Source organism: Ochotona princeps, chromosome 3 (assembly GCF_030435755.1).
Source record: "Ochotona princeps isolate mOchPri1 chromosome 3, mOchPri1.hap1, whole genome shotgun sequence".
NCBI lineage: Eukaryota > Metazoa > Chordata > Mammalia > Lagomorpha > Ochotonidae > Ochotona > Ochotona princeps.
Genome location: NC_080834.1, coordinates 8,807,566 through 8,951,744, shown reverse-complemented (window position 1 = coordinate 8,951,744; position 144,179 = coordinate 8,807,566). Strand labels below are relative to the sequence as shown.

The 144,179-nt window shown below is 42.3% G+C and overlaps 2 protein-coding genes and 1 pseudogene across 2 annotated transcripts; all 3 read right to left on the bottom strand.

Moving 5' to 3' along the window:
- Positions 1-48,642: 48,642 nt before the first annotated feature.
- LOC101533146 (mast cell carboxypeptidase A) lies at positions 48,643-75,889 on the bottom strand. The gene is given in 9 exon segments (XM_058661153.1): positions 48,643-49,258; positions 55,224-55,308; positions 56,600-56,701; positions 57,687-57,788; positions 57,883-57,985; positions 70,690-70,814; positions 73,446-73,521; positions 73,605-73,673; positions 75,732-75,889. Coding segments are annotated over 9 exon segments (1,008 nt in total). The 3' UTR covers positions 48,643-49,070.
- A 1,933-nt stretch (positions 75,890-77,822) lies between these two features.
- LOC101533384 (non-histone chromosomal protein HMG-17-like) lies at positions 77,823-78,080 on the bottom strand (annotated as a pseudogene).
- A 4,373-nt stretch (positions 78,081-82,453) lies between these two features.
- On the bottom strand, positions 82,454-112,584 carry CPB1 (carboxypeptidase B1). Its single transcript, XM_058661412.1, has 11 exons — positions 112,338-112,584; positions 112,138-112,213; positions 107,917-108,041; positions 101,002-101,101; positions 100,815-100,916; positions 99,871-99,972; positions 97,610-97,720; positions 97,431-97,521; positions 96,662-96,864; positions 85,285-85,369; positions 82,454-82,641 (listed from the first exon to the last, which is right to left on the bottom strand). The coding sequence occupies exons 1-11, from the start codon at positions 112,406-112,408 to the stop codon at positions 82,454-82,456; spliced, it is 1,254 nt and encodes a 417-aa protein (XP_058517395.1). The 5' UTR covers positions 112,409-112,584.
- Positions 112,585-144,179: the final 31,595 nt, after the last annotated feature.

Here is a 144,179-nt window from a genome sequence, read left to right as displayed (position 1 = left end):
AGTTTATCTGGTCAAGTTCTATTCCCCCAAACTTCAGAATAGGACTGTATTTTGAGAGGGTCTTTAAAGAGAATTGAAGGAGAATGAGGTCTAGAAGTTCTCCTAATGCAATACGATGGGATCTTTTAGAATGCGGCTAGGCAGTAGACACACACGAGGGAAGTCCTTGCGCTCATCCTGGAGGGTGACAGCCATGTGCAGATTGAGCAGAGAGGCTGAGGACGACCCTGAGAAAGAAGGAAGGAGGGAGGGAGGGAAGGGGAACAGGATGGAGAGAGTGAGAGAATGTTAAGCCATGCGTAAACCTGCAGGGTTACTACCCAGCTGCCGACACTGCCCTGAGCTGGGCACGACTTGCACCAGCAGCCAGGAACTCAGCTCAGGTCTCCCCAGCTTGAGTGGTGGAAGCCCAATCACTTGACCCATCATCCTCAAGTCTGCATCAGCAGGAAGCTGGAGTCAGGAGCCAGAGTGGGTGTTGGAGTCAGGCGCCCCACTGTGGGACATGGTGTCGTAACAGATACAACAAACATTCGCCCTGCTGACCTCGTGATCTTGGACTTATCACACCTAGAACTGGGAGACAATAAATTTCTGTTACATATTGTCATGTGGCTGGTGTTTTGTAACACACTCCCACCACACACACACAAAGGAAAACTGTAAATGTTGAGAAACAGGGGCTTTGCTCAATATGTTTCTGGCTCATTCTCATAATTGAATACCAATCATCCATCCCTTTAAAATGACACAAGTGGATAGTCATATGGTCAACTGTTGGTAAGGTAGCAAGCAAAATTGATGACCAAGTTAAGTGTATATATAGTGGAATCCTTAGTATATGTGCATTATACAGTGGATATTAATTTGGTCTGAGTTTCCTTATTGTTCAGGAGACTAAACTGGCTGCGGGATCGCGAAGCTCCCTTGGGATCACTGGGGAGGCTCACAAGGGCCACGCTGGGAGAGTGGGGACGCTCACAGCACACAGACAGGGCTCACATGGGCCAGGCTGGGGGACTGGGGACGCTCACTGCATACGGACAGGGTTCATTTGGGCCACACTGGGATCATGCTGCAACAACGGCAGGCAGGCGGGCCACTGCATAGCCAAGGAAGTTACCCCACATTTTCTCCTAACGCAAGTGATTGCTTCTTTCTTTCTTTCTTTCTTTCTTTCTTTCTTTCTTTCTTTCTTTCTTTCTTTCTTTCTTTCTTTCTTTCTTCCTTCCTTCCTTCCTTCCTTCCTTCCTTCCTTCCTTCCTTCCTTCCTTCCTTTCTTTCTTTCTTTCTTTCTTTCTTTCTTTCTTTCTTTCTTTCTTTCTTTCTTTCTTTCTTTCTTTCTTAAGGTTTATTTGTTTTTAGAGCAAAGGGAGATTTACACAGAGAAAGAGAGATAGAAAGATCGTCCATCCACTGGTTCTCCTCAAATGGCCGAAGTGCTTAAACTGAGCCGATCCTAAGCCGGGAGCCAGGAGCCGCCTCCGGGTCTGCCACGTGGGTGCAGGGTCCCAAGGCTTTGAGTCACCCTCCAGCTGGATGGGCAGTGGAGCAGCCGGGACATGAATCAGTGCCGATATGGGATGCTAGCACTTGCGAGAGGAGGATTAGCCAATTGAGCTATCATTCCAGCCCTGCTTTCTTCTTTAATTAGTGGCAATTTCCACCCACCTTTTGGTTTTTTGCCTTGTTAGATAAAAATTGGGTAATTCATCACCAAATTTTCCTCTCTTCTGGACGAAGCCAATGCTGATCTGAGCTTTATTTTCCTTGTATCTCTTTAAAGTTATCTACAAACGCTCCCCACACCCTGAAACAAGCTTTCTCAACTGGCAGAGTTCTTTCTGTCGGCCTAGGTCACTGGCAGTTTCTGGTTCTAAATCAGCTAAACTAAATTTCACCCCAATTGAATTCTAAGAGGCTGTTCTTCTGTTTTAAAAATTACTCATGTATTTCCTTGAGAGAAAGAAAATGAGAGAGGAGAGAGATGGGGGTAGGTGGGAGTTTGGAGGTAGATCTTCTAGCTGCCAGCTCGCTGCCCTGGTGGGCTAGACCATGCCAATGACAGCAGCGGGGAATTCTGTTTAGGTGTCTCACCTGGTTGCCAGGGACTCTGGGTCAGCATCCAGGTGCATCAGAGGGAACTGAACTGGAGGCCAAGGTGGGGTGCAAACCCAGGCACTTTGATAGCAGCTTCCGGTGTGCCCAGGCGTGGCTTACACTGCTGCGTCGCACTGCCTGTGTCGTATTTATGTTTACTCTCTCTATTTCCGATTTTGAACATTTGCTTTCAGAATAAGGACAAGTTCATGATTTCTAACCAATATAAGGGGAAAACTCAGTAACAGGAAGAGCGAAAAAGCAAAGCCAAGTCCTTCTGTACAGTGGCTGTTTACCTTCACGTGGCGTACAGACAGCATTACACACTGGTAGTGTGAGTTTAGGACTGCCTGTGAGACTGGCTTCTGCTCCGCCCAGGGTGGCAGGTTTTGGCTCTGCTCTACTCACGAGTTTAATAAGTGTTATTGTGTATCTTTAATGTATACAACAGATGGTAAAAAAAAATTACTATAGCAAAGCAAATAAACATAGTCGACATCTCACCTAGTGGAGACTTGGGTTTGCTTTTTCACAAATGCACACTGAACATCAGCAGGAGCATTAACGAACTCCTATTTCTAACGTCCAGTACGCTGCTTATCGAGACTTCGGTGTCAGGCAGAGGAGCGCAGAGCTAAAGCGGATGTAACAGTCAGCAATGGAATGAGCCTCCCCCCATTTCCCCCACTGTGAAACAGCATCTATTTAATCATAGAACCCCAAATGTTAAAAAAAAAAAAGGCAGATCTAGAGAGGCAGACAATTGAAAAGCAAAGTTCTTAGACCTTGTGACCAGATGATTTTTTTTCTAAGCAAAGATCTTAATAAAGATTACATGAAGCACTACAAATTATTTTTAAAAATGCACCCTAAGGGGCTTGGCGGCGTGGCCTGGTGGCTAAGGTCCTCGCCTTGATCCCATATGGCCGCTGGTTCTAATCCCGGCAGCTCCACTTCCTCTCTATCTCTCCTGCTCTCAGTACATCTGACTTTGTAATAAAAATAAAATAAATCTTTAAAAAAAAAAAAAATGCACCCTAAGCCTAAAGGTAAATAAAAGCCTTTCATTATTTCTAATTAGGAGGCTAATATTGCAAAAACCCCTTATCATTATAACAGAAAGTCTCATATTTTAATTTTGTGTTTGAACTTCTTGATTTTTTATGCTTTTAAAAGCATTTTGCTAATCAACTTCTAGCGCAGACCATTTATATTATTATTTTCTTGAAATTAAAGGTATCATCACAGAGTGAGGGTTTCCTGACAATTACAAGGTGGGAAGAGCAGAGTACATTGTCACTTACACGGTACAGTTCAGTGAGGCATATTTATAATTTCTAACTACCACATGATGGGACAGCTCCACAATTTTTATGCTCTTTCTATATGTAAACTTCCACAAATAAGACACGTGACATTGTCTTTCTCTGTTTGGTTTGTTTGACTTAGCGTAGTGGTCTCAAGTTGCTTCTATTCTGTTGCAAACGTCAGAATTTCATTTTTGTTTATTACAGAGTAATATTGCATCATAAATGGGGCTGGTGCTTTGGTGAAGTAGGTAAAGTTGCCACATGGAATACCAGCATCCTATATGGTGTGGTTCCAGTCCTAGCTGGTCTACTTCTGATGCAGCTCCCTCCTAAGGCACCTGGGAAAGCAGTAGAAGGTTGTCCAAGTGCTTGGGCCCTGCACCTGCATGGGAGACCCTAAAGGAGCTCCTGGTTATGAGATTTGGACCAGCTCAGCTCCGGCCATTATGGCCATTTGGGGAGTGAAGCAGCAGATGGAAGATCTTTTCCAGTCTTTTCCTCTCTCTCTCTCTCTCCCCCTCTCTAACTCTGCCTTTCAAATAAGCTAAATAAATCTTTAAAAAATAGTCCACCATGCATATAGACTACGTTTTCTTTGTCATCAGTTGATGCACATCTAAATCGATTCCCTGTTGTTACTGTTGTGAATTGAGCTCCTGTAACATGGGGATGTAGATAACTATTTTTAAAAGACTTATTTGAGAGAGCAACCTTTCGTTTGCCAGTTTGCTCCCCAAATGGCCATAACGGCCAGAGCTGAGCTGGTCCGAAGTCAGGAGCCAGGAGCCTTTACTGGGTCTCCCACAGGTTCAGGGGCCCAAAGACCCAGGCTGTCCTCAGCTGCTGCTCTCCCAGGTTCATTAACAGGGAGCTGGATTGGAAGTGGAGCAGCTGGGACTTGAACCAGTACCCAGAAGGGAAACAGGCTTTATCAACTAAGCTACTGATGCTGGTCTCTGCGGGTTAACTCTTTTATATGCTGATTTCATTTGCTTTGGATATACTTCCAAGAGAGGGATAGCTAGGTGATACTGAAGACCTTAGTTTTCTGAGGCGTTGCATACTGTTTTTCATAATGGTTAAATTAACTTTCATTCCCAGCAACTGTGTATTAGGCTACCCTTTTCTCTACAACTTTGCCACCATTTGTTTTGATTTTTGGAATAATAATCCTTCCAACTGGGGTGAGGTGAGACCTCACTGTAGTTTTTATTTGCGTTTCCCTGATTGCTAGTGGTCCTGAACATTTTTCACGTGACTCTCGGTATTTGCATTTCAACCTTTGAAAAATGTTCGTATTCTTTCCCCATTTCCAACCCGAAGAGTTCCATTGTTAAGTTTTTTGATTGCCTTACATATTCTCAATACAATCCCTTTACCATGTACATAGTTTGCAACTGTTTTCTCCAATTCTGTGGGTTGCCTTTTATTTTGTTTGTTGTTTCCTTGGCTGTGCAGAAGCTTCTTAGCTTGTTGTCTTCCCATTTGTCTATTTTGCTTTTATCGTCTGCTTCATTTTTTTTTCAAGGATAATGTCTTACAGTTTTCTTTATGCAACTTCCGGTGGTTTTAGGATTCAAGCTTAGATCCTTGATCCATTTTGAGTTAGTCTGTGTTTGTTTCATACTTCCGAATGTGGATATCTAGTTTTTCCAACACCATTTGTTGACCTTTCGGAGTGTTTTAACCAACCGGTGTTTTTAAAATTTTCTATTAATGGAAAAAAGGCCACCTCACGGAGGTGCCTTAACGGAAGTTTTTTAGTCAAGAAAAAATCTTCAGGGAGCTAACAGATGATTTTTAACCCTGGCTCATATTAGAATTACTGGATATCCAGTGACTTAATTTATTGTTGATTAAAGGCAGGCAGGAAGGAATGGAGAATGCAATCTTCATGTAACAAGGAGTCCTTGTTCTCTGATAGGGCTCTCTAGGGAGGGAAAGGTGCCATTAGCGATTATTTCCTCTGGCTAATGTTTTTTTTTTAAAGGTGTATTTTATTTTTATTAGAAAGAAAATTAACAAAAGAGAGGGGAAGAGACAGAGGTGCTCTCTCTGTTGGTTCACTTTGGCCGCAGTGACTAAGCCAGGAGCTTCTTCCGGGTGTCCCACGTGGGTGCAGGGGTCCTAGCGCTTGGGCCATCTGCTGCTTTCCCAGGGGCCTTAGCAGGAAGCTGCTTTGGACATGGAGCAGCTGGGGCTGGAACCTACTCGTAGGTGGGATGCCAGCGCTGCGGGAGAGGATTAGCCCATCACACAGAACTCTGGTCCCTTGGTTAGTGTATCTCACTGTTGTTTTTTTGCTACAAGGAAAGACATCTAAAAAGTTTTTAATGATTTATTGTGCATTGAAAAAAATATGATTTCACAGAGGTACTGGTTCTAAAAATCTAGGTTCACTCATGCAAATGTATCAGCCAATGGATAAACAGTGTTAGGTAAATTGTAGTAGGGAGTGGAGGAGTTGAGTGGAAGAAGTGAGTTTGTCAACAAATGGAGGTGATGTGTGAGACTTCAGTGTGTGTCGTGGCCAGCTAGGTCAGTAACGTGGGCACGGCGAATGATCTGGGGATGAGGCACCGACACGGAGACCAGAGATGGTGGAAATGTCTTTCCTCCTCCTCCTCCTCCCCCCTCCTCCCCCTCCTCCCCCTCCTCCCCCTCCTCCCCCTCCTCCCCCTCCTCCCCCTCCTCCTCCTCCTCCTCCTCCCCCTCCTCCTCCCCCTCCCCCTCCCCCTCCCCCTCCCCCTCCCCCCCCCCTCCCCCTCCCCCTCCCCCCCCCTCCCCCTCCCCCTCTTCCCCCTCCCCCTCTTCCCCCTTCCCCCCCCCCCTCTCGAGGCCTGCTTTTATTGCCTCCACTCTTGACCTCTCACCTAGTTCTTGCTTAGGCTTTAGCCCACACTCTCAATATTGGATACAGCTGAGTTCCATTAGACCAGGTGCTTTCAGCTCCAAGCCCATTACCTGTAGTGCTCAGTTTAGCGAGTGCTAACAAACTCCTTAGCCCACAACAAGTGTGGTGGAAGCTGCTCTGTCCGCTCCACATTGGAAAGAGTTGAGGTTTGACGTGTGATTCAGAGCAACGCTTTCAAATACAGGTTGGCTGAGAACTTGCGGGTGTGTGTATGGGAAAGTTCTAGATTCCTCCTTGAGTCTGCTTCAGGGGATGTGGGAGGGGGCCCAGGAACCTGCTGCTATAGGGGGTCTTACCTAGTGATCCTGGAGCAGTTTGATTTGGGAACCTGGAAGATGGGAACGCTCCCTCCTTGGGCCTCGAAGACAAATGGGTTGTGGCGATTAAACTTGTGAAGCATCAGGGGGCTGTGAGGTCACTAACTATTGTCAACTGCCACCTGTACTCAGTTTTTGAATTGTGCCACTGATTTCAGCAACAAGTGAAGGTGTGCAAGTTAAAATATGTACAAATGTGTCCACTCCACCCTGGCCCTGAACACATTTTAATTGATTTAAGCACTTCACCAAACTGGAATGAATTATGCCATTAGGCTCAAGTGGGCTGTCAGAGCAAAGCACCACAGTAGTGCAGACCCGAGGGAGGAGTAATCGATCACACGTTTTCAATGGAGTGGAGATGCCGGAGTGGGAGCCGTTTCCTGGCAAATTGACGTTTGCTCAGTGAGTTTCAGAGGAATTGTCAGGCAGCTGGATAGGAGGCCTCTTTGGTGGGAACACTCGAGCTGGAAACCTTGGATGTGGGGGAGCCTGGGGAGTCCCGGGAGAAGGCGATTTAGAGTAGGTGGGAGAGCTGGAAGCTGCAGGCCCAGCAGGCACGATTGCACGGTTTACAAAGTGGCTAGCACAGACTCTGGGCCAGTCTCAGCGGCTTCATTGAGGGGCTGGTGAAGTTCTCCTCCTGAACACTCCCAGCAAAGGGTTGTGCCTGGTTGCAAGGAAAACAAAGAGCCAAAACATAGACCTCTAAAACCTCAACCCAACCAAACACAGAGTACCATTCCTAGAGGAACAGGCAACAGAATCCAAATTCCTTATGAAGAACAAAACGGACACACACTCATCTGTGTGGTCGCAGCTGGTGAATGTTTAGAATATCTTGGGGTCAGGTCCAAGGGCAGTGGCCCCGATAGGTGTCGGGTTACATGAAGGCACTTCAATAAACTTGTAGAAAAATAGGATCAAATATTTCTTTTATTCGGGTGCAAGAAAAAAATCTGAATCCATGTAGATTCTTGTTTCATGCTATGTATTTCCATGAACTCGTTGAAGACTCCTCATATGTCCAGATTTTAAGACAAGAAAAAAAAAAAATCCAAGGTGAGCAACTGCTGGTGGGCTGGTTAGTCCCGGCTGGTGTAAGCTGGGATGTGGGAGTCCGCTAACTGGGGGCGCTTGGAGCTTCCAGCATCCCAAAAGCGGCAGCCGTCCCTACTCCAGCTACACAAGCGGGGTTCCCAACGCTCCTACTCATTGCCTTTCAGTTGTTTCCAATCCAGAAAATGACACATTCATCATTCTTTTGTAAGATTTATTTTTATTGGACAATCAGATATACAGAGAGGAGGAGAGACAGAAAGATCTTCTGTCCTTTAATTCACTCCTCAAGCGGCTACAATGGCTGGAACTGAGCCAATCCAAAACCAGGAGCCAGGAGCCTCTTCCCAGTCTCCCATGCGGGTACAGGGTCCCAAGGCTTTGGGCCATCCTTGACTGCTTTCCCAGGCCACAAGCAGGAAGCTGGATGGGAAGTGGGGCTGCTGGAATTAGAACCAGCACCCATACGGGATCCCGTGGTACAAGGCAAGGACTTTAGCCGCTAGGCTATGGCACTGGGCTCCCGCATCAAATTCTAAGTGTTTTCTCTCCCTCTGGTGGAAAAACTTCACCATGGGTGGGTGCTTGGCCCACAGGTTAAGGCATCCACAGCCCGTATGTGTGTGTCTGTCCTTCCGGCTTCTTGCTAGTGTGTGCACCCCGGAAAGCGGCAAGCGATGACTGGATCCCTGCCAGCCACATGGGAGACCTGAATGGGGGTCGTGCTTTGGTGGTTGTATGCATGTCAGGGAATGATATCTTGGCATGGATGTGCATCTGCCGCTCAAATGAAAAGAAATCAAAGTTCTACTAGAATAAAAATCCACCATGGTCTGGAGGCTTGGGGAAAACTTGGTGTCACGCTTGCGTTTCCTGAGCAGCTTCATTCAGGTACGTGACTTCTCGTTTACTGGTTCCTGTTTGCTTTTCGGTTTTGCTGCCGGATTTCGGATGCAAAGGCATTGATGTTCTGTCTGCTTGGTAATACTGTAGATTGGTTTTATTAACAGAATTGATTTCTTTTTCTTTTGAGCAGAAAGTTAGTTTAGCCAGTGCTTTTCCGCTAGGTGTCACCCTTGATCCAACGAAGCCCACCTGCCGAGTTTATGCTCAGGATCCCATCTAGAAGAGAAGTATTCCCTGGTTACATCAAGGGAATAGCACGATGCCCGGCCCGTGTGTCTCTGTCCTCGCCCAGCAGGGGACAGTTCTGTGGTCCGCAGTGTGGAAGCGGCGTTGCGGGGGCAGCTCCGAGGAGGAGCCGCAGCCGTTCCCAGGACCCGACCCCCCTGGGGTGAGAGCTAAAGCTTTCCACAGGCTCGGTCCTGGTCCTCCTGTTTCTACTTAAGGGCGCCCCCATGGTCTTCCGGGCCTCGCCCTTGCCCATCAGCCTCGGACCGCGCAGGATGCACTTCCCGGCCAGGCAGGCAGCGGGCTGGCCAGCAGGGGACGCGGGGGTCGCTGCCGTCATTTCTGGTTGTGAGCTGGAATTCTGCACGTGTTGGCCGAAGCCCCGCTGCCCTCTTGTGCCGTCTTCAGGGATGCATGTGGACGGACAATCTTGAGTTTACAAGAAAAGCAACTGCTCTGATGCACCTGACACACAACTCTTGTCTGAGGCTCTCGTTAAAAATAAACTGTATTATTATTTGCACTTTTTTTTCTTTTTCCAAAAATCTAAGGAGTTCACGTTCGGGGGACAGATAGGGCATTGCTATTGAAACGAATGTTTTTATAATGCCCTCCAGTTTAGGAGATTGTGTCAGATCATGCCCGTGTTCCCTTCGGGCAATGATGGATTTTTTTTTTTCGGTGAGTACCCAATGCCAGGTGGCACAGTTTTGAATGAGCCAGTTGGGGAAGGCACATCTGAGGAGGGCGTGTGTGGACACAGGGTGACGCGGCGCAGTGCGCTCTGTGGATGCTGGGTGGGAAGGGCGTTTGAGCGGAGGGAACTCAGGTGCAAAGGTGCCCCGGAGACTGTAGTGCGCGTGGTGTCTGGAACAGCCAGGAGACTGGTGCGGCCGGAGTGAAGCCGGAGAAGAGAGACTGGCCGCTACCAAGGGGTCAGGAGGGTGGTATCTGGAGCTGATCTGGACCTTTAGCTCGGTGGCATTGCCGCCATGAAAGCAGACGCAGCCCAGGCCGCCCCGTCCTCCACCAGACCAGATGGGCCACCATGCTCTTTCTCTGGCCCAACTTGCCGAAGGATGAAACGCAGCCCGGGCAGCAGCCGCCTTCCTGCTTCGCTGTGAAGTTGCAGTTGAGAGCTGTTAGGGAGACCAGGAAGAGGGGAAATGGTTAGTGGTGAATGAGTAGCTGCTAATTTGATAATCACCGTGAATCCAAGTGAAACAGCTTTGTTTGCCTCACTGTCTACAGTTTGCTTTTATTTGTGATTGGATTGTAATTTCCATTTCAAATCATTATAAGGAAACAATCCGTTCCTGTCACGCTCCCTGAAGTCCCATCCTGGAGTCTGCAGCTTTGCTTTAAGATGAACTCTGCTCATGCTGTCTTTCCTTCGGCCACGGGGCTTTGCCGTGAGTGGCTGCTGTTGGTTTTCTTGTGCAGTTTCGAATGGGGGACAAACCACACTTGCTTGCAGGAATGGTCCTGTTTCATTTCTAAGATAACTGCAGGTTGGCTACCTTGGACAGTCTCTCAACAGAGTTAAGTATCTCCCACAGCTTTTGTTGAAAAAAAAAAAAGAATAATCCTTTTGATATAGGTATAAATTAAAAACAGCTTCCTAAAGTCCAAAGAAAAAGCAATAGCTACAACATTGAAATCCAGTCCTGGGGCGGATTTCAAATAAGGAAGTGACACACCATGGTGAATACAGCTATAGGAGATAAAATTATTATTATTATTATTATTTGTATTCTCAAATCAAAGAGATCCAAAATGGGAATAAAATGCTATGTTATGGGCTTTGCCAACTGGAAAAGTCAGAATGCAGTTCTGCCCATCTAATCTACTTTGCAGCCAGCCCCAAATAACTTCTTACTAATAAGGCAAGTGGTTGAAATGTGCGGCTGGGGGAAAGCGCTTCCTCTCAGGGTCTCGGAGTCTTCCCGCAAAGGCGTGTGTGGGGAAACACGCACTCAATGTGATCTTTCATTTGCTAAACACAACCACGGATTGACCAGTCACCAGAATGATGTGCTTGTAGTAACATTACCATGGGATTCCTTTAAGAGAGGATGCTATTTGGTTGCTTACTGATGAATAAACTTTCAAGTCATAAAAACACACACAAGAAACCTGACATATTTTTGTGCTATACAAAAAGCACCCAGGAAAGTAATTTTTGAAAAATGTCTTAAAAAAATGAGGCATAAAAGTTACATCTTGGTTTATTCCTAAACTCATTTTTCTTCTGTTAGAAAAAAATCCCCCACAAATCATTGCTTCCTTCTGTTTTTTTTTTTTTTTTTTTCAAATATTGGCCTTATTTGACCAGTAGAGAGACAGAAAGAGAATCTTCTACCTGTTGGTTGAGTCTGCAAGTGGCCACAGCGGTCACAGGGGAACCATGCTGAAGACAGGTGGACTCCATCTGGGTTTCCCACGTGGGTGGCAGGTGTCCGAGTGCATGAGCCGTGGCCTCTGAGGGCTGCATTAGCAGGGAGCTGGACTGCAAGTGGGGACAGGCTCTCAGACACGGCGTGTGGGCATCTCAGCACCTTCCTAACCCCAGGGCCCAACGCCCACCGTGATCCCAGTCTATTTTAACCTGAACACACACTTTCCTTCCAATAAGAGAACGTTGTATTACCTGTCAATTGTGATGGTCTCGCTGCAACACCAGAGCCACGGAGCAGGCATGATTTTTCTGTGACTATGTGACCGTGGCAGGCTGGTTTCCCTCTGAGCTGGCTTTGCTGTGGGCTATGCCCATTCCTTCCAGTAGAAGGCAGCAGACGATAGCAAGAATCCTGTTGTTAGGGTTGACTGGCTGTGTTGGATGGAAGCTTCCAGGAGACAAGAGAAATGGGTGCCACAGTGACTCAGTCATTCAGAAGGCCATATGGTTTATTTGTAATCGTGCAAATTAACAACAGAATGTTTCCTCTCCTCTGAACTACGGGGATGCGGAAAATTAACTTCTGCCCCATTGTTACGAGTTTCCGAAGCTGCCAATGACACTAATCTATACTCTCAGGAATAGAACTTGTACCACATAATGGCCTTTTATAAACTGTGCAGTGTACGCTACATATATACATAGGGGTTTCAGTTAACTAAATTGGAAGTGGGGCTGGTATTAAGTTGAGACATTAACGAAACGTAAGCTGTTTTTTTTCCCCTCAAGAAACGCAGCATAAAATAGGCCAGATATTGTAGCACAAGTGGACTTTTCAGGTTAAGCATTTTGAATCTAAAAATTCAGAATTTGAAATGCTCAAAACTTAAAAATTCTTGAGTGCAGACATAATACCACAAGTGGAAGATTTTATAAGATTACTTTCAAAGTAATACGGATGTAACATACACTTATTTGTGAATTTCACTGAAACATAAATGCATTTCATGTTTACAGTGGGTCTCACCTTCATTGCCAGGATAGCTTATGGTGTATTTGCAAACATTCTGAAGTTTGAAAACTCTGACAATTGAAACACTTCTGGTTCCAAGCATTGTGAATCAAGATGACATGAAGGAATGGTGATTCCCAGTATATAAAAAATATACAGGGAAAACAGATTTGACTTGGAGTTGAGGCTTAACAGAAGTAACATTTACAGATTAAAGAAGGGATCTGGGAAGATGAAAAGCTGGAACCCAAGGAAGTCAGGCTTGGAAATGAGAACATTCACTCAGAACTCTTCATATTTTTAAAATGTGAAAATCTTTTGTTTAATGGGATTTGAACAGTTCAATTTTTTTAAAAGAAAAGATTATTTTATTTAAAAGGCAGGGATACAGAGATGGGGAAACAGAGAGAGAGAGAGAGAGAGAGAGAGAGAGAGAGAGAGAGTTGGCAGGGAGTTGGGTCGGATGAGAAGCAACTGGGCCTCAAGCTGGTACCCATAGGGGATCTCATGGCTTCAGGCTGAGGCTGTAACACAGTTGGCTACAGTGCTGGCCCAGAGGGAAATTCTTGGGCTGGAACATGCACTTTCTAGCTTGTGATGCTCTCTACCATTGCCTTACACAACTCCTGATGCATCTTCTATCTTCCTAGCTCCCAAAGACATTTGCAAGTGAAATCCCTGGCTTAGGAACTAATGGGGGGGAGGGGTGGAGGAGGGAGTCAGAGATGGCATGTTTCAGGCTGGAACTTGGAACAGGAGTCAGGTACAAAGGTGTGCATGGATGACACAGGCTAAGGGGCTGTGTTAGAAAACGGTTACCAGAATCTGGCGCGGTAGCGGCCCCACTGCCCATCCAGCTCCCTGCTTGTGGCCTGGGAAAGCAGTTGAGGACAGCTGAAAGTCCTGGGATCCTGTACCCATGTGGGAGACCTGGAAGAAGCTCCTGGCTCCTGGTTTTGGATTGGCTCAGTTCCAGCCGTTGTGGTCACTTGGGGAGTGAATCATCGAACGGCAGATCTTCCTCTCTGTCTCTTCTCATTTGTATATCTGCCTTTCCAATAAAAAACAATAAATCTTTAAAAAAGAAAGAAAAGAAAATGGGTACCAAGGAACTGAGGGCAGTTGTGACAGCAGGAAGGGTCGTTTAGACCTGGCGCTGCCCTGGGGTGGGAGAAACAGGGAGGCCAAGGAGGAAATGATGGAAGAGCTGAACAGACCACCTGCTGGCGAATCTGCCTCGCCTGCACCATCCGAGGGCTGCTCTCTCTCTGGGCTGCAATGGCTGGCACTGCCCTGCCCAGAAGCGGCACCGACTTCTGGAGTTACGCATGAGGAGAGGGGATGCTGCCCGTGGCTGTCACACCCAGAGCGTCCTGTTAGCTCTACAGACTAAGGTTGGACATGGGTTCCAATTTTAGTTCTACCTGGTTGTGTGTCCCAGAAAAAGTGGGGCACTTGCCAGACTTGGCTCTCCATCTCTGGAACGTGGGATCTCTCTTCCTGCAGGTCTCGGTGCCCTGTAAGGTGCTGGCATGCTGTGCCAGTCTCAGTGCTGGCAGCGGCACCAGCTCGCCAGAGCACATTTAAGCAGGTGCACTTTAGTTTTCCTTTGGTAATATACAGAGACGACGGGAGGCAGCCTCGGAAGAAGCCACCTTCCTTGTACTCGTGCTCAGGCAGGAGCGCCGAAGTCCAGATTGTATTCACGACCCATGTGCCAACCAAGCCGTGTGTGGGAGGCAACAGGGAGTGGGGGAGTCACTTACACGTCCACTTCTACCCCAATCTTTTCCGCACCCTGTGACTGAAGAGAAGGCTCATGGCACTGCCCTGTCTCCATCAGGAACGTCTGTCCCTCTGGGGTGGCATCTGGGACAGGCTTGTGTCCCCTGCCGCCCATGGTGGGCATCTCAGGATGTGGCAGGGAGGTGGGGTAAGCCCTCTGGCCACTGGGCTTACAGAGCCCCCGGGGAGTACACCTGTGTACCCCGGCTGTGATCCCCGGTGCTTGTGGACTCACGGACTGGATTTAACTCTGTGCGTTCCATCAGGCCTGGCCTGGCATTGAAACTGGAGCCGGAGCCCTCCAGGATTTAGGTTCTTGCAGTGACACAGTGACCTTAGCGAGGCCTGACACTGGGTGGCATGAGGCAGGGCTCTTGGGAACATTAAGTGAGTTGGTGGTGTGGATTCCTGCTGTATATTCACGCACGTGGAAGTGGCTCCCGTGACCCTCGAAGTCCTGCATGGAACATGAATTCCCGACGAGAAGGGGGAGAAGTCTCAAGGACACGGCGTGGCGATCTCACAGCCCCAGCCGGCATCTGGGCTGGCAGTTCTCTGATTAATTCAATTACAACTCTGAATGGCTAATCTGCTGTTTGCAGGCAGTTTTGATGGCCACAGCATTTTTTCTCTTGCTCTGTCATCAAAAGAATTCAATGAAGGATAGAGTTCAGGATCCACAAGCTGCCAGAGGAAGTGGGAAAGCGCTGACTGCCCACTGGGGTGGATTGTGGGGGGCTGCAGAGGGATGACTCTGGGGAAGGAGGCAGCTCCGCCTCTCTGCCTTGCTCCTGCTTTGGAAGCAATGTGTCTTCCTGGTCCACAGTCATCCGCTGCCATCTCCAGAACCAATGGAGTTTTTCTGCACATCACAAGGCACCGTTCTCCCTTCTCCCTAAGAGGGGCGGGGGATATTACTTCCCGCAGGGAAGGAAGAGAATGGGCTAGGAAGGACGGACCCCGGGACTAAAGCGAAGGTGCTAGTCGGTGCTTCTGCTGCGTCACCCGTAGTTGGCTCTGGAAAGCCTTGGCTGATCTCAACTCACCCTTCCGGAATTAGGGCCTCGCTAGAAAGGTCGGCTTCTTAAGCTTGTTCTCACCCCTTGAGAAGCCATCTGTTTCCGCGGGAAGTTCATCTGGCTTACGTTCGTATGGCAGGATGCCATAAAATGTGGTTTCTTAGAGGAGCGGGTCATGGTCTTTGATTCCCCCCCCCCCTTTTTTTTTTTCTTGAAATGAGGCATAGGAAGTCCGTACTGATCTCACAAGATCTTGGTGGCCTGTTTGACTCAGCCATAGGTTCCTAGAGTCAGAAGAGGCTTGGCTGAGGGAGAAGAGAGCCAGGGGAGGTGTAGGGAGGAGTGCAGGTGTAACAGGAGGAGTCATACAGCGGGGGTGTCCCTGTAAAGGAAAGAAGGAGCACTTAGATTACCACCTGCTGTGGGTTCAGGCAAGAGCAGTGAGGTGCAGTGGGTGCTGAAGTTAAGGAGGTATGCACTGTTGGGTTGCTGTGCGCTCCAGGTTGGCTGCCTGGGCTTCAGTGCCTGCTTAAATTTTGCCTCAGGGGTTCTTGATTTGCATTCTATATTCTGGTCCAGATCTCCCCCCTCCCTGTTGAACTCCTCCCAGTCCTGAAGTACTGAGAGAGAGAGAGAGAGAGACAGAGAGAGAGAGAGAGAGAGAGAGATTGATTCTGGCTTTTCCAAGACAGATTTAAATTTATCTCCTATTTTGGCTTTCAGAGATTTTAGCAAACTTTGGAGGAAAAAAAAATGTCTCAGCTGGGTATCCTAGTGGAGTTTGCCTTATAATTAGGGCTCATAATTTAGAATTTGTCATTCAATTGTAAAAAGTGGAAAATCCCTCTTCCTCCAGATTTGGGTGCTGTTGTATTCTGAGGGTGTGGCTGGAGGACTCAGCTTATTATCATTACTTTTTAATATTTGTTTTTATTTGAAAGGCAGACTTATAGTGAGAAAGCAGATACAGAGAAAGACATCTTCCATAGGCTGGTCCACTCCTCAGATGACCTCAACAGCTGGAGCAGAGCTTCCTCTGGGTCTCCCATGTGGGTTCAGGGTCCCAAGGACCTGGGTCATCCTTCTCCACCTTAAGTAGGCCGGTGGATTGGAAATGGATCAGCTAGGACATGTACTGTGCTGATATGAGATGCCAGACCTTGGCTTGAAGGTAGAGGATTAGCCTGTTGAGCCACGGTGCGGGCCCCAAGGAGTCACTTATTTTTCTTTCTTTCTTTTCTGGGTTTCCTCTACCTCCTCTCTTCTGGCCCCATCTTCCTGCTCCATTCAACTCTGTTGAAGTGGCTGCCCACCCCCCTCTGTTTTTGTTTCCATTGCTTAGAGAACAGATGCAGAGGGGGGAAAGAGTCACATATCTCTTCCACAGCCGTTGCATGCACAATGCCGGCTCTTTGCTTGTGATGCCACCGAGCAGGGAAAGCACTGCTGGGGACCTTTGTGACAGCGCCAAGATGGACTCACAGCTACTGCACCACTCAGTCCCAAAACAGGTGCCCCGTGTTTCCCTGTTGTGAGCCAGGACAGAACAAGGATGAATGCTCAGCTGGCTAGGGAAAACAAAGAAATTCTCTGGGTCATGATGAAAGGAAAATAATGAGAGAGAAGTGGGGGAGGGGGGAGAGGATTCTGCCCAGAACAGAAATTTAGCTTGTGGTCATTTCAACCGGTCTGCTTCAAGCCCGCCACACACTTTGTTCAGTCCCAATTATTGCAGAAAGGTTTTCATAAACCTCCTGAGAAGTTAATTTCCCAAAGAACAAGTGACTACACCACAGCACCTCCAACATCAGACTGTGTTCAGCCTTCTTTGTTTGAAAAACAACTTGAACTTCTGCTTTTTTTGTGCTGCCTCTGGAGACAGCTGCTTCTCACGAGAAACGAATCTCTGAAGAATATTTTACCCTTGGATAAGGAATAAGATCTTCCGGCTAGCACAGTGGGAGGAGGGATTAGCAGGCCTGATGGCATTCTCCAAAGACCTTGCTCTTTGAAACATTTTAGGGTAAGAACCTTCTAACATCTTGCGGAAGGATGGAGGGGCAGACTTTCAGCCAAAGCTTTAGCCGCTGTGCCAGACGCCCAGTCCTGGATAAGGGTTTGAACCCAGATAGTGTGGTACTGAGTTAAGACCACCTAAGGACAGGATGAGGGGGGTGTCACCAGCAAGGCAAACAGAGAGAAACCAAACCCACTGACAACTTGGGCTTGGACTTCCAGCCTCTGTAACTGGAAGAAAAACAAAATTCTGTTGTTTAAGCCACAAAAATCTGTTGCAGCAGCAACTGCAACCCTAACAAGTTCCCAGAGCCTATACATCTACTTGGATTAGAGGCTGCATGGACAACCTTATGGTCTGTTCTCTCACGATCATTACATAGAGATCCAGTCCCCGCGAGTTAATGTTCCATTGCATTAGTATTCCATTTTTATGAATATCCCATTTTCCTGAAGCACATGGGTAGGTGTATATGAGGCTGCCTCCTTCCTGTGTCAGTTAGTCCCCTTCTCTTTTGTCTCTCTGCTCTTGGTGACCTCTGTGGCTTCTTATATAAATCAACAGAGCCAGTACCGTGGCAGAGTGGGTGATGCCACCACCTGCAGTGCCACAGCAGCCCATGCAGGTGCTGAAGCAAAGCCCAGCTTCCCTTCCCTGCTCCCTGCTAATGGCTCATGTGCTGGGGCCACTGCCATCTTTGTAGGAGATCCAGGAGAAGTGTCTGCCTCTTGGCTTCGGCTTTCTCAGAAGAAGGTGTGCACAACCCTCAGCTCAATCTGTGTGTTCACATTTCGTCTTTTAAAAGGACATCCATCACATTTCATCAGGGCTCATCATAACAGCTTCATCTCCAAAGATAGCCATGTTCAGAGATACTGAGGTTGAGACTTCAACATGTCCATTTTGCAGGACACAACTTAGCCCTAGGGCAGAGGTGTCTTTCAACCAGAGAGGAGTGCATGGTAAAACTGAGTACCAAGCCAAGAACCTCACCCTGCCCATCAGCAGAAACTCCTGGTAGCAGGTGCACTTAGTGGTTACCTGTTACGTGAGAGTACCTCTGCTTCTCTCATTCCTCACACCTCCTGCCCCCCATCTGCAATGCCTGATCTAGAAAGGAGGATGGCTCAAGTCCTTGGGTTCCTGCAACTACATGGGAGACCCACAAGAAGCTCCTGGCTCCTGGCTTTGGATTGAATTGGCTGTGGCTCTTGCTGCCGTTTGAAGAGAGAACGAACCAATGGATGGACGGATTTCTGTCTCTCCCTCTCTTTGTAATTCTGCCTTTCTAATAAAAATAAATACATCTTTAAAAAATGCTATATCAATTCTAATTGGTACTTCTCAAGAAACCGGATCTTTCTCTGTGTGTACTTAAAAATGCTGGCAATGAAAAACACAGTGAATTGTTTTTTAGGAGTTATCTAAGGAGAAGAGAGTTATGGATAGAGATTGGTTTGGAAAGAAAATATTATTTTCATTTCTAATCTTTTTGAATGTTGACAAGTTACCAAGTGGATATATTACCTCAAAAAACTTGTAAAATTTAAAAATGAACTGAAAATGACATAATGTTGGCACAGAAGACTGAGTTACAAAACAGCCTTGGGGTAGGAGTCCAGTTGGCTAAGACCCCCCTTGCAATGCCCACATTCCCATATCCGAGTGCCTGTTTGAATTTCAGGTGCTCCATTTCCTATCTAGTTTCCTGGGACTGCATCCTAGGAAGGCGCAGGTAATAGCCCAAGTACATCTGGCTCCTGCCACCCATGTGGGTGACGTGGAAGGAGTTACTGGCCCCAGGCCTTGGCCTAGCCCAGCCTTGGCTCTTGTGGTTCTCTCGGGGAGTGAACTGGTGAACACAAGGTCTCTGTGTGTCCCTCTGTTGCTCCATCTTTGAAGTAGATGCAACAGAATCATACATTTTAAAAAAGAAGGGTAGTTCATAGAGTTACAAAGAAAGAAAGAACCCTGAAAGATACAGGTCAATTCCAAGTATGTTAAAGGGGGTTCCTATTAGTGGAAAAATATGTTGTAGGATGAACTAGGGAACTCTATAATGGAGAGAAGACAGAGTTTCATGGTCCTGAGGTGTGAAGTTATTCTGCAAATTTGGATGAAGACCAGAGGATAATGGAATGGGAGAAACTTGGACTCAGGCTGAAATGTGAGAAGCCATTGTGAACTGCGGATGCTGTTGCTTGAGGGAAATAAATGTTGTGACAGATGCCTGAACAATTTTGGCAAGGAATGACGTTCCATTTGGTGTGATGCATTTCAAGGTTAAACTCTTCTGTGTCATGTAGCTGTGGCATGTTTTTGGCTTAGCACAGAACCATGGGGTTTGGAATCTACACCACTGTAGAAGGCATTAAAGCCAAGAGGAGCTATATAATGGTCTGGCCCATGGCATTTGATATAATCCCTCATAGACATATTTAAGCAATGGAAATCATCCCTAAAATATCAGGAAAAGATTCCAGAAAAATAGGGAAAAAAGGGAGAGGCCATTATAGTCTGTGCATGCATCAAGTTTGTTCATGTAGCTCTCTTTTCTCTGTACATGATTGTACTGTTTTCACTGGTGTGGGATAAGAAAACTTGAAAATCATCACACAGGGATATCAGCGACTCGAGAGGGGAGCTATAATCCTGTCCCTTTTCCTGGAACTGAATTAGACATGAAGGATTTCTAATGATATGAGGTGTGCAACTGGAAAGCTGTGTGGAAACAATGAAAGTGGCCACTTCACACTTCTGCCAGTCACCATTCTTGTCCCTGTTATACTGAAAGATAAAAGGAAGAAAGTTATAAAAAGAAAATATGTGTAGTTGAAAATACAGTCTTTGCCTTGTTTGGGGTGAGGGATGATGTTTGTATGTTGGATCTGAGAGACACCACTGTTGATGCTTAGAAATATTTACTTATTTTCATTTAATTTGAAAGGCAAGAAGAGAGAGACAAATGAATCTGCCATATGTTGGTTCATTCCCTAAATGCTAACAGGTCTGGTTCCGGTGGAAGTCAGGCACCTAGAATTCAATCCTGATCTCACACTAGGTGGCAGGGACCCAAGTGAGCCCTAGTGGAAAGCTGGAATTAGAGGTGGAAGCCAGACTTCAACTCAGGCACTGAGCCATGGGCTGCAGGTGTCTCAAGTTACAACAAATGCCTGCTCCCATCACTGGCTTTGTCTTGCTGCTTGTCACTCATCCTGGTCACTGGAGCTGAGGTTCTTTCTGCCAATGATGTTGCACTAGGAGGCATCTCCTGAAGGCAAGACTCATGTAGCAATCCTTCTTGGCTCATCCGCACTCTGTTATTCTTGGATTTCTGTTAGAAACTTGCTTGCTTACATGGAACTGGAATGGTCTGAGATAGCAGGGAGCTACTCTTGTACTAAACAGAGGATTTCAGCTTTTTAAATTGGATTTATGGTATTGGGAATCATGTGCAGAAAGGCCAGAGCTGGCATTGTGGTATATCGATTAAACCACTACCTGCCATGCGGGCATCCTGTATCAGAGGGTCAATGGGAGTGTCGGCTGCTCTGCTTTAGACTCAGCTGCATGCTAACGCATGTAGGATAGTAGTGAAAGATTGCCCAAGTACCCGTGTCCCTGGCACCCATGTAGGAGATCAATATTGAATTCCTTCCTGTCACCTGTCTTCAACCTGGCCATGCCCTGACCAACATGGCCATTTGGAGTATGAGCCGTACATGGAAGATCTTTCTATCTGTGCCTCTGAAAAAGAGAAAATGAGCCGATACTGGTCACCGTTTGCTTACCCACCATTCAAGGAATCTTCCTCTACAGTATTAATCAAGCCACTCAACTGAGATGGATCCATTCTTACCTCCAGGAGACACTTCATGAGTGACTGAGTCACTCCCTTGCCTCACCACAGCCTGTGATTGATTCAGACTTCAGGAGGAGACATGGGATTCCCTTGGAGAAGTCCGAGTGAATCTCTAGTCCTATGTGGGCCTGCCTGAGCAGGTGCAGTGTCTTTTGAGGCAGTTGAACCAAGAAAGATGCTGTAGGGTTAAATTGTTGTAGGCCTCTTCCACCCTGTAGGTGGCGCTGGAGAAACCTACCCAGGAAGCAAAGAGAACGGTCCCAGTGAAGAATCTTGCAATTTGTAATTTAGCTATATCTAAAACCTGGAGGATTGTATTTTTCAGAAATCTGAGTTAATTAGATCCACCCGCATGCAACGTTTTATTCTGCTCAGTCGTTTTCAGCAAGGGCTTCTGTCCAGGAAGTATTCCTACCTCCTACGGAGCCTACAGCCAAGATTTCAAAAGTAGGAGGAAATTAAAAAGGAAAATATTCACATATAATTACATTCTGACAAAGACAAAATATTGGGAAGCAAAATTATAGCTAAGATAGATTATTTAAAATAAAAACAAAGAATCGGGGGGTAAATCTGTGATAGTAAAGAAACAAAGCATTAACATTTAAGACTAAAACACAGGATATAAAACTTAGCATACAAAAGCAGACAGGGGGCATGCATGGTAACCTAGTGGCTAAAGTCCTCTCCTTTCACGCGTCGGGATCCCATATGGGTGCCGGTTCAAATTCCGGCAGCCCTGCTTCCTCTCCAGCTCTCTGCTTGTGGCCTGGGAAAGTAGACAAGGGAAGCCCAGAGCATTGGGACCCTGCACCCGCATTAGAGACCCAGGAGGCTCCTGGCTTCATATCAGCACAGCTCTGACCATTGCAGCCACTTGGGGAGTGAGTCAGCGATGGAAGATCTTCCTCTTGTCTTTCCTCCTCTCTGTAAAAATCTGTCTTTTCCATAAAAATAAATAAATCCTAAAAAAAAAAAAAACCCGAGAGGGTTAAGGGTTAAGAAAAGGAATTGAAATATAACTGAATATTAAAATATTTTCAAAGAGCAAAACAGTTATGAAAAAAATGCCTTCCAAAGAAAATGGAAACAAAACTCATAAGGAGAGACAAAAGGAGGAAAAATTCGAAGTAGAGGAGTGAAAATCGTCACACGGGTTGAAATAGTGCCTGAGAACCTTCCATTCATAGGAAGCTATTCTGCGGGGCGAAGAGCCGAGGAGGTAGGCAGCCATTCCCGTGAGCAGTAAACACGCAGGGTGTGTTCTTCTAACGCTGTGGCACAGCGGCAGTGGGAAGAAAGCCTCTCCTTTTGGGGGGACTTGACAGTGAGCGTCCTTCTTGTTCCAGTAGCACCCTGCAGAATAGGGGCTAGTTCACTTCTCTACTAACTGGTCTGAAAATCTGGCATTGTCTGCAGAGCTAATAGAGCATAGTTATTGTCAATTAGACAATTGGCAGGAGAAGCAGGGAGATGTTGGATATACTGTTGCAGACTAATTCCTTTTGCAGTGAGAGAGAGCAGGCGTAGAGGGACTCCTGGAAAGGTTGTGGAAGATTCATGTGTTTTTGTGTGTGGGTGTAAGAGTTATTCTGAGCAAAATGAGCTTATCTTGGCTCTGAAGTTGAACAGCGATTCTTCCCTGGGTCTCCCGACTGCTGATCCATCTTGCAGAGTTTGGACTTGCCAGCCTCCATCATAGTGGTATCCAATTCCTTACAATCAGTCTCTTTGTACACACATACATATATCTCTTTTTCTCAGTTGTGTGTATATAACATCTAAATTCTTCCAATGGCAGATGATTTGAGGAAGTTCATTTCATTTTGAACTTGGCTGAGGAAAATGAAAATCAATTATGATCCACAGAGTGCTATTCAGTGCCTTGGAGGAACCCACGTGGTTTACTGCTTTTCCTCTATCACACACATACTTATTTAATGATTGCCACGTTGGTGCTTTGAAACATTGTAACTTTTGCATAGTTTTCTGATCTCTGGGATTCAGCAAGACAAAGTCACATCTGGCAGTCCCACGTTCTCTGTGAAGAACTTCAAATGAAGCCACCAACCATTAGGACCACCTCCTAAAAGCCGCAACTGCAGCAAGTTCTCACTCTCTCAGCAAACCCAACTAGTGATTTGGGGGGATTAAACATCTGCATGAGCTCAGGAACCAAATCCTATGCAAGTCAGAGCAGCTATGTCTCAAAGTTCTGTCCTCTCAAAATTTACATGTTGAAACCTACGCCCTCGTGTGACGCTGTCAGGGGATGGCAATGAAGTCATGGAGGCGGAGCTCTCCTAAGTGGAATTAGTGCCCCTTTAGAGATACTCCCAGAGAGCTCCTGCATCTTACTGTGCCAAGAGGGGAGACAGAGAGAGAACCAGAGCTGTCCATGAACCAGGAACTAGACCTCAACAGGAACTTGACTTTGGACTTCCCAGGCTCCAGACCTGTGAGAAATAAATTCCTATTAAAAAAAAAAAAACATTTATTTGTTTTTATTGTAAAGTCAGATATACAAAGAGGGGAGAGAGAGAGGAAGAGCTTGCATCTGTTAATTCGCTCCCCAAGTGGCCGCAACAGCCAGAGCTGAGCCGGTCTGAAGTCAGGAGCCAGGAGCCAGGATCCAGGAGCTTCTTCCATATCTCCCATGTGGGTGTAGGTTACCAGGGCCTTGGGCTGTTGTCAACTGCCTTCCCAGGTCATAAGCAGGGAGCTGGCTGGGAAGTGGGGTGGCTGGGGTTAGAACTGGCACTCATATGGGATCCCGGTGCATTCAAGGTGAAGAATTTAGCCACTAGGTCGCCGTGCCAGGCCCAAATTCCTATTTTTTAAAATTATCTATATAGTTTATGGTGTTTTTAAAATAGCAGACTGAGCAGACTAAGATGAACAGTGTAACTGTTCAAGATGGCTCATTCACAGGATTGGCAACTGATGGATGGATATTGAACTGGGACCATTTTCCGAAACACCTGCATACCATCTTTCTCTTTGCCTTGGGCTTCTGTACTAAAATATAATAATAGTAATAATAATGCAGCAAAGTAAGTAGGAATTATTACTAGCTTTCTTATGGCTCAGCCTTGAAAGTAACCTGGCATCATTTCCTTTATACTCTGCTGACTATTGAGAACTGGCCCCAAATTAATGCAGAAGAGATTGAACAGGTCCAAGGTGCATTTCACTTCAGAGCTGTGTTTAAATAGTAGCTGCCATCCACCATAGCAGCATTAACAAAACAAAACAAAAGCACAGCCTAAAAATTTTGAAGGAGAAGAATTTTCAAGTAATGAAAAGATGTGAGAATATCTAAACATGTGGAGAGATAGTTATTTGTGGATGGGAAGGTAGTCTTGTGCTTTACTGGAGTTCTCCCAAGAAACAGAAAAATAGGAGGTTTTCTATGTATGTATGTACGTATGTATCTATTTCACAAGAAGGTTATAATGGGGACTGGGCTGGGGTGTCATGGAGGCTGGAAGTCCCATGATCAACTTTGTGAAAGCCAGTGAACCAGGACAGCTGCTGACATGACTCGGTCTGGTTGTAGGACCTGAGGACCGAGAGTGAGGGATGACATCCAGACTGAGTTCAGGGCTTTTAGACCAGGCCCACTGAGGTCTGAGGGCCAATGATGGGTTTCTTAGAATGAGCACAGAGACTTTGTGTTTCCTTTGCCTTTCTGTGTTATCTGGGCCCTCAGTGGTTTTGATAGGGTCATCCATTGTGGGGAGGGTCCTCTTTTCGTGGCTCACCAGTGATACCTCTATGGGCAGACCCAGAGGTAATTTGTTCCCAGCTGTCTAGGTTTACCGTTGCCCAACCAAGCCTGTGTTAGCAATCTTTCTGGGCTTCAGTTTTCATTTGATGTGGAGAGATAGATATTCACTTATTGGTTCACTCTTACAATGTCGGCAACAGTCAGGGCTGGGTCAAGTCTGAAGGTAGAAGCTTTGAACTCTATTCAGGTCTCCTCACTGGCAGCCATCACCTCCCACCTCCACTTCAGCAGAGCTGAGTTGGAAGGGGAGCTGGGACTCAAACTCAGGCACTGCGATGAGATACAGGTGTCCCAAGTAGTGACTCAACTGTTACATGAAATGCCCTCCCTGTTTTCTATGTTTATGCACTTTGGAATAGTTGCGGCTCAGACTTGCCACAATCTCATTAGCCAATAGCTGGAGTAAGTATCACCTACGTCTCTATTCTGTTCTCTGTAGAACCTATGCATCAATTTCAGGTATTTTTAAACATTTTAAATAGATTTATTTATTTACTTGAAAGGCAGAATTAGAGCCAGAGAAAGCGAAAGCAAGGGTGAGAGAGATCTTCCATCCAGTGGTTCACTCCCTGAATGGCGACAAGGGCCACAGCTGGGCCATTCTGAACCCAGGAGCCAGAAACTTGGTCCAGGTCTCCCACAGGAGTTCAGGAACCCAAGATTTTTTTTACCACCCTTCACTGTTCCCAGGCATATTAGCAGAGAGCTGGATGAGCAGTGACGCAGCCAGGACTCAAACTGGCACCCAAATGAGATACCAAAATGTAACAGCTTTACCTGCTATGCTACAGTGTTAGCCTACAGTGGCTTTTTATATTTATAATTTTATTACCATTATTTAAAATTTTGAATTTTATGTTATAATTCCGTAGAGTCTCCTGTAAGCAACAGATAGATGGGTTTTGTTTTTTGATCTGTTCCTCTGATCTATGGCATTTGATTGATGAGTTTAAGCCATTTACATTGAATGTTAATCACCTGCTGGTGACTAAGTCTGAGGGCTAGCTGGAGCTCTTCTGGGTGAAACCTGTATAACACCATGACGGAACTGTTTTCTCTGGGGCAATGCACTAAGCTGGGAGTGATTTTGCTCCCAGTTCAGAGCTTGTGCAGCTCACTGCTGGCCCTCCAATCCCACAGGGCCTGTGGGATCAACACAGTGCACTAAGCTAGCAACAAGCCCGTTCTTGGCTGTCCCTTCAAATCCACACTTTCTGCCCTGCTACACAAGATGGCATCTGATCTGGTACTACTTAAAATCTGTGGTGTGAGATTCACCCTGCTCCTGCACTGACCCTTGGAGTCACTGCTCCTTCTCTGCACATTGCTGAACCAAACAAATCAAAGGACATGCAGTTCTTTGCCTGCATTTGCCTCCGGTGAACTGTCATTCCCACCTGGCTGCCGCAGGTGTTCTGGTTGCCACTGGATCTATGTCTGCCACTGGAGCTTGTATCACTTTAGTCCAGATCGCTGTTCGCTGGCTTCTGCTGGGTTGTCTGGTCACTGCAACTGCACTCTGCAGTCACTGCTGCTTTCTCTGTGCCCAGCAGTCTCCAGGTACCCCCCTGTTGACTGCCTGACCTCTATTTTTCCTGCTTCTTGAGCTACACCCTGTCTAACAATTCTCTGTCATCCCAAACCTCTCTCCCAAACCTATACTGCCATTCGCCCTCTCTCCCTCTAGTGTTTTTTTGGTTTAAATCTGCCCCACATTATTGCATTAAAAATGTGTAACAAAAAGGTAAAAGTATGATATTCAAAGCAGTATAAGAGGAAGAGTGAAGGATTTGGTAGCTTTACAAAGAGGGTTTCACGTAAAGCTCTAAGGAACTGGTCTTTGGCATAGCAAGATAAGTGCCTGGGTTCAAATCCTGACTGTGCTCCCAATCCAAGTCCCTGTTCATGCGCATCTAGAAGACAGCAAGTGAGGGCTCAGATGGTTTGGTACCTGCCACCTATGACAGGTCTAGATTCAGGTCTCGGCTCCTGATTTTGGCCTGCCCAGCTCCGGCTCTGGCTGTTGTGGGCATTTGAGGAATGAATTGGTGAATGACAGTGCTATCTTTGCCTCTGTCTCTCAAATAAATGAATAAATAAAAAAATGAAAGTAACTATTGTATTTCTTTTTTTTTAAGATTTATTATTTTTACTGGAAAGTCAGATACACAAAGAAAAGGAGAGACAGAGAAGAAGATCTTCCATCTGCTGGCTCACTCCCCAAGTGTCTGAAATGGCCAAAGCTGAGCCAATCTGAAGCCAGGAGACTCTTCTGGGTCTCCCGCGTGGGTGCAGGGTCCCAAGGCACTGGACCTTCCTCTACTTATTTCCCAGGCGAGAGGGAGGGTGCAGCCCAAGGCAGAAGCAGTTTGGAAAGCAGAGCTGCGTGAACAGAGACATGGCTGCTCCAGATTTTGGTTGGCACGCTCTTGGCATTTCTGAGCCAGGGCAGACAGTGGGGAGGGGCAGAGCATCTTGCTACCTTCTTTTCAGCCATCGGGTTTGCTGTGACCGAGCCAGCTCATTCATGACTTACCACCAATGAAAGAGCTTCTCCACCCAGCTCAAGGGCTCTGCAAATAGTGGCTGCTTCTCCCAGCATTTCCCCATTAACTGCCATTTTCAGTCTTCCCCATTCTAACCTGGCATCATTTTGGGGAGAAGATTTTTTTTAATCATCTATATTATTCAGGGTTGGTTAGCTTGTGCTGCTTTAATAATCCCCCGAAATCACAATGTCTTTTGCCTTGTGTGCATGACACAATAAGAGGAAGCAGAGAGATCCAGGGCACCCAGTCTTTTCATGAGCCCAGCATCCCAGCCTGCCTGTGCTACCTTTCCATTGTTCAGATTCTCCTGTTTGTGTTGTAGCCAAGATTTCTCACACTTGGTGAGAGGAATGTGGGAATGTACATGCCTGCTCCAATCTTCTGCAAATACAAGCTCAAGCTGCTTTCAATTTTTTTTGATAATAGATTAACTGCATCTTTATTCTTCTGTAATTTTTATTTTACTTGCTTTTATCTTTGCCTACATGCATCATTCCAGATTCTCCTTAGGGAGTTTCCTTTTTTCACGTTAGTAACATGTTGCCTGGGGCTGAGTGTATGGCAATGGGTTCCTGTCCAGTTCATCAGACTCGACTGTTTCCTGTACGTGCCATGGTCTGCCCATCTGTTTTCACATGGATGGAAACTTACGACATGTCCAGGTTTTTGCTGCTGTGGACAATGCTGACATGAACATTAAAAAATTTTTATTTATTGTATTGGAAAGGCAGATATACAGAAAGAAGGAATTAGAGAAAGATCTTCTGTCTGCTCATTCACTCCCCAAGTGGCTAAAATGGCTGAAGCTGAGCCAGCCCAAAGCTAACAACCAGGAGCTTCTTCCAGATGTCTCATGTTAGTGCAAGGTCTCGAGGCTTTGGGCCGTCCTCTACTGATTCCCCAGGCTAGCAGCAGGACATTGGATGGGAAGTAGAGCAGCTGGACATGTATCAGCAAGCATGTGGGATCCCAGCATACGCAAGGTGAGGATTTAGCCACAGAGCCATTGTACCGAACCCATGAACACTTTTTGTTTTAAAGGCTGTTTATTTGTTTAAAAGACATCACACACACACACACACACACACACACACACACAGCTCTTCCATCCATACACCATGCATACATGCATACACATACAGTCTCTAAATGGCCTCAGAAGCTGCAGCTGGACCAACCTGAAGCCAGGAGCCCACAACTCCCTCCAGCTCTCCCACTTGGTGGCAGGTTCCCTAGTGCTTGAGCCAGCATTTGCTGCTTGCCCTCTTTGTGGCCTAGTTTGTGATGAATTTTCATTCAGTCATATTTGAGAAAAATATGTACTTTTTGCATGCAAAATTGTATATGTTATATATACACACATGTTTAGATTTCTGGTTGTGTTGTTCAGACCTTGTGTGTTTTTGCTTTCTTTTTTTTTTCCCCCCTTTTGAATTGTCAAGAATGGAGAGTTCTCTAGAGAGGCATGTTGAGACCTCTTACTACAGATATAGCTATGTTATGTTGTCCCTGCACATCAAATAAAACTGACTTCTACACATTAAGGTGATTATTGGGTCACCACATATTTAAAATGATGACTTTGAATGGAATTAGGTTGTGGGTTGAATTATCTGTTCTTAATATTCTATACAATGTCCCTCATGTGTTATACTTACACATCTATTATATATTTTTTTTAAAAAAAGATGTATTTATTCATTCGAAAGGCAGAACAATGGACAGAGAGGGAGAGGAAGTTCAAGGAGAGAATGAAAGGTCTACCATTTGCTGGCTCATCCTTGCAACGGCCAGAGGCAGGTTACACTAAACCAGGAAAGCATCAACTTTATCCAGTTCTCTCACAGGAGTGATGGGGCTTAACTACCTGAACCATCATTTGCTACCTCCCCAGGTGCATTAGCAGGGAGACAGGCTAGAAACTGAGTAGCTGGTGACGCAGGCAGTTTGCAAAAATTAACAGCATGACTTGATCAGGAAGAGTGGGACAGATTGGGTCTGGAATCTTGAGTTCACAGACTGTTGGTGCCAGAGACCGAGGTTCAAGCCTGTAGGCAGTGGTCCATGGGTGGACATAAGTCCGAGAGCAAGGTTGGGAGCTGTGAGTGAGGGTCCCTGGCTGGGCTGTGCTCCAAGACCACAGGACTCTGTGCGCTAAGACATCCTTCCAACAGTCACATGCTGACTTTCTGCTTGGGTCGCGCTGCTGCTTTGTGATCAAAGCCTGGTTACCATCAATACGGGATGTGGGTGTCAATATTTGTGCCACATCAGTTGCTGGAACTTGACTCCCCAAACAGTTTCATAACAGATCGAGGCAGCGGGTCTTCCAGTAGAGCTCCTTCTTTAGCGAAGGGGCCTTCCCTCTGGCCACGCGCTGTTGCAGTGTTTATCTTGGGTCTTTCTTATTACTTACTCTCTCATCTGCACATCCCTTCTCTCTCCAATTCTGGGTATGCCCCAGTGGTCACAGTAGCAGGGACTTGAACCAGCACTGTGGTTTGGGATGCTGGTGTAATGGTGTAGCAAGTAGAGATTTTAGCCACTGCACCACAAGGCTGGCCCCTATTCATTTTCAGTTAACAATTTTCTCTTGATTTTATTTACTTGGCATTTTATATTCTATCCTTTTATTTTTAATCTTTTTGTGCTTTATATTACAGGTAAGTTTCTTTTTTCATAAACATAGTAGTTTATAAAACACAAATTGTGAATTTTATTTTTAGATGAATCCGTATTCATGTGTGCTAATTATTTAATAGATTTAGTACATTTTAAATATCTTTATTATTTCTGTTTCCCCTGTCTAGTTTTATTTACTCACTTTCTTTCTTTGTTCTTTACACTGATAGTATATCTATTTAATAGGCCAATTCAAGACTTGCTTGTGACGAATTCACAATGAGATAAATGCCACGTAACAGAATATGCATGCAAGCATTACTCCTTTGTTGAGAAAATCGTGTTGTGAAAATTTTGTGCCCAGTAAACTAAGCAGTGTGCTTAGATGTAGCTAAGGCGTGCTTCGGTGCAAGCTCTTTCTCTTGTCAACGACATTGCCAAGTTCCTTGTCTAGTTTGGTTGGCCATACTGTTTTAGAATGTTCTCGTATCCCCTGTGAGAACCTAACTGGCCATGCGCTGAGTGCATCCAAACCTGTCTTTGGGGGATATTACAAGCACATTAGTATTGACAAGAGAACAATCTTGCTTATGACTGTCCCTTTTTCTCCCTTTCTCTGTGTGTCCACAAGAAGGATGAGCTCTCTCAAGGTGTTGGATTTCCTTTATTCATTCTATTGCATCACCTGTAGCATCTCCTTTTTTTGGCTCTCCTCACTTTTTTTTTTTTAAGATTTATTTATTTTTATCAGAAAGATATACAGGCAGGAGGAGAGACAGAGAGGAAGATCTGTTATCCGCTGATTCACTTCTCAAGCAGCCACAATAGTCAGAGCTGCACCAAAATGAAGCCAGGAGCCCATAGCCTCTTCCGGGTCTCCCGCATTGGATACAGGGTCCCAAGGCTTTGGGCCGTCCTCGACTGCTTTCCCAGGCCACAAGCAGGGAGCTGGATGGGAAGCTGGGCCACAGGGATTAAAACTGGTACCCACATTGGATCCTGGCACGAGCAAGATAAAGACCTTAGCCGCTAGGCTACGGCACCGGATCTGCCCTCGTTTTTTAAAAACAGATTTGTTTATTTGAACAAATCATTACAGGGAGGGAGGGGAAAGGGAGAGAGAAAGAGAGAGAGAGAGAGAGAGAGAGAGAGAGAGAGAGAGAGAGAGAGAATGTTCCACTTGCTGGTTGATTCCTCTGTTGATTGCAGTAGGCAGAGTCCCCCATGTGTGTGGCTGAGGTCCAACACTTGTGTCATCTGCTGCTTTTCCCAAGTTGCTGAATCAGAAGTGGAATAGCTAAGACACGAATCTGCACCTGTACTCATTATGCCATTGGTTTTTTCCTTTTGGAAGAGTTTCTGTCCCTATATTGTTTCTCAGCAAAGGCCTTTATATGGCAGATCTTACTAGATCTTACGTGCCTGTGACTATCAAGCCCGTAGATTTTACTGAAACTTGGATTGGATATAAAATTCTGAATTGTAAGTTCTTTCCTTTAAGACATTGGAAAGTCTACTTCCATAGTCTTCTTATAGTGACTGACCTTTGGTTTCCCCCACCTCCAGAATGGATAGTAGTTTTCTGGCATCATTCATTTGCAACATAAGTCATTCTTCTCTGCTAAATTGAGACGATAATGTTTAAAACAATTAGTATGATTTTTAATTGAAAGAAGTAGAGAGACAGAGACATTTCCCACTTGCTGATTTACTACCCAAATGCCATGCAATAGCCAGGGGGATCTGGGGCTAAAGCCTGGCTTCAGGGCCTGGTGTCAAGGTCTCTGGCGGGAGTGGCAGGACCTCACTGCCATTGTCTCTGGAGCCTGCGCTAATGGGAAGCTGCGGTTACGAGCCAGAGCTGGAAACAGACCCGAGACCACAGCATCTGCCACTTGCTTCTGCCCCCGATTCTTTTTTTTTTTTTTTAGCTAGCTTCTATCTGAGTTCAGAGTTAGTACAGATGTGCGGTGGGCACTGTCTATTGTAACATCATACATACACACATGCACAACATACAACATACACATCTTTTAAAGATTTATTTATTGTTTTTATTGGAGATAAAATTTACATATGTACAGAGCGAAGAAGAGACAGAGAGAAAGATCTTCCGTCTGTTGGTTTGTTCCCCAGGTAGCCTCAATGGCTGGAGCTGAGCTGATCCGAAGCCAGGAGCTTTTTCTAGGTCTCCTATGTGGGTGCAGGGTACCAAATCCTTGCGCTGTCCTTGATTGCTTTCTCAGGCCGTAAGAAGGGAGCTGGAATACAAAGTAAAGCAGCTGGGATGTGAACCAGCACCCATATGAGATCCCGGGCATGCAAGGCAAGGAGTTTAGCCACTAGGCTGCAGCACCAGGCCCACACAGCATGTTTTTTTTTTTTTAATATTTATTTATTTGAAAGATAGAGTTAGAGAGAGATGGAGACACAGAGAGGGATCTTCCACATGCTGCTTCACTCCCCAAATGACTCGAATGGCTGGGGCTGTGTTAGGTTGGAGTCAGGAGTCAGGAGTCAGCAGCCTCATATGGATCTCCCATGTGGTGTCTCTATTTTCCCCAGGCAGATTATCAGGGAGTTGGATCAGAAGAGGAACAGACAGGACTTGAACCAGTGTCGATATGAGATTCTGTATTGCAGCTAGAGGTTCAGCGTGCTACATCACAATCCCAGGAGAGATATGTTTTGGATATGTTGGTTCACTCCGCACATGGTCACAATAGCCAGATCTGGGCAGGCCAGGACAAAGCCAGAAGCTGAGAAACCCACCCTGCTCTCCCACATTGGTGGTCTCAAGCACTGGTATGTTCCTAGGCACATTAGTAGGAAGCTGGATTGGAAACAGAGTAACTGGGACTCTAACCCACACACGGAATGTCAGGTCTCACTAGTAGTGGCTTGATTTGCTGCGTTGCAACCCTGATCTTTCAACCTTGTTTTTGCCTTTTTTCCTCTTTCTGTGTTCTACTGATCTGATCCCTGTGCTGGACAAAGCTGGATCTTCCATTCATGTCAGTTTGGAGCAGCCCCATCTTTATTCCATGGAGTTCCCCTACCTCTTGGTCTCGGGTTGATCTGGGGCCGAGAGCCGGTACCAGCTGGCTCAGCTTCTTTGTAGGGCCTGGAAGGGCATTCCTCTATGATTTATTACTATTTTTAGGGGCTAACATTTTTTTTCAATAAAAAGTAAGATACAGTTTAGTCTGATTTTATTTTTTACAAAGGGTGCCTATAAAATAATAAAAACGTGAAATATAAAATGTTACACTCAAGCTCTTTGTGTTTCTTTTGCAGCCTATAGCCACAGGCAATCACATTTTTGCCTTAAGGGTTTTTAGCTCATTATTTTCAGTGTACTTTTTCATTAAATGGTTCTGCAATGCTCATTTTTAATATACTGCACAATATTCTAAAAATACATATCCAAACTAACCAAATACCTCTTGTTCTAGAATGTCCAGATTATTTCTACTTCTCATTAGTAGAGATGGCTATAATATCTTTATAAATGTATCATTAAAAGATTTATTAGCTTAGATTTATTCCCGAGAATGAGATTGCAAGGTCTGTGCATGTAAACCCTTTATGGCTCTTGATAAGTATTGCCAAATTGCCCTCAAAGAATGATGCTCTTCTCTGAATGGTTTTCAATACACTTTATATACTTAATTGCATATGCACAAACTTGTATATCACTTAAGACAAATTCTCTTCTGTATTTTTACACTACTCTGATTACATTTTTTAAGGATACATTAAATTAAAATGGTAATAGACCATCTCTTGCTTTTTTTTTAAACTATTACTTCCAAATAGCCCTGTATAATCCTCTTAATTCTAATTCTAATTTAAGTAATTAGGAATACAAATATAAATTAAGACAATGGGTGGCATTTACTCTCTGATATTCGAACAATCTAGAGAGCATGTGTTAATCACATATTTTGAGGTCATAGGTGTCCAGGAAAGGTACAAAATGCTTCCTGCAATCCATGTTATGTCTGTAAATTGTCTGAAAATAGGGCTTCTCCCCCATCTTGGAAACGAGGCTATGCTTTTAAGGGATGAGTATGGCCAAAGGACAGCCATCAGGCTTCTTACAGCTAACACCTGGCAGTCACACTTGGCTTAACCTGACTTGGGTAAGTGAGAAATAGTAGTTTTCCATAGTGAGGGCCAGAGAATACCTCATACTTGCTATTGTCTTTAAACAAAGACCCTGAAGTTATTTCTTTCTTCCTTCTTCTCCTCTTTTTTTTTTTTTGATACATTCAACTTAACTTGTTTTGGGATGTTGCATTGAATATTTTCTGCATAAATCTACTTTCTTGCGTAAGGTTTACATTTTTTTGAAAGTCAGAGTAGCAGTGAGAGAAGGAGAGACAGAGAGATCTTCCAACTGCTGGTTCACTCCCCAAATGGCCACAATGGCCAGAGCGGAGCTAATTTGAAGCCAGGGTCTTCTGGGTCTCTCATGCAAGTACAGGGTCTCATGCGTTTGAACCAACCTGTGCTGCTTTCCCAGGCCATAAGCACAGAACTGGATTAAAAGTGAAGTTGTTGGGACATAAAGTGGTGCCCAGAAGGGATGCCAGTGCTACAGGTGGAGGACAATGTGCTGTGCCACTGCTATGGCCTCAAGTGTTTCATTTGTGGAAATGTGTAGTGATGCAATACTGGGGACGACCATATCCAGATGTGGGGGTACAATGCAACATGCATTCCTGCTTCCAAACAAAAGATAGACTCTCAATGAAACTGTTGGAAATGTGTCGACAATGGGATGCTGGACTGTCTGACATTGTCTGTACTAGCAATGTTGGGGCACGCTTAAATAACAGACTGATGGAATTATGACTCCTTATGAAGAACTATTGTAACAGCATGGGGAAAATCTACCAGGGGTGGAGTTTGGGGGGGAGGGAATCCAAGTCTATACAAAATTGCACCACAAAATTCAAAATAAAAATATAACAAAAAAAGATTTATTTTATCTTTATTGGAAAGTCAGATACACAGAGAGGAGGAGAGACAGAGAGGAAGATCTTCCATCTGCTGAGTCACTCCCCAAGTGACTGCAATGGCTGGAACTGAACCAATCTGAAGCCAGGCGCCCAGAGCCTCTTCCGGGTCTCCCACACAGGTGCAGGATCCCAAGGCTTTGGGCCGTCCTTGACTGCTTTCCCAGGCCACAAGCAGGGAGCTGGATGGGAAGCAGGCCTTCTGGGAGAACTGGAATTCCAAAGAGTGCAAGCCGAGGACTTTAGTCACTAGGCTACCGTGTTGGACCCAAGTGTTTGATTTTTATAGTGTGATGTAATTTGTTTGATACTTAAGGTAATTACAGTTAGTATGTGCCAACCACAGTTTTAGATAGTCTATGATTACTTTGTGTGTTAGTTTGTGCTGCAAAACCAGCAGTCTCAGAATCCTGGCGCTTATAGTAGTAAATACTCCTCTAATTCCATTTAGGCTTTTTATAACCTAAGACATGATTTCTGTTTCTTTAGGATTGGTAGAATTATTGGCATTCACTCAAGATGTTACATTTGGATACGACCACTGGACTTTGTCTAACATTTTATATTTGATTAAGTAAGTAGTTTTATGAATGTCCCAACTGAATCTTACGTTTCTGGAAGTTAGATAACTTCAATCCACAACTGGTAAAATGTTCCCCATAAACTGATACTTGGGGCCTTCACAAACACCATGGGTGCTGTTAGCCAATGTCGCCTTTTGTCCTGTCTCACCTTGGGTTCCACCGAAAGCCAAACCTGGGACAAGAATGCCAAAAGAATGTATTCTGGAAGAGGCTGTGGCAGCAGGCGACCCTCCCGGGGACCTTAACCTCATTCCTGGGAATGTTCACGGTTCTCCACTTTGCAACTTCTGGGATTCCCAGGATGGAAAAACAGGGAGACCTTTGTCGATCTGAATAAAGAGAAATAGTTGGGATGAAGATAAAAACGTCACTCCTGGGAAGCCCTGTGTTCGTGGTGTTTGTCATTGTTAGCTGTCAGGTGTACAGTGTTCGTTTCTCCAGCTGCTTCGCAGTTCTGCCTCTTGAACATTTGCTTGGGATGCTCTCTGCCTATTCAGATGTACCTGCTGTACAATCTTCCGTTCACTCCAAACTCCCAGAGAAAATGAATAACTCGGCAGCGTCTCGTGGGAGTCAGTCTCCCTACCAGTCGGCTTTATAGGCCGTCGTTTGGCAGAGTCTTCACCTCTAAGCACATTTCTGCACATCCAATTCTGGCCCAGGGTCACTCCACCCCGGTGTTGTCATCTCAGCAAGCCCCGCTGACGCTGCCAGGCAGCAAGTGTCACTCATTCAGAGACATAGTGAGTGCTTTGGGAAATAATAAAGAAGCCTATGTGAGAATGATAGATGTGTAGATGCGGGGGGTGTAGATGCGTACTTGGGAGTAATTGAATGTGAGGAACACTTTTCCAAAGTCAACGACTCAAGCTCCGGGAGTGATGGAGAAAGAGGAGCGTGTCATGGATGAGAAGCCGTCGGATAGGCACCCTGAAGAGGCCAGGTCTACGCAGTGCCGAGGAATGAGTTTGAGTGTGAATGCAGGGAGCATGCAAAGGCCTTCCAAGCAAATGCTATTTCAAAATATGCTCTTCCGCTTCTGGGGTGACTACATGCTCCGTTAACTTGGCTGGAGCCTGTAGATCCAACTCCTTTGTTTACACAATTAGAGGTGACTGACGCTTAGCAACGTCTTTGGGCATGGGCAGCTCAGCCTTTGAATGTTGGGCAGCTCTGGCGAAGAGGGACGTTCAGCAGCCGCATGGATGGACTGTAGTGTGTGCCACGTGTCCTGGGTCCTGCAAAGGGCTCTGCTGGACCAGGCTGATCAGCTCTGGGGTGGACTGAACCACCAGAGCTGCGCCCGCCTCTTGTTTCCCCTTGGAGAGGAAGTAGGGGCGTGAGTGTAGCCTGAGGCGTTAGGCCCTTTTGTTGACTCAGCCCCATGAGTTCATGTTTGTGACTTCCCACAGGTTCAAGGGCAAACAGTTCACTTTTGGTTTTAGAAGCTTTCAATGACTTTCAGCCTTTGTTTGGCTTTGTGCTTGGTCTCAGACTTGAATTTCACTCTTAGTGCAGCCGTTAGGTGAAAATCACGAGAGAACTCTAGGACTGCTTGAGCCTTGGCTACCGCCTTTGAAAAACAATAGTCACTTACCTGCTGTGGTTGGAAGGTGGAGTAAAATCTCGATGTGAAATACCTGGCTCAGAACAGTAGCACTAGCGCATTATATTCCGATACAGCTTCAGGATGGCAGCTGTGACACCTGAGGCTAAAACTTTAAAAATCCAGTTCACAGGAAATGAATGAAGAGAGACCCACATGCTCTGCTTAACAAGAGCAATACGTTGGGGGCAGACTTTGGCCTGGTGGCTAGCGTGTCAGCTCGGCTGTAAGGATCCCATATCTCAGTGGTTGGGTTGCTTGTACGGGCCCCAGCTTTCTGCTGATGGCTGCTCTGGGAAGCAGTGGGGATGGCTAATGCTGAGTCTCTGCTACTCACCCTGGGGAACTGGTTGGATTTCCTGGTTCCCAGCTTTGGCCCCACCTGGGGAGGTAACCAGCAAATGGGCACTGCTTCTAATCTCTCTCTGCGCAAACAACTAAATAATTAAAGAGAGTGTTCGGATGAGTAAATATTTAGATTTAAAATGAGGAATCTTGAAGGTGGAATTATAGTCGTAACTTCCTAAATGAAATTTTCAGCGATTATTTTATTCACTTTATGTGGCAAAAATAGATGTCATACAGAGGAGCCAGCCTTGGTATAATGGCATCTGATGAAATGCAGCTAATTAAACACATAATTTGGTACAGACTGTGTACCCAACATATTTTGGCACATAAAATATTTACTCTGGTAGACTGAAGGTGTTACTGTGAACTGGGTCTGAGCTGTTATTGAGACTGAGTGTTTTTAATCTAGCAAAAGCTAATGAATTTGTCACTCCTGAGTTGGGGTGTCTGGGTTCAGCTTGGCGTGAGATTTTATCGCTGTGCTTTCAGCTTTGGTGGGGGTGTTTTATAGACAATCGCTGCTAAGATCCTGCTTTCAAGACCATTTGATACTTGCTAATTAATATTTATATATTTAAAACTCTAAATCTTGGCAAAGTATAAACAAGTCTCCTAATTATGAATTTTTCTCATATTTTTGGTTTTATAGGAAAGCCATGAACTTGAACAACAGAAAAAGTAGATCAGCTCAACGTGTCTTTTAAAAATGCTCTAATGTCTTGTTTTCTGTCTTTCCCTGGTTCTTCATGCTCCTGTATTAGAAAAAAGGTATAGTCTTAGTCATTTTGTTGAGCTGATATCTCTTGAAGGAAAAATAAAAACCTATCTTTTAAGAGAGTACTATTGGGTTTATTTCAGTTTCAAGTTTATCCTGTGTGTTTTAGTAGTTCTTGGGCCAAGAGCAGGATAAGTTTTAGGATACGTGAATTATTTCTGCCCTAGTTCAATTTGTTTCCCAAAGTTCCTAACTGACTTTTAGAAATTCTGGTCTTTAGACTTGTGAGTTTTTGTTTTATTTAATTAATTAGCTAATTAATTTGAAAGTAAAGATTACAAAGAGAAGGAGAATCAGATGCAAGGAGAGATTTTTCCATCTGCTGGTTTATTCCTCAGTTGCCTGAGTCAGGGCTGAGCCAGGCAGAAGCCACAATCTTCTTTCAGATTTGCAACAAGGGGAGCAGGGGGTGGGGGGTGGGCACAAGCCCTTGGGCCACTTTCTACTGCTTTCCCCCAGCTGTTAGTGGGAAGTGGGATTTGTAGTGGAGCAGTGGGATGTGAACGGGTGTTCACTCTGGTGTTGCAGACAGCAGTTGTACTTGCTGTTCCACAATGTCAGCTATGATGTGTGAGCTTCAAATGAGGAGGGAGTGCAGGATTTGCTAATTCTCTACAGCTTTTGTGTCTCTATTACTGCATGTTAATGGCTCCAGTGAGGAGTGCAGGGGCTCGGCACGGGTCCCGGCTCATTGCTCTGCACTGAGCTGCTGTATCTCCCAGACACTTCCACTTGGAGTCAGTCTTAGAGTCTGAGGATCACACTTAGAATCTAACACGCTATTAACTGACAAATCCAAGTTGAAGTTCATCTGGCTGGCCAGGTTGAGGATTTAGATCAGGACATAATCAGTCAGTTGTCTGAGTTGAATGTTCCCTAAACCCGAGTTGAGTTTTATATTTTTCTTACGGTTTAAACACATGTACTGCCTGAGTCCAGTTTAAACAATACAGACTGATGTATGGTGATCAGTGACACTGAAAATCAAAGAATGCTTTATTGAAAATTGAGGCACAGCAGGTCATAGCTAACAGACTTGATGACTGATTAAGGAGGTGGCTTGCATTCCCACTCCTGATGTGATGTAGATAGAAGGAGAGACAAAGAATGGGTCATCAGTTGCTCTTCCTACCGTGACCCTGCAACTAAAGCCCTGTGCCTCTACAGGTACAGCGGACGCTCCTTTGCTGAAGCTGAGGTTTTTTTGGTGCTGGCTTGAGGTTTATTGCAAACTTGTGTTCCTGAGAACCTGCTGCACAACATCTCAATTGACCTAGGCTTCTGCAGCGTTTATGCTCACAACCTAAAATGTAAAATTTGCATGCATGGTCTTGAATGCCTGCTCCCTCCCTTTTATCGGCTATGCAACCTGGAGGAAGGCATTTGGCTTCTCTGCGCCTCCATGTGGATGTCTGTCAAATGGAATTGATTAAAGAGTAGACTGGCAGAGCAGACTCTCTGCCTTCCAAAACAAAGTGAAAATAAAGAGATGACAATGAGGATGTAAGTGATTCAATCCGTGTAAGATGTGCAACTTGTAATAGCAGAGGATTGCTACTGACAAAGATGACCTTGTGCTTTATCTGATGAAGTAGCTCCTGGAAAATTGGAAGGGAAAGGGACAAACTCCAATATTTATATTTTTTTTCTTGAGAAACATTTCAGTGCAACTCAGTGACCAATAATCTCATATGCCATGGGCTATCTTGGCTGATCACTGCAAGTCTCAGAAACTGCGACCCTCTCACTTCTGAGCCAACTGGAATACATGGTCATCCACATGTTTGGTACACTCCTGGGAAAGTCGTCACACTCATCTCTAGCCTTAGGGATCATGATCTGAGTTTCACACATGGGCTGATGGTCCACACCGGTCAGTGTGAAGACTCTGTGCAAACCTGCCTCTAAGTGACCTCAACACCCTTGCACACTGTCACATCTACTGTGTGTTCACCTGTCATTCCTATATTCTTAGTCTTGCAATCATTGTGTTAGAAACATAATCAGTTTAGAAAAAGACAAAGGAAAAGAAGGATCTTTGCCTTGTAAACGTCTTTTGTTGGACAACTATGTTCCTATGAATTGTGCTCAACATGCCAGAATAATAAGGCTGCCCAGACTGGAGGCCCTCTTGAACACCTGCTCTCTGGAGAAACACATTGGGCTTTTGACTTCTGATGGGGCTTACAGAAGTTTTTAGGTAATTCTGGGGAATAGGTGAGATGTAGGGAGAAAAGAACTGATTTGTTACTTTTTTGTTCTTGATTGTTTTTTCCAGTCTTCTGCCGGATGACTCAATACGCATTCTTTTTTTCCTTTGTTTCTGGATCTTTGAGTGACAGATTGATTTGAGCACACTCAATTGAGCTTTGTCTAGCGGCAATGTCAGAGATGCCTGCCCATAGAAGTGCCTTCAGATCACCCTACTGCCCTGTCCCTGTACCAGCTGAAGAATTGGATAAGATGGGATTCACCCCTTACTCTTCAAATGTAGTCAGTTCTGCAAATACCTAACAGATGTTCTCAAAGAATGTGCTCAGTTTTCTTATTAAGAAAGCTGCTATTCACTGCCAAAGAATTTTTACAACGTTTTCCAAATCAGAGGGTTTCCTCAACTTCACGCACTCAGATGAACCCAAGCCTTGGCAGAGTACACTTTTAATATTCCAGAACTGAATTTGGGGAATGATGCCATGGCATTACACGCTAAACTTGTGCCTACGATGCTGGCATCCTTTGTGGGTATTGGTTCAAGTCTCAGCCGCCTCACAGTCGATCCAGCCCTCTGCAAAAGGTCTTAGGAAAGCAGTGGGGGAGGACCTAACTCCTTGGGTCCCTGCCTGCCACATGGGAGGCCTGGAAAAAGCTCCTGACTCCTGGCTTTGAATCAGCCCAGCTCTGGCCATGTGGCCATTTGGGGAGTGGACAAGAGGACCAAAGATCTTTCTGCCTCTCCTTTTCTCTCTGTAATTCTGCCTTTCAAATGTAAATAAATAAAATCTAAAAAAAAAAAAGAATTTCATGGCATCTCATTTAAGAAAATGTATAGTGATGGTGTAATAGAGAGTATCATATCCAGTTGTGAAGATAGAAAGCAGTATGCATCTCTACTTCCAAATCAAAGACAGACTCCCAATGAAACTGTTGGATATATCTTGACACTAGGATGCTGGACTGTCCGTGCCAGCAATATCAGGACACAGTTACATAGCATATTGATGGACTTATGATTGCTTATGAAGTATTATACTATTGTTATTAATATGGGGAAAATAAGTTTGTGGGAGGCAACTTCGGGAGGGGGTAGGTGAAATCCCAGAGCATATAGAATTGCACCATAAAATTAAAAACAAAATAGAAAGAAAAAGAATTTGGATACAGTATTTCACTTACAAGTTAAAATATGTTAAATTTCAACAAATGCGATGCATAAAATATAAATATGAATAGTAAAGTGAATTCATAACGGTTGTTAAAATATATAGAATCAATAAATATCAAAGTAGAGATCCTTATTCCTATATATTTATGGATGATTTTAATGTGCAATAGATTTATAATACAAAAACCAGTGCTTAAGCACCTGAATTTTCTTTACAAACTTAAGATGTTTTAAAAGGTCTGTAATATTTATTTGAAAGGCAGAATGGCAGATAAAGGAAAAGACAAAGAGATTATTGCAAACATTTTTGCAGAAGAATTAGAATGGTAATATTTTCCTTCCTTTTTTGATTTTTTTCCCATTTATTTGAAAGGCAGGGATCTTCCATCTGCCAGATCATTCCTCATATTCTCTCAAGAGCTGGGACTGGGCCAGGCCAACGTCAGGTTCTGAAGAGTTAATCCAGGTCTTCCGGGTGGGTGGATGGTGGGGACCTGACCATCGCTTGCTGTGATAGAACTGAAACTGACCTGGGAGTCCAACTCAGGCACTTTGTTACGGAATGTGATGTCACAAGTGGTACTATCACCCTTGTACTAAAATCCTGCCCCATATTTATTTGTTTGATTTGCATGTAATTTTTTTTCATTAATTTCATTGCATTATGTGACACATTTTTTTATGCACTGGGATTCCCCCCGCCCCTCCCCAAACCCTCCAAAGCACAGGAGTAAATTATTGTTGGCAGATGAATGACACAGTTGCATAAATAGCACTACAATTATTTAAAAAACAACAATTGAAAAAATAGGAGAGAATTTTAGAAGTATTCTGGATTGTTGATTCTCAAAATGTGTTGCCTGGAGCACCAGCATCCGCATCACTAAGAACTTGTAAACCTGTGAGTTTTCAGCCCCATCCCTGACCTATCTTATCAGAAACTCTTGGGTTTGGGGCTCAGCAACCTGCTGTCACAGCCTCCCTGGAGATTTCACTGCACCGTGCTCTGCACCTGCCACAATAGCATCTGAGGTGTCATCAGCATCAAGAATCTTTACGTCAGTGACTTGTACGTAAGACGATTTCTCTCTCTGCCACATAGAGAACTAATAACCATTGGACAGTTTGATTTAAACTTGAATTTGAAAGTGTAAAGGTCTAGCTTTCAATTTTCAGCTTTACATGAACGAGCCATGGTTGTACTGTGAACTACAGCTCCTATGGTAAAAATGGGCGTAAGAATAACCTTCTCCAACTGAGTCTTGTAAACGTGAGATGAGACGCAGATCTTCACGTGAGGGTAATTTTTGCGCTATCCAGTAGTTTGTAAATGTTGCATTTCCTATGCTCATTTCTGCCAGTGTAGTTACAATGCTCAAAATTTACCCTCCTCACCTCCCCTTCTCTTCGCCCCATTACAATTTAATTACTTGTTGAAACGCAAGTTGTGTAAAGTGGAGCTTTTAAAAAGATATTGGGGGGCTTTTTAAATAAGAAAAGAAGCCAAAGTCCTGGTAAATTATTTTGTATATGAAATGATACATATGGGTTTTTTCTTTGTTTCGCAAGTCGTCTTTTAAGCCTCTAACCCACACTGTAAAAGGAACTGCTAGCACACTTCAGTGATGCCATGGCAGTAATAACGCATTTGGAACGTTAAGTGTCAAATTTCCTTCACATATTTCAAAAACTGTTTTACATTTTTTTCTGGCTTAACCTCTCTTGACACCAGTGAACTTAAGGCTTGTAATTGAAGGATAAGTGTGCAGAAAAGCAGTTCAAGTGATAATATATCCATTTCAATTCCTTTTTTTTTCCTGGACGGAGACCTTTTATGCTAAGTTCATGTGAGAGTAAATTTTTATGACAAAATTATAACCCTCAGATAGATATTACTCAGGCAGCCTGAGATCTGTCCTGGTATAATGGATTTTGTGACAATGAAATGCAAGCAAGCCTCCCAAAAGCCATGCCTAGGGAAATTCTGACAGTAGCCTATATGCCGCCGAAATTTTCAAGACACCATTATGACTCATTATAGCAAAGAGCCTTGATATGTTAATCATGAAACAGAATTGTGTTAAAAATGAGAACGAAGTATAAAGGGATAATCGTTGAAATATTGCTCGGTATTCACATTACGCTCACTGTTTAGAAACTGTTGCTTTTAATGTGGTTTTACACAGTGAAATACCCTAGCTTAGAAAGGCCCAAGTATTTGTGTCCCTTAATTTGAGTTCCACTAATAATTTTCTGAAAGTCATCATTTGAATGATGATGAGGCATCCTTCTGCAAGCAGAGGACATCTCAACTTGCTGTTATTTTCTTAAGATTTTTTCCTTCCTAGGTGATAGAATATTTCTTCCTTGCCCGCTTCATTGAGTTAGATAACATGGCCTCAAAGTAGTATGCCTTGTGCAATTAATTGAAAATGTTACATCATTTATAAGGACTACAGTCTCATAACAAATAACTGGTAAAGCTTAAGAGAATTTTGTTAAAATGGTAAAGTTCTTAATTTTCCTGTTTGTGATCATTGAAAGTATTTTATATTTCTAGCTATTGAATAGAGATGTTATATTTTTCCCCCATGGCTTATTAACAAACAATAACCAGATTAATAGTAACAAAAAGACAGTAACAAAGGAAACAAATGAACAGAACTCTGAGGGTCTCAGGGTTGAAAATTTCATATTTCTACATGAAAATAATGTTTTAAGTTATGTTTGGCTTTGCATTATATTGAGCTTAAGCTTTTGTGGGTCAGTAATTCTTACAGTGTAAGACTCAGTTGAAAACTGGATAGACAGGACAATGTTCACCCACTGCCTACATCACTTTGCAGCTCATGGCAGCAAAGCTCGCTGGGGAGCCACATTTCAGAGCAACCATTATACCAATTATTTCAGTACAACCCACCACTTCTCCCAGGTGAGAACCACCTGGGCCAGCTCCCTTGAAAACAGTGTATTTTGCCTGAGAATCATACAAATGGGAAATCGGTGGATCAACACAGCCAGCATATATTATCTGTTGTACAAATCTAGGAGATGAGCAGGTAAGGCAAAGGATAATACTGTCTTGCCTTGCTGGATATCATTCAGTGGTGAATAATTCAGGATTCCAACTCAGACTTTCAGATTTCTAGTCCCATGACTTGGCATAGCACCACATCTTCCTCCAAAGATTTCCATTAGTATATATCTGAAACTATGGCACCAATTTGTCCTGACTGGCTCCTAGGTTAAGATTAATTTGATTGGGATGAACAGAGACCCAAGTGGATCCAGTGGTTTCACTAGGGAGTACCTCCATTTCCTTTTCAGTTGAAGTGTTAACAGAGGTGGTCCAAATGTTGACTAGTATTCCTGCTGGTTGAAGTGTTAAGGGACTCTTGCATTCCTTCCTTCCTTTGTCTTGCTTTGATTCTGATGATGATCTTGTGGTGCAAGATGATTGAAGGAAAAGTAAAGGGATGAAGGAGAAGGGACAAAGGGCATGTGCTAGAAATCTCAGAAGTTAATTTCCTAGATTTTATTGCGTGATGTTTCAGGCTAGAACAGTCTAATAGCAATTCTATTGTTAAGAGAGCCTTGAAAGAGAGTTTTGAAAGATGCACCTAGTTGAAAACAAGGAAGATCTATTCCCGAGGAGAATGGAATTAAGATACAAGGAAGGGTAGAGGCAGAGTGGATTGATTTTCAGGAACAATATGTGGCCAGGCCTAATTTCTGGGTTCCACTGCTTCTTGTAGATGCTCAAATAAACTAGCATTGAGCTGAAATTGTTTCCTGCTGCTAATTTGTATTGTTTCATGTATGGTTTCTTCAGAATACACATTGTCCATGTGTTTTTAGAAGACTGTGGAGACAGAGCAAAGAGGGGTTAGGGAAAGGAGGCAGGAGGCAGAGATCTTCCAGCCAGCTGTGGCTGGGGCTGTGGCTGGGGCAGGATGAACTCAAGCTATGTTTCCCACATGGGTTGCAAGGACTCAATTACCTGAGCTACCACTGCTGCCTTCCAGGATTACACCAGAGTCAGGAGCTGGAGTTGCACATCACACCTGGGCACTCAGGAACACAGACATTCCAACTGGCATCTTTTTTTTTAAGGTGTATTTATTTTCATTGCAAAGTCAGATATACAAAGAGGAAGAGAGACAGTGAAAAGATCTTCTGTCTGCTGATTCACTCACCAAGTAGCCAAAATGGCCAAAGCTGAGCCAATCTAAAGCCAGGAGCAAGAAGCTTTTTCTGGGTCTCCCATGTGGGTGCAGGGTCCCAAGGCCTTAGGTCGTCCTCAACTACTTTCCCAGGCCACAGGCAGGGAACTAGATGAAACCGGTGCCCATATGGGATCCCAATGCTTGCAAGGCAAGGACTTTCAGCCACTAGGCTACCGTGCTGAACCCATTATTTTAAAAAATATTTAATTATTTTTGTTGGAAAGTCAGATATACAGAGAAGAGGGGATACAAAAAGGAAGACCAACTGGCATCGTAACCACCAGGTTAAATACCCACCCTGGTATAAACATTTCGTGTGTGTGCAAAGAAACCTAGGGGAGAATATGAATGTCCTTTTGTAAGTTTTTCTGAGGATCACTTCTTTGTTTTATGACCTGAAGGTTAGTTGTGAATTTTTTTTTTGTTAAATAAGAAACAAACACTCTCATCAATAATTATAGCTCACTTAGCCAATTAACCCTCCTGTTAAAAAAATGTATTAATACGTAGATATGGGACCGGGTATCATTGATGCAATATTTAAAAATCAGTTTGGAATCTGTATGCTTACTGGAAACTCATTTATGTGTATTTGTGAAAATAAGAAGTTTCTTTCTTTCTTTCTGGATTTATTTTATTCAGCTAAAAGGCATAGTTACAGAGAGAGGGAGAGACAGCGAAAGAGTTTCTCCAACTATTGGTTCACTCCCCATATGGTCACAATGGCTAGGGCTGAGCTGGGCCAAAGATAGGAGTCGAGTTTCTTCCAGGTCTCCTACATGAATGCAGGGGCCCAAGCACTTGGGTCAACTTCTGTTGCTTTTCCAGGGTGCTGTATCGGAAGTGGAAGCAGCTGGACCTCAAACCTGCACCCACATAGGATGTCAGGGTAATTGGCAGTGACTTAAGTCGCTATATTACAGTGAAGGGCCCAAGAAGTTTAATTTCTCATCAAATAAAGATGCTTACTTTCTTATATGGTAAGCTATTGCAATGACTAACGGATTCAAAATGTGAAACAATATTTGTGTGAATTTGATGGAAAGAAAATGGGAAAAGAATGATGATTTAGAAACTTTTTTTTTGGTACAACATACTGTTCAGGATAGGCTAAGAGACAGCAGAGCTTGTAACTTGATTCAAAGTCCTTTCACTGACAAACAAGAAATGACAGGAGGATATCACACTGACTAGTCAAACTTTCTCATAAATGACATGAAGTTTCAGTTTTTGAACTTGAACTTAGAATGCTTCTTCACACATTTATTCTCACAACTCACACAAAATCAAAGCATCAGAACAGTTGGGTTGCCAGTCAGAGACTCTCCAACTAGCATAAGAAATGGCCTTGTCGCTGTTTTTGGCATTCAGCCATTCAGGTAATTTTTTTTCTCATCGAGAAAAAGAAATATATAAGTACGTAATATCTCAGACAAATGGTGTGTGAAATTTATGTGTCTTTTGTAAATTGAATGTTGGATGGACGCAGCATAATACTGAACAATTGAGATCATCTCTCTCACCTCCACCCTAAGTCCCAGTGGGGGTAGAGATATTTATATGAATTTTAGGGTGAGAGTTTAGTCCACCTCTTTCTCAGGTGAGTAAGTATGAGTGTATATAAAAATTTTGCATTCCCATGGATGGAATAAATTTACATTCTCATGTTCTGAACCAGACTGGAAAATTAAATATTTATGTGTGTGTGTGTGTGTGTGTGTGTGTGTGTGTAATTTGCTAGGGGAACTTTTACCTTCTTCATGACTGTTATACACACCATCACCTTGTAGGTTTGATGCATACTTCTTGTGTCCATACATAATTCATCAGGAAGGCCCCCAGTTACTTATGGACAAATCCAAGGGCCTTTCAGGATTCTCAACGACAGTACCCAAGGGTATTCTGGGAAGTGAGTTTTGGTCAGATCAAGGAGCTGTCGATGTGTCCCTCAAGTTTTTGTAAGGCATGTGGTGAGATTCCCGGTTCTGGATTTCCTGAATGTACACAGCACTGCTGTGGTTAACTATTCAGACATGGAGAGATGGATGTTGGGGCCAAGGGTTTTGTAACATCGTCTTAAAAAGTAGGACACAGACAACAGGGAACGAACAAAGTTGCCTTTGGCCAGCAGACTTTTCTCTCATCCATCTGTAATAATTCCCAGTCTTCTTCCCCATCCATCAGAACACAGGTGCCACAGCGGACTGGATTGTCTTGGCTGTGTCTGCACCTGCCCAGAGATGTTTCAGTAGGTAGTTTCCTTGGATCACAGCCTATTTTGAACCTAGTCTACATTCTGTTGAGAACTAGTTTGGTTGTTTAAGGCTCTGAGACTTATCTGTATACAGTCTCTTATTTCCTGCTAGGAAAGAAAAAATACATATTTAGGCAAATGACATTTTTAAAAAGTTGGATAACTTCTTTGTTGTTAACAGCTTAGGTGAGAGGCATTCTTTCTTTTTTTCTTTTCTAATAATCTTACTTAGTTGATTAAGTACAAAGGGTCAAGGGCTACAGGAAAGTGAGTAATACCATTGTTTCCACACTAATATCATCACTTTCCCCTGCCCGCCCCCCCCCCCCCCCGTGTCTGAGGTTGAGGGAGAAACAAAGGGAAAAGCCCCACCCAGCCTCCCACCCATCCCAGGTCCCCAATGTGAGGCACGCTCCGAGGGTCCTGCTCAAGCAGTTTTGATAGTTCAAGAGTTCTGAATTGCTGGAGAGGCATTCATTTTTATTATCTAGTAGACAAATGTAGAGAATGTAGTTGATCAAAAACACGAGATGCGCCTTTGCATGTTTATTTCATTTTTATTGATGCATACATATGCATTTTAAGGTATAGAGGTGCCCATTAGTTGTTACTGCATTAGCATATGGCATGATGAAGCTACATGGTGAGACTCTGTTCCTGGAGAATTAGAGGATTCTGATGAAATGTGATTTCTGGGAAACCTAGTTCTAGAGATACTGCATCATCTCAACAATAATGGAAGTAATGTTCTCTTCCTAGATCAGAATTCATTTGGAGCAAAGAAGGACAGTTAAAAGTTATCAGTTCATGCTGGTTTGTTAAGCTGCTGCTGAGCATACATAAGGGAAGAAGAGATAACACAGGATACAAGTGAGCTAGAGAGGTCTGTTCTGGTCACATGGAAGTTGTGTGCTGTGGACATGGGTGAGCGGGCAGAAGGGACAGTAGGGATGACTTGGATTAACCAGTGTGAGGGCAGTTCTCTAGGTGGCATGCTTGAGGACATACTTGGCAATGGATTTGACAGCGAGCATGGTCTCTTTGCAGGTTGATTTCAGCTGAAATTCTGGAAAGAGAAAACCGAATCTTCCTCCGTCTCGGAGCTCAAAGGCAAATGTATATTTGATGCCCATCTTGTAAGCCCAGTCTAAAGAATTGCCTGATGTTGGGTCTGCAAAACAGAAGCAGCCAATTATTAATTAGAGTTAAAGCTAGCATTTTTCCTGAAATGGAAATCACAGGTTATAAAGTTAGCCAAAAATAACGATGGAGGCAGTTAACTGCAGTATTGAATGTGTGGAGTGATCTAGTGGAATAGATTAAATGATAAAGATCATGATTTTAGAACCCATCATCCACTTTAACGTTGTGATGCACTTAAATAAACTGCATTTTGGTTGAATCAGGAATAAACTGTGTTCTAGGCGTACATGCTTCCAGACTGAGGTGCTCTGAGCAAAGTCCAGCAGCCGAGGAAAGCAACGGGGAAGGAGTCACTGGTGGTTCAAAGTACTAAGGAGTATCCATGCAGACACATGTCCGAGATTCAAATATTGAATTTACTGCTAATCATGTTGTTAGGACAAACTGACTTTATGCCTAAAAGGCCAAGAAAGCTGACATCGGTTTATGCTAAGAAAATATTTAAACTCCAAATTTAAGTTTCCATGTTAGATTGCAAGAAAGTTTACTGAATGTAGTGTTAGTGAAAGATCGGAACTATACACACACATGTAGAAGTTATTTACTATGTAAGTGCATACACATACTGTAAATGCATGTCCATGTATTTTACTTTATGTAATAGAAAAGGGTTTTTGGCACACAGAATTGTTTGTGTTTTGGGATAAATCAGGAGTTAACTGGCATTAATATTCTATGTTTGAAAGGTAAGAATCTGCAACTGCAATAAAAGAGAGAAGGAAGGAAGAGTGGTACAAGGGAAGGGTACTTTGGTGGAAGAGTTGGACCTTAGGTTGTTCAACAAATAGTTTACTAAGCGTTCAGTCTGTGCCATACACTTGACTTGGCACTGCAGAGGGTGAGTGGTGCAGAGGAAGATGTTAGAAGTGTCTTCTAGAATTTACAACTTAAGGGAGAGATGCCAAAGAGCAGCCCAAAAGACTCAGAGCAGAGTGCATTAAGTTCTGTAGGAACAGAGTACTCAACAAAGTTTTAGAAGATTGGAAGGGAAAAGACTACACCTGCTAAGGAGGCTGGCATTTTATGCTCAGTTCTTACAGTTCTTACTCTAATACTGCCCTCATCATGAAGGTGCAATTTGAGGACAAAACTTAAGGAAAAGTGGCATTTTCCCAGATGGAGATGGAGAAAGACATTCTGATTCCAGAGTTGCAAGAAAAGCATGAAGGCTGTCTAAGAGCCCAGTGAGAGTTATTTGGGTTGAAGTAAAGAGATCAAATGCGAGTTTGTAGGAGCAAACTGACAAACCTTTTAAGTCAGACTTAAAGGGAGCTGAGATTTTGTCTGGAGGGAGATTAAAAACACTTCTGAACTTTAGGATGGCTAACCTGAACAGGAATGAGTATACTAGTTCATAAGTTTTTAAACAACAATTATTTATTTATATTAAAGGCAAAATAATGCGCATGCACACACACATACATACACACACACACACACACAGAGAGAGAGAGAGAGAGAGAGAGAGAGAGAGAGAGAGAGAGAGAGAGAGAGAGAGATATTTTCTATTTGCTGGCTTACTTCCCACTGTAACAGCCACGTTAGACCCAGGCTAAAGCCAGGATCTAGGAGCTCCTTGCTGGTCTTCCATGGCTGGCAGGAGTCTATGTTCTTGGGTTGTATTCTACTACCTTCCCAGATACACTAGCAGGAAGTAGAATTGGAAGTGGAGTAGCTGTGGTCTGATAATAAGTAGTGGCTTGGCCAGCTCTGCCACATTATTGTCCCTAGTTAGGACGTTTTATCAAGTGAAAGATGGACCAGGGATTGGTTATCACATTGAAAGCAGAACTGATGGGCTCCATGTAACAAGCAGTGGAATGGAAATGGCACAGAATTTGATGAAAATGATTAAAATTTCAATCTAGGTGCTTGAAAAAAAATTGGTGTCAACAGGAAGACAAACTCAGAGAGGCTTTGGCTAGGGAGAAGATCCAGTAAAGGGAGACTAAAGAATGTATTTAGCACCAATCACTCAGAAAGATGCTTGGAGAAACGAAGCCTAAAGTTATAGGCAGTAGTATTACAGGTAAGATTGGTGTGCACACATTAAAGATGTTTTCTTGGTGGACTGATGATTTAAAAGATTTTTCTTCATTTACTTTTATTTTATTTAAAAGGCAGAGAGGCATAAAGAGATCTTTCTTCTATTGCTTCAAACCCAAAATGTCTGCAATGGGTACGGCTGGGCCAGCCAAAGCACAGAGCCTGGTATTCAGTCCAGGTCTCTTGCTTGGGTGACTGGGGCCCAAATACTTGAATCATCACATCTTCCTCCCCAGCTATGCAAGGATAGAATGCTGGAGTCAGGAGTTACAACCAGGAATTGAACCCAGGCATTTTATGTAGCCACCAGGCTAAATGCCCACTCCTCACTTTGGCTACTTATAAAAAGTGAGAGTGTCTGGGCTCCGCCCCACTGATGAAAGCAGAAACTCAGAATAGGGTCTGATTGTACACGTATGTTAGAAGCTCTTCCATGGTTTCTGTCAGGTGTTAGGTTTTCACCAGGTTTCAAAATATATCATTTACGGGCTGGCACTGGGAAGTAGTAGGATAGGCGTATTGCACCAGCATCCTGTGTGGCTCCTGCTGGAGTCACAGCTGTTCCACTCTCGTCTAGCTTCTTGCTAATGATGTGGAAAAGCAGCAGAGGTGGGCTCAAATCCTTTGGCTCCTGCACCCATGTGAGCACCGGGAAGATGCTCTTGGCTTCTGCCTTTGGATCCATCCAACTCCAGCTGGATCCCCCCCTGGAAGCCATTTGAGAAGAAAACCAAAAGATGGAAAAGCTGTGTCTCTGTCTTTCCTTTTACATGACTTCAATAAAAATAAAATTAATCTTAAAAAGTATTGTTTAACTAACCCAATAGCTTTTTATCCTAGGTTCAAAATTGCGAATTTATATTTATTGTTTTCTGAAGGCCAGAGATCTCGCCATGATTTAGGTTTAAAAAGTCTCCCTCTATCCCTTTTCTATTATCTTCAGGAAAGCAAAGAAAGGCAAATACTGGCTAATACAAAAGACTTCCCCTAAATCTTGAGACTTATTAAGTGACAGGCTATTGGAAAGACTCAACTTTAATCATGGGGGTGCATTTATTTTGTATTCTTACCAAGTTAAACCACTTTACTCCCCTCTGCTTCTCATGAATGTTTGATTAACATTCAATCAAATACAGTGTTAAAGCAGTCATTCCTAGAAATTTCAAGCATCTGTCAAGCTGCTGTGGCCCAGTGCAAAAGAGAAAATTCTTTCTTAACCCTAACACATCTTTAAAAGATTTATTTTATTTTTACTTGAAAGGCAGAATGACGGAGAAAAAGGGACACACACACACACACAGAGAGAGAGAGAGAGAGAAAAAGAAAGATCTTCCACTTACTGGTTTACCCCTCAGATGGCTGAAGAGGTCAGGGCAAAGCCAAGTGAAAACCAGGAACCAGAAATTCCAGCTGAGTCTCCCCATGTGGGTGCTGGGACCTAAATACTTGGGTCATTCTCCACTGCCTTTCCCCGCACATTAGCAGAGAGCTGGATGGGAAGCAGAGCAGCCATGGCTTGAAATGGCACTCATATGGGATGCCATTGGTGCAAGCAGTGGCTTAGCTCACTAAGTTCAATTATGCTTCGTCCTTTAGAGGAAGTTAGTTTTGGTTACAAAGTTAAGGTTTTGGAAATGATTTCATCAGAAACGTGTAATATTTGGTACTAGGAACTAAAGATTAGATTTGTTTATGGAAAAGAGATAATTTTTGTTAAAATGATCCCAAACTAAAGATGATGGGGGTTTGCCATAAAGAGAGAAATGCTCTCTCCAACCAAGGTCTGAATTAATGTTTTTTGGTGAGAAGCAATGAATAGTTTCCGTTGTTATTATTGCTTCAATCTAGAAATGCCTGATGATGGTAGCTTACAAGCCAAGTGAGAGAATGATGTTCACAATGGAAGACCATAGACTTCTATTTAAAATGTGCAGTTAAGGGCCTAGTGGCGTGGCCTAGCGGCTAAAGTCCTCGTCTTGAACGCCCTGGGATCCCATATGGACGCTGGTTCTAATCCCGGCAGCTCCACTTCCCATCCAGCTCTCTGCTTGTGGCCTGGGAAAGCAGTCCAGGACGGCCCAAAGCTTTGGGACCCCTGGCTTCGGATTGGCTCGGTTTGGCTCGTTGCGGCTCACTTGGGGAGTGAATCATCGGACGGAAGATCTTCCTCTCTGTCTCTCCTCTCTGTATATCTGACTTTGTAATAAAATAAATAAATCTTTAAAAAAAATGTGCAGTTAAGTCCCAATGTTAGCAGTTACCAGTAGCTGGGAAATAGTACTATGTGGTTTTTATGAAGATTAATTGAGAATATGAAAGCCAAGGGCTAGACACATTGCCTAACTTGTAAGAAAAAAAAAATACCCAAACAATTACACATATTGTTCCTTCTGTACAAACTATGGCCGATTTCCTATATTTGTGAATGGGGTTTTATTGGCAGACAGCCATGTTTTTTGGTCAACTCACTCCTTGACTGCTTTCAAACCACAGTGCCGCCATTGAATAGCTGCAACAGAGGTTGTTCTCTTCAGCAAAGCCAAAATGATTTACTATGATTTACAGAGAAAGTGTTGGTTCTTTGTGTAGAGAATAAGAGGCAAGAATATCAAGACCAAGACATCTAATAGTTCAGAAACACAAAGAAAACCTAACAGGAAAGAACAAGAAGCAAAAGCAATCAAACAAGAGCTTTGTGATACCTGTTTTTAGTTCACCATGTGGATTTCAGTTAAGCACAATGGGAAGGGGTGTGTGAGAGGGACAAGAAACTGGTTCCATATAGACAAATGGTTGGACCTGCTTGTACACACATTTGCTACCAGGATTTAGAGAAAAGACTGCATTTGCGTGAGGACAATGCCAAGGAAGGGTACAGCTCAAGCTAAATGGTTTAAAAAAAGTGGTGTAGGATTGGCCCCGCACAGTAGCCTAGTGGCTAAAGTCCTTGCCTTGCACGTGCTGGGATTCCGTATGGACCCTGGTTCTAATCCTGGTGGCCTCGCTTCCCACCAAGCTCCCTGCTTGTGGCCCTGGAAAGCAGTCGAGGATGGTCCAAAGCCTTGGAACCCTGCACCATATGGGAGACCCGACAGAGACTCTGGGCTCCTGGCTTCAGATCAGCTCAGCTCTGGCCACTGTGGTCACTTGGGGAGTGAATCAACAGATGGAAAGTCTTCCTCTCTGTATATCTAACATTTAAAAAAAAGTGGTGTAGACTGTCTCCCTACATTTTTTTGATAGTTAATGTGAGTATAGATATTGGTGGAGGTAGGGGATGAGACATAGATTAATTAAGCTATAAATTTTTCTTAACTTAGTAATTTATGTGGGCATTGTAATGTTGTAAAAGACCAGTGTAATTTGCTCTTAGTCAAATCTTACACCAAAGAAAAACCTCCGGGCCAGTGTGGTCACATAATAGCTAAATTCTTGCCTTGTATCCGCCAAGATTCCAAATGGGTGTTGGTTGGTAGCCCGGCTGCTCCACTTCCATCCAGCTCCCTGCTTGTGGCCTGGGAAAGCAATGGAGGACAGCCCAATGCCTTGGGACCCTGCACCCGTGTGGGAGAATGGGAGGTAGCTCCTGGCTTTGGATTGGCTCAGCTCTGGCCATTGTGGTCACTTGTGGAATGGAGCAGCAGATAGAAGATTATTTTCTGTCTGTATCTCCTTCTCTCTGTATGTCTGCTTTTCCAATAAAAAATAATAAAATCTTTTAAAAAAGGAAGAAAATTCCACTAGTCACACAGAATTTTCTATGAGATCTAAGAGTTCAAATGAACAATTTTAGATGTTTAATTCTAATTTGCAAATATGATAATAAAACTATTGATAAAAACGAGTTCACAGAGAAAAGAATACAATGCCTAACAGGAAAAACTTACAAAGCATTGATGCTATTGGGCCACAGATGTAGCGGGTTTCATATAGAGTTGACAGAGCTTTGGTGCCCATTTTTGCAACCTTGGCCTAGAGAGGAGGGAAGTTAGAGTGGGAAAAGAGAACACCATGTAAATATTTGCATCATTTGTAGTACGAGGGATATAGTTAACACCTTTACGTGGCCTTATAGAGTGATTTTTTTAAAAGTCAATTTTACTGGTTATTAGCATCTATTTTATTTATTTATTTTAAAATTTTCCTTGTTTTTATTGGAGGTGCAGATTTATAGTGAGGAGAGACAAGGAAAGAGAGAGAGACAGAGACAGAGAATCTTCCACCTAAAGATTCACTCCCCAAACTGCTATAATGGCTGGAGCTGAGCCAATCCAAAGTCAGGAGCCAGGAGCTGCTTCTTTCTGGGTCTCCCACATGGGATGCAGCAACTCAAGGACTTGAGCCATCCTCCACTGCTTTCCCAGACTATAAGCAGGGTGCTGGATGGGATGTTGAACAGCAAGGACTAGAACCAGTGTCTATATGGGCACTGACATATATGGGCTTGAACCAGGGCATCCTTCAAGCGGATGTGGGCACTCCACATGGCATCTTAGTTTGCCTTACCACAGGCCTGCCTGCTTAGAGATTTCTTGTGATCCTCTATTTTATTTTTAATCTTGGCTGACATGGGATATTTATATTTATTTCAGGTGTGCATATGTTTCCCTTCATGGAGCCCTAGCGCTCTGGTAGGAGAGCTACAGCAGTCGGAGGACAGGTCACTTCTTTGGACAGGTTCTTTTTGATGAAAATAATCATGCCTAGAAAACTATTGTCATGCCCACACCATCAGTGTGTGCAAAAGCTAGCAGCACAAGAAATTTAAAACAGGAATCAGAACACATTATTAGTAGAGTGAGAATAATACACATATAAACTAGTTTTACCTTAAAAAGTTATTTTGTACTTGGAAAGGACTACTAAATATAAAAAGTTTTAAGTAAGTATGTGTGTGGCCAAAGATCAGATGGTCTATATCTTAAACTCACTGAAGAAATGTGAAATTTGCAGTTGTAAATGGAGGTCTTTTTTAGCTTTTCCATACTTAAACATTGGAAAAACTTTCATGTTATAGCCAAGAAACTGTTTTGCGTCTAGTCAACTCTCAGCTGGAGTTAAAGAAGTTTGAAGGGAGGTGCCGATATTATAAAAGCCGCGGCAATGAGTAAAAGCCAGAGCATTTATTCCCTGACAGCATCAAATGTGGGTCTCCTGGTTAAGTGGAACTGTGCTTCCTTGGAGGGGGTGTCACCGCTCAGTGAAGTACTTGAGGCCTGACAGGTGAATGAGGCTGTGATTTCTCCTGTTCCGATTCACTTACCTGATAGACGAACCACTGGCAGAATGCCGGGGACACCCATCCTCGTGCATGAATGCCACAGTCCATAAAAATAGCCTTTCTTTTTCCCTCGTTTTCCCCAATCTATTTAAAAATAAACACAAGCCATTATTTTGCACGAACTCACACACTGATCTCTTGTCGCCCAATATCTCATTCATATTCTCATAGCAATTGCCTTCCTGTCTATCACAGGGGAACCATTTATGCATGTGTTGGTCTCAGACAGGTCCAAGCCACCTGTCCTTCAGTGGCCATACATAATTCATCACCCATTATACTGGGTAGCTCTCAAACATTCTTACTGTCAGAACAGCTTTTAGAATTTAAAAAATATCATATTCTCATTTTTCTTATTTTAATGCTGACATGTTTTGAGAAATAGATTATAAAATAACTTCAGTCATTTCCGTTTTCTTTCCTGGTTTCATGAACTGGAGATCTTTCTCCTGGCATGGAGAGGGCCTTGTGTTGTGGTTGGAGAGGGAAGGAGCAACAGTGTGGTGTATTTGAAGGTCTATCATTTTAGAGAGTTGTGATTTGTTTTTGGGTGGTTGAAGACAGTGAGTGGACAGGGGGTTCAGGGTGAAAATGGGCTTCCTAGGAACCAAGGAAATGCTTTAGGGATCATTTCTTTGCACAAAAGCTTGCAGTAGTTGACTGTGAATGGTCAGCTTGTGTGTTGTAAGAAGGAACTGCCTTTCAATTTGACGTTGAGACGATACTGTTCTGGGTCCTTTGAGCCCATGATGCTTACTTTTGCTCATTCATGCAACAGTTTCATTGAATTCAAAAGGTGGACAAGTGTTTAATACAACAAGGACATTATAAACTCTTAATAAAGCAGTGGGATGAAGTGTCTCTATGGGTTTTTCTGCTGTGAGATGTCTTGACAAGTGTTTTTTCAGACTTTTTAAAAAAGCATTCCACTGAAAATCACCTGGTGTTTTTATTCTATTTTTGAACTATTTAGAGTTCTTTGTTTTCTCAGAATCAGCTCAGTGGTGGTACAAGCTAACTTTTAAACTCATTTTCAAATAAGAACCAGTAGTTTCTGAACTATTATTACCTTGAGGACATAGATTGGATTGTCTTCAGCAGTAGATCCGATTTTAATGCGAGAGACCATTTTGGGATGCTTATATGCCATTTTTTCAGTCCAAGCCACAATCTTAAGAATAAAACAAGTTTTGGGCAGTTACACCAAATGAAAGCAAAGATTGAGGTCACATTTTTCTTTGAAGCACAAACATTTTATAGTGTACCTTGTCCCAGTTGTTGTATTTAGTATAGCTGTGGCTGCCCAGGGTAGCTTCTTTAACATCAAATTGTCTCTCAATCTCCCGTTGTAGATCGGGAATCAAGATCCTGTTTGGCAGAGGATGACGACATGCTCTTTTATCACGGGGAACGGCGGCAGGGTTATCATTCACTTACAGAAAGGCTCTCATCTGTTTCTCTCTATCTGGTTAGCTGTTTCTTCATTTTTTTTCCTTCAGATGTATCATGTGTCTGTCTTCTGATCTCATTTATCTAGTTATCCTGTCCACTCTGATAATCTATATTCACTAGTGGCTATGGAGTACTTAAAAGGGGGGCTTGCTGAAAAAGAGATTCTGGGTATGTGATGTGGACATGGTTGAGGATTTTGGCTTAGTGGTGAAGACACAGGTTGGCTCTCCCGCATCCCACATCAAGTGCCTGAGTGTGTGTCCTGCTCCTCGCTCCAATCTGGCTTCTTGACATTGAACATCTTGGGGGGCAGCAGGTGGTGGTGCACTTTCTTGTGTCCTTGTCACCAAGGTAGTAGACCTGAATTGAGTTCCAAGACCCCACTTTTTGCTTGTCCCCATTACTTGTTTTGGTTACCGGGGTGTGACCAATGAATAGTAAATCTTTGTTTTTCTTGTCACTCTGCCTTTCAAATAAATAAGTTAGCTCTTTAAAAAATAATATACTGCATTTTTGAAGGTTTAGCATGAAATTTGTATAAACTATTTCACTAAAAATGTTTATGTTGATCATGTGTTGAAACAGTATTTCAGATTTATTAAATTAAAAAAAACAGTGCTAAAATTATCTTCACCTGTGGCATGTTACATTTGTCATATGGCCTCTGGCATATTTATAATTTGATGTATAATTTCTGTCATATTGCTGTAACACTAACGATTATTCTCCAAAGCGTACACACGTTCACAAATGCAACAACCTGGGCACAACTTTAGCTGCCATCCATCATCGTTCCGTACCCTGGCAATCAGGAGAAACAATTAGCAGTGCTGCTAATGATTCTAATAAGAATCTTCACCAAATACTCAGCACGTGCAGTATGCCAGCCATTGACCTAATCTCTTCATGAATGTTAATTAATTTACTCTTCATAGAAGATTAATTTTTGACCGTATAGATGAGAAAACTGAGGCAGAAACTGTTTAAACAAGTTGCCTAGATAAGGACTAGGCTGGTTTGGAGGGGTGAAAGAAGAGGAAGGAAAAGTTGTGAGAAGGCTAATGTTGCGGTCCAAAGGTTTATCCACCACCTTCTTCCCGCTTTCATCCTTTTCTCTCTCAACTCAGCTTGTCACTGCTGCCAACCATGGCTCTAATGGTCACTTGGCAGCTACCTCCACTTGAATTTTCAGGTTTAGTCTCTGCCCTGCCCAATAGGATCAATTTGAGTGCCTACCTATCATTTTCACTTCAGCTCAGACATTGCTTTCTTTGAAATGGATTAGGTGTACTGCTCTATACACATTATTTTATTTAACCTTGTCAATATTATCCGTTTTACAGAGGGGGAAACCGTTGTTCAGTTAGACTAAATATGGTTTGTGCGTAGTGGAATTTGAATGTAAGGTACTTGACTTTAATATTTATGTGAGGACCTTGCTTGGTGGGATAGTAGCTTAAGCTCTCACTTGTAACACTGGCATTGCAAATGAGCACTAGTTACCTCAGCTGCTCCACTTCCGATCCAGCCCCGTGCTGATGTACCTGGGAAGGCAATGGGAGATGGTACAACTGCCTGTGCTATTATCACCCATGTGGGAGACCCAGAGTGCAACTGAGTGACATCAAAACCGAAAAATATGAAAAATCAACAAAGAGCCGATTCTTTAAAAAGACAAGAAATCAATAAACAGTATAATAAAGATAACTCAAATATGTAGAATGACAGCTATCAACAAACAATACAAAGGATTGCTTAACTGGCTATGAAAAGGGCTCGGCCTGATACCCTAGTAGCTAAATCTTTTCTTTGCATGTCTGGAATCCATATGGGCACCAGTTCATGTCCTGGCTGCTCCAGTTCCCATTCAGCTCCCTGCTGTGGTCTGGGAAAGCAGCTGAGGATGCCCCAAAGCCTTGGCACCCTGCACCTGCTTGGGAGACCCAGAGAAAGTTCCTGTCCCCTGGGTTTGGATCAGTTTAGCTCCTGTTGTTGTGGCCACTGGGGGAGTAAATAAGCGGACAAATGATCTTTCTGTATCTCTTTTCTGTAGATCTGCCTTCCCAATAAGAATAAAGAAAGCTTTTAAAAAATTTGCTCTGAAAAATTATATAGCAACCAATTTATTAGCCTGAAAGAAATGAACAAATTTTTGGTAAGGTACACCTTACCGAGTTTTAATCATAAGGAAATAAAATAATTAAAAACCAACACCAGGTAATGAGATTGAATCAGTAATTTAAAAAATCTCATTAAAGAAGTTCAGGACCAGATGGCTTCACTGAAGAATTCTCTCAGATTTTTAAAGAATTAACATCAATCTTTTCTTGAAATTTTTCAAAAATGGCAGAGGAGGAAATTCTGCATAAGCCATTCCTGCATTTCCTTGATGCCACCAGGACCAGGCAAGCACATGGCCCAAAACAAAACAAAAGAAAACAAAAATGGAAGAAGAAGACAATGGACCAATATCCTTGATGAACATAAATGGAAAAATCATCCTATTAGCAAATTGAAGCCAACAATACATTAAAGATATCATTTACTTTGATTAAGAGGTATTCATTCTAGGGATGTGTGATTCAATGCATTATAATAATTTAAAAAAGAGAAGTGCTAAAATTTAGTTTTCCTTCATGATAAAAATTCTGGCCTGATTAGATATGGGAAAATGGTCTTCAACACAGTTCAGGCTATATGTAAGCCTGCAGTTACTATCATGCTCAATAAGGAAAAACTGAACATTTTTTTTTCAAGATCTTGAAATAAGACAAAGATACCTGTTTTCATTGAGGAAATTGCTGGAAGTCCTATTTGGACTAGCTATCAAAGAAAAATAACAGCATCCAAATTGTAGAGGAGAAAGTCAAATTGTCATTGTTGGCGAATGGAATGATCTTAAAGAAAATTAAATGACTCCGCCAAAAAGTTGCTTGAACTACTAAATTTAGCATGTTGCAAAATATAAAGCCAAAGTACCGAACTCAGTAAGTCATGTTTTTATACACTAATAGTGAATCAACTATCTGAAAAAGAAATCAACAAAACATTTCCATTTCAAAGAGCTACACAAGAAAACTAACATATTTGAGAATACATTGAATCAAAGAGTTGAAAGTTGTAAATGAAAACTGAAAATCAACGATGAAAGAAACTGAACAGGACACAAAGAAATGGAAACACATCTCCTTTCCGTGGACTGGAAGAATCAGTCTCAGTAAACTGTGCTTACTCACCAAAGGGATATACAGGCTTAATAAATCTCTCCCAAAATCTTAATGGCATGCTTCACTGAACTAGAAATGAGCACTCCTAAAATTTATATGGCGTCACAAATGATCCTTAATAGCCATAGTGATCTTGATCATAGTGCTACCTGGTTGTAAAATTATTACAAAGCGATAGTGAATTAAACAGCATGGTACCGGCATAAAAACAGTGAATAGATCAGCGGAGCAGAACAGAGATCTTAGACACAAACTCACATATCTTATAGTCAATGGATCTTGACAACGGTGCAAAGAACATGCTTTGAAAAGAGGGTAGCTTTTTAAAAATAAACAGTGCTAGGAAAATTGGATATTCAGATGCAGAAAAATAAAGCTAGATTCCTCTAACCTTTACAAAGACAAACTCCAAATATACGAGACACCTAAATAGGAGGCTTGAGACTAAAACTAGCAGAAGAAAACAAAGGGAAAACACTTCAGGACATTGGGGCCGGAAGGTTTTATAGACTAGACCCCTAACGTATAGGAAATAAAAGCAAAAATAGACGAATTGGATTCCAATCAAGCTATGCAGTTTTGTATGATAGAGGCCATGATAAGCAGGATAAAGAGACACCATCAAGAATGAGAGAATATTTTTACATGCTGTATATCTGACAAGGGCTTACTCTACAGACTGTATAAGGAGCTCAAACAAGTCAATAGCAAAATAACTCATTCACTTAAAAATAACAGTAGATCTAAATAGATGCTTTGTGAACACAGGCACATAAATGGCCAGCAGGTAATTGAAAGATGCTTGACATTCATTATCAGTGAAATACTAAACAAAGCGACTATGAGAAATCATCTCACTCTAGTATGTCTATTACCCAACAGACCAAAGATAGCAAGCACTGGGGAGGGTGTAAAGCAAAGGGCACATTTTACATTGCTATTGAGGATATAAGTGAGCGCAGCCAATGTTGCAAGCAGTGTGGAAATTCTTCAAAGAAGCTAAAATTACCACGTGACCTGCGATTCCACTCCAGGCTAGATATTCAATGTAAATGAAATCCATCTTTTGAAAAGACATTTTCACCTCTAAGCTTATTGCAGTACTATTTACAATAATTAAGAAATGAAAACAACCAATGAAGGTACAAAGAGAATGTGGTATATATACTTACAGAACATGGAATATTGTTTAGTCATACAAAGAATGAAATAATTTGCAATGGCTGGACTAGAGGTCATTATGTTAAATGAAATAAGCCAAGCACAAAAGGACAAATACCATATCCTCTCATTTAGATGTGGAACCTATAAAATTGTGATATCATAGAAGTTAAAAATAAAATGGTGGTGGGGTTAACATGGTGGCACAGCAGCCTAATCCTCTTCCTACAGCCCGGGGATCCCATATGGGTACTGATCTGAGTTGCTACATTTCTGATCCTGCTCTCTGCTTATGGCCTGGGAAAACAGTGGAGATTGGCCCATGTGGGAGATCTGGAAGGAGTTCTGTCCCGACCTGCAGGACACGACGCTCAAACCCTGAGGGTGGACTGGGAATGCCGGGCTGCTAGCCCCGGGCTGCTGGCCCAAGAAACACACGGATACTCGTGCTTGGTGGAAAAGAGTGCCTCCTTCTTTATTTTTACTCCTCGTATATATATATACCTTCTTCTCTAGGGGAGGGGGATAAAGGGAGGGGTTTCCTGGGAGTATTTATCTTCACTGAAGCAGGGAAGGAACTAATCAGCTATATTGAAACAGGGGAGGAACTAATTATTTGAACAGGAACAAGGGTGGAGGTTCTATTCTGCTTGCTCTACAGAGGATGTTTTGGCCTAATATCCTGCTTGCTGTAGCCCTGCCTGCAGGCTTTTGCAATGCAACAGGCTGTCAGGTAGGCCAAGTCTAAGGCCCATAAGTCTGTGGCTCCTAACAGAGTTCTTAACTCCTGCCTTGAGACCACCCAACTCTGACCGTTGTGGCCATTTGGGGAGGGAACAGTGGATGGAACAGCTCTCTCTCTCTCTCTCTCTCTCTCTCTTTCCTTCTCTCTGTAAATCTGACTTTCCAATAAAAGTAGATAAATCTTAAGAAATATATCTATAATGATGGTTATGAGGGCTAGGCAGGGAAATTAGGTGGACAGGTTGGGGAAAGGATGATTGGTGTGCCAGGTGTAGCTAGATAGGAAAAACAACCTCTGCAGGCCCGTTGCACAGTGGAGTTACTATAGCTAATGCTAATGTGCTGTATGTTTCTTTATTCAAACTCTATTAGCACTGTATCCTTCACTATAAAGAAATTGCAAATGCTTAAAATAATAATATAGCTCCCCTGACTTGGTATTACACATCGTGTACATGTAATAAAACATTTTATGGTACTCCATAAAAATGTGCAATTTTTGCGTTTTTTAAAATTTTTTTAAATTAAGAAACTTAGGAAAATAGCCATAAAGTAAATTATGAATAAATTTGAGAAGCATCTTAATATTAATAATGACAATAATATTTCAACTAATATTTTTATTCTTTAATAAATATTATCTACTTCTATTGTTCATTCATATATTTTTATTAGTCATGTGATTGGCTTTTTCCCCATTACAATGTTTAATTGATTCTCATTCATATATTTAAGAACATTAGCCACTTTACTAGCTTGAAAAACTATCTTTTTACTTTTAGGAATTTTTAGGTTTCTTTAAAGTTTTTTTTTTTGTATTGTTATTTTTCTGTAAATAACTACTTTCTCCTCTTTTTAGTAATTAATTCTTTTTGTTTTGCTTTATTGCATTGGATAAACTCTTTGTACAATGAAAAATAAAAGTAGTGAAAGAAGGGCTTGGCAGTGTGGCCTAGTGGCTAAGGTCCTTGCCTTGATCCCATATGGCCGCTGGTTCTAATCCCGGCAGCTCCACTTCCTCTCTATCTCTCCTCCTCTCAGTATATCTGACTTTGTAATTAAAAAAAAAAAAGAATAAATTAAAAAAAAAGTAGTGAAAGAAACCATTCTTTTTTTATACTTTCTTAAATTAGGAAAATTCTTTTTCTCTATTATGTATGATGTTGAACGTCATTTTGACATTAATATACCAGTATATATTTATATGATCAAATTACATAAACCTGTTCATGTATGTTTGCATTAAAGTCTTACTAAATTTCTTAGTAAGTTAAATATGTTACAATGACAGTAATTTACAAACTTCCTCAGAAAGGGCAAAATAAGTTCCTGTTATTTTTGATACAGCTCCAAAAACTGTGTTTAACTTTGAAGGGAGACATTGGATGTTGGTGAAATGGCTTTCTGGGAGCAAGCATGGTCATCAGTAGTTGATAGCTGACAGAAATAATAGCAACATTAAAGGGAAGGAAAACTACCTAGAAGCAGGACTTAGCAGGCACGGAGGTCACATGACGTAGGTCCAAATGGCCAAAGCCGCTTTGACGCTTCCATAGCTTGGAGTCAGGATTTTCTTGCAGTATAGAATGAAAATTTGTGTTTAAAACATTTGTTTTCACCCCAAAACAAACTATGTTTAGTATACTCTGTTTTTCAGAACAGATAATGATAGCATATCATGTAAATATTTCAATGAAATATTTAAAAGAAAACTTTGTTTTGAAGTTGTATTTATGCAGACACCTTTCCTATTTGGTATAACTTATTTCCCATTGACTCCGTATGTGTAAAATTATTACTCTATTTTTAATAATGATCTCTATGTGTGTTTTACTTTTGTTGGCAGTGAGTTCTGTATGCAGGAAGATGCTGTCTATTTTTTGATGTTCAATCTAATTATTTAAAATAGCAGGAGGCATTCTTTCTACCACATGTAGTCAGATATTCTTGAGTTCCAACCTCAGTTCTGCTTTTTACTACTTGATGCGTTTTTTTTAATGCATAATTTCTTTTAAAGAATTATTGGTTTTTATTGGAAAGGTGGATCAGATTTACAGAGAGAAGGAGAGAAGAGAAAATCTTCCATCTATTGGTTCATTCTCCAGATGGCTGCAACGGCTAGAACTGAGCCAATCTGAAGCCAGGAGCCAGGAGTTTTTTCCAGGTCTCCTACGTGAGTACAGAGTCCCAAGGCTTTGGGTCAGCCTCTACTGCTTTTCCAGTCCACAAACAGGGAGCTGGATGGGAAGTGGATCAGCTGGGACAGGAACAGGTACACATATGGGATCACAGAGCTGGCAAGGTGAGGATTTAGCTGTTGAGCCATTAATATGAGCCGTTGTGCTGGGACCTTTAATATGATTTGGAGCTGTTCAATGATTTATCTGAGCATCAATTTTCTCACCGCTACAATGGACAAATTATACCACTCAAGATTGGAGTAAGGACAAAATAATGCCAAATGAGAAGTGGTTGGCCTGCCTTGGGCGTCCACTGAACCTTGGAATAATAGTAAACTTTAGTCCCAGAATTGACATAATTTGGGGACATAATACACTTCTAAACAGGACTTTGGTTTCCTGTGGTTGTTTGCCCTTTGCTTTTTCCTGTTGTTTATGATAATGAGCAGTGACAGTGTAGAACTCCACTCAGTTTCCCCTTGCAGCTGACTGACTGCTCTGAGTTCGGATGCGCAGCACAAATGTACTATCTCCTAATTAGAGTTTATTTAGCACATGGGACCAAGCGCTGCTCATGAATATTGATTCCCATTAACAGCACTGACAAGCAACATTATTATGCACATTATATCTAACTCATTGAATGTTTAGACTTGGACTTCTGAATCTGAAATTTTTTGAGAAAATATATTTGTGATAGCAATTTGGGGGCTCAGATAGGGCATATTGCACTGAAACTCACTCGGAGCCTGAAAAGCTTTGGATTTATATTTTGGGTGGTCACTGCAGGCATAAATAACTGCTTTCATCTCTCAGGAGGGCATATGGCTTTTGCTCCACCTGCACTGATGGAAGCAGAGGAACTAGGCAAAAGAGAAATTTCTGTGATCCCGGAGCTTGATTTGTACCATAAGGTATTATTAATTAGTCACAGGAAGCTTGTGTCTAAGAATATTTTTAGACTTACACATATCAATTTAGCTCTCATGATAACAGCAGCAGCAGCAAAAGAAAAAAAAATGCGTGAGCTAAAATACAACCTTTCCACAAATGCAGCTGCATGAGAGCATCAGAACGGTGCCAGATTGCTGCTGATAGGCACTGAAAATTAAGCCTAAGGCTGGAAATTAAGATCCAGGGCCAGATGTTATTTTCATGAGCTCTTCCACTAACCAGCAGCAAGGCTGAGCAGATGAAACCAAATTACTTTTTCTCAAATATTATTTTAGTACTGGAAGATTAGCTTAATTTGCTTACAAAGTCCCCCAATATAGGTGGGAGGGTAAATAATTGTCACTAGGGGTTTAATCATGTAAGTGGTGAATGTTCATTGAGACTTTCTTAGGTGCCAGGCATTCTGCTCAGCTCCATATTCACATTTTGGCCTGTCAATACCATGCGTTAGCTGTTGTTTTTGTTTGGAGGTAATTGCCACCACTACTAAAACAGAGGACTTGGAATTGAAGCCTAGACACGTGTGACTTTGGTGCACTAAAAGGAGCCCTTATAGGAACGCCTTATAACAAAAGGGTCTTGTCTTCAGTAGCTTGTGTGAGATTTGCAGTTTTGGGCAAGTCTTGCAGAAACCTGTCTGCCAAGATCAGGCAGCAGACAAGAGGTTCAGAGAAGAGGCATTTGACATTGTCCAGGATATTTTCCTTAACAATGTGTAGTGCAGTGGAGATGATGGTCATAGACTGTGTGTGTGCATGTCAGGGAGGCAGACTCATAGCCAGGGTGCCTGATAAACTGGTCTGGGCTCTTGATGCAGAGCGTCTGAGCAGGGGCTACTCAGGAAGCATGAGCTCATGTTTCTGCTCCATCCAGTGAGCCCTAGTTACTTTGTCTCTGGGTTGCTGTGCATCAAATGCCACACTAGATGGCATGGATTTCCCAAAATGTAAGGCACACACTCTGTGTTGGATTATAAACTTTAAGGCAGTAATGCCTTTGCTGGTTAGAAAAGAGAGCATGTGGCCACATTCTGTGATTGTTGACTATTGTGTTGTATTGCCTTTCCTGTATCAGTACTGGTACAGTAAAGGATTGCTGCAAGCAGCAATTTTATGGTCACAGTTAACCTCAAAGAAATACACTTTGTTTTTTTTTTTTTTTTTTAACAAGATTTACTTATTTGAAAGACAGAGTGTCAGAGAGGGAAAATGAGAGAAGGACAGGGGAAGGGAGAAAATGAAAAAGATCCTCTATCTGCTGGTTCAATCCCCAGATGGTTACAACGGTCAGTCCAGGCCTGACCAAAGTCAGAAGCTTCCTATATGTGTGACAACAATCTAAAACCATGGGCCATCGTCTGGTGCCTTCCCGGGTGCAATAACAGGGCGCTGCAGCAGAAGCAGGGAAGCCAGGACTGAGCTGGTGATCATATGAGCTGTCAGCATAGCAGGCAGCAGCTTAAACCATTTCACCCACAAAGCTGGCCCCTAACTCACTCTCACTTATCTGCATGTTACATATGAGGTCAATGAAGTGGGAAGGTGTTTGTTAACTTCCCACTGTATGAGCTGAGTGGTACTAGACACAATGAGCCCTGCTTCAGAAGTCACATTCTTTCCTACTCCATGCTTGTGCTTTCCATGAAGAACAATTCTTCTTCACATCACAGCACGTCATAGTCTTGGGCAAGCAGTACAGAAAATGTGAAGAAGGAAAAAACATGAATGTAATGACACATTGTCATGATTTAATTTAATATGACTGGGTATAGACTTAGATATGACTGAACATTGTTAGGTAATTAGATATCAATATGAAGTATTGATTATTATGGTGTTACTTTGGTATATATCTCCTTTGCATTTCTCACATAATCTTATGTGGACCTTAATAAGATTTTATTTAATTGTACCATTTGCACTTTTATTGTGTCAATGATTGTCTCCTGAATCACCTTTCATTATACCTTTATTTTCTGATTTTACCTTGTGATCAAAGCAAATACAGACTATTTGAAGTGCAAAAAAATATGTAGTGCTAACACTAGGGGTTTTAACTGCTGAAAAAAATAAGCTGTTTGCTCCTGAAATGTGGTCCAGCGGCTGCATTTTCCTCTTGACCTCTGTTCAGCAGTGTGAATTTGTTAGATGGCTTATTAGCTCTTGGACTTAGCCTCTCATGATTTTCATGAAAATGCAAATACGAATGAAGCAAGTAGGCTGTTTAAAAAAAAATAAAATCTTGGTTCCTAATTTAATTTTCTTAAAACTGAAAAAACATCACACATGGATGATTTAAACTAAGTAGTGGTTTATATGCACCGTCTAATGAAGGGTGTCGAGGTAAATTGCTGTGTCAAACCAACCTCTTAATCTGGTTTCATTCAGCCTGGTGCCTGGGTCAGCCAGATGTTTCTGTGCTGGGAATCCCTCTTCTGTTACTGACTGACACCAAAGAGCACATGTAATTAATATGCAAATAAAATTATCTATATAATTAGTACTCTGAGACAAGATTTTAAATAGTTCTTGTCTGCACGGATCACTTTACATATTTATATTTTTGAGGAAGGTAACTATCTAATTATGTGGCTTTCCCACAACTGTGGCTAATTTGGGCCAATTTTAAAAATCATGTTTTAATTAGGTAAAACTAATTTTTATAGGTAGTTTACCACCTTGGTTTTTTGATGTAGTTAGCAGGAAACCATCCTGGTATGTGGCAAAGTGAAACATACACATTTGTCAATGTCTGGATTTGGTTAGAATCATTTCAAAGTAGGGGCGATGTGGAGGACCAAAGAGGGGACATGGTCTGTGTGAGCTATTTGATGAAAGAGAAGGATTTCAGCCATCTTTCTGGGTGTTGGCTTTGACAGGGGTCTAGTGGGTCTATATAAATGAAATGAAGAGAGCCACATGGTAACTAGGGCACTCAGTTGCGAAGCCTGGCTTCTCAACTGGCAGGAGACAGAAGCAGGGGTTCAGGATGCGGAAGGAGCAGGTGCTTTCAAGGCCAAGAAGCAAGATATCACCAGTAATGAGTCTGCAATGTGTTATGAATTCCTGCAGTTTGGGAGGTGCATTCCTGAAATGCTCATTTCTAGTTTAAAAGAAGCAATTTGTAAAAACAGAAAAGCATATATTGACATGCGAACTTATAATAGCCAAACGCTGGTGTAAATTGATTTCTGTAATGTATGAATGTCAACATTTGTATTACAACCCATTGGAAACAAGGGCAAAACCAAAGACAGTGATCGGTAACTGTCACGATGAACAACCCGTTGCTTTCAAAAACCACAGACAAGAATGAATACTCATCATGTCTGAGTAATTATTCGTGCTGTTTAAGCATTGTCATAGATGTAATGAAGTCATGCTGACTGGCACTAAGCCTCACTCAGTTACATGAGGCTATGGACATCAACAGAAGCTTTATTTCTGCTAAAAGAAGGCCTTCCTTTGGACGTAGAGCACTAAGTTAGTGGAAGCATGACTAGCATGTTCAAAAAGGGAGGGCCAGTCCATAGCAAGGTTTTGACAGCAAGAGTCTCCATAAAGGGCAATGCTGGGATGAGCAGGCCTGGGGAGGTCGCAGGTGCACTCCTCAGTACTTCCAACCGCTGCCTGTTGGTTTTCTACATTATGCACTGATTTGTGATAATCTTTGGTGTGTTCTCTTCTTCTTCACTGCCTTGGAGCCTGGATTGTACACACCCAAGGGTTGGTGCCCAAAAGATTCCAATTTCCTCTTATCTCTCTGTAGGGCCAGAGGGATTCATTTCTGCATCTTTGGCTGTTTGAGATTCTCTGTTCTGATCTAACCCTGTTTTTATGACCCTCTCTGAGGCAGAATTTCTTTTATAGAGAAGTAATTCTCCATTATATTTTTCATATAACCATAGTTCTGGCTTATAGGAGAGCACTTCTTTTTGGTCTCCTGTTATGGGTCAGGAGAATTCAAATACAAGGAATTGGGTGCTGGTCAGAAGCGGAAGCTCATGAACTCTGTGTTGAGTATACACTAGTTGTGTTGATGGCTAAGCCTACCCCTGTCTGTTCACATGGCCTTGGTTTTTAAAGAGAGGCTTGCTGGCCTTGGAGTGGGCAGCTGTACGTAACTGTCACTCTTGCAGATCAGAGAAAAGTTAGGTGTTGGGGTGAGCCATAAGGCTTGATCTTGCCTTTTCAGTAAGGTGTGCACTGACAGACGGGAAGTGGGTGTGAACATTATTTTACAAAGAACTTTATTCTGGGGAAGATTTAATTACAGCAGTTCTATTTTAATACTTTGTTTTTAAATTCAAGGATCCCCAAATGTTAAGTATCCATGACATTGGCATAGGACTTACTCATAGTACGTGTCATTTTGATCCAGGGCAGACTGAATAGGCTGGAGGTCCTTCTCTCTAACTCAGAAATCCACTGTCATGTTGGCAGCCACGTGGTGGGAAGCGTCTGGATGCCAGAAGTCCAGCTGCAGAGATGAATTCAGTATTAGACATAATTGTACATTTGTTTACCCAGTATATGTTGATAAGGAAATGATAGTATTATATTCCATGAAAGGAATTTGGGGTTCAGTGTAATTAAGATATGGACCCTTCTTCTAATAGGCTTATGAGCTTTTTGCAAATGTTTAACAACAGTTGACTAGGAGGGACTTGGATAGAAATTATTTGTGCTGATCACTTCTTTTCAGGACTTTGTACATTGCATCCATGGAAGCAAAAAGGCTGAGTAGCTCTTTTGGTGAATCTGTTTGCTTCCAACATTTTGAGGTTGAATAGGATTATTTCACAATTGATTTAACTATAGCATCTGGATCTAATTGGGATTTATATTAAACATCTGTCACCCTTTCTTCCTGGCCAGGCCTCAAAACCAGATGTGCCTGTAAACTCAAGAATTCCTGGAAGGTTTGTATCCAACAGAAGGGGTAGTCTCCTAGCCCTGTTATTATTTTAGAAATATGTTCTTGAGAAAGTGAGTAAAACATTTTTCCGTGTTTCATTTCCCTTCCCTGAAAAATGGGCCTGATAGCTAAGGGGATGTTGTGAAGATGGTGAAATGAGGTTAAGGTCTGGGACAACACAGACATTTAACAAGTGTTAATTTCCTTCTATCATCTTTCACTAAACTTTTGGAAATTAGCTTAAATGAGCCCAGAAGGAAAACATTCAGATTAGAATGACTTTGAGAAGATTCTAACTCTTGTAGTTGTTCAAAAAATCATACTGAGGGCTCGGTGTGCTATACTAGGTGCTAAAGTCCCTGCCTTGCATGCGCCGGGATCGCATATGGACACTGGTTCATGTCCCGGCAGCCCCGTTTCCCATCTAGCTCTCTGCTTGTGGTTTGGGAAGGCAGTTGAGGATGGCCCAAAGCCTTGGGACCCTGCACCTGTGTGGGAGACCTGGAGGAAGTTCCTGAGTTCGGATCAGCTCAGCTCTGGCCGTTGCTGCCACTTGGAAAGTGAATCAGGGATGAAAAATCTTTCTTTCTGTTCCTCCTTCTCTCCGTATATCTGACTTTCCAATAAAAATAAATACACCTAAAAAAAGAAAAATTATACTGAGGGTGAGCCAAGTAAATAAAGTAGAGATTACCAACCTGGGAGAAGTGAAGAAATTGCTGTTTCTACCACACCAACATTGTGGGCATGTCCAAGTATACCTGGCTCTCTTAGTAGCACCCACTGTAGTTCTGGCTAACTCAATTATGGGACAGTAAGAGGCTGTTATGAGCCAACCAGTATGTATGTTTACTTTACCAACTACAATGTGAGTTGGGCATCAGAGATGCAGAATGATTTAAAGTCAGGGTGGGCCTGTGGTTTAATTGTAAAAACAATTTCTTTGTTCTAGTGGAGCAGGAATTTAGGGCTTAGTGATTTTAATGAGCATTTATTAAGCACCAGCACAGAGCTCAGTTGCCACGATTGTAGAGGCAAGAGTTTGATGTGGTAGATAGAACCATGTATGCATGCTGCCAGCATGTTATCTCATGCTAGAGGAAGGCAGCATGTTCTGGGAACACAAGGAGCAACCCAGACTGACTCAATGAGAAATGATAGAGAAGACTATCTTAGATGCTGCCTGGGTAGGGCCTTGGAGACTACCGAGGAGCTAGCCAGGTTAAGAAGAGAAGCATGTGCTAGGTTCTACCTGAAGCTAATTTAGTCCTTAACGCAACCATAGAGATTAAGAAGGAGTATTAGCCCTCATTAGCAAAGGAGAAGCAGTGAGATGTAGTGTGGTTCCGTTATTTACCCAAGGCATACAGGAGCTAGGATTTGAGGCTAAGCACTTGACTCTGAAGAACATGCCCTGTCTCTTCTAGGCTGCCCTCCGATAAACAATCAGGTCCAATTGGAAAAAGAACACTGTGAAGTTGTAGAGAGAGCAATCAAACTGCATGCAAACTTGGTTTTGCAGAAGTTAAGACCAGAACCACGGCCTCTTGATCATTTGCTGTACTGTTTTTGAACCTTAGGATTTTTAAAAGGCTAAATTATGATCATGAGCATCTGTTAAGAGAATCTGAAAAGGCATATATAAGGTGGCTCACATAGCATGCCTTGGGTACAGGAACCACTGAATAATGATCAAATGATTGTTTCAGCTTGTTGGATTTTAAAACACTGGTCTAATTTTAAGAACGCTCTTTTAAAGTGGGCCTGAATTTGGAGAAAGTCAAGCCTTGATATTGGCTGTTACCTTAGCATTTGTTTCTAGCTAGGACTTGAACAGGTACTGTGTCACCAGAGGGATTGGGGTAGGAGTAGGGGGAAGAGTATAAGGTTGGGCAAGGCACAGCAGGGAGAGAAAAGAGGTCCTGATGGTGGTGTTGAGAGTGTTCCTTTAGTTCACAATTTTACCTAGAAAAATCTGCAAAGCTTTTAAAAGGACAGAAAACAGGAGCGTAGTCTAAGAGGCAGGTGCGCTTTGTGCGTGATGAGCTGAATGACCTAGTAGCACCCACTCTTTCATTTTCCCTTTACTTCTGGCTATCTCTGGCCACCCCACGAGCAAAAAATAAAATCTAAAGCAAAGCAACTTTTAAAGAACAGGAAAAAAAGATGCAACATTCTTCTAAGTACTCTGACCTCATTGGATTTGGCCAAGTCTTTGATGATGTTTGCTTGTTTCTCATCCTGGAGCTTCACGTGGAGTATCTTGTCTCTTTAAGAAGGCAAAAGAGAAAAACCTCTGTGAGCTGCAAAGAAACATTCCCCAATCCTGGAACACAAGACAGTGAGATTTACCTGTCAAAGCGGTCAGGGGCCATGGCCAAAGTGGTTGTGATCAAACCCACGAGCAGAATGATTCTGTACCTGCTGTGAGAGCCCTCTGCCGATTTTGCTTTTATGCCTCAGCCTTTATCTTGGGTGGCAGCTGATTTCCTCTGAGGGTTCTGTGCTTGCACTGTCCCTGCCTCCTATTCTTCCCCCTCTGGGGATTCTGTTAGCTGGGGAGGGAAAGAACAACACAGTAGCACTGAATGCCCAGGCTAGTCCTCCGCACCCTTTCCAGAAGGGAATCCCATTTACAAAGGAGGGGAGGCAAGTCATGGTAGCAAATACTTTGCTCAGACGAAAGGGTCTGGTGTGTGCCCAGAGCTGGCACTGGGAACCAGTTCTGTGTGTTCGAAGGTCCTGCACCACCACTGTACTTGTAGGGATGAGTGGACTAAATCAGCCTTAAGTTTGCATTTGGAGCCCAAAACGGTTTAGCTCTCTGGTCACAAAATTGTGGACAATGGTTCTTGATAATGTAAAAATTATGCCTTTGCAGTCAGATTGTGAATTTTTAAAATCCAAAGAATGTGCGTATTGGAGATGCTGTGAGTTCTACAACGCATACAGGTGTTTGCATGTAGATTTTACGGTGGTAACACTTTGCCACATTTTCTCTTACCAAGCATTCTAGGACGAGTGACAGCACATACATCCGGATTCCTTTCCGCACTCTCTTTTCTGTCACAGGTAACTTTGATTCTGCTGATATTAATGAATTCATTTGTAAGGCAGAGTGACTGAGCAGGAAGGAGGGAGGAGATCTTCCTGTTGGTTCACTCACGAGAGACAGCACAATAGGTGTGGTAGGTACAATGAATCCAGATGACAGGAACTCTGGTTAGGTCCCCAACATGGCAGCAGAAACCCACGTTCCCTGGCCCTCCTCGACGCTTCCCAGCCACGTTGATAGAAAGCTGGAGCACAGACACTGAGTGGCCGGAACTGGAACCGATCAGTTCTACACCGAATGGGGGGTATCAAGTGGCAGCTTACCTTGCTGCACTACAACACCTGCCCCAGTAAACTCGATTATGAAAACAATTTGAGGATTCCTCCAGAAGAAGAAAACATGGATCTCTCATGTTTATTCACTGGACGTTCTTCCTCAGAGTCCGGATGCTGGGCTGCCAGATAAGTCCTTTTGAAAGTTGTTTGTAAGCTGTTGGAAGGCCGTGTAGCAAGTCTCAGGGGCAGGAGTTTTCACTCTTGACCACAGCTCTGTTAATTATGAAACACCATGTGAGAGAACAACATTTTACCCATAATGATAGGTGACCTAATAGAGTGAATGTATCGAATCCGATAACTTAGAATCCCTCTTCAGAGAGGCAAGCATTTGTGCGCTCTATGCAATGTCTCAGAGTCATAGCTGATGCTTTTACTATCAAAATTATGTTGTTGGGAAGATGCCCCGATTGTGTGTACAGCAGTGATAGCTCTATTTCTCACCGTGTGATAACTGTGGGATACAACCGAAGAGTTTCATTATCTAAACTGTATCATGGAAAATAGTAAGTACAATACAAAGACAAAAAAACAGAAGTTTCTTTGTCTCCCCAGAAGAGTCTCTATGCCCCAATCCTGCAGAGAAGGAATAGGAGTTTTTACAACTTCCTTCACGCTGCTGAAATTGGACACACTTTTCAGCATTATGCACACCCACCATGAATGCTTGCACCATCACCTTTGACTACAGGTGTGCTTTAGATGGGATTTGTGACTGACAAGTGGCTAGGAGAGCTAATTGAGATAACGTGTGTAAGGGAACCGGAACATGGTGGGTGCTAGACATCTGGATGTGGTCTCCAGGCAGTTGTCAGGTTCTGTACACGAGGCTGAATGCAGGCCACTGCTCAGGTGCAGACCTGATTGGTATCAGTGCATGTCATGCGACAGATTAAAGTGGGGGCTGTAGCCTGCGAGGACAGAACAGTGCTCTGTATTTGTTTTAGTGTAGATAATTCTAGCGAAAAAAATTAGTTTCTAACTTTGCTCTTTGGAGGTCTATTTTCTGAGTCTGAAAGTTATAAATGTCCATTGGAACTAACTGCAAAACACAGGAATCTTGAAAGAAGATAATTAAGGCATATTTACTTGAGGTCTTCTGGTGTTACTGGTTTAAAAACTGTGTAGGCTTCTGCGTCTGTTTTTCGGAACAGGTAGAACTTTTCCACTCTATAATGGGATGTAGAAGAGTGTAGTGAGGCCCTTGGTTTCTCAGGATAAGACTGTGATGATACATTAAAACGCATTTTGGATTATCAATATCTGTTGAATATTGGAATTTCTCTTTCTAGAATAGAATATAGATGTGTGATGCATTTTATATCTTGTTCCAGTCCTCCCCAATCTATCCAGTCTTTGAAGAAAAGTACAATAGATGAGTTTCAAGAATATTCCAGGGCATTTTTTTTTCAGACTGGTATGAAAAAATTTCTTGGCAGGCATGGTTCAGTACAACTTCCCTTTTACTACACCAGGATTTATAAAGGTCTTGGCATATGTATGGGACACAATGAATTCTTGTTGGCACCAAATCATTTCATTTCAGGATTGACTATGCAAAACTGTGTGATGTTTCAAGGATTAAATTAGTTTCTAAAAAGGAAAGGTGGATACTTCATATAACAACAGTTTTCCATTTTTTTTCTGGAGCTTCACACTTCTGGGTTTTCTGTTGCAACACATAGGTACTTCAAAGGGTTCCTGAAGACTCTGGGGTGGACTATGTCAGCCAATGAACTCAAATTGGAAGCAATGAAACCAACATCTCAGAACTATCGAAACCACTTAAGCAGTACCCTGAGAATGTGCTCCTCATTGGGGATGCTGGGATGACATCAGGTGGCCGTCCCCCATGCCCAGGCACTGATGTGGTTAGGCAGCTAGGAGCAGTGCTCTCTGCTTCTCTCCCCCTAACCTCCAGAAACAAAAAAAGATTTGGAAGCAATTGTCTCATACACTTTCCATCATACCTCAGCCCTCCCCACCCTAATCAGTGGTCCACATGGGTATACAACCTCTTAACTATGTAAACAACATCAACAATAAAGTAAATCTGTTATAAAAAAGGCTGCTGGGCCCAGCACAGTAGCCTACTAGCTGAAGTTCTTGCCTTGCATGCCTGGGATCCCATATGGGCACTGGTTCATGTCCTGGCTGTTCTACTTCCCATCCAGTTCTCTGCTTGTGGCCTGGGAAAGCAGTAGAGGATGGTCCAAAGCCTCAGGGCCCTACACTTGTTTGGGAGACCTGGAAGAGTTCCTGGCTCCTGGTTTCGGATTGGATCGGCTCAGCTCAGCCGTTGCAGCCACTTTGCTGAATGAACCAGTGGACAGAAGATCTTTTTCTGTGTCTCTCCTCTCTGTAAATCTGCCTTTCTAATAAAAATTAATAACTCTTTTTTTCCCAGGCCAAACTGTATCCAGCTTTATTAAAGATCTTTTTCATAGACAATCATGGTATTTCAGGCAGGACACGGGCAGACGGTCATGAACAGTACATAACCACCTTCAACTCCCTCCTCAATGGACTATGAAAATCAGAAAGCCACCATAAAACCCAATGGACTCTTCACTGGATGCTCTGAAAAGGGGAAGTTTAGAGTGAGGGTTGACATTTCCCATTTAGCGTGTTGTTTAACAACTTGTCACAAGCCAACCCTGACTTTCAGGAAATGAAAATGGCATTATGCTCAATCCGAAGATCCACAATCTAGAAAAGGAACTGTTGCACTTTTGAGGGACACCAGCTCAGTGGGTCCTCCTTCAAGTCCAGATTGCCTGTCATGCTGGTAACAAATTTTGGGGGTCAGGTCCCAACAGGTCTCTGGGTGTAAGGGAGCTAATCTATGCTGAAGGCAGAGAGGGAGCAGGAAGAAGTCGTAAAACCCAATTTAGATTTTCCATGACACAGGTTGTGTGCCCTGGTGGCCGTGTGCCAAAGACAGGGAATCCCGCCTGCCAGCCAGGAGGAAGCCGCTCCAAAGGACAAGGGGAAGGTATTTCTCCCCACACTAACCCAGCTTCGGGCCCCTTCCCCCCAAACAACAATGAAGTGTTCTGTATGCTAACAATATAGTTTAAATAAAAACCAAAATTCTGCATTTTTATAAAACTCGATTAAAAATAGTCTTTCAAACTCTACAGTCACCAGAAGTACACAGTTATTGAAACTACACACACTTCACTTGGTATCTCCAGCACCTTCGGCTTTCTGTGCTGGTCTGTTTTGGCATCTCCATTGTCGGCAGGGTTATTCCCATCCTTGCCAGCATCGGCTTTCCCCTTTTTCCCTTTGGGCACCTTCTCTCGCTCTTTTAGGCTTGGGTTCTGGCTTTGCAGGAGCTGGTTTAGCAGACATCCTGGCCGATCTTCTCTGTGGTTCGTCCTTCACCTTGGCCCTATCTCTGTTAGCAACCGCTTTGGCCTTTCTCTTGGACATGGTGCTGGTGGTGGTGGCGGTGGCGGGACGTGGGCACTGGGATGCAGCGGCGTGCGGGCTTGGGTCTGTCCGGGGGTCATCCTGGCCTCTTCTTCACACTGCTCCAAAAATAAATAACTCTTTAAAAAGGTCCCTGAAATAATTGAATGAAAAAAATTACTGTATTTTGGTGCAAACAATTGAAGTCTTTTATACAAGGGGATCTTGAAAAAGCTCATGGAAAATGCATAATATGAAAATTAAGCATGGATTTCAAGTCTTTTTTTGGAACCAACATAAGATCATCTCTAACTTTTCTACACACCTTTTTTGTAACTTCCTGTTTAGTTAAGAATTAAAATATCACTCTACTTCTTCAAACTATGCTTTTCTGTACAAACATCACGAGAAAAAAATGTTCCAGAAGATGGAAGTGAGACTGCTCTGTGACCTAATGGAATCTTTCCAGTGATGCTCTATTTTAAAATCGAGTTCAACAAACCTATGGAATAGCTATGGCTATCGCAGAAAGAGGGTGTTGGAAGAAACATAAATGTGTTGTTTTAGTTATGATGTTGCTTTCATAACACTGAAATGACGCTACCCTACAATTGCCATAGAAAAGTTTTTTTCATTAGTTGTAGTAAAGAGGGCATTTGTGGGTGAACATGTGGGTATATGGTTCAGGTAGTATCAGATTTGCCTCAGGGAAAATGACTATTTTCTTCGATGAAATGTCCTGAGAGGCTCATCAAAGCTCCACTGGCCCCACAACTGACTTCATTAGCTTGTCATGGTTGTTTGTTATCTTCTGTCTAGAAATTGTCTTTTTGAGTAATTCATATAGGTCAACTAGTAAAGACAAGCTGAGCCCTGAGAGTGTGATTCTAGATGTATAGGAATTCTGCAATTCAGTCCAGAAAAGTACTCTTGGTATTTCTTGGCCACATCACTGGAGAGAGGAAGTCTCCAATGGCTAGTCTGGGCTGTTGGTTAAATGATGCTTTGGGACATAGAAAGTTGGAGCTGAAACAAGGGGCCAGGAGTGTCCTGGGATCTCCGAGCCGGTGGAGGTTAAGGAATGAAGGGAAAAAGGACCCCTCAACAGCCTGGGGCCAACACCAAGGCTGGGAGAGGAGTCTCAGCTAACCCTGTTCACCTGGGCAGCAGGGACTAAGACAGCCCCTTTCCTGTTTTCCTGGGGTTAGCCTGGGTAAGTGGAACTCTCAGCTAGTTAGCTGTTTCAGTAGGCAGGAATGAAAGCAAACTGTTTCAGGTGCAGGGAATTTCACACGCATGACATTTCACATAAACATGTTTGCGTCTTTGTTTCCTAGTTTCTTATTAAAAAAAAAAAACCCTCACATTTATCCGATCTCTATGGTAACGCACTTAACTAAGGGACTTTGGCACGTTCTTAGGGTTACCTACGTGAGTTCTGTCTTTGGACCACAGGATCTCTGAGTTAGGGGTTGATGTTATCTTCCAGAGCAGGATAAGAGAGCATCGCATGGAATCGAGACTTAACAATGCACTTTGGTCAGGACACTCAGGTAACTACGGGTGAGTTAGTCATCTAGCTTGTAACGTGGACATTGCTTAAATAGAGTGGTAGTCATTGGAGGAAATAAGTTGCATAAATTAAATTTATTTTCTTAAATTATCAGTAAAACCATTAAAACAATGATAGGAATTTTTCTTTTTTTATATGCGATGATCTCCATTGAAATGAAGCAGTATTAAATGATTTTGCAGGTGTTTGCTTGACAAATTGAAGCAGCTGCACTGCTACCATCTAGTGGTCAATTAGTGAATTAATCATCCTTGAAAATGTGATGGATGGTTGTGGCTTCAAGGCATATGTCTTCATATTTAAAAATATATATATGAGGAAGGGTCTGGGCTTCTTCCATCCCATGTGGGAGATCTGAAAGGGAGTGGATGACCTCAGAGTTCTTGGCCTACAAGAGCAGTCCATGGTGGTCTCCTTGGCAGTTGGGATATAGCCTTTGGCGCCCGTAGTGATAGTCCTAGGTGAAGATCCGGGAGTCTTCAGGGTTGGGATACAAACCTCCTCCTGCCCTCCTGCTCCACTCTGGGGTCCCCCGCTGCTCTGTGCATATGACCTCCCGTTAAGAGGTTGTCAGGATGGAAGAAGCCCAGATCCTTCCCACACATCTAACGTCATCGAAACAACAGCCGGGTGTCCTGAGCCGTCCTCAGAAACAGAAGAACAGCAAACTTCCTCTGGGACTCTGGAGGGGAGCTTTCTCTGGTCCTTACTTAGTTCCAACTTTGGATCCCCACCCTCTCCTGCAAGGACCATGCCTCCTCCTCTCCTCCCCCCCTCAAATTTAGATCAGATAGAGACCAAAAAGGAAAGCTTAGAACCAGACAGGAAACAGTCAGCTTGAACTCACACATACCTTACTAGGTAGGACAAAAAGATTAGTTACTCCTCACTAAGGTATTGAAGATTTCTCTGCACATCCTTCCTAAAACTGTTCTGCGTCTCAATTGTTAACATGTGCCTTGTTAGAGTTATAACCCAGTTTAGACTATCCTAAAATCTGCCAAGTTCACTAAAAATTATGCTTTAATACTATATACTGCTAAATATAAAAATGAAAATAGACACGAGACAGCTGAATAGTACTAGTACCCTATAGCCATTTTTAAGGTGTATAGCAGCCGGTTTTGTATAAACTAAAATTGAAAAGTCAATGAAGTAGTCACAGGATGTGGTTAAAATCTTGCATTTTCTAACATATTGGTCACTGAATGCCATGTCAATTAACTTCATAATGTTGTAAATTGTTGATGTTCTGTAGTGGCTTTTCATTGGCTGGGATGATATTCTGCCAGCTCTGTTTTCAGACCAGAGATGGTCTCCCCAAGAAACTGTTGAATTTATCTGGACAATAAGATGCTGGACTCTATGCATGGCACATTCTTGCAATGAAGGAATCATGACTGGATTTGAACTGTAATACTGCAACAAGGTGGAGGAATCCAACATGGGGGGAGGGGCTGGGGGAATCCCAGAGCCTATGAAACAGTGTCATAAAATGAAATTAAAAAAAAAAAGAAGCAAAAAATGCATATGTAAGGGCCCGGCGGCGTGGCTTAGCGGCTGAAGTCCTCACCTTGAACGCGCCGGGATCCCATATGAAACTGTTTACTATATCTTGACAATAGGTTGCTGGACTCTCTGTCATTCTCCATGCCTGCAACGATGGACTTATGACTATTTATGAAGAAGTATACTATTGTAATAATATCGAGGAAATCAATGGTGGGAGAGGGGCTTGAGGAGGGGGCAAAGGAAGACCCAGAGCCTATGGAACATGTCCCAGGTTTGGAAAGGCTTTTGCCTTTGTCCAGCTAATTGTGCTCATTTTTTAAAAAAGATTTATTTATTTTATTACAAAGTCAGTTATACAGAGAGGAGGAGAGACAGAGAGGAAGATCTTCCGTCCGATGACTCACTCCCCGAGTGACTGCAACGGCCGGTGCTGTGCCAATCCGCAGCCGGGAACCAGGAACCTCTTCCCAGGTTTCCCAGGCGGGTGCAGGGTCCCAAAGCTTTGGGCTGTCTTCCACTGCTTTCCCAGGCCACAAGCAGGGAGCTGAGTGGGAAGTGGAGCTGCCAGGATTAGAACCGGTGCCCATATGGGATCCCAGGCACATTCAAGGTGAGGACTTTAGCCACTAGGCCATGCCGCTGGGCCCTAATTGTGCTCATTTTTTGTAGACTTTTTATATGTTCTTTCTGTGTAGGACACTCAGTACTTATTTGTTTAATGTAAATTAAATAGCTAATTACTAACTGAATTAAATATCTTTTGAATGTCTGTTTTCCTGACAACCTATACATCCAATGAAGGCTTAAGTGCTAGCTCTGTTTTTCTTTGTTCTGTCTTCAGATGCATAGCAAAGTCCTTGGCATATGGTCTACAGCTCATAAAACAATGTGAATGAGCTACTGTGAAAACTAAATCAAGATGATGTCTTTTCATCTATGCTAGATTTCACAACCTTAAATTTTCCTTTATATTTCTTGTCACTTGTATGTATCGCTTTATAAAGTGTCCATCTCTGCACTTGGCCAGTGCTGCCTGAGGCTCCAAGGAGTTTGACTCCTGCTGAATGACCACATGGTCAGTCATTTGTTCTCACCACTTCCTCCCTGTCACCAAATAAGCAGACAACCTCTGAGGTTTCCCATTGGCATGATTTGATTTTATTATGATCAGTATTAAAAGATCCCCATAGCTAACAGACCCAGAAGCTTAAACGAAAGATTGGAATCTATAAAGCATCTGAACAAAAAATTCAGGATAGGAAAAAAACGAACAGTAAGCGTTTGGAAGCAAGGTTTGCGGCATCCTCCGCTAGTACAGATTGTCCAGGACGTAGCTGGCAATGTGGTTGACTGCCAGCAATGTTTCCTCACAGGTGGCCTGGATCTGGGATTCAGGAAGTGCAAAGCCGTATCTGCCTGTGTCCCGGAGCTCAAAGGTGAAGGAATATTTGATACCTTGGTCATAGGCCCAGTCGTCAGAGCCTCCTGCAGCAGGATCTGAAACGGGCAATGGGCAGAGATGCACAAAAAAGTTTAAAATGTTTGAATCTAGAAAGGAGGTTAAAAATTGTGTTTCCTTTTATGATGACAAATATTTCACTGTGCCAAATGGTCTGAGTAGGCCAATTTTCTAGTACATTAGATCATAAAGAATTTGGAGGGCTATTTAAGAAATTAGCTTATTCTTACCTGTATGTAGACCTACTTTGTGGGAATGGTATATTTAACACTTGAGAAATAATGTAACTTTTATTACAAAATTACTAGAGTGCTACCTGTTATGCAAAATGACAGTATATAGCATGTAATTTTCTTAATAAGATTTGTTGACTTTTATTCAAAAGGCAGATTTACAGAAAGAAACAGAGAAAAAAGAGAAAGATCTTCCATCTGCTGGTTTGCTCCTCAAATGACTCCAATGGCCAGAACTGAGCTGATCCAAAGCCAGGAGCCAGGAGCCTCTTCTGACTTTGGGTCATCCTTTATTGCTTTCCCAGCATATGCAGGCAGCTGGAAGAGAAGTGGAGCAGCCAGAATATGAACCAGTGCCCATATGGGGTCCTGGCACTTGTAGGCACAAGATTGGACAATTGAGTCGTTGTGATGATCTCTTACCATGTAATTTGATAAAATTGATGAAGATACTTAAAATTTCAGGGCAAAAAGGATTTAAAAGGATTTAAAAGTGATTTTAAAAGGATTTAAAAATTTTTAAATGCATGCACTTTTCTGTAATATACATATAAGACATTTTCCATGAGCTTTTGGAAGTACACTCATGCTGTAATTTGGACATTAGTTTGAAGGTGGAATGTTTCCCCAAAGGCTTCTTGTTACAGGCTTAGTCCCCAGGGTCTTGTGTTAGTGCTACTAAGGAGGTGGAGACTTTATTTAATTATGATGTTTAGAGGTGTGTCCTTTGAGAGAGAGAAGATTGGATAAAGTTGCTGTGGTGGCAGGATTGAATCATGATGGCCTCGTAAGGAGAGATGCAAACACCCCTCTTGCCATGTGATGCTCTGCCCCACCTTGTCGCTCTATTAGTCAAAGCACTGTTCCAAGATGCAAAATAACTGGGCTACTTCATCGTTTACTGTTAGCCGCTGCAATCACGTACTCCTGTAAGCCTTGCGGTATTTCCTTGTGAAAAGTTCATGGAAGTCCACCTCCCAGGAAAACAAGGAAAGCTGTATGGAATCATGGGAGAAGGAGAAATTGGAGCAGCTGGCGTGCGGTCCTAAGTCATCATTTTGTATCTTCAGGGTCGCTACTGGCATACATGGCAATTGTTCAGTTATTAACTCACTCAGTAAAAAAGAAAAGCTTGTTGTTACTAACCCATAGGCTATGTACTGCTATGAATTTCTCTTTTATGTATTCAAGCAATGATTGCACGGCCCCCGTGGACAGCAGGTCAAATATTGTTCTAAATTTTGAGGTCAGATAAAGCCATTGCCTGTGATAGCAGCATCCCATTTGGCACCATTTTTAATTCCAGCTGCTCGGCTTCCAATCCAGCTCCCTGATAATGTGCAGTAAGTAGTTCTTGGGCCCTTGTTACCCATGTGAGAGACCTGGATGAAGCTGCTAGTTCTTAGCTTTGCTCTGTCCCATCCCCAGCCATTGTACCTATATGGGGAATGAACCAGTGGGCGGAAGATTTTTCTCTCTTCTTGCACCTTTCAAATAAGTTAAAATAAATCACATCCTTTAAATGACAAGGATGCAGAAAATTGTACTCTACACAAACCTATAAAAAAAGAAACTAAACAGAAACGATCCGATCACTTAGGCTTGGAGTCTTCACAGCTGTGCTGGAAACTCCTGGGTGATAAAACTACAGAACTAGGACAGGAAGAAATCTTTTGAAGGCAAAGGAAACCATGAATAGAGCTGGGAAGTGGATCTGCCATATCCACGGCTCCAGGGACTAACTTCCTTTTTGTCATTTGCTTGCGCACACTGTTGGACAGGTCAGAGAGTGATGTCTACCCATGGGAGGGTGGCAGTGTCTGATGTAGCAGCCAGACCTGTGATCCGATCAGCCTGGAAGACACTCCTTTTTCTGTATTTCCCAGTCACCGTCCTTCCACATCAGCTGTCGGTGACACTGGGGTGGGGGCAGTGGCTGGGTTTGTCCTTGAACTTGTTCGCTCCGTATGCGTAGAACCTCAGCCGCTGCATCACCACGGACTGTTTTATTTCCCCTGGGATCTTTGAAGACTGTCCTGGTCTCCAGCCTGCTTTTTCCTCTTAGCATTTAGTGAGAGCCTGCCATGTGTTAGACGCTCACTGTGCAGAGGTTAAATGTTTCCGAGTTTGAAAGAAGGGAATATCTTTACCTCTAAGCCACGCCCCCTTTGAGTGCTTATTTCAGAAAAAAAAGAAAGGAAATAAGGGAAGAAGAAAGAAAGGAAGGAAGGAAGGTAGGAAGGAAGGAAGGAAGGAAGGGAAGAAGGGAGGAAGATGAGGAGGAAGGGAAGGAGGAAGAAAAGGAGGAAGGCAGGCAGGCAGGCAGGCAAAAGTGCCGAGAGGCAAAAGCCATATGCTTTAAATATGCAGAAAAGCCAAGTTCTGCGAAGTGTTTGTTGGCTTTTTAGTTGTACGTTTTTTTGATGCCATTCTAAAGCCAGGACTCACAGATTGTGGTAGCTCCTGGGCCGTATGTGTACTTGGTGCCGTACAGGGCCTTGAGCTTTTGTACAGCCGCTTTAGCCAGAGCATTCTGCAAAAGAACCAGCAATAAGTGAGTAAATGCCAAACACTGCCAAGCACACACCCACCCTGCTATTAACTTTAGACCTTGAAGCTGTTTGTGTCACAGTTTGGGCTAGTAGTCAACACTTCAGCATTCAGCTAACGGAGTCATGAGATCCAAGTGAGTCTGGCTTTCCTAATGTGTATTCCTTAACACTCACCCTGAGCTTCTGTCGTTCTTGACATTGGAGCTTGTTAAGAGGCCTCATGGCTGGGTGGAGACTTCAGATTGAGTCTACTTCATTGCAGGCAAACAGACCAAAAGCAAACACACACACACACACATCATCCAATCCAAACAAAACATAGCAAAAGCCATTTGGCACTGTGGTAGGTTGTAAAGCCAAGATGAACTCATGATAGGCTTTTGTGAATTAGCACAGCACTGTCAGAGACTCCACGAATGAATAATTGGATAGTCAGTGCCAACATGGAAGTGCATTGCAATTGGCAGTTCCAAGGCTGAGGGAGAGTTCCAGCTTGGAAGACTTTTTAAGCCGAAAAATTAGAGAACATTCATCCTGTTTCAAAATGCAGACCCTTGTGCATTCCAGAATGGGAAAAAAAAGTAGCGAGTGCTACCTTCCATGTATTCTATTAGAAGTAGCATCCATTTCTTAGAATCATTGCACACTAACCCCATGCACCAAACTGCCGGAGGTCTCCCTGCACCCAGAAACCCTGCCCTGTAAACCTCACTGACATACTATACTGCCTGTTTAAATCAGTTCTCGTAAAGCAAGCTGACTCGGCTGTCTGGGGAATACAGATTTGAAAAGTGAGTTGTTTACTATTGGAAAATCAGCCATAACTCATTCTGGTTATGAAACTGGTCTTATTTCATACTTGGGCACCGTAGTTACATCTTGTGCATTTGCCTGGAAAATGGTGATGTTGAAAACAGGATAACCCAAGTTTACAAAGTAGGAACTTCCCTTCCTTGTTATTCTGCTATTAAAACCAGCCTCGTAGAATTTTAGGTCAAATTAATCAGGATAAGATTGTAAGACTTGAGTGCCCATGCTTCAACAGTCACGTGGCCAATTTTAAAAATTTAAAACAGCAAACATTTCACTGATGATGTTCTGTTCGGGACCAGAGAAATGATGCCACTAGTTTCCTGGAACGAACGTTGCCTTCTCAGCTTTGGGCCTTGAAAAATTAGGATTCCATTTCTCCATTTTCCAACTGGGAAGCGGAGGCATCCTTTCTCTTTCCGTGTGGAGTCTTTTCTGTTGTGTTCTAAATGCAGTGCCCCCGTTGCTTCATCTTATCCTAACTAAGAACTAGACCTCAACTGCCTCTTGGCTCTTCTTTTCAGCTCTGATCAGGACAACTTACCAACATTGCGTAACACTGAGAATAGATTTAAAACCATCTTCCAGAGATACGAATCATGCTCTGATTTCTACTGTTATACAGTTTCCTAAAGCTGCTATTCAGCTGTGGAAAGCTGATCCTTTTCTGGGAGGCAGGACCTCTGACCTCACATTTTTTATTCCTTGTACTCTTCAGCCTTCTGATCTGTTCTTTTCTTTCAGTTTTGAATCGTTATGTTTAGTTACCAGAAATCTAATGCTTCAGGATTTGTTCCAAAGGTGAAAGTCTTAAATATGCAAATTTCCAAATGTGAAAGATTATAAAGGAAAGAGATACTTTACAGACACGATCACTGCCTGTGAGCCCGACGCCCACTTGTCCTGCAGCTCCCTCGACATATTTACTGGAGTGATAAAATGAGTTTCCAGGCAAAACCAAAGGGAGATTGGTAATCTGGTATCTATTCTGAGTCATCTACTCACCAGTAACTCCTGACTGCTCTTAGGCCCACACAAAAACCTCTGTTTCCATTTCCTCAAATCAAGCACGTGAAGTGACACCCAAGTGCTTTCCACGCCTTCCTAGCATGTGGCTCAGAAAAAGTTGCTGTCTTTGATGCTGAGGTGGTACGGAAGGTTGCTGCTGGCTTGAGGGGGCTGTGGCTTGGTTCCTGTCGTTGGTGTATGCAGCAGGACCATTTAGCTTGTACTTCAACGGTGGCCTCTTCTGGTACTCATTTGCCCCCTTATCTTGATATCTCCCTCATCTTCTGAGGGTCATGTCATCACCGCATCTTCAGCGGCTCTAAGCCTTTGATTCAAGTCCAACCTCCTCTTTTGACAAAGAGTCACAATGCACACACCTGTGTGCTCCCTGCTCTCTCTGATGTACCGCACTGCTTCCCTGTTGGCCCTGCCTGCTTCTCTTACCTCTGCGACTTTCCTCACATGAAGGGTCATGATTGTTCTACCAGATTTAGCTTCATTGTAACTTTCTATGGGACACTGCCGAGGGAGCATGGAGCCCCATTCCTTTGTAGTTGCTTACAAATCTGCAGTTGTTTTTGTATCTGTTTCCTCAGTTTCCCCACCCCGTAAACTCCTTGTGAGAAGGAATCTTTGGCTATTCATTTTGCATCCTTAGCACACTGGACAACACCCACCTAGCACAAGGCTGCTGGCCTGAGTCCTATGCTAGGCCTAGAGGCATTGTAAACAGGAGAGACTTGGATGGGTTGCTGAGTGCCAAGATCTGCAATGGTTGGCCCGTGACTCACCTGAGTGTGGATTGGGACTCCTCGTGGGGAAGGCAGTGGTACCATGCACTGATGGATGATGGGCTAGGCATGGACACACTGACACCTTCTGTATACATTACTTATCTACCTTCATTAACAAAAAGAGATCTATGGATTCTTTGTCTCAGCCCTTTCAAGACCAAGAGACCAAATAAAAAAATATAATAAAAAAATAGAAGAGAAAGGAGTAGACATTAAGCAACTGAAGTATCATTTTAAGAATTCCAATTATCTTAACAAAAATTCCTGGAATCGGCGTGGGTCTTTTCTTTTGAGGAGTTCAAATAACTTCACAAATGTTACTCATTTATCTTCCTAACATTATCTGTCCACATTTCATCACCACAGAATCTTCTAGCAGAATGGAATGCCATATGGGGCAGCATGGACAGTGGGCATGTTCCAATCAAACTGGAAGATTGACCCCTGCCAGGAATGATAGAGAAAAAGGTGTTCTTGCATTTGCTAAGATGCTCTAGTGGAAACTCCTTTTCCCCTGTACATTTCTGTACAAAGGGACTAAGGCAAATGACAGGAGACCCAAGAACAACACAGCGGAGAGCATGGTTCTTGTCTTGAATCTTCCATTAATGACACTTTCTGTACTACCTGTCATTTAAGGACCATTTTATATCCTTGCTCAGTATGTTCAGAAAACCTCCCCTAGCATTTACATAAAACCTTAGACTTTACAAAGGACTGTTGATAAGAGCTAGATATTTTTATCCCCATTTTACAGATAAAAGAATTGAAACTCAGGATAAAAGAACTTGCTCAAGGGCACACACAGCCTCGTAAGTGGCTGACTTGGGCTAAGTTCTTCTGTCTTCAAACCCTGTGCTCTTTCTCGCTTCTCCTTGTGGCCTTGGAACACTTCAAAAGAAGTGTTGCTGGAGCTGGCTTTAACAATTGTAAAGAACAGAAGGAAGCTAAATATAGATAAGCCTCGGAGAAAACTTTGCTTTCAGTCAAGGCCAAACATGACCAGCCTTTATGAATCCTTAGATATGAGATTCCTGACACATCTTATGCATGTTATCTTTTGTCATCTGTTTCCTTAAAAAGAGGCCTTGGTCCTACAGCAAAAATCAGAGCCTAAAATGTCACTTTTAGCTGAAAGCTAGAGACAGAGACTAAACCAACATCATGTTTCCCCAAGCTCTGGCCTCCAGGGGCCTGGTGAGATGAAAAAGGAAGGGGTATTCTTTCTCCTTGACCTGTACTCCCAGAGAACATATGATAAAGTGGTCCCTGTCCCTTGAATATGCACAGGCTCCCCATTCTACCTGTACGCACACAGTCAGCATCCTGGAGGGGGCTGCTTCTGCCAGTCTTCCAATGACCTCCGATTCAAGTACAAGAAAACATAGGCTTGTACTAAGACATAGGAAAGAATTCAAAAGAAGTATTTCGACTCTCACTGGCAGTGCATGAGTTTAACCATCCCTGTGGGTGGAAACGCGTGCTAATGGAAGCCTCAGAATGATCTTTAACTGCAGGTTCCTTCCTTCTGTTCTGTGATAATGGGGAATTTACACCAAGGGACCAATGAGAAACCAAACTTTTATAACTGGTGCAAAAAGGAGCCCCACTTAGGGACTGTACACCAGCTCGGAGGAGAAAGCATTTGAGACTGGGAACAACCTAAGTGTGTCTGGTGAAAATGAAGTTCTGGGATGGGAGCCCAAGACAGGGGTTAGGGAAACACTTGGTTTAGGAGAGCCCATCAGCAGGGTGGGGGTGCCAGAATGTTCTCACTTGAGATAAACCACATTTTTTTTCCTTTGGCTGATCTGCGTACATATTTCTAAGCTCTTTAAAAATTCAAGGCAAATGAGAAACATGAGTCAGCAGCTGGCCAGAGGAGCTGTGCTTTGTTTTCTTTGGGGTGAGAGTGGTGCTTCTCTTAAATAAACATTACAAATGAGCACTGTGTACAGGGTTGTGCTGGGGCTCTGCAGTGTATTAGTGGGTGTGCATTCTTATGAAATTCAAGGCCCTGGCCTGGAATGTAACTTTGTTCTTATCTTTATTTTAAGCGCTGTTTCTCAACCTCTGTGTGGACATTTTGGGCCAGATAATTCTTTGTGTGGGTAAGTGGAGGAGGGAGTTTGGAGAGGGGGTCCTGTGTTTTGTGGGGTGTTCATCTGCATCTCCTGACCTTTACCCACGAGATGCCAAGAGAGTGCCCACACAGGACAATCAAAACTGTCCCCAAAACATTGCAAGGTGTTCTCTCAGGACAGGGATGGGAGGAAGCAGGGAGAAAGGGGAGTTAAATTCACTGAGAGAAAAATACAAAGTGTGTGATTACGGTGACAGAGCTACTTGTAAGTAGATAACACAACTGGTTACAAACATCTCTGCTAAGTCCTTCTTGCCAGAAATACATATTACTGGTTAGAGTTACCAGCAAAAAAACTAAAAGCCAAAAACCAAAAGCAACAAGATACCCATATCAGATAATCAAAGAGTTTGTTCTCAGCTTAAGTCCATGCCATGAAATATTTACAACATGCTTACCGTAAAAACTATCTGTTACTCCTCCAGAAAGAAAGTTAAGGCTGAGGGTGCTGTATCGGACCTGGTAATGATGGTTACCACAGTGTCCAGTCTCACGTTGAAGTCCTTGCATCATCCTAGTGACCAAACCTCACCCTGACTCTTTCCTCACAGTATTTAAAACAGGTGGCTCTTTCGCCACTTCTTGCTCAGCTCTTTTGTTCAGTGCTCCCATTGTCCATTTGTTGGTTCTTGTTTTTTGCTAAAATACTTAGTCCTCAGTGTCTACCCTCCCATCCCCCCAACTCTCACCCACATTGCATCTTCTATCCATGACCTTCATGGTATAGTCCCAGTCCTTATTGCCATATATTCCTCTCCTGAATTCCTACAATGGAAAATAATCGAAAACTCTGGGTTCTGTACTTCCTTTGTATGGTTTTATGTACCCAACAATTATCAGTGGGAGGGATTGGGGATTACACTGAATACTCCATAGGTGCTCACAAAAAATTCCCAAGAATTACCTGAGATGCCATCTCCTGATTAGGTGCTCAGGAGATTTTGAATAGGCCAGAAAATCAGAGTATGTAATGGTAAATCAGCAACCAGTTCGTTGAACCAAAGGTACTCTCCTATTGTCATTTAAAATTGTTGCCTTTTCAGGGAGATGAGAAACTCTGAGGAAAATCCTAAGGCAGCCATTTTGTGCTTTGAGCAGTGCTGTAGGTTGCTCGCACTACGAAGTGACTAGTGAGCTGCGTGCTACTGGCCTGAGGCCTTGCAACTCTTGCTACCAGGCAAGGGCTTGGTGACAGGTATGACGGCCATGTGCGTGGCTCTGTACTGGTTCACCACTCATCACAACATCTCTTCCCTTTGATCGTTATCTTCAGTTGTGGCCATTTGACTTCTATCCTGATGACTCATTAACTAGAACTTTCATTAAGAGCTAATGTGTGAAGTGCCACCTAACTGGAAGGTGTTAGAATTCAAAACAAAAAAATTTTTTTCTGTCTTTTGGTCACATTCTGAAACTGTTGTATTTGTTGTGGTTGCTGTCTTCTTTCTGTTGATGAATGAATATGTTCCCATGAGAAGAATGGACTGGAATCAGAAAAGACTGGAAACTGAGCAGGAAATCCTTAGCAAAATCTAGGGCAGAGATCATAATGCACTCTGTGCAACTCCAGATGTTTTCTGATAAATGCTCCTCTGAAAGATGGTTACTGAAGTCCTATGACAGTATATGGCCACATGAATGTGTGTGTGTGTGTGTGTGTGTGTGTGTGTGTGTTTGAAAACAGGCAAACTAGAACATTCTTTAGAAGCCGCAACTCTTGACTCAGAGCTATGTGTCTACTGGTTTTGGCTTAGCCAAAGCCTCCTTGTTTCGGGTGGAAAAGGAGAAACAGAACCAGGGAATTTCTGAGCTCTTCCCAGCTATAAACTTCTAAGCATCTAAGGCAGAGAAGCAAAGCAAGACACAGGCTCTTGGCTGGCATTCGTTCGCAGCAAACTCTTTCCTGTTTGATCTGTCTGGGGAGTGGGACAAGCTACTTGGCTAGATATTCTGCTTGTCTACGGCTTTTTACATCACTGTGGCACTATTACACTATTACCATCATTAACAGAGTCACGGAGGTGACTTTACAGTATTACCATCATTAACAGAGTCACGGAGGTGACTGGCAGGAAGGCACATGAGCCGAAGATGGGACTTCATAGCAGTATGACTGGGTTTGGGGACCTTTTCCATTCTGTCTCCTAGTTTGTATCTCCTCTGACAATAAAGAAGTCTCATAATTCAGCATTTTATCATGCTTTAAGTTTTTAGAAATGTTGAAATCCTACTGCTCTCCCTCTGAGCTCTATACTTTCCTTGAAAGACTGTGGGAGTATTATATTTTGGAAGTCTGCACTGAGGAACTGTGCTGGCTTAGGAAACCCCTGAAACTCATCGTGCACTTTGTTTTGATTTCTTTAGACAATGCAAAACCATTACAAGCAATTTGCAAAATGACAAGCATTATGAGCATTAGATATCCTTATCATTCCGGGCTTGCACTGCCTGGCTAAAGCTGTATTTTCTGGCAGTCATCTTTGTAATCCATGTCATTATTTTTCCTGTTCTTTTTCTCCATTGGTCTCTTGCACCGCCATCTCTGCCTTTCTCTCCTCTGAAGGTTGTCTCATGATATGAGCAATTAAGAAGCAGTGTACATGTAGATCTTTCGGAAATGAAGCCACATAAATTTTTATCAGGGCTCAGATATCAAAGGATTGCTACTTAGAATATGTCCTAAATTGGCTGAGAATGCTAATATAAGTACAAATCAATTTCCTTGAGTCTACAATCTTATTCTCTTTGAAGAATCTTTTTTTTTGCTATAAATTTAACGTTATAGATTTATGAGTATAAGGAGAAATAAAGAGCACATCTATGCCAGTGATTAGGCCAAATTCTGTGTATGATAGCATCATCATTGCATCTCATCAGGAAATTCTGAGTTATCTATTTTGGAGTAAGATACAAGAATTCATTTTATTAATCCTTTACTACATTTAACTTCTGAACGAGGCACACATTTCTCTATCTAAGAATTAATATAGAGGCATTAGATTTGGATCAAACATTCATCTTTTTAGATGAAGATTTAATTTCCCCCTTGAAATCCTTATTGCAAATGAAAACTATGAAAATGTCAATATCTTGTCTTTGAGAGACTCAGATTCCCTTTTGATTCTACATGGATTTGTAATTGCACCATAATTATAAGCTTATTATACCAAAATGTTCTCTGGAAGTAAGTGAACTGGAATTACACAAAATAAGAAAAAGTTGAAAGGATTTCTAGGAACTCAAAAGATAAAAGTTGCTTTGGGGTGACAAACTAAATTCAAATATGGAGTGAATTAAGTCATCAAATAACATTTACTTTAGGCTCTACTAGTGACATTCAAATATTTCTTTTAAGAGAGCGGACAAAAAATTTAACTATAGAAAAGATGATTGGAAATTAAAGCAACTTTTAAGTCAGCGATTGTAAGTCTAATTAAATTTTGCACTTTAGTCACGTGAAATTTTTTTATCTTGTTTAGAAAAGACAAAAAAATATCATGCACTTTTCCCCTGCATTTATCAGTTCTGTATTAAAATAAACATCTGGTTCATGTCCCGGCTAGTCCTTCCCTGTCATCTCCTTTCCTGTGGCCTGGAAAGTCAGAGGATAGCCCAGAGCCTTGGGACTCTGCATCCACATGGGAGACCTGGCAGAAGCTTAGGATCAGCTGGGCTCCAACCGTTGTCACCATTTTGGTGAGTGAGACAGAGTACTGAAGATCTTTCTTCTGTCTCTCCTCTCCACAAATCTGATCTGCCTTTCTAACAAAAATAAATATAAATCTTAAAAAAAAGAATCTAGAATAATATCACTCTGTGGGCCCAGGGTAATGACCTAGTGGCCATGTCCTTTCCTTGTATGTCCTGGGATCTCATGTGGGTGCCAGAATCCCATATGGCAAGAGTTTGTGTCCTGACTGTTCCACTTCCCATCCAACTCTCTGTGGCCTGGGCACGCAGTGGAGGATGGGACCCTAAACTGACGTGGGAGACCTGGAATAGGCTACTGACCTCTGATTTTGGATCAGCTCAGCCCCAGCCATTGTGGCCACTTGGGGAGTGAACCAGCAGGTGGAGGATCTTTCTCTCTGTCTCTCCTCTCTATAAATCTGCTTTTGCAATAAAACTAACTAGCTAACTAACTAAAAGATTATATTGTGGTTTGTGCTTTTGTTTTTTGATAAGACTATGAATATAATTCTTTGATGTATGAAAATATTGATTTACTATTGCTTTATTACTTAGAAGTCAAGACAAGGCCTGGTATTATGGCAGAATGGGTTAGAACCACCACTTCCAACGTAGGCATCGCATATGGGTGCTAGTTTGAGTCCTGGTTGCTCCACTTCTGACTTAGCTCCATGCTAATGTATCCAGGAAAGCAATGGGAGATGGCTGAAATCCTTGGATCTTTGTGGGAGACAGAGCTGGAGTTCCTGGCTCCTGGCTTCAGCCTGACATAGTCCTACTCCCTGAGGTCATTCGGGAATTTATCAGTGGTGGAAGATCTTTCTCTGTCAACCACCATCTCTTTCTCTCTGTCCACCCCCTTCTCTCTTTCTCTATAACTCTGACTTTCAAATAAATGAATAAATAAATAAAGAATTGAAAAACAATTTTGAAGGACAAAATTTTGAACAGCACCCTCTTTTCTCCAGTTTCCTTTTCTTGGTTTTAAATAACGAAGTGATTATTAGAGAAAAGTCTTGGTGACTCAGGTTGTACTTGGAACATTTTCACATCAGTTGAGGCACAAACAAATTGGTTCAGTAAATTGTCTGACTTTGAGTTTTGGGTCTTCTCCTGGACAAAACTTCTACAGGAGAGAGCAAAAATTATCCATGAAGTTCCAAAGGCAGAACTTACTGGCTTTTTAATGGGTAGTTTGTAGACGTGTAGGGGATTATAACACAAGGATATTGTTGCATGCAGCCAGTGGTCAAAAAGCTGTTTCATAATATACCCTAACTTATGTAAGGCATGGAATATTAACTTATTCTCCATATAAAAAAGTACCGAACCTAGTGGAGCGGGTCAATTCCAAAGAGCACGTTCAGCTTTTCTTTTCATTTGAGCTTTTAATATTCATGTTTAGGACTAGCTCTCACAGACTGGTTATAGTAATTGTAGCTATGTTTCATGTATTTTACAATTTTAGCCTTGACATTTACATCACTAACTCATTAGCCTTTAGTTATTATGACTGACTTTTTCTCTCCTGATGTGATTCAGTTTAAATATGCCCATAGACATTAAGCAAGCTGCATACTCTCTCCTGTTCATTTATGATGGTTAAAATCTGGGACAGAAAGGAGGTACTGATCAAGCCCATGCTGTGGTGGTAGCAGGACCAGGAGTGACCACTGCGAATGCACACACACTCAATGTAACTGGAAAGTGGAAATGTTTAGTGGTTCTAACTAACAGCATTTTCTTTATCTTTTAGATACAGATAAGCAAAATGGGAAGCTTTTTGAATATTTTTCACCAGCTATTAGCTATCGATTTTCTAGCAGAGTTTGTTGTTTTTCTGATTTAGTTCTTCACAAAATTTTAAAAGTATTGCATATTTTATTTGATCTCTGAAAAACTGAATGTGAGACCACTAAATAATTTTCAAAGCTTAAGGTTACTGGATCTTCAGATTTATGCATCTAGGTAGGCCACATGGCTATGTCATTGGCTAAGTGAAAGAGGTTTTTTTTGGTGACATAGCTGAAATATTTTAAATCTTGTATTTGTTCTTTTATATTCCTGGGCTTAACTTCTGGCAGTCAGATGTTTCATAAATAAAAAAAAATTCATTTGAAGGATTCAAATCTGCTTTTTAAAAATGTGGGTGTTGATGTGTGATATATTTTCATGTGGATTAGTGCCAAGCTCCTATTATTTAGTTGCTCATGTAATTTTGGTCATCTTGATCACCAAACAAGTTTGCTAATTGTTTTGTCAGGGGTTCTTAAATCTCTTGGTGTTCTTCTCTCTATCCGGTAAGGACTGAGTCACATCTTTTGGTCACTGTCGTCTTTCTGTGACCCATCGGCTCAAACAGTGGAACAGTTTTAGGCCTCATGGTTGTATTCCACATCAATCAAATGAAGCAACTTCTTAACGACAGCATCTATGCTCTACAAATCATCCAATACAGCTCATGATGACTTGACCAAATGGCCCCTGCTAAGGATTATGGATGTAGCTAATACTTTGTCAGTTACCCCAATCACCTGAAACTAACACGTGAGTCAGTGCTGTGATGAGGCCAGAGGGAATGCAATGACCATCATTTCTGAAGATCAGTGAATAAACCAGAGAAAGGTCCAGTCCTTTCATCAAAATCCCATTTCTTTTAACCAAAATATACAGCTCTTCTTAAAATCTTTAATAAGTATTTCACTCCTACTGTCAGAAATAAATGAAGGAACTGGTAGAAGTTGTTGTTATCCTTGCACTTTCTTCTGAACTAGAATTTAGAACCGTCAAACCAGCAACATGCCATGAGGACTATCAGGGCTACTTACCAACTCTGCGTTGTTTGAAGGGAGTTTGTAAGAATAGGAGTAAGGGTACAGCAGCAGCTGGGAGTAGGAGTGGATTGTCAGATATGCCTTGATGGAAGAGAGATTATTGCGGATGAAATCCGCCAGGGCCTTGGTCTCTTTTTCAGACTCGGGGGCAGATCCACAGTAAGTTTCATCACAAGCGCTACTGGAGGCTCCCAATTCTGGAAAGACAAGTGACGACTTGTAGCAGTTCTCTCAGGGAACTTGGCAAACTTTCAAGTTAAGGAGTAAGCTATTTTTCATAGGAGTCCTTGTCATCATTCTCAATGACACTGTGTTTTAAACTGTTTATACATTTTAGTCACACTATTAAGATTCTATGTTTTACCTCACATGATAAAAAGCTGCATGTAAAATCACCCATGAGTCCTTGTATAGTATTATACAATGGGATCATTATAGGCTAATTTGTATCAGAGTTTTATTTAAATATTTGCTAATATCACAGCTATCTCTAGACAGTCATTAGACTAGATTTTCTGGATTGTACATCCTGTGAATTATAGGGTTACATCTTGTTCATTCAGTTTACATCTCCATCATGTGGCACTGCTGAGTGTTCAATATATTTTGGCTGAATGTGTTAGCAAACTGCCATGTGCCTTCAGAAAGTTAGAACTCTAAAAATACGGACATTTGTTGTTTGTAGACCCTATTGTGTTTTCTAATGTATTTTCCCTCACATTTTTTCAGCTAACATCTACAAAATATTTGTCCTGATACTTACGGCACCAACCAGCATCAAAATTTCGATTGGGATCCACCCCAACACAGGACGTCCCCGATTTAGTAGAGCGGGTTTTTCTCCACATCCGGTTCTGAAATTGGATTATGGAGTTAGGACACATCTAACAGAAAGTGGTTGATTTGAATCCCACCAGGCCCTTTCAGTATTGCTCTATTTACCTTGGTCCAGGTGTAAATGTAGCCATCGATATTGACCACAGGGACAACATAAAAGTCTAACTTGTCAAGAAGTTCTGTCGTGACGGTATCTTTTCCATAGTTGTTAATAGCCTGTGCGTAAATTACAAAACAGAATTTCATGGAAGACGGAATTTACAACATTGACAAAATTAGCATAGGCGGATGTTGACTTGTATAATGAGACCAGTGTCCCCTGCTGAGGTAGGCAACTTCACTATTTAAAAAAGCTAGAATTTTGGTTACTGAGTTTTTTTTTTTTTTATTAAAACTGTTGTTTATAGTTCTTCTCCGCTTCTAGTGGACTTGAAATTCACCCACAAGTAATTCGCTTATTATATTTGACTTTCAGTTTTCACTCTAAAGAGGAGTAGTGATTTAATAAAGACTTTCAAATAATATATATTCTAGCTTCCTTTGAGACAAATATTACAGTTTGTCCAGAGGTAGTGAGATATGAGCATAGCTTGTAGTCCCAATAACTAAGGAATGCTTATGAGTGACTATCTGTGTTCCTGGGGACAGATCACCTATACATTTATTTATTTCCTGTGGAGCTTCCTATAGATGATCTACTTAAGAGAAATTTCCAGCCTGCGAGAAGAGTGAGGATGTCCCTGAAGTTATGTGAACTCACACCAGTGGATTTGGGATTTGCTGTAGCCAACTCTTCAAGCAGTCTAATGCATCCTCTTTCTTAAGAAGGAACTCTACAGGACCAGTTTCTTCTGCTAAGCAATGTGATCACTTATCTATCAATCACCCCATTAGCTCTACTTTCTTAGAGTTCTTCTGTTTCAGAACCATGTTGAATAAAAATCAAGCCTTTTATGAGCTGGTTGGAATAATCTTTACAATGTGTAGGCCTTCTATGTGTGAAGAGTTCTGTTTTCTTTGTGACGCTGCACTCATACATGTATGTATCTGCTACGGTTGCATGCAATAAAGCCTGTGCTTGTCCTGTTGGGGAGCTACAGCACCATCTATCTACTTCAACTTTTTCAGACGTTTATTTATGTTTAGTGGCAGAGAGACACAGAGAGAAATCTGTCATCACTGCTTCACTTTTCAAATGTGTGCAACAGCCAGAGTTTGGCTAACTTGAAGCCAGGAGCACGCATTCAGCTCTTCCACACAGGTGGCAGTGACCCAAGCATGTCCTGTTTTGTATTGGTGATGTTAACCTTGAACATTTGGTTAAGGGAATTTCTGCCAGGTGTCTCTACTGTTCAGTCTTTCCTTTCTAGTTACTATACTTTGATGGGACTGACTTTCTGACTGTGCAAATATCTTGTTTCTCTTTGAAGTTTCACTTGCTCATTTTGCAATCATCTCTGGATTAACCTAAAATGCTAATTACTGAGAAATTCTATTGGTGATTTTATATCTGACTTATTCTTTGTACATGTACTAGCTGTAATTATTTTGTAAGAAAAAGTGAGTCTTTTGTTTCTTTTTAAATTTGCTGATTGTATTATCTGTTTAGAGCAGTGTGAACTCATGGATATTTTAAGATTTTAGTTTTTAAAGGGATTTACAATGCTGTATCATTGGAATTAATATAGAACGAAAAATCCTATCATGGGCAGTAGAGACCACGATGTACTTTTTCTTTTACTCTGGAATATATTATCATGGTCCAGTTGATGATTTATTCACAGCTGTTTACTTTTTTTAATTTTAAAATTTGAGACAAAGATACACATAAACACACATGGGAATAGACGGACAATGTGGCGTCTTCTGCTCATTGGCTTATGTCTCAAATATGTGCAATGGCTCAAGACTGGGCCAGGACAAAGATAGGCGTCAAGAACTCAAGGTAGGTCTCCCATGTGATTGTCAGGGACTCAGTTCCTTGAACATCAGTCGCATCAGCAGGAACATGTAACTGGGAGCAAGATATAGGAATCGGATCCAGACAGAACAGTGTGGGGTGCAGGTGTCTTGAGGAATGCCTGAGCTACTAGACCAGCAAGCATTAGGATGGCTAATCCACTATAGTCACCGTCAGTTTCTCCTCTAAAATGTGGGTGACAAAGCTATTCAACAAGTGAGATTCAAATAAAGGAAGTTTCCTTTTAAAAATCTTATTTGTTTATAAACAAACAAACGGTAACTTGGAATTGTGCACATTTTTTTTCTGTGTTATTTTCTTTTGTTTTCGCCAGATTATCAGAAATGAAATGAGATTAAAACCGCTTTCTACTTCTCTTTGCCAAAGATCACTTGTACATACTGACCTCTTTCACAAACCACTGGCAAAATGCAGGAGAAATCCATTCTCTGGCGTGAAAGCCGCAGTCTAGGAAAATAGCAGGCTTATTTGATTTGCTTTTGCCAACCTATTGCAAACAAAGGGAAAAGGGAAACTGATTTATCATGTAGCACTCAGGGGTTAACACTCACTACCTTATGGGTGTTGTACTCAACAGGCGAAACTTGACACCAGCAAGAGATACAGCCCGTGATTAAATTAAAATCCTACACCAGCACAGCGTGCTCTTGCCTCTAGACACAAAGTTGGAGCTCAGGGCTTACATGGCTGTTTATTATTTTTATTAAGCCTGACAAGCTCATATTTTCAAAAGATGCTTGATTACCCAGCTTCATTGTACTCACGTGGAGCTGATTTCCAGCTGCTATTATTGGGTGACATGACCAAGACAACTGGATGAGTAATTAGAAGTAATCATGAGTGTTGCTAATCCTGTAAGAGTTTTTCCTTCTCTCTGCTTATTCGTCTTTTTATTTCCTTCATTAGAATTACGCGACAAAAATGGTGTTAGATGACAGAAACAAATTGTTGATACGTGGTGTAATGTTGTCTGATAGACGTGAAGTTTATGAACCTCTTTAGCAAATGGATTTGCAAACAACAGCTGGGAGAGAAGAATTTCATCAAGGTAGACGATCATTTACATTGCTTACAGGAATGTGGTGAAATTTATAGGACTGCTCTCTTATTTTATTGCATTTTTTTCCTTTTGAATAAATCAAAATAATGATTTAAAAATCCACGTATGATGAGAGAAGCTGGAGACTCTGAGTCCCTGGGGGAGATGGGCTGGGAAAGAGTTATAACGGTGCTTGGGATTAGCATGTCTGTGAAACAGATGTGAATGTGTTCACATCCATTGATTTAAAGCCCTCAGACGTGGCAAGGTCATGGTTAAAAAACAATTACCTTGAGGACGTAAATAGAGCGCCCTTCAAATGTGGTTCCGAGGACACTGCGAGAGATGAGGTTTGGATTCTGAGCGGCCACTTCTTTGGTCCAAGCCTCTATCTACCAAGCAGAAACATTCTTGGGTTAATGGGATAATACTGGTCCAATTTCCAAAGCAACGTCTTTCTAAATGTGTGTGTCATACCGTGTCCCAATTGTTGTACTTCACGTAGCTGTGTCCAGTTGCTCGGACCTGGCTGTCGAATTGCTCCTCCAACACATGCTTCAGGTTATCTATCAGCACCCTGCGAGGAATCAAAGTGGGGGCTGCTATGAACAGGAGAATAGTTTTCCAGTGAACACACAGGCGACCCCAGAACCAGGGCTTTAGAAGCTGGTACAGTGCGTTCTCCAAGGGTTCCCATGCTGACATTGGAGCGTACCTCATGACCTTCAACCTGAGCTGCTCAGGGCTTGATTCAAAGTTTCTGAAGAACTTAAAATAATTTTCAAAGGCATACGTGAAGGTAAATATGCAAGACTTGATTGTCCCCTGTTACTGTGAGATGGGAGTGTGTCTGGAAGGGACAGCTAGTTTGGACACCCACAGCATCGAAGACAGCACTGAACATTACAGACTAGCTTGCAGAAACTTGTGCTACATAGAGCCAAGCCTTGAAAAGGTTTTATCTGACACACAGGGAATAGCAGCCAAACATCAAAAGTCTACTTTTCATCCAGCTGCCCCAAGGCCACTCTGATGTCATCTGTCAGGGACATCCTGTGATCCCCCTCCTGGTCACTCCTTCTTTTGGTGGACTTGAGTATGAACTTGTGCCCATTTATGGAAAATGGGATAAATTGCTAAAACGTGATATCTGCCTCTCACAAAATGCAAATACTATCTTAATCTCTTAACTGTTTTAAGAGAGTGTTTTAAAAAGGGAGCCGATTTGAACGTTTATTTTGTAGAAAGCAATGTTTCTTCTGAGCAGCCATCAGTATTATGTAAATTTTCTATGGACGTTGCAAAAGGCCACAAATTCAGTGGTTTAGTACAGCATGAATCATTTTACAATTCTATAGATGAGAAGACCAAAGCAGGTCTCCCTGGGCTGGGAGCAGGGCATCCAGAGCCTTTCTGGAGGCTCCAGGTAGAGTGCTTCCTGGAGCTCACTGTCGCCTTATGGCTGCCTGCTGTCCTCAGTTGCAGCCTTCCCCCTCCAGCTTCCAAACTGGCAGGAGCACACACCTTCCCTCTCCGAGCCAGTCAGTCTGACTGTTCTCTACTTCCTTCTGTACTGATTATTTTTCTTTAAAACAGTAACAAAAATTTTATTTACTTACTGGAAAGGCAGAGAGAGAGAGAAAGATCCTCCATCTGCTGGCAAATGGCTAAGATTGCCAGGGATGGGCCTAGCTGCAGCCAGGAGCCAAGAGGCAGTAGCTTCTTCCAGGTCTCCCGTGTGAATAGCAGAGACCCAGGCATGTGGCCATCTTCCACTGCTCTTGAAGACACATTAAAAGGATCCTGAATTGGAAGTGGAGCAACCAGCACTCCCATATAGGATGCTCACCTCACAAGCAGTGGCTTAGCCTCCCACACCACAGCACTGCTCCCTCTTCAATTTAAAGACTTTGGTGTTTCTATTGTACCTACCTGAATAACCCAGAATCATCTCCCTACTTCAAGCCAGCTGATCAGGGAATTTAATTCCACCTATAACCATAAGACCTATTTGTAATGTAACATAACATTGAATTTAGGACGCAGATATTTTCAGGAGACTCTTGTTTGGCCTGCTCAGTGGTTATAGTAGGTACTGTATTTAACACATGAAATAGGTTGTTATAAGATAGGTTGAGAAATAGTTTTATATGACTCATAAATTGATGTAAAAAAGACATTTACCCCTCTTCCTTAATTTCATTACTGGAATGGGGCCATTTGCTCAGTAGATAATCAATGTCTTCAATCCTCAAATGCAGTGACTTGACTTAAACTCAGTGGCCTTAATCATTCATACAATTGTTTTCCAAGGTTTATGAAAAAATAAAAAATTTGCCAGTAAACACCTTCATAAAGGACAGTCAACATGCAGGAACTAAAGCCAGAATAAAGACAAGGAAAATCAGTTTCAAGGATAACAAAAAAATGAAATAGGCCAAAAAGTACAGCAAAGCAAGTGAAACAAAAACCTGGACCTGTGAAAAAATACTCAACACACATTAAAAAACATTTCCATATTAATCCAAAAAACAAAAACAAAAACATTCTACCTTACTCTCTGACTGAACGACAGGACAAAAAATAGAACCAACCCACCAATCAACCAACCAAACCAACAACAGGCTAAGAGGTAATCGTAAATGACATCTGCCCTCACTTAGGAAGATTTCCTTTTTTTTTTTTTCCAAAAACAATGAAAATATAATCTAAGCCACATGCCTTCCTATTTGATGCCCACTGGTTAAGTGCTTCCAGGCACTCCTTGACCTCAACTTTCTGTCATGGGCCCTACCTGGTGGCTCAGTTAGCCTAAATCTTCACCTTTCAAGTGCTGAGATCCTGTATTGGCACCAGTTTGTGCCCCAGCTGCTCTATTTCCCATCCAGGTTCCTGCTTACAGCCTGGAAAAGCAGTGGAGGATGGCTCAAAGCCTTGGGACCCTGCACCTGCATGGAAGGCCTAGAAGAAGCTCCTGGCTCTAAATTGGCTCAGCCTGGTCATTGTGGTCATTTGAAGAATGAACCAGTGGATGGAAGATCTTTCTCCATCTATCTCCTTTCCATATATCGGACCTGTATTTCCAATAAAAATAAGCATTAAAAAAAAGACTTTTGGAGAACATCTGTATCAAGCGGCATTACCACGGCCATATCTGATTTATCAGGAACCAGCTCTAGGTTGAGAGGCAGCAGAGCTTCCAGAGCATATGGTCACGCTTTGATCTGCACCTGTTCCTCAAGTTCAAGTTGTTTAGGAGAATCAGCGATGATATGAAGGGTAGTGTTTTGTTTGATACTAAGAACGGATAATCTGTTAGAGTTGCTGCTGTGTTAAATATTAAAGATTTCTCATCAATAGCCAGGACAAAGAACCATAAAACACAGTTAGTTAAATTTAAGATGACACCCAAGAGTAAGTTTCTTTGGTAACTTACAAAAGAGCGCCATTATGATGTTGAATTGTGGTGCTGGCTTTTTCCTGAAGGCAAGAAATTGACCTTGGATGATCCTGTCTAGCCTTATGATTATTTTATTTTATTAGATTTAGGACAAAGTGCTATTTCTGCTGTATTATAGAATATTATTACTAAATAATGAGCTTCTCTCCTAGAAGATTAAAACAATGCCTCTTTATATAACAGGGATTGCATTATGGCTCCAAAATGCAGAGGCACGCGCATGATTTCATACTTCCAATCACTGCTTTTATGGTGCCATCCAACTTCTTCCTTTTTCTTTTTTTAAACATGCAAGCAAATTAAATAACCAAGACTCCCCACAAAGCTGGAACAGGCTGTCTGAGAGGGGAGGGGAGATATGATTCACTTTTAGTTCCTGGATAATATGGCCCGGTGCTATTGAAAGACACTTCTAAGAGCCATGGGTACTGGAGGGCATGGGCCAGTGTGACTTACAGAGAACAATGTTCTTGACGTACATAGAAGAATGATCATGTTGATGGCTGGCAGCACTCAGTCTCTCTCCGAGAAAACATGAAAATAATCTTTCTGTCATTTGTAGAAAAGCATTCTTATGGCTGCCCAGTCAGCTTAGCCTCAGAATTCTAAGCTGGAGATCACACCAGCAGATTCCTACTGCTTCTGCAACTAAGGGTGCAACTTAGACCTTCCAAACTAGTTACCTTTCATTTTGCAAACACTTTAAATTTCTTCCATACTTCAGGATCTGATTTAGAAGGTGTCAGTAAATGACACTTGTCTTGCTGAGGAAGTAGGAACCAAGGAAGATCTGAAAGGTTATTTTGGTGGACATGGTACAGTGAGTGGTTCAAACTATAGCAAACACAACTGCAAATCCTTGCCAGCAGGAAACTGTCCAAATACGAAGTAGCTACCATGTGAAGCAATAATGGGATGCACAGCGACTGTTCGCAGCCCCAGCAAGGATATTGCTCGCGTGTTTCTTCAAGATTACCAGGGACTTATTATTATTTAATATTTAGGGAATTATAGGGTATAAATGAACTCAGCAGTGAACAGAAAAGCAAAAATTAACAAGATCTTAACCCTCAGGGAAAATCCTATGTTCTGAATGAGGCAATGTTTATACACGACATTGTGAAAATTTACCACTGGAAAAAAGAGTGAATTTACTGCTAGCTCTGTGAATGATTGGCAGGTGACTGAAAAGCCTTTCACTGTTTTGTGATTTGAGTCCAATGAAGACATTATCCAGGTGGCTAGGGTTGGTTTCTGATCTCTCTTTTTAAAAACAATTATAAAGAAACCATCTTGTAAATGCTGCTGAAGGCTCCTAAAGGCTAGGATGTTAGAAGTCCTTTCTAGTGTAAGAGGAAGGGCAACATGTCATAGGCATGCATCTTATCACTTTCTGAAATTTGCTAGGTTATCTTTCTGTTTTAAAGACAGCCAGCACTTAAGGTCACATTTTGATATTTGCCCCAGGCAAAAGCAGACAGTTAAGCTATGTGAGGCATGAGAATGGCTAAACAGATATGGAAGTCAGTAGGGAGAGTGTTCAGACAATTGAAAATTGAGATACCCTATGACCCAGCTATCCTGCTCCTGGAAATATTTCCAAATAAAGTGAAATCTGCATATGAGAAAGTGACCCGCAACCCTACTTTCATGGCAGCACAATTCACAATAGTGAAGACATCGAAACAACCCAGAGATCCATTGAAAGAGGAATGGATAAAGAAACCATGGTACATCTACCTCACGGAATACTACACAGCCATAAAGAATGAACCAAGTGGTCTCAACTGGAGACCATTACACTTGGAGAAACAACCAGTCTCCAAAGGACTGTTCTCGGATACAAGACAAACTTCATGCAAAATACAAAACAAATGGGTGAGTTATATAATGGAGACTAGCATACTAAGAAGTGAAGATGCATTGCAGTATGCATCTCTACTCCCAAATAAAAGAAAGACTCCCAGTGAAACTGCTAAATATATCTCGACAATATGATACTAGATTTTCTACCTTTGCCCATTCCTACAGTGCCATGATACGCATAACTAGCAGAATGCTGGACTTGTAACAGTTACTGAAGGACCATACTATTATAATAATACAGAGGAAAACAGTGTATGTGTGGTGGGGGGGGAGAACGAGGAGGGAAGAAGGGGAAAGGGAGGGGAATTTCCCATACCTATCAAGCTGTATCAAGGAAAATAATAAAACAATTTAAGAAATGAAAAACCCACCCAAATAGTTTCTATTTTTGCAGCTATCAACCATAGCAGCATTCTCAGCAGTACGAGTGTCAGTTGCAATTTATTTTCACATTCTTTTATGTCAATATCACTACAACTCTTTGAGAGAGGGATTGTAGCTTCACTTTATGATAAGGAAACTGAGGTTTGGAAGGATGACGACCATTATTACCCTATGTAGTGGTCAAGAGGATTCAGAGCCAGGGTTGGGATCCAGTCTTATTTTCCTTCCAACACATTTAGAGGTTGTATAACGCTACACCACTTCTCTTGATGGAAATTAAGACATCACAGGTGACAGTTCATACAGTTATCAATAGAACAAATACTATTATATATTTTTAAGATGTGGAAAACCAAAGAAAATTTCTAATGTTAAAATTTGTAGGTCATGAGCCCGACATGATGGCTCAATGGCTAAGTCCTCACCTTGCAAGTGCTGGGATGTTCAAGGGGCACTGATTTGTGTCCTGGCTGGTTCACTTCCCACCCAGCTCCCTGTTTATCGCCTGGGAAAGCAACAAAGTATGGCTGAAAACTTTGAGCCCCTGCATGTGAGGCCTGGAAGAAGCTCCTGGCTTGGATTGGCTTGAATCTGTAAATCTACTCTGCCTTACTATAAAATATAAACAGCTCTTTTAAAAATTTTCTAGGTCATATTTTCTGGACACATATTGAAGATTTTGGATAAATATTTGAATATTCAGAACTGGAACCCAAATATGGTCTTTAGTGCTTCCTGTCTACTGCTCAAGGAGGACCTGCGCTCTACACTGAAGGCTTCGGGGATTTCTGTCCCCAAATGCCTACGCCTCCAGGTCAGCATGGTGTCTCACACTTCCAAGCTTTGTTCTTTGACTAGAGTATGCTTTCTCACCCTGGCTGACTCCTCCTTGCCTGTAGTTCTCAGCTGAAGCTTCATTTCCTAGCACAGAACTCTCTGCTACATTTGGTCTATTCTCCCAAATTCTTAATCCCCAATCTGTTGTCTCCTATAGAAGATGGGCCACTTTTAGCCCTTTCAGTGTTTAATCCATGTGTGCATCCATGATCTATTTGTTGGATTAACAAATGGACTACCGCCTGTACTGATCATCTTGAAAGGACTAGCTGGATGAGCAGGGTACTTGGGGAAAGTTTATATGGGGTCACCTGCTGAAACAACTTGTCTCCAGGCTTTGGCAGATCACTCTTTTCTGACTTCTCTCTGTTTCCTATCACTAGAGATAGTGATGGGACCTCGCTATGAAAAAACCAAAACCAAAAACCAAAAACCCAATCAGTGAGGTCAATCAAACCGACTTAAGTTATGCTCTTCATAGGCCTAGCTGATCACCTACGAAGCAGAGCTGGTAGGATCTTGACCAGACACTGTGTCCAAGTATCTTTCCATTGTTTTGGCCCATTCTCTATTTATCACACAAGGCAGAAGCAGGGGAGATATCTGGCTGAAAATTTGGAGTTCAAAAGTCAACACCATTTTCACGTTAGGAATAATGAAGTCCAAACATCGTCAGGATTGAAGTCTTCATGTTTGGAACCTACTGTGCCACTCTCTATGGAACCCTAAGGATGTCATGATCTTGGTCTATTTTTTAGCTTCCTGGAGTTACTCAAAGTCTCTGAGGTTAAGAATGCCATAGCTGCACGGGAGAGAATTTCAACAACTGTAAAACATGAGCTTACTCGTATTGAAGTTCATTCTGATTCAGAAAGTTCTCGACAGAGTCGATATCTTCTGCTTTAACACGAAAGTCAACAGCACTGTGAGGGCTGATTTGTGAGGCAGAATCTGGTTTCCAGAAGTCAATCTGTATAAAAATTAAAATACATCATGTGGGACTCTGGTAACTGTGTGGGTTAATTATCATCTGAAAGCACACGAATGCTCTACTCCTTTTGTTTTCTAAATCAAATTATCCAAGAGATTTCTTTAAAGTACCTCCTTTGAGTGAGCAAGAGTTAGGACCAAGCAGATATTCATGGAAATGCTTATACACTTGACATTGATTGGTTACCAACAAGAAATTATATGAAGAACATATAATCTTTCCTCATGTTGTTAGTTAACTGTATGGTAATCCATAACTGCGTTGTTACATGTGTTGGTTTTTCTGGAGGACTTGTAGAGTTTGTGTAGTGCAACAATGTTCTTGGTAAATGCTATTGAACTAACTAAAGACACAAAATGAAACAGTGGGAAATTCTGTTTTTCCTTTTTGTTTTAACTACCGTGTTTTATCAGTTTTTATTGGAACTTAATCTGTGCAAGTTGCAGTAGTGTGTGGAACCAGGGACATCCTGAAATGTGGCTAGTAAGGAAGAAAAAAGATATTTTCCAAAATACATATTCTTGCCCTGTGACTGGAAACCAACTACTCTTGGGAGTCTAACCATGAACTGCCATGTTCAGGCTTTCATTCAGTGTGTGAAGACACATTGTAGTATGCATCTCTACTCCTGAATAAAAGGCGGGCTCTCAATGAGTCAGTTAAAGACACCTAGATAGTATAATTTTGGATTTTCTGCCTTCGCCTACAACCACATTGCCATGATACACATACAGAGCAGAATGTTGGACTTGTAACGATTTCTAAAAGATAACACTACCATGATAATAGGGGGCAAAATGATGGGAGAGGAAGATAGCAAGAGAGGAAGATAAGAGTGACAGAGGAATCCCTATATCAACAAAACTGTATCACAGAACATAATAATAACAATGAAAAAAAAAAAAAACCCTGCTGTCCAAATGTAGATGAAAAAGGAGAGGCTGGTAGAATACAATGTGGTCACAGGTCTCAACAGTACATTTAGTTCGCAAAATGATATGTTCACGGCCCGGCGGCGTGGCCTAGTGGCTAAAGTCCTCGCCTTGAACGCCCCTGGATCCCATATGGGCGCCGGTTCTAATCCTGGCAGCTCCACTTCCCATCCAGCTCCCTGCTTGTGGTCTGGGAAAGCAGTCGAGGATGGCCCAGTGCTTTGGGACCCTGCACCCGCGTGGGAGACCTGGAAGAGGTTCCTGGTTCCCGGCTTCGGATCGGCGCAGCACCGGCCGTTGTGGCTCACTTGGGGAGTGAATCATGGGATGGAGGATCTTCCTCTCTATCTCTCCTCCTCTGTGTATATCTGACTTTGTAATAAAATAAAATAAATCTTAAAAAAAAAAAAATGATATGTTCAAAAGCTAGGAGGAAGGACACATGGCCAAGGATGAATACAAAGATGGGATGGCCTTGCACTGATCTTATCAGGAAGACTACGGCCCAGATCATGCTGCTCGCAACTGCTGAGGAGAATGAAAATCTCTTCAATTCTGTTAGAAAGAGAAAAGAATAAAGCCACAGGAAGAGACAGAGGTAAACTCTTATTTGGCTGCTGTCTTTCCCAAGAAGGAATTGTACTGTCTCCTGCTTCTTCTTGTACTGAGAGGTGAATTTATCAGCAAGATAAGCAAAGAATTTTTCACGTGTTATAATTTAAACAAAAACACCTTCTCTGGAAAGAAAATACTGAGGCCCAAGGAATGAAGGAATTAATAGGATTAAAAATCTCAGAACTAATGGCACTAACAGTAACAAAAGCTTACTTAGCTTTTATTATTATTTATAAATACTTGACTTACATTAACCCTTTTAAAATATGCCAACCATCCTACAAGGTGTCCCTGTTTCATTTGCCAGATGATAAGGCCAGGAATTGAACTCAGAGAGCATCCGTCCAGATTCCTCTCTGATGATCATAAAGTGCTGAATTCTAGGGAACTCTTAAAAGTGCCACAGATGTGGTTGTGGAACTGTCTTAGCAATCTTGGAAGAATCAGAGCTTGAAGAGCTCACTTTGGAGTGGAGGGGGTGAGTCTTGGATCCTGTAAGTGGTAGAGCAGGTGAAGGCCAGGAGCGGGAGCTCTCGGGCCATGGCATGGAGTGAGCAAAGCTGCAGAGTAAACTGGAAGCAGATGGGTTGTGAATGCTCAGGAAACGAAGCTGTGATCTCTGGGAGCCAGCATGGTTCAGAGTAAGACTAAGTCAGGCTCAATTAGCGTCACCGTATTGGAAGAGATTGCTAACTTCGGAGAATGCTGAGTCTTGATCCCAGCAAAGCATCTGATGAAGTGTCTGCACTGGCATCCTTTTTAATAAGCCAGAAAGTGGCCCAGTGTCAACTCTGTGGGAATAGCACACTAACTCAGAGATGTTGAAAACCATGTGGCTGAGGAGCACAGGTGAATGAATCTCTTTCAGAGCTTAACGCTGGTTCTGGGAGTTTGGAGATTCATGATGACTAAATACTGAATGAATGAACCATGAAGGAGAATTCGGATTTGTGCTGACCCCCGAGTCACTTCAAATGCTTCCTTATCTGTGACAAAGGTAGCTGTTTGGCAATGGTGCCTACCAAATTTGTTGATGTTCTAAAGTTACAGGAAAGAATTATTTTTCTAGATAGCTGAATAAGATCTCAACATGCTGAAAAAGCCTAATAAGATACATTTTATCAGTAGAAACTTAAAATGTTGTATTTGCTTAAAACAGGAATTGGGCAAGCATATGGGAAAGATCACTTGTTTGAGGGAGGTTCTTGTGACAGAGAAGTATAACCTGATGGAATACAGATTTCATGTTAGCTATAAGTATTCTATGATTTCTAAAGATGCTAAAAACGATCTTGGGTCTTTGTTAATAAATGTCTGCTTTACAGATGAAGGCAAGCGATGGTTCTGTGGAATGTATCAATCAGAGAACACTAGACTTGATCATCAATTTCGGCAACTATGCACTGAGAACAGAACCAGAAATGGAAAGATCAGGCTCTATCTAGAAATGACCAGAATAATCAAGAGTCTGAAATCAGAGTTAAGGAACATCTGAGGAGGCCAGAGGATGAACACAGTCCTTGGTTTAGGTAGGTCTAGCAGGTCAGAGTTAGGGAGGGCAGTGTTCAAAATACTTAGGGCAAGAAAGAAAACTCTGGGAATAAGTTGGAAGGCAAATGGCCTGTTCTGAGAAGTAGCTTATCTACTACCTCTGGAAATACTCCAGCAGGCTTTCTCAGAGTCAGCAACCAAGGATGCTACTTCAAGGGAGGAATAAGAAATTCCCAGATTTGTCCGGAAGGTTGGAATAGACTATTGCAAGGCTAACCTTCTGGGTCTGAAATTATGACACATTCTACAATCTTCCTTCCTTTTTCTTTTCCCCACACCTTAGACATGAGAAATTACATATATATGAGCTATAAGTATTTTAATTTATAGGTTCATGAAGTAACAGCATTAGCCTAAGTGAAACTGTGGTCAATAATATTTTGCTGCCACATATTACGTATATAATTAGAAATGCCAGTTCTCACCCCACATTTAGTGATTTTTTTTCCTTAAGGAACACAGAGATTTCAGTGTCTTAAAAACAAACTCACTTTGTATCACTTCTTCTTATTCACTCCCCCCCAAATGGTATCATTAACGGAACTCAAAATCAAGGTCATGAAGCTGTTTGATTTGGAATGAAAGAAAATCAAAGAGAACAGATGATACATGGGATGTGGAAATGAATTTGAAGTTGGCCAAAAGCCCAGTTTCTCAGGAATATCCACGTTGATCATTTTTATCTTGTGCTTGAGTAGGGAAGTGAGTGCATAGTAGATGTTCTATGACCTTCCTAACAGTTACAACTCATCCAGCTGTTACGCTCTGGTAATTTTTTTAAAAGTTAGCGAGGATTTATAATGCTATAGGGTTTATGGCAATTTAACGGAGGCAGAAAAAGAAGATATGGTGCTTCTAAATGGTTCTCAAGTTCTTATTTCCTACTGCCCAAAGTGTTATCAGTAGAATTCATCTGTCATGTCTTTTTTCCTTTGATGGAATCACAATACAAACATTTTAAAATAAGTGTTCCTTACCTGGTTGACGCTGGCTAACTCTTGGATTAAGTTGATGTGAGTTTCATCTTCAACATTGACACGTAACACCTTCTCGCTGAATAGTGAAATAGCAGAACAACAGAAAATTTAAAATTGGCAATGTGTGCACGTTTGGGAGGAATGACCTTTTTTTTTTTTGTTGTTGTTGTTGTTGTTTTTTCCAGGAAAAGCTGACTTACCCATCAAAATGCTCATGAGAATGGTGAGCATTGGCCAGGGCCGCAGCCGCCAGAACCAGGATGGCCAGCATGGTGTCTGACCAGGTGTGCTGGCTTGGTCTCACCTGCTTTTATAATCCCAAATGTTCTTTGCTCTCTTTTCTGGCTGCAAATAGGCACTATCATGTCTTGATAGAGGATTTCGTGCTTTTCCTGGCAATGTTGCCTTGGTAGCTGTGTAAAGTCTGAAAGGATATCGTTCTCAACACCTGTGGAAATACCAAATAATCTCAAGTTCAACTTATTTATTTTGGATATCAGACCTTGACTAGTCTATGGGTAAATAACCTTTAAATGGAACCAATTTATAGTCTTTTTATTTCCATTTCAACTGAGAAGTCTATGCAATCATTTATGTAGATTTCAATGTAAAGTTTGAAAAGTATTAACAAATCTCTGTCCTCATATCTTAAACATTCCATACAAGAAAGAACGTGTCTTACCATAGGAATTTTTCTTGAGAAGCTTGCGGATCTATTTCTGTACCCTCTTCAGGCAACTTCTGTTTTTAATTTCTAACTTTGTACACTATTATTGCTTGCATACATTTCGTTTATATGGGGTCATGTACTATAGATTCCTTTGTGTCTTGGTCCTTTCATTTTAAGGTAATATTTTTTGAGATTTGTCAGCATTTTTGTTGGTAATATTACTTTGTACCTTTTTTATTCACAAGCCATACTTTGTTTTATTAATACACTATAATTTGTTTAGCCATTTTCCTGTTAATAGATGTTTACATTGTTTCCAATTTTGTGTTATTATGGATAAGGTTGGTTGAACATTTTTGAACAATTTTTTTTGTTCACGTATGTAATCATTTGAATGGAGGTAATTATCTGCCAGGAGCTTGACATCACAAGACCCAGCCTAAGATTTTATCATTGTCATTGCATTATTTTAAGTCTCCTTTAATCTGGACTTGCACCTTAACTTTTAATTAGCTTTCATCATAAATTTTAAAACATTTAAATTCATTGTGGTGTAGAATGTTCTTCAATTTAGTTTATCCTCCTATTTCCTCACAATTCCATTAAAATTTTTTTAAAGATTTATTTATTTTTATTACAAAGTCAGATATACAGAGAGGAGGAGAGAAAGAGGAAGATCCTCCATCCCATGATTCACTCCCCAAGTGACCGCAGCGGCTAGTGCTGTGCCGATCCGAAGCTGGGAACCTCTTCCAAGTCTCCCACGCGGGTGCAGGGTCCCAAAGCACTGGGCCATCCTCGACTGCTTTCCCAGGCCATAAGCAGGGAGCTGGATGGGAAGTGGAGCTGCCGGGATTAGAACCGGCGCCCATATGGGATCCTGGGGCGTTCAAGGCGAGGACTTTAGCTACTAGGCCATGTCACCGGGCCCCTATTGAAATGTTTTTAAGAAAACAGAGCCCAATTACATAACCTTCTGAATATAAAGGGTATAAATAGTCCACAAAGGTTTAACAACACAACTGATTAGGAAGATGAACATTTAGAAAGTTCTTCAAATTTGACCTTGCCAAGACTAGCTCTTTTGTGTGTGTTGTCAGTTATTTTCAACTCTGAATCTCTAAGAATGCTTTGCTTTTATCGCTGCAGTCTTTTGGTATTCTATTCTAGCTTAATATTTGTGAATCTGTCTCCTTTTGCTATGATTGCTAGCTTTTTATGCTATCAAACTGTGTTGTATTAACTTTTATTTGTCTTATAGCTGGTATATAGAGTAGAAGGACGAAGAAATAATGACAACTTGTCATTTTCACATGAGTGCCAAGGTTTTTTTGGGGGGGGGCAGAGCATTGCTCAAAAAATACTTTATGGTTAGATTAGTATTAAGAAAGATGATATTTTCTTGCGGAGGTTAAATTTTATTCTTCCCTTGGTTTAATGACAAAAAGACCCCCTACAATTCCCTTTTATGTCTATAATTCATGTAAAAAAGTTATAAACTCATCTAAAGTCATAAGATTTCCTTCCCTCTCCATGTTTGTGTTGTTAACAAGTATCAGTTTCTTCTGAGGGAACTCTTGCTTCTCAATTCTTCTTTAGATTAAGAATGAATGCTTGGGCCCAGCACGGTAGCCTAGTAGCTAAAGTCCTTGCCCTGCATTCGCTGGGATCCCTTACGGCCACTGCTTTGTGTCCCGGCTGCCCCATTTCCCATTCAGCGTTCTGCTTGTGGCCTGGGAAAGCAGTTGAGGACGGCCCTACGCCTTGGGACCCTGCACCTGCATGGGAGACCTGGAAGAAGCTCCTGGCTCCTGGTTTCGGATCAGCTCAGCTCAGCTCTGGCCGTTGCTGCGACTTGGGGGATGAGTCAGCAGACAGAAGAGCTTTTTCTCTGTATCTCCTTCTTTTTGTAAGTCTGATTTTTCAGTTAAAAAAAATAAATCTTTTAAAAAAAGAATGAATGTTCAAGTGATGTCTAAATCAGACAGCTTTTTGAATACTGCATGATACCCTTTCAACATTATGGGCGTCACATATGTGGCAAATCCTTGTTCGTGGATTTATTATAAATTGTCCTAATCCAATTTCCTATATATACACCACATTTTGTTTTGCTTCTGATTCTTCCAGATTTGGATCTCATGGCTTGTTGTTCTGTTTCCACCGGCTCCTCTCCCCACTGACCTTGCCTTTTGAATTTGATCCTTATTGATATCTCCCTAATCCCAACCTTTGTAGTCCTTCCATCCCGACTTGGATTCTTTCTCCACTTCCTCTAGGTTGTCCTAAATTCCTTCTTGATTGTGACTAAAAATAAGACTGAGCTAGTTAAACAGAAGTGAAAGTTTGTTATTTGTGCAGCTAAAAAAAATTCAACATTAGGGCTGGCTTCACAGCTTTATTGATGGTACTTGTTAAACCTGGCCTGCAGTAATAGGAATAATTTCTTCTCTCAAAGAATTCTAATCCAAATCTTCAGCTTGAATCTTAGTGGATTGAATTGAGACATGTGCCAAGATGATGGGATGTGCTGGTTATCTAAGCTCGGGTTATGCTGCTGACCCCTAGGACGCATAAGCTCCATAAAAACACTTAGTGTAATAATTACCACTCTTTTCAGGACATGTCTTGTGTGGTTGTCACTTCTTAAGTCAAAGTCAAGTTCATTGACCAGTGCCTTTGTTACATGAGTTGTTAAGAAAGTGAATGTCAAACTTTAAAAAAAAATGTTATATTCTGGGAAAGAGGGAGGGAGGGAGAGAGAGAGAAAGAGAAAGAGAGAGAAAGAAAGACACACACAAAGAGACACACAGAGAGAGACAGAGAGAGAAAGAAAGACACAGAGAGAGACAGAGAGGTAGCATTCCCATATACTGATTCACTCCCCAAATGCCCTCAATGACTAGTATCGAGCAGGTCAAACGTAGAACTGGGAAGTCAGTAGAGAACTCCCACGTAGGTAGCAGGGATTCTACTACGTGACCCATCACAGATGACTTCCCAGGGGATACATCAGCAGGGAACTGGTGTCAGCAACAAGCACTGTACTAAGAGACATGCGCCTCTCAGCTCTCAGACTTCAGGCTGTGAGCGAGAGCCTGATTTTTAGCGTTAGTCTCTTCCTCTTAAAGGAATTTAAACATGGATACCGAACAAGAATGACAAATATTAACTGAAGAAAGATGTTATCACTTGTAGTAGATGCATTATGGTATACCCGGAACTAGAAGCATACTGGAGAGTTTTTCTCAAATGATGCTTTGTAAATTAAAGTGGAAGGTAATTAGGATTTTCAGCTAGTAATTAAGATTTGTTTTGGTTATATACAATAATTTTTATTAGGTTCTGTGATTTCTACTGTCTCCCATTTATGCTTTGAAGTTTGCCTTTGTTCGCCATTGCTTTGGTGATTAGCTACGCAAATGGGCACTTGCATCCGTGTTCCGTGTAACAGTGTGATTTTGAAGAGTGTAAACTGCCCTGTGGTGTAACAATTCATGCATATGATATCTCAGTTCCTGTAAGAGAATTTTGCCAAGCTCTTTCCAAAGAACTGAGTGCAAAATGATCCTGAGGTCAAATATGCTTGCTTTAAGCAAGCAGGTTTCTTTGGAGGAGGGTTTCTTGAAGACTTCACTATGTATCGTAAGCTATGAAAAATGAGCTGTATCATACAGTATTGGCCAACATATGTCACAGTAAAGGTCCAGTTAACAATGAGAAGACTTTGGGCCGTTTTTACATTTCCCATGAGTTTGGCTAGGGGATATTGCTTTTTGAAAACATCGCTTTGAACAGCAATTCTTGCGAACACATTTTGGGAAGCTGTAGACTGAGTTCATGGCTGGAATTGCACTAATTTAGAAGTTTAGTTATTTGAAAAGCAGAGTCAAACACACAAACATACTGAATGGAAGAGAGAGCAAAGGGGGAGCCCACGAGAGGTCCTTCATCTACTGGCTTTCTTCTCAAATGCCTGCGATAGATAGGCCTGGACTAGGCCACACCTGTAGCTAGGAACTCCGCCTAGGTCTCCTAAGTGAGTGGCAGCTACCCAAGGACTCAAGTCACCATGTTACCCAGAAACTGGACTGTAAGTAAGTAGGGACTTGGTCCAGTATTCTGCTCTGCTATGTGCATCTCAAACAGTGACTTAACCCACTGTGCCACAATGTCTGCTCTGGAATGACGTTCATCTGAAGATTTGACTCTCAGGATCTCTGGTCTGTTTTGTGATTTATTTGTTGTAATTTATTTATGTCTGGTGGTTTATGTATGTATTGTGATTTTTTATGTTACAACTGTTGGGCTAAGAGCTATAGGGGTATTCAGAGATGAAAAGCTCTGCTTTGCCAGGCATGCAAATAAGCCAAATTACTAAGCAAGCCATTTCCTTGACATTTTTTCTAATTGTTTTAGCGTACGAGTGTAACATTTGGATCAAATGGTGATTCTGGATAAAACGTAGTCTCAACTTGAATGCTATGTGAAATTGATGGGTGAGAGGTAATGCAGGGTACTTCAAAAAGTTCTAGAAGGGGCCAGTGTGATGGCTCAACAGGCTAATCCTTCACCTGGCATTCCATATGGGTCTGGTTCCTGGTTCAGCTGCTCCACTTCTCACCCAGTGCTCTAGGAAGGCAATGGGAGATGATTCAAGTCCTGGGGACCAATGTGGGATGTCGCATCCGGCTAAGCTGGTAACATGGCACGAAGAAGGATGTGGGGATGAGACACCGACACGGAGACCAGAGATGGTGGAAAATGTCTCTCTCTCCGGCCTCTCTCGAGGCCTGCTTTTATTGCCTCTCCTCTTGATCTCTCACCTAGTTCTTGTTTAGGCTTTAGCCCACACTCTCATTAGCAGAATATTGGATACAGCTGAGTTCCATTAGACCGGGTGCTTTCAGCCCCAAGCCCATTGCCTGTAGTGCTCAGTTTAGCGAGTGCTAACCAACTCGTTAGCCCACAACAGTGGGAGACCTGAAACAGGCTCTTGGCTCAGCTTTGGATCAGCTTGGCTCTGGCTATTGCAGCCATTTGGAGAGTGAACCACGGGATGGAAGGCTGTCTCTCATTCTCTCTGTAAATTCTGACTTTCAAATAAAAAATAAATATTTTAAATTTTTCATCAAAAACAGAATCAAAAGCAAATTTATTTTGGCATATTTTTCCACATAATATTCAGAAGGTGTATATTATGTGAAAAACTATACATGCATTTCAAAAATATTTTATACCAACACAAATTCATAGGTTCAATGCTAATTTCTATGGGCTTTTTGAAGAATTCTCTAGAAGCTCCTCCTTCTCAGGGTTGAAAGATCAGAGGGGTAAAAAGGGAAGCGAGAGGAAGCCATTCAAGTACTTTGTGCTTGCATTTGTGTTTGTTGGATATTGAATGGAAAAATTTTGCATAAAAATGATTGCCTCAGAAATTCTGTATCATCATTTTTGCCACTGAGGGAGTTCAGAACGCACCACCCTCAAACACGGCTGTGGGAGAATAGAAAACACCGTCAAACTGCTTCGCAGAAGCAACAGGAGAAACTCGGCAAAAGCGTATTTATGTCCTTTGCTGAGAAAAATTTACGTCCAGTGTGGGGGAAGGCTCCTTCTGTGATGATGTCCTCGCGTGTACCAGGAAAAGAATGAAGACCTCACACCATTCGGAGCTCATTAGGAGAGAAGGCACTGACTTGAATTTTTACAATAAACCTTACCCTTGATGACTGTTGTCCATCACCCTATCGTAACTAGGTCTCCTCCATAGCCTTCTTCCTTTGTTTCAGCAGATGATGGTATTAAAACCATCTCTTAGAGATTTGTTTACTCTATTTTACCATGGGTGTCTCCTGTGTGTGCATGAGGTGACCATTTGAACACACTTCTCTAGTTCACTCTTTATAGACTTTTCTACTTCTTCTCAAACAGAAGCATTCTTTTCCTTCGCGGGTTCCTCATCAGTAATCAGTTGCTAGACTATTTTCATCATCGTTCAGGTATTTATTTATTTATTTATTTGGTAGTAAAACAGAGAGCTTGCATTCATTGGTACACTCACTGAACATCACCAACAACTAGGGCTTGCTCAGGCTGAATCTGGGGGGTCTGGAATTCATCAAAGCTGTCCTACAAAGGTGGCAGGGAGCCAACTGCTTGAGCCACTGTCCCTGCCTTCTGGTTCCTCATTGGCTGGAATATGAAATCAGGAACAGAACCAGGACTCAAACCCAGATATTCTCATCTGGGACACGTGTGTCTTAATCGATAATCCAAACACACGGCACAACACCTGCCCCACGGCTTCAATTCTGATGTTAAAATGCAGATTTTATACGCTGCTAAAGGAAGCCTCTTAGATGGGTGTTTCCAAAGAGTCAGTTTGTGCGTTTGTTAGCTTCCAATCAGAGTAACTGATTGGTTCAATCAAGTCTATGAAAATTCTCACCACCTTTTCCTAACTGAAGTTATTCATGAAGCAGCCAAAATTTCCCTTTAACTTGGTGAGTGTAACTGATTGATAGCCCAGTGTGCTCCAGGAGGAGCAAAATAACCCGAAAATGCTTGGCAGATGCACCTATGGCCTATTAGCTTTCTGCAGTTACATTTACTACTTGAAAAAATACTTCGTTGCTGCAGACTTGCAGGAAGAGGCTAGTACACACCTTCTTGGCTGACTTTTCATTCTGGCGTTTACTGATGCAGGTATATGTTTTTATGTTTTTTACATGCTCATCATTATTAATAGGCATAGTCGGCATATCTCCGGAGGGAATGTGGGCTGTTCTTGAGTTGCAGACCAGTGTTTTTGAAAGCTGGAAGATAAACACAACTACTTCATCTCATAAATCTTACCACCTGAGTCATCAATTTGAGCTTCTTTGTTGAAACAAGGAAAACATCTTTTATCACGCAAATATTTGGAAACTGCAAGCGTATCTTTATTTGGAATTTGGGGGATAATTAAAATGGACAGGTTATGATGGATGAGCACATGAAGAATGAGTTAGTAAAAAGGCAGTTGGTTTTCGGTCTATCATTATATCAACACTCCATCAACAGGAATTAGGGAAACAGCATAACTGGGCTGCAGCCCCTTGCTGAGGGCAATTAATCAGGACGGAAGAGTAAGGAGGAAAGTTGGAGTGGTGCCAAACACATCAACCTGGTTTTGTTCCTACATTTATCTTTGTGAATTCTCATAAGCCATCTTAATATTCTGATCTTTGATTTGTGTTTTACATGATGGATCTTAGGAGCATGTTTGAGATATTTTGATTTTTTAAAAATAAATAAATTACTTAGAGTTACACTTTTATTGGAAATCAATGATAAGAAAATCAGTAATGCTACCCTTAATTTGAATATGAGAAATTTTTGTTTTCTTCAAGTTTATAAGGTCACAGGATATTGTTTTATTCCTAAAATGCTACAGAAGAACATTAAAGCCCCTGAAAATCTTTTGAAGAATGGTTAGGTTTTTAATGAAAAAATGCTGATAATACAAAGTGCCATCTGGTAGGGAAATAAAAGCATAAAATTAACTCAAATGTTGCTGTTTTCTGACAACCTGTTTATTGTTTACCTGATGGGAGTCTTCTAAAAGGGCTGTGTTCTACTTTGTGTGGCTCTAGTTCAACCTCCATTTATTCTTAAAATTCATTTGGAAGGGCAGCCTCCAGGCACGCAGAAACACAGTGATGCTGTCACTTGGCAATCTGGTTCTGACCACCAAATTGGCCTTTTTTTTTTTTTTGGTCCCCAGATTCTAAATCATTGAGGTTCTTGTGTTCTGCCTCCTCAGTTGCCATGTGGTAATTATATAGGCGAATCCTAGGCTCATACTTTAAACAAGTTGACAGTAGATTCTCCTGGGGTCGTTTGAAAAAGATGACATGTAAGTGCTTGGAGCTGATCAGTGTAATGGGTGGTGGTAAGGCTTGCATTTTCACTGTTTCGAAGAGAGCATTTTTTTTTAACATTGGAATGTTCCATTGCTTCGGGAGACAGGCTATTATATCACTCTGCTTTTAAGTAATGAAATCCTTCTGAAGAACTCTGAGAATTAAATTGCTAAATTGACATCTTGTTTGAGATTTAAAAAGATGATTTCAGAATCCTTGATTGTGCAGTTCCCTTTAACCTCAGAGTTTTGGTCTCCAAATAAAAGAGGACTTGAGCCTGCTTCACAATTAATGACCTAATTTTGCAGCACTGCGTGTTGCTCCCTGCCATTGATCTGACTCAGAGGCAAGGCTGTTAAACGTGATGTCAGCAGGAACTGTTTTGACAGCTGCCAGGAGCAGTAAGAGAGACCTAAGAAGTTTCCATTGTAGCATGTGGTGGTCCAGAATATTGGCTCGATGTATTCATGCTAATGAACAAGGAAAGATGCCCAACAATGAAGACACAGAGAGTTCAATCAGAGGTGCACGGTGCTGCGCCAGGAAAAGTGATCAGCACACTGAAATAGAACCTCAGCTTTCCCAGGGTGTAGAGGGAAGGTAGGCTGAAACGTGTCAACAGAGCCCCTCGAAGGTCTTATTAATACAAAGGAGTCAGCGGCACATCCTTCCTCTCCGTGGTCTCTGTTATTGCTTTCCTGCCATGAGGAGTGGCCTGAAGCATGGGACACGCCATCCCTGAGACAAGAATTATTGGTTGTTGACGAGCCCCACTTAGAGGAGAGCACAGCCGGGCCGTGGATGGGCTGTCTTCCCACCCTGGACCGATAATTTAGCATCAGGTTACACGCTCAAAGCACAGTCCTGCATTTTCTAACAGCATTAAACATCCACTCTCTGCATTTCAGAATTGTAACGCAAGGGGTAAATCAAATATCAAATTAAATTTAGGTATGCCATCTGCTGACTCTGTTTCATGAATTCTAGACCACAGGACATTGACTGGGCATGAATGTGTAAGCCATTGTCTTTTACGGCTGGGCTACTACGCACATTGGACAAATGCTCGTCTAGGCTGTCAGCCTTCTTGGAGAGAGTGAAATTCAGCAGAGGTGAATTGTGTATGTATTTTTTTTAAAGTTGTTTTTTAAGTTTGTGTGTTTTAATAAAAATAAACCACAGCAGAAGAAAAACAGCATGTACTCGTGTCTCCGAGTGCAGCAGCCCAGCAGGCTTCAGGAACTCATCCACAAGGGGTAAATTGTTTAATGTGTAATTGTAAACAGAATTGCAATAAGCCATATTAGGCTTCCACGACTTACTCTCTTCTGTGGTAGAAGTGCATTACTTCTTTTGGGGCCCATAGAAAAGCCTCCTACAGCTTTCCCATGGATGCTCTCAGTTTCTCCTGACGGTGACCTATGCCTGTTCCGCACAATCCTTTCCTTAAGAGGGTTCTATGGAATTCTTTCCCCTCCTTGATTTTTTAATTGACTAGTAAAAACTATATATTTTTATGGTTTACAATGTGTAGTACATTAGGGGATGAGCTAAACATGGTTGTTTAGCATCACATCTCTTTTTGTGATGAGAACACTTAAGATGGAGTTTCAGCAACTTTGAATTTTTAAAAAAAGATTTATCTGTTTATTTGAAAGAGTTATGTGGTGGGGGAGAAGAACAGGGATGGAAGGAGGGAGAGAGGGAGAGAGAAAGAATATCTCTCACCCACTGGTTCACACCCTAAATTCTCACCATGGCTGTCACAATGGACGATGCTGAAGACAAGAACTTGCAATCGTGTCCAGTCTACCGCAGTAGGCAACAGGTGGGGAAGCATTTGAGCTCCTTTTTGCCACTTTCCCACGTGCATTAGCAGGGAGCTGGCCAAGACGTGGAGCAGCCAGGACTGTAATCGGTGCTGGGTAGCATCCTAACCTGCCACACCATAATAGTAGCCCCCTTAACAATTCAGGCAGGCAATATATTGTTAATGACTGCCATTACCTTGATGTACAGCAAGTTTCTCAAACCTCTTTCTTTGGTCTAATTGAAATTTTGAGCCCTTTGGCAGTTTTCTTATTAAATCAGGATTATTAGAAGAGATGTTTCTTATTCTTATTTCCTTTTTTTTTTTTTTTGGTGAAAACAGCAATTTCATTTCATTTCGTTTTATGACACAGTTTCATAGGCTCTGGGATTCCCCCACCCCTCCCCATGCCCTTCCCCCATGGTGGATTCCTCCACCTTATTGCAGTATTACAGTTCAAATCCAGTCATGATTCTTTCATTGTAAGCACGTACCATGCACAGAGTTCAGCATCTTATTGTCCAGATAAATTCAACAGTTTCTTGGGGAGACCATTTCTGGTCTGAAAGCAGAGCTGGAAGATCTTATTCTTATTTCTAAACCTATATTATAATAGGTCTGTACATTTTGAGAAGTAATAGTTACACTTTTTGGAGGAATTTTAACATAAAATAGACAGTTGTGATTGCGAAGCTACTGTGATGTCCTCCTTTTGAGGGAGTTTACCTTTTTATGGTGACGCTAGTAAGGTCCACCTGGATTCCAGTCATGGTCGTAACTAACTAGGACTAGCAAAGCTGCCTTTTAGAGCCTGTTATGGGTTTTTAGCTAGCACTGTAAAATGAGTCCTCCATTTCTGAGGCTAATAAAAGTTTGAATGGTGTATGCATCCAACAGATGGGACAGAGGGCTATTCTGGCAGGGGGAAGTTGAAACTGGCCTTTAGTTGTTTGTATAAGGCACTCACTAAAGTCGCTAAAAGGTAATTTTCATGCATGGCTTAGTTCAGACTATAAAATATTGGGAAAAGAGTAGCTGGTGTAAGTCCAATGGGCAGAAGGGTAGCAGTTGGTAAAGTTTTGTTTGATGGCAGAGTTTAACAGGTTGACCAAAGCAAACATCAGACCCAATCATAAATGGTGGACAATGGCGGGCTTCGGGGGCTGGGTGGGGGTCAGCTGAAGCCCCCTTTGTCAACTCTGGCATGGCCTTGATAATTAACAAAGCAAACAAGAGCTTGTCTTACTCTTCCTATTCCTGTTTTTTTCCCCTTTCTACCCTCAAGCTGGCATTGCATTCCTTTATTATTTTTTAATTAGATATTTAATTAGATATTTAGATACTATTAATTAGATATTTAGATACTTGGAAAGCAGAGCAGCACACAGACACATCCCACAGACACAGAATCCCATCTGCTAGTTCGCTCAAATGGCTGTAGCAAGCAGGTCTGCCAGGCTGAAGCCTGAAGTTAGGAACCTCACCCTGGTCTCCTGAGTTACCTACCTAGTGGCAGGTAACTCAGGACTTGAGCCCTTTTCCACTGCCTTCCCATACACATTGGCAGGAGGCTGCATTGGAAGAGGAGTAGTTGGGACTGGAACAGATGTGCTCTGATGTGGGATGCTAATACCTGAAGCAGTGGCTTAGCTCACTCTGCTGCAACACAGGTCCTTTCATGCCCGTATTTAGAACTGCCTGTTTACACATGTGTTTCTTAGCATTTTGTCTAACAAATGTCTGCAAATTAAAATGTCCATGGCAGTTAATACTGCAATGGAGGAATTGTATAGAATGCCAGGAAGTTCTGGGATATGATTTCCTCCTGGTTACACAGGAGTAGGCTATGCTGAGGCCAAGGAGAGATTCCATAGATTCTCTCTGCTTATGGAAAATCAATTTTATGTTTAATGCAAATAAACTTTATAAGATTTATTTTTTAAAATTTTTATTGGAAACTCAGATATACAGAGAGTAGGAGAGACAGAGAGGAAGATCTTCTGTCCGATGATTCACTCCCCAAACGGCAGCAACAGTTGGAGCTGACCCGAACTGAGCCAGGAGCCAGCAGCCTCTTCTGGGTCTCCCACGCCAGTGCAGGATCCCAAGGCCTTGATCCATCCTCCACTGCTTTCCCAGGCCACTGGCAGGGAGCTGGATGGGAAGCGGGGCCGCTGAGATTAGAACCGGCGCTCCTATGGATCCCCACATATGCAAGGCAAGAACTTGAGCAGCTAGGCTACCGTGCTTGGCCCAGATAAGCTTTTTTTTTTTTTTTAAAAAGATTTATTCATTTTATTACAGCCAGATATACACAGAGGAGGAGAGACAGAGAGGAAGATCTTCCATCCGATGATTTACTCCCCAAGTGAGCTGCAACGGACCTGTGCGCGCCGATCCAAAGCTGGGAACCTGGAACCTCTTCCGGGTCTCCCACGCGGGTGCAGGGTCCCAGTGCATTGGGCCGTCCTCGACTGCTTTCCCAGGCCACAAGCAGGGAGCTGGATGGGAAGTGGAGCTGCCGGGATTAGAACCGGCGCCCATATGGGATCCCAGGGCTTTCAAGGCGAGGACTTTAGCCACTAGGCCACGCTGCCGGGCCCCAGATAAGCTTTTAATAAGGCTGGAAAATAGTCTGGAGAATGGTTCAAAAGTAAAGTATGGCTAAAACTGTCAGTAGTCTTGCCTTTTTATGCACTTTTGAAATGAACTGTTATTAGTTTATCCATATTAATAGCTTATGGCAATGATTTTGATAAACATTATTTTACCAATGCTGGTGAACTTCAAATAATTTAAATGTATGCCTGGTAGGTATGCAGAACAGGCTTATAATCTGGCTGTTTTATGTTAAATCTTTTTTTTTTTAAGATTTATTTTTATTGGGAAGTCAGCTATACAGAGAGCAGAAGAGACAGAGGAAAAGATCTTCCATCCACTGATTCACTCCCCAAGCGGCTGCGATGGCCAGAGCTGAGCCAATCTGAAGCCAGGAACCTCCTGGGTCTCTCACACAGGTGCAGGGTCCCAAGGCTTAGGCCCATCCTCCGCTGCTTTCCCAGGCCACAAGCGTGGAGCTGGAAGGCAGAAGAAGAGCAGCTGGGACACCAACTGGTGTCCATATGGGATCCTGGAGCATGCAAGGAGAGGATTTAGCCCCTAGGCTACTGTGTCTGACCCTATGTTAAGGACAGGTACGTAATTCTATACACCAAGAATCTGTGTCAAATGAGAAAGCAGATTGTTTCTGTGGAATTCCTTAACATTTATTAGTTTCCTGTAGAATGCATAAGCATTAGCACCGTTGACATCTTGGCCTAGATTATCCATCATTGTGGCGGTTGCCTTGTGCACTGTAGGACGTTTAGCTTTACCCTTAAACTCCACCAATTAGGTGCCTGCAGTATCTCAAGTTCTGTACTAAATCCTGCTGAAGTTGGGATAATCAATTTGTGTACAGACATTGCCAAACATTTCCATGGGACTATCTCTTCCCTATTGGGAACCATTGATCCACTTCTCTGCTGACAGAATTATCTTGCTTCCCAATCAAGCTATGGATTCCATTCTTGTTGTTAAGACTGCGAACCCAAAGTAAGAGAGAAAGGAGGGAGAAAGGTTTAGGTGGAGTATTTACAATAGACACTAACCATGGTTGGTTGAGTGGCTCAGTTAGCATTTATAGGAACCTAACAAAACATTGGCTAAGAAGACGGCATCAGAGACAGCGAGGTAGTGAAATGCCAGCATGGAAACAGCGCTTGCTGCAATAGATGGTCTGGAACTGTGCAGAGCGGAGGTCGGCGACCTGGAAGGCACTTCTGGTTTTACGAGGTGAAGTGGAACCACTGTACGCAGGATACAAGGAGTGCTGGAGAACGACCTGAGCGGTTGAGCTGGCCTACTAAGAGGGCAGCCATTAGTGAGCGGGAGGCTTTCTCTGAATAGCTCCAGCTTGATTTCCTTATCATTCCTGGGCATTTGCTTTTCTGAGCATCTGTAGAAGCTTCCGGTCTCCTAGGATATGTGAATTGCCTGCACAGTCCAGCTGGGCCCAGAAGCTGTGACCATGGTTAATGGGACTAGACACTTTCTTACTATTCCGCATCTTTCTTGGGTTCAATTCCCTTTTCCTTGTCCAAGATTGAGTAAACTGGGCAGGGGCAACTAGTCCTATTCTCTTTCTCTTTTGGTTATGATGCCATATTCTCAGAATGAAATGAAGAGGAGGAGAGAGCCATCTTTTTCCTTGCTGTGTTTTTTTTTTAACCCATCTAAATGATTTTGTGATGCCTGACACTTTCTATAGATGTTAACACACTTGGAATATTGATCTGCCTGATGTTATTAGTGAAAATATGTGCAAGCATTGAATAATGTCCTTATTTATATTTCCCCCATCTTTAAAACATCTTGTAAAATAGAAATTTCTTTTGAATTCTACGGAGCTGTGTTTCTGTAGTTACAGAGTTTTTTTTTTTTTTTTAAAGATTTATTTATTTTATTACAGTCAGATATACAGAGGAGGAGAGACAGAGAGGAAGATCTTCCGTCCGATGAATCACTCCCCAAGTGAGCTGCAACGGCCGGTGCGCGCCGACCCGAAGCCGGGAACCAGGAACCTCTTCCGGGTCTCCCACGCGGGTGTAGGGTCCCAAGGCTTTGGGCCATCCTCGACTGCTTTCCCAGGCCACAAGCAGGGAGCTGGATGGGAAGTGGAGCTGCCGGGATTAGAACCGGGGCCCATATGGGATCCCAGGGCGTTCAAGGCGAGGACTTTTAGCCACTAGGCCACGCCGCCGGGCCCCAGAGTTTTTTTAAAATGTGCAACTGCTCAGTGAATGATACATCCTTGTTGAAAATGAGACTGAAGGGGTGGGCGTGGTAGTTCAGCCAGTTAAACTGCTTGAGATGCCTGCAGCCCACATCAGGGTGCAGGACTGAATCCCCGTTGCTTCAGATCTGTTTTCTTGCCAAGTGATCCTGGGAGGCAGTCACTCACATCCCTGACACTCACAGGGGAGACCTGGACAGAATTCTGCGCTCTTGCCTTCTGCCTGGTCTAACCCTGAGCATGTTTTATAGAGAGAAGAAACAGAGAGAAAGATCTCCCCTCTGCTGGTTAACTCCATAGGCGGCCACAATGACCAGAGCTGAGTTGATCTGAAGCCAGGAACCAAGATCTTCTTCCAGGTCTTCCATGTGGATGAGGGGTCCAAAATCTTGGGTCATCTTCTTCTGCTTTCCCAGGCCACAGGAAGGGAGCTGGATGGGAAGTAGAGCAGCCAGGACACGAACTGTGTGATCCAGGAGCTAGCAGGTGGAGGACTAGTATGTGAGCCACAGTGCTGTCCTCTGATTTTCTGTTCTCACTCTGCTCTGTAATGAGTCTTTTGTAACTAAAAACCAATAGAGTTTGTTATTCTGCCAATGAAGAGATGGAATGAATTATCTGGATTTTCCAATTGCTCCAGGTGGGATTCTGAAAAAAACAAGGGGAATCTGGGAAAAGAGTAAGGTTTCTTTTATTTATTTGTTTTTTTGAGATAGCTTTTTTGGATCTCTGAGGTGTCCAGTTGAGAGATGAAGTAACATTTTCTCCTAATTCTTTTCTTTCCAAATTAAGATTAGCAGGAGAATAAAATTCATAAGAATTAGTTCGAAGTGTGATATTTTTTTTTTGTCTTAGGGTATGCATTTGTTAAAAAGTATTTCTTTTCCAAGCACAGCCATTGTTTTTCTTATTATCTTGATTATGTCCTGATACCTTGCCTTTGTGAAGAGTGAAAAGTTCTCTTTGGTCTCTATCTAACCTAGAGGAGCAAATGTCGGTTTGTGTTGGGTGGCTAATCAGACATGCTGGAACTGTGATGCCAACTGCTCCTTGTCTGTGCCAGCTTGTAGGAGAGTTTGTCTTAATAAAAGATTTCAGTATAGGAAGAGCTTTCATTGTCCAACTCTTTCTTTCTTTTGGTTAGTGCTAGGAAAATACCATCCCAGGGGGGGTATGCTGGTTCCTATGACCTCCGTTACACAAATATCGTCTTTAATAACTGGTGGCGATTTTTTAAAAACAAAAAATGTGTTTTTTTTTAAAAAAGGTTATGTCTGGGAATGAAGTTCAGGACCGTGGGACAATGTTTTAGCACCTCTTTGGGGATTCCTCATGCCTCTAGGCTTAAGTCAGAAAAGGCTAACTGATCTTTAATTATGAGTCATTTAGTAGGAATATCTGAAGTTAAAAAGTGTGCTTTAGCATGGAGAATATGTCAGGCCATTGGAAACTGTAGTGGACATAGGAGAGGAAGCAAAGCAGAACAAATTGGACAACTCTGCCAGCCAAGTGTTGACAGCAAGTATCTGGGTGAGTGGAGCCTCCATGGTGGACTGTGTCAGCCAATGGATCTTGGAAGGATATCTTCATCCTTGCAACTATGAGATCAACAGCATTTTACAACTATTGGAACCACGTGATCGGGGATCTTGGGATGACATCAGGTGGCCATTCCCCATCCCTGGGTACTGAGACGACTGGGAGGCTGGGTGTGGCTTCTCCTTTATCTCTCCCCTTGCCAACTTTGCCCTGATCCTGGACCCTTCCCACCCTAATCAACTATGTAAACATCATCAAAAATAAAATTTTAAAAAGTATGCTTTAAAAATGTTTGGTTTGGGCCTGGCACGGTACCCTAGTGGCTAAAGTCCTGGCATTGTACAAGCTGAGATCCCATATTGGCACAGGTTTGTATCCTAGCTGCTCTGCTTCCCTTCCAGCTCCCTGACTGTGGCCTTGGAAAGCAGTAGAGGGTGACCCTATGCCTTGGGACCCTGCACCTGCATGAGAGACCCAGAAGAAGCTCCTGACTCCTGACTTCGGATCAGCCAAGCTCCGGCTCTCTGGGGAGAGAACTAGATGATGGAAGATCTTTATCTCTGAGTCTCCAGTCTCTGTAAATCTGACTTTTAAGTAGAAAGAAATAAATCTTTTTTTAAAAATGTTTGGTTTGAGGCTGATATTGTGGCTCAGCGGGTTAAGTCACTGCCTGTACAGGCATCCCGTATAAGCTCTGGTTTGAGTTCTGGGAGGTTCCCTTTCAGTCCTACTAATGTACTTGTGAAAGCAGAAGATAGCCCAAGTGGTTGGCCTCCTGCCAACTGTACGGGAGAGCCACATGGAGCTTTGAGCTCCTTTGACCTGGCTGAGCCCCAGCAGTTGTGGCCCTTTGAGGAGTGAACCAGCAGATAAATATAAGATCTCTCTCTTTTTAAATCTTTCAAATAAAAACAAATAAATTTACCTCTTCTGACGTGCTGGGCTTTTCACAGTCCTGCTCAGTCCTTTGAGGTCCCGTGCTTAGGGATCCCCTAAAAACACCTCCTGGAAGCTGGAGAGGAAAAGCAGTTGCAACTAAAGTACAGGCCATAGACTTGACTCCTGGCTGGAGGCAAGTGTGCTCCTAGACTGCTTTGGAATAAAAATCTAGAGTTTATTTATTTATAAAGACAGAAGAACACACACACAGACACACACACAGACATACACACAGAGACATACACACACACATACACAGATACACACACAGACATACAGAGACATACACACACATACACACACACATACACAGACACACACACAGAGAGACATACACACACAGATACACACATACACACGCATACACAGACACACAAAACCAAGAGATAGAGAGAGAAGGGGAGAGAGAGAACAGATGTTTTATCGCTGATTCAATTTCCCGAATGCTCACCCTTGCTGGGGATAGGCCAGGGTGAAATCAGGAGTTGGGAGCTGCAACCAGAACTGCGCGTGGGTAGCAGGGACCCGGTTACTTGAGCCACCATCTGGTGTTCTGCAGCTGCACACCATCCCAAAACTGAAACGGGGAACTGAGGCAAGAGACTCTGAAATGTTCACTCTGAAATGTGAACGCAAATGTCCAGAGTGAGGAATTAACCGTGAGCTATATGCCCACCCATCATGGTCATTTTGTGTCTTCTCATCAACAGAAATTTAATTGTTTCGCTATGGTGTTTTCCTGAAAGTATTTTGCAGGTAACTCTATTTCTACATGGTTTCATCTTCAAGGAAATTTGTGGCAATGACTTTGACATGTACATATTTCTTTTTGATTATACAATTTTACCATTGAACTGAGTAAGAATTTCCAGAACTCTTATAAGAAAGCATGATTTGATGAAACTGTTAGCCAGGACAAAGTAAGTTGTCCATATGTAGACAATTTTCATGCCAGCTGCCTGGGGGTGACTCAGCTGTCGCTGGAGGTGTTCAAACTGCCAAAGATGTTTTGAGCCCAGCATCCAGAAATTTCCTCAGTGACTGCCCTCTGGTCCCAGAAATAGATTTATAATTTGCTGCAACTATTCATCTTTCTCTTACACTTAAATCGGTGCCGCATGCAACATTGCTTCCTGAGATGAGCTGTCACTGTCAAACAGAACTCACCAATTATGAGGACCAAGAAATGGATTTGTAAGACATGACACAAGGTACTCACAGTTAGCCCCCCCCATTTTTATAAAAATTTTTTCTTTTATTATTATTATTTTTATTTTCTTGTACCTCCTGTTTGTTCTAATCTGCATTTCTCTCCCCTTTTGGTAATTTTTTACTTTATAATTGCTATCCCAAATCTCTTCATAGTTACTAACCCTACTCTAGAGAATGTTTTATAAATAAAGTTTAAAAGGAAGGACTGTGAGAGACCAGCATATACTGCCCTGAAATATTAAAAATTGATCTGAAGGCAATTAAGAAGCAATACAGGCAAGCTCTCTGCCTTTGCTCTTTTTGCCTAAAAATAGGACATAGATATACAAAGAAAAAAGAAAACATAGCTTGTTCTCAACTCCCCATCCAACAGTGAGCGCAAAGGTTAGTGTACAAGGACAGCTGGAGACATTCATCATCCTGAAGTGGGCCTAGAGGAATTTCTGTTAATAAGCTTGACTAAATCTTAATTTAGTTATTTACTTTTTGTCAAGTTGTTGGCCTGAGAGACTCCAAACTCTTTTTCATTGTCACTTGTTCAAAATGCACTTTTTTTTTGGTGGTTGAAGATGCTCTGTAAACTGTGAGTCAAAGCCACCCATTTGAGAACTACTCACTCCCTGAACATTAAATAGACATGTTAGTAACCTGTTTTTTAAATAATATTTAAAAAATTTTATTTGAAAGGTAGGTTTACAGAGAGAAAAGGAGAGACAGAGGGAGAGAGATATATTTTATAAGCTGTTTACTCCCCAGATGTCTGGGGCTTGTTGGTTTGTAAGCCAGGAGCCTGGAGTTTCTTCTGCATCTCCCACCTGAGTGTAGGGGCCCAAGGGCTTAGACCATCTTTTGCTGTGTTCCTAAGCACATTAACAGGGATCTGGATTGGAAGTGAGGCAGCTGGCAATTGAAGCTGTTCATATATGGAATGCTAGCACTTCAGGAAAAGTCCTAACTTACTATGCCACGGTGCTGGCCCCTTCTTGCTAATCCTTTTACAGTCCTGCTGCAACTTGGAAATTATGCATTATTCTTCCTTCTCCTACATGTTGGAGACTGATCATTCCCTATTTATTGGAATAGCAGACTGTCTCATGCTTGGCTGGGTCTTTCTTAATGTGATGTCATGGCTGCTCAAGCAGATCAAGCTACTTCCAAATATCTGAATGCTTTTGCTTATGTTTGTCAGCTGCTTAAAACATCCTCCTTTTTGGAGTTGAGCTAGTGGACTTCTCCACTTCCTTTTTGCAATTCACCAACTACAAGGAGTGTTTTGTTTTCTCCATGTTTAGTAACTCTGCCATCATTCTTAGAAGTAGCATAATTCAATTAGGGACTTTTGCCTTAGGATATATAAAGTCATGGTTTACCTTATAATTGATGGAGATTTAGATTTGGCAAGATGACATAAAAATTTGCATTGCCAATATGTTTTTGAAGTGTTCATGTACACAAACTGATGACAATCTTGGTCTTTGAGATGGAGAGGTTTAAAACAATGGGCAGCATCCCAGCATTCCCCAAACCTGCACACATCGCAGTGTAAGCTCTAAGATTCAAGGGCGTCCCATGAAGGGACCAAATAAGCTAAGGAGTGATTGGAGCCCATGACAGTGCAGCCACAATGTCACTGCAAATCCCATGCAGAATTCCAACAGAAGGAGGAATCTTGGATCTTTCGAGCAAGTGGCCACATGGAGGGAAAGCAGCAAGCAGCTAAAGCGTTTGTGAAGTTGGAAGTTTGCTTTCAAAGTGATGAAAGACATGTCTGAATTACAAGGGAAATGGATGAATTAGCAAGAGGCTGAAGGTGTCAGAGCAAACAGTGCTGATCTCTGATTGGCTGAGGGCGAGGGCCAAGCGGAGGGAAGCAGGAGAGTTTGTCTGCAGAGCAATGGAATGAGAACTGAGATTTTCTGTAGCATAGTCTCAATTTTCTCTTTGAAGTAGAATGAGTCCTTTCTGCGCACAATGGGGTATGTGGCTGGAAGGGAGCTGGTAGAGAGTGGGGTGTGTGGAAGGGGTGAGGATCCACATTGATGTGAGGACAGGAGTTAGGAACCCCAAAGTTACCGTGAGCTGGTTCACACCCTGGGCAAGAGTCTGAATCAGTGAGGGCAGAGAAGAGGTGTGATGGAAAAGCTCAAGAGAAAAGAGACCTGATGATCTCAGCTGTTTTATTCATTTTCACTTATTAACAATTTAGCATTTTAAGACACAGAGTCTCAGCCTGGCATGGTGGCCTAGTGTCTAAAGTCCTTGCCTTGAACGCCCTGGGATCCCATAGGAGCACCAGTTCTAATTCCAGCAACCCTGCTTCCCATCCAGTTTCCTGCCTGTGGCCTGGGAAAGCAGTCAAGGATGGCCCAAAGCCTTGGGACCCTGTACCCAAATGGGAGACTGGGAAGAGGCTCCTGGCTCCTGGCTTCGGATTGGCTCAACTCCAGATGTTGAGGCCACCTGGGAGTGAACCAGCAAATGGAAGATCTTTTTCTCTGTCTCTCCTTCTCTCTGTAAATTTGAGTTTCCAACAAAATAAATGAATTGTTTTTAAAAAGTCGTAAGTTGTGTAACTGTTTCTAAACCCATTTTTAGAAACTTATCACTCAAAAAGATTTTCGTGTGTTTTTGCACCTCAGTTTACAGCTCCAGAAAATCGCTAATCTGTTTTCTCTATTTAGATTTCTATTTTCTAAACATTTTATATAGATGATATAAGATAATGTGTTAACTTCTTTATTTGGGTTATATCATTTAACATCACGCTTGTGAGGTTCTTCCTTCATTTCATATAGTAATATTTCATTGCCTGGGTGGACCACACTTGGATTCGTTCTCCAGTTCATGGGCATTTGAATTGTTTCAAATTTTTGATTATTATGAATCATGCTTCTATGAGCGCTCACACTTAAGTATGTGTGTAAATATGTGTTTTTATTTTTGGCGCATGATACAGGATACTTTCTTGGTCAAACTGTGAATTCTTTCTCAAGAAAAGGATCTTCTTTCACAGACACTTTGAAGCGCTGTTTTTATGTGGTATTACTTTGTATTGTATTGCACTGTATTGCATTGTATCGAACCATGAATTCTATGTCTAAAAATTATAATAGTAATGAGTATGGGAATATGGGAAGTACAGATAAAAAGCTGTTAAAACTTACTTGGCATCTGGTACAATTTTCTGCCATTCACTGATAACTATGTCTAGTCTCCTTGTCTGGAATGAAAGTGACATATCCATTTTATCTCCTACTCTGCTAGTATCGGTGAAAAGGCTAGCAGTCTTCATTTCCAGACTGTCTTCTGGGAGCAGGGTAGCAATCTCCTTCTCCAAAAGTGTGTCCTTGAATATAGCACTTCATCCCCTCCTTTTCTGGCCTTTTCTAAAAATCTGGTAGAAATTTCATATTTGGAAAGTGGGACTGTGGTCGAGTCCTAAAAGAGCCAAGAGGAACAAAGTCATTTGTCTTAAAATGGTCAAATCCAGGACACTAGGCAGGACCCTTTCTCATTTGCCAGAGAATGTAACAGTGCTGGATCTTTACCCTGTCTTGATTTGCTCTGCTCCTTGGCCTATAAGGGAAACTAGAATGTAATTCTCTATTTGAAAATTCCTAATACTTTGACAAGGAAGAACGTGATAACGAGGCATGTAAAAATTGTATCAGGAGCACGTCTGAGGGATTTTTGCCGAATCAGTGATGATAGATTAAATTTCAGAGCACAGCCATCAACTAATGCGCTGAAGTAGCCACTTGTTTTCAGGATGGTTGCTTTGTACCTTTTCTGTGACAGGCACTGAGTGAGGCACCTTAAGTGCAACTGTGAACAGCTGTTTAAATTATGCAGCAAAACAAGAATGAAGGTGGGTTTCCCATCTAGTTATTAAAAAGAGTTCCTTTTAGAAAAAGACCTTTGTGACTTTTGGCTAACTGATATTTATTTTCACGCTTCGATGCTTGTTTGACATCTCTGCTGATTCACCTCTGCTCTTAGCTGGAGAATCATAAGCAGGAACAAGAATCCTTCTACAAGATCAAATTTCCTAAACCTCTTGGGGGGAGGTCTCCCAGATCCTACATTTCTTGTTGAATCTCACATACAGGAAGACATGTAAGCCTACTTCACAGATAAAAGTACAAGGGTAATTACAAGCACTTACAGTGCCCGATTCATTTAAACTCATCACATATTGCCATACATCACTACTAATCACTTGATTTTTAAAAAAGATTTATTTTATTTTTATTGGAAAGTCAGATATACAGAGTGAAGGAGAGACAGAGAAGATCTTCCATCTGTTGATTCACTACCCAAGCAGCCGCAACAGCCGGAGCTGCTCCGTTCCAAAGCCAGGAGCCCAGAATCTCTTCCAGCTCCCCCATGCAGGTGCAGGGTCCCAAGGCTTTGGGCCATCCTCCACTGCTTTCCCAGGCCACAAGCAGGGAGCTGGAAGGGAAGAGGGGTCACCGGGATTAGAACTGGTGCTCATATGGAACTCTGGCATGTACAAGGTCAGGGCCCAATGACTTGATTTTTAAATCTGATTTCTTCTGTGTTGAACAATCCTGTGTATGTTGACATTCAGAGAACAAAAGTCCTTTTTGATTTTAAAATTTATGTAAAGAGAACTGATTTCATATATTTCACATATAAAATTTCAAGCCTATAGTGATATTTCCTGATCTCTCTCCCTTCTCCTTTCCTTTCCTTCTCATTCTTCCAAGTTCGACAATAACATATTTTAATTTACTTTATAGTCACATGTTAATCAGCCACTAAGTGAAGAATTCCACAAGTAAAAAGTAGAAAGATCACTATTCTCCAAGAATATAGACAAGAGCCAAAATTAATAACCAAACCTCAGAATGTCAGTTTTATGCATCCGTCTTACATTTTCCCAGTCTATATATTAGTTGTAAAACAAAGAAAACAGGACATTTGCCCTTTTGGGGGTTTGAAACTTATATATTAGAAAATATGCTCTGATAAATTTTGGGAAGAGAAGTTAGAAATACTGATGCTAACAATCAAAAGGAAAGCCATCTTTTTTTAAAAAGTGGGATTTATTTATTTTATTTGTTTGAAAGGCAGAGTTACATAAAGAGGAGGAGAGAGAGATCTTCCTTTCGCTGATTGACTGTCCTAGTGGCTCCAACAGCTGAGGCTGGGTCAGGCTGAATCCAGGAGCTAGGAGGCTCATCCTGGTGCAGGTGGTTGGAGCATTTTCTGAAGATTTTTCCGGGTGCAGTAGCAGGGTGACAGATCGGACTTTGAATGGTGCCCACATGGGATGCTGAAACCACAGGTGGAAACTAACATGTTGTACTACAAGCATAGGCTTGAGGAAAATCATTTTCTTTCTTTTTTTTTTTTAAAAAAATATGTATTTAATTGAAAATTAGTATTACTGAGAGGAGAGTCAATAGTGGATCTTCTATCCATGGCTTCACTCTCCAAGTGGCTGTGAAGGCCACATCTGGCCCAGTCCAAAGCGGGGATCCAGGGGCTTCTTCTTGGTCTCCCACATGGGTGCAGGGACCCGAGGACTTGGGCCTTTCTTTGCTCCCTTGCTAGGCCGAAAGTAGAGAGCTGGATGGGAAGTGGAGTAACCAGGACTGGAACCAGAGCCACATACATAAGAGACAATGATGGAGTTACAGGGTCCTGGCTTGGGCTTGGCTTTATGGGGAGAGAGTCAGCGGATGGGATATCTTTCTCTGTATTTCTCCTCACTTTCTTTATTCCTCTGCCTTTCAAATAATAATAAAACACACCTTTAAGAGATTAGCGCTGATCTTATTTAGTATTGTAAGAAAGCACACACAGAATACCATGTGGTACATGTGGTACAATGCGATACATTTATTTTAAAATATTTACTTTGTTTCAACATAATCACTTTCCTCTCTAACCCTATGGATTTGCTTTATACATTTAAAAAAGTCTGAGAAGGGGCTTATAGTCCTCATTGGCTAGCGAAGTGACGCACCATACAGAAAAGGCTGGTGTCAGAGCAATGGCTTTCACTTGTGCTCATGGTCTGTGAGGGGCGTGGCTTAAAACCCCCACCTCAAATAGCCTTGTCTGTACAGACGTGAACTTCATGTGTTCTATGACATGAGAAAGTTTGGGAACACTGCGATGAGTTACTCTTATTGTTTGACTTTTTTAACAGTATTTTTTCAAAGACACACTTTTTCAAAATATACATGGTGTTGTGTTTTATTACGCCTTCTAAGGCTTAAATCCATTTTTTTGCATGTACGATGAACATTGACTTCTGTTCCTTTGCATGAGAACATCAAGTTTGCTCATTGCCATTTGCTAAAGGAACTATCATTTCCCTTTGTGAATTCTCCTTGTTTTCGTCAGAAAACTAGTCGACAATAGATTTATGAATTCTCCACTTTGTTTTTATGTCAGTGTTATACTGTTTTGGCAAGTTTAGCTTTGTGGTATATTTTAAAACCAAGTAGTGTCATGCTCCACATTATTTATTTATTTTGCGTCAGAGTTCTTTTTCTGTTCAGTTTTCAGGATTCTTTTTTTCTATTTTTCTGAAGAGTAACATTTGGAATTTTAATGAGGATTGCACTGAATCGGTGACTCACTTTATGTATTATATTTTAAAAAATATATAAGATTTGATTTATTTATTTTGAAAGAGTTACAAAGGGAGAAGGAGAGGGAAGAGTAGACAGAGAATGATAGAGATCTTGTACCTACTGGTTTGCTCCCTAGGTGGCCAAAATGGCCAGGGCTGGGCCAGAGCCAGGAGCAGGCGCTTAAGTCAGTTCTCTTATGGGGTAGCAGGAGCCCAAACATGTTGGTCTTCTTCTGCTGCTTTTCTCAAACCCTCAGCAGGCAGTTCGATTAGAAGTGGATCTGCCTTCAAGGAGGGGCACAGACTCACAACAGGCTTGATCAAAAGCGATCTTCACCAAGACACATGATCATCAAGCTCTCTTCAGTTGAAAATAAGGAAAATATCCTTAAATGTGCACGTGAAAAAAAATCAATTGACATATAAAGGAATGCCAATTAAACTCACAGGAATTTCTACAGGCAAGAAGAGAATGGAATGACATATTCCAGATTCTAAAAGAAGAAATTGTCGGCCTAGCATAACATATCCAGCAAAGCTTTCTTTTATCTTTGAAAATGAAATAAAATTCTTCCACAGTGAAGAAAAGTTACAAGAATTTGCCTTTTCCAAACCTGCCCTACGAATGATACTTCAAGATGTTCTCTTGACAGAGAAGAGGAATAGCACCCACCAAAACCAAAGGCAAATGGGAAGAACATCCCAGTAAAATGACAACAGAAGACTAAACCAATGAACAACCCATTGGTAAAATGACAGGACCAAAGTACCACCCATGAATGTAAATGGCTTAAGCTCAAACGTCATAGATTAGTAGATTGGATTTAAAAACAAACATTTTGATGTTTTGTTAATTTCATCTCTTCAAAACACTTTCTTCCCATTACATTCTTCAGTGACTCATAGATCATACAGTAGCTTCATTTTCTGCAAGAAGGTTCTTGATTTTCATTTCTTCAGCTACACGTCAGTCATCCAGTAGCATGTTATTTAACTTCATGGTGTTGTGAATTTCTTTTTTTTTCTGCCTGATGTGTATTTTGTTTTGTGGCTTTTCATTTAAGGGGATGTATAGTAGCTCTGTAACGGAGACTGTCATATCTAGCAACATGTTATTTAACTTCATGCCTTGTAAATTTCTCTTTTTCTTCCTGTTGTTGATTTTGTTTTATGACTTTTCATTTGAGGGGATGTACAGTAGCTGTGAAATGGAGACTGACATATCCAGATGTGAGGATACAATGTAGTTATGCATTTCTACTTCCAGACAAAGATGGACTTACAATGAAACTGTCTACTGTATCTTGACAATAGGATGCTGGACTCTCTGCCATTTTCCATGCCTGCAATGATGGCCATATGACTGTGTATGAAGAACTATACTTTAGTAATGATATAGAGGAACTAGGTGTGTGTGGGGGAATTGGGGCTGGATAAGGGAAATACCAGGAGCCTATGGAAGTGCATCATAAAATAATAATAGTAACCATAATAATGATAATAATAATAATAAAATGTAAGAAAAAAAAAAAGAGGTGGATCTGCCTGGAGCTGGAGCAGCCCACACGTGGGACGCCAGGGTCACAGGTGGTAGTTTTACTTGCTAAGCCACCACACTGGTTCCTGTTAGTATATATTTGAAGGTGTTAGATTTATTTTCGGGAGAGAGAAGCTGTATTACAGAAAAGAACAACACTTAGAGAAATCAGAAGCTCTAGCAGACCTGACAGAAACATCTGCTTTGACAATACCATTCACTGACCAGGATACCTGGGGACTCAAAGGCGACTCTTGGGACTGGTCTGACAGCCCAGTGGCTAAATCCTTGTCTTGCGTCTGCCGGGATCCCATATAGGTACTAGTTCATATCCCGGCTGCTCCACTTCTAGTCTAGCTCCCTGGTTGAGGACTGGGAAAGTGGTAGAGGATAGCCCAGGGCCTTGGGACCCTGCACCTGTGTGGGGAGACTTGCAGGAAACTCATAGCTCCCGGCCTTGGATTGGTGAGCTCTAGCTGCTGCCACTAGGGAAGTGGGCTAGCAGGTAAAGGACCTTTCTCCCTGTATCTCATTCTCTCTGTAGATTTGCCTTTCCAATAAAAAATAAAATAAATCTTAAAAAAAGAAAAGGAGAGGGGGCTCTTTTTGGCTTCTTCCATGTGTCAAGGGAAATGATAAGCTGATTCTTCCTGAAAAATACCCCAGAGTCCAGGCGCTCCTATTTGGGCAAAAACTCCACATCCTTTTGATCAAGTTGGCACTTCTCCAATGCATAGAACTTCAATTGATAAAGCATTAAATACAGGAAACTATAAAAGGCTGATTTCTTATAAATGCTCCAAACCTCTTGTGCAATTTTTGGGTAATGACTTCTCTCTTTCTGTCATTTCCCACCTTTATATACTGTATAGTTAAATTTTAATAAATCCAGAATCACAGTTTACCACCCAGCAATCCACAGGCATGCCAGTTTCTTTTCAGTTTTTGAGCAACAAAATGGAAAAGGTGCCTATAATTGATTGGGTTGATGTTGTTTTAGAATAGACTTCTGAAGCCGTCTCTGATTCTCTCAGTCCTAACTTTTGCAGTAGAAGGTCTTCAAGAAAATGAAATTCTTTTCCCTCTAAACCGTAATGAGCAATGATAGTCCAAAAACTCTTATGAAAAGCGTCACCCTCAGATAAGCAGAACTGACGTGCGGAACACGATCACTGACTGGCCATCGACAACACAGCCTGTTTGTTGGTGTCTAGGAGACTGGAAATGATTTGGTTTTCTTTATCTAGGCCACAGCTGTCTTGGGCCTGATTCCAACCGTTTTGATCTGGTGAGGATTCGTGTTGGCAACGTCCATGCCGCCAAGGAGGGTCTGTAATGACATGGTAATGACAGCTGAAATGCATTTCCTCATTTTGATCTAGGTGAATGTTCTCAGTAGTATTGCCTGAGGACCATATGTTTATCCCTCCCACACTTCGAGGAGAGTTTCTGAAGAGATCAAAAAGTGCTATTTTTCCCCCTCCATTAAATCCTGGACAAAGAGTAATTGTGAGTCGGTGTCGTTTACTCCATCATATTACTGTGTATGAAAATCAATAAGCAGAAAAATGCAAAATACTCTTTTGTGTCTGCTCTCCCCTCACCTCTCCTCCAAGGAATTCATGCATCAGGAGAGGCAGTATCACAGTAGATTGGTTAGCCTAATTATGATGCATTTCCTTTTAAGCAATTTATACACAACAATTGATCAAAACTCTTCATAACAGGCTTCCCAGAGCAATTCATAAAACATGAAACAATGTGAGCAGTAGTTGGAACACAGATACTTCATAATCATTCTGTTAGGAAAAATAACAGAGCAGCTGCAGTTCAGGGTAGATAGCCATCAGAAACAGTTGATTTGTCAAAATGAATTGATCTTGGCAGTTTCCATGTCTGGGTTTAGATAGAGAAACACAATTAGAATTCAGCGCTGTGTACACAGCAGAACAAAGCAATGTTGACTTGTTTTGCAGTACCGTTATGGGTTACACCATAGGTAGAGAGAAGACTCAGGATTTATCCAGCCTTGCAAACTAAGTGACACGCCTAGATAATACCTGGAGTAAAAGCTTTCTCTGTTCTTTCTCCACAGGAAGAACGACAGGCCAATGCCTTCTTTCAAGTTTGGATCTCTACTTATTCCAAAACACCAGAATGCCAGTAGGACTGTAACGCAGGAGTACCTGGCATGCCAGGAAAGCATTGTTAAAGCTGACCTTGCAAAGCTACTTCTTCTGCTTTCCCCTTCTAATGGAAAGGATTGTTTGTGTGATCCATCATAGAGTTGCAATTTGAGAAAAACCCTCAATCAATCGATCAGTGTCTAGAGTCCTGATTTTTTTAGCCATCCACCATAGCCCTATACATCTGCATAAATTCTAAACTTGTGTTTTTTCCCAGTTCACACTCCATCCCTTCTTAAAAACTGTGGTTTGATTCATTTGGTTTAGCAGCTGCCTCCTTATAGCACATGCCTCCCAGACACACAGATTACATCGATAACTGGCCATCTGTGCTCGACAGTCGTCCGCATCAGCTCCAAATCTTCTTGGCATCTCTTTCCAAGCTCTCAGTGGGATACATGACCCTCAGGTGCTGGGAGGCAGTCAAAGATGCAAAGAACTCTGGATGATACCCAAGGGATGCATAGCTGACTGAGTCTATGAGAAAGACCTGTATGGGACTGTGACCATTTTTTCTTTAATATAGTGACATTTTGTAAGTATCTCAGATTTTTTTTTTACATCACCTGTCTTATTTGGCCTAAGAGGAAGCGAATTTGCCAGACCAATGCCCTTTTGTTGTTGCCACTAAGGTTTTTAGGGTCCAAATCAGGTTCTCATTCTCACTGCTAGGAAGATAACTCAGCTGAATGTATTATTTGCTTGCAACATTTCCTCATTCTGTAGACTTTGTGGTCTGCCTATTTTATCATGGGTGCCAAATCTATTCTGTGGGGACCAACTGGGGAGCGCGACAGGAAGACGACTGGCTCTGTCACATGCAAGGAAAATCATATTCACTGGGCAAAGAAAAAAAAATCAAACACCAATAGACTACAGTGGCAAAGCTTTAGCTTGCTCCTGAACATAGCTGCTGACATTACAGGCTTAGGCCCTTCCTAGAGAGCGGTGTGATTAAAAAGGAGTTTCTTGAATGCCACACATTCTACTCCAGTTCAGACAACATGAGCTCCTGGATCTGCCAAGTTGTTATGACGAAATGTGTTCACGAACCGTTCTGTAATGGAGATACATTAGTATTTGCAGCAAGCAGGGGAAAAACTAGTGATCTATTTTGTACTTGACTACTCTGCTTTCTTACTGAGAAATAGCCATTAGTGCACCCTTCCATGTGCACAAGGCAGTCTGATTAAATGAATGGTTGAAAGGATGGGGAGCCTGGAATTGGAGTCACAGCCAGCTTCCAAAGCTAATCTGCATTTCCAACCTCCTCTTTGTTCATGTTCTTTAGGATAAGTAGCAGACTGGGATTGGCGATTACTGAGCATGAATTCCTTTCTCTTAAAGTCTTCAGATCATGTGTTTTCAATATTTGTCCCAATCCCCCGCAGTTGATCAGTAACTCTTGTTGCTGGTTGATACCCTACACTCATGCCTTCTGCTGAATTAACATTTTCTCAAGGACACGGAGACAAGTAGTGCCCACCAGACAATGCCTAGAAGAAAGCACAGGCTTGGGGAAGAGCAGCAGAAGTTGGGGACAAAGCACACTTGCTAGCTGTGTGATGCTCCCTGTGTCGCTTAACCTTTTGGCGCCCAGTCCACTACTCCGAATAGTGAGAGCATTTCCTGGAAAATAAAATCCTATTTATGAACCTTACACAGAAATATCAAACAATTCTGAATGCTCCTAGCACACGTGACAGGACTCCATGAGTGTTTCTAAGTACAAGCTACAAGTGTAGGCATCAACATGATATAAGTGTGAAAAAAAATCCATCTACGAAGGTAAGGACAAAGATATTGTGCCTTCAGCTCTCATGTTGGGCCAGTCTGAAGCTTTGTTATGTCCCAGGCATTTGAGGATGATGTTACTTAACGTCAGCAAGAATCAGATATACTCAGGCATTTGGTGGTGGCATCATCCTTTGTGACACGTGAGAAAGGCTATACATGGTGATGTGTTTCTGATGTGGTGTTCCCATCACAGCTTAGGGCTTCTCCTCTCCTCCTCTGCTTCTCCCTAGAGCTCGCTGCCAGTGGAGGTGAATGTTTAAGCAGGGCTGGCAGGAGCACTCACCGTGAACTGGAAATGGTATCTAACCTTTGTGGGGATTAGCAGCCACGCTGTAAAGCGATGATGGCAGCAGCTGCCTCCTTCACCAGTGTTAGGAATTATGATGAAGAAAAAGGCGTGTAAGTCACCCTGCAGATCCTAAATGCTACAGACATGGCGAATAACGTTCAAAACTCACCAGCTCAAGCTCAGAGGCTGCCACCAGACCCCACTAGGCAGATGCATCGTGAGGGCCCAGGTCACTCTGTGCTGAATACCTTTCCAGAGGTAGAGGATTGCTTATGGGAATTCTGGAGGTGAATGTGAGGTATACCCATGATATAAGAAGCTGTTTTTTTTTTTTTCCTCCCCATATGAAGCTGAGGTCACGAGCAGTCTTGCTGTGTGGCTCCTTTCTCCAGAATCAACCTCACAAAGACCATTAGAGAAGTTTTTGTCATTGCTTTTCAAAAGAAAGCAGATTCTAAGTTATAGAAGAGACGCTATGAGGATTTCTTATGTACAAAAAGCATTGACAGTTAGTCCCACGGGCTTATAGAGTTTGAGAATACAGCTTTAAAATCTGTATTACAGATAGCAGTATTTAAGATTAATACAGAACCTGTTTATCTTTTTATTAGGTGTTCTGTTAGCTCTTAGCAGCTTGATTTGTAAAAGAAAAAAATCAAATACAGTGTGTCGAGAGAGAAAACATGCTTATGTTAAAGCTAAGGAGGTGATA

Excerpts from the sequence above, each read along its gene's own strand:
- CPB1 (XM_058661412.1), bottom strand. The coding sequence starts at position 112,408 with ATGCTGGCCATCCTGGTTCTGGCGGCTGCGGCCCTGGCCAATGCTCAC. Across the intron at positions 97,522-97,609 it reads ACATTTACACCTGGACCAAG|AACCGGATGTGGAGAAAAAC; the intron begins GTAAATAGAGCA and ends ATCCAATTTCAG. Across the intron at positions 82,642-85,284 it reads CCCAGGAGCTACCACAATCT|ATCCTGCTGCAGGAGGCTCT; the intron begins GTGAGTCCTGGC and ends TGCCCGTTTCAG.